Genomic DNA, 144,179 nt, shown 5'->3' on the forward strand with positions numbered 1-144,179 from the left:
AAGACTTGCTAAATAACTAAATAAAACAAAATGCCAAAAAAGGCGGTGATTCAATGATCTTAAACAGTATTTGCAGGCGTGGACTTGCCTCAGAGAAGTGGCTGTGGTGTCTAACTGCATTCGCAGTGCACACTGATATACAGAGCCCTGGGAAGGCAGTCAGGGAGTCAGCATTCACAAACATGTGTGTGATGCCAGGGAAGCCACTGAACCCTCCACAGCATGTCTCTCCAATGAAAAGTGGGGATATTAATCCTGATCAATATCTCTCATAGCAGAGTGAATGAAGTACGGGTGCATACTGAGGGTTGTCATCACTCTCTCTCTCTCTCTTTCTTTTTAATCATTTAAATTTTTAAAAAGACTTAAAAAAAAAAAGAGAGAATGTTTACATTTACAACAAAAATAAGAGAAAGATAGAGATTTCCCATATACCCCCCTGCCCCACACATGCCTAGCTTCCCCATGATCAACATCACTCACCAGAGTGCTACATGCTACATTTATTATCAAGGATGAACCTACATTGACACAATGATCACTCCAAGTCCATCATTTACCTTAAGGTTCACTCCTGGTGTTGCACGAGCAGATATATGATGACATATATCTATAATTATAATATCAGACAGATTATTTTCACTGCCCTAAAAATCCTCTGTATTCTGCCTGTTCTTCACACTCCTCTCTCTCCACCCTCCAATAACCACTGATCTTTTTACTATTTCCATAATTTTCCTCTTTCTAGAATATCATATAATGGATCCATAAGTACATAGCCTTTCAGATAGGCTTATTTCACTTAAGGTTCCTCCCTGGCTTTTCCTGGCTTGATAACCAGTTTCTTTTTAGGACTGAATCATTTTACATTGTTTGGATATACCACAGTTTAGTTATACACTCATGTACTAATGGACATCTTGGCTGCTTCCAAGTTTTGGCAATTATAAATAAAGCTGTTATAAACATCGGGCACTGTTTTTTGCATGGGCTCATATTATTTTTCAAACTTGGTGACAGAATATCAATGTGGTCCTCACCCAGATTCTTATCTACACTCACCACATGGGGATGAAAGTCCTGCTGTCTAGTCTAGACCCTCCTTCCTGGATCAGTCGTGGACACTCCTTGACCCAAAAGAACTGTTTCTTTTTCTTTTTTTTTTCTTTTTTTTTTTTGATTTGCTTTTCAATTATAGCTGACAAACAGTATTACATTAGTGTCAGGTATACAACATAGTGATTAGATACTAATATGCATTACAAAGTGATTACCCTGATAAGTCTAGTACCCAGGTGGCACCATAAATAATTATTGCAATATTATTGACTGTATTTCTTATCCTGTATGTATTTATCTTCATAACAATTTTTGAAGTAGGTCAAGGAAAGGCTAGAAGTTAAAAAATACCGAGGAGCCCTTTCTCCCTTTTCAGATTCCTTTCCAGTGTCCAATATTTAGCCCACATCATGGACTAGACCCAGATAGCTCACACTCCCAGACTTCATCAGAACTCCACTACTAACTCTTCCAGGAGCTTTTAAAATCTGCCAAGGAAACCTAAGCCAGTCTATGACCTGGAGCATGTCTTCCCTGGGAGCTTTCGTCCAACAATAACCCTGTTCTTCAGTACACTGCCATATGTGTGATGCCTGCTTCATATTAATCATGTTACAAATTAATTTCTAAATGGTTGTTGTTAAAATACTAAAATATTCCACTTAGTAATAAAAATGAATTAAATATACCAAAATAGCATTCCTTGTCAATTTTGGGCTCAGAATATAGATGTTTCAAAGTTTCTTTTTTTTCCTTTTGTTTTCTTGAATTTTTGGAGGTGACATTGGTTGAAAAAAAATTATATAGTGACAGTGAATTTCAGACAGTGAATTCTATAACACAGTATCTGTATATTGTAGTGTGTGTTCACCATCCTCTAAATTACTTTTGAAGCCATATAAATTTTTGTCAAAATAAAATATATAAATTAAGTAAAATATTTTAAATAAATAAAATATTTAAAAACATAAAAGAGCCAAAACCGGTTTGGCTCAGTGGTAGAGCGTCGGCCTGCGAACTGAAAGGTCCCAGGTTCGATTCCGGTCAAGGACATGTACATTGGTTGCGGGCACATCCCCGGTAGGGGGTGTGCAAGAGGCAGCTGGTCAATGTTTCTCTCATCGACGTTTCTAGCTCTCTATCCCTCTCTCCTCCTCTCTGTAAAAAAATCAATGAAATATATTTAAAAAAAAATAAAATATATATTCATATGTTTTATTATCTTTGAAGTGGCTTGTAAGTATAAAGTGTCCGTTATTATTTTAAAAAGCAATGAGTCTAAGCTTATATGGTTGCTTGATTTCCTACATCCTATCTATTCAGATTTTCATAAAGTATTTCTTTAGCTCTGACATATTATTGATTTTGAGTATAAAAAAATGTTATTTCAAGTCAAAAATATGTACCTAACCAATAAACCACTGAAATTTATTTCTGCCTTTCAATTGACACTCTTTTTATTACAGCTTTCCCCTCCTTTAATAGAAAGTCACTGTTGCTCCAGCCCGTTTGGCTCAGTGGACAGAATGTCAGCTTGTGGATTGAAGGGTCCCGCGTTGAATTCCAGTCAAGGGCACTTACGTATTTTAGTTACAGGCTTGGTCCTGGAGGCAGCCAATTGATGTGTCTCTCTCACATTGCTGTTTCTCTCTCCCCCCCTCCCCACCCCCACACTTCGTTCCACTTAAAAAAAAAAACGAACAACAACAACAAAAAAAACAATGCAAAGTATCCTTGGGTGAGGATTAATAAAAAAAGAAAAAAGAAGTTACTTAAAATTGAGGATATTTCTCAGGAAAAGCAATACTTGGCTGAGAAACAAGGCAGGTAGCAGATGCATAAAGCTGAGGGCAGTAATATTAGAGAACAGTGGAAAATGTGAATTTGAGAATGTATTCTCTGACCACCAAATTCTTTTATTTTTGAAACTCACAGAATGAAACCAAACATATAAGTGTTTTCCCCAAAAGCCACCATTTTGAAACCTTGTTTCAGCTGAACTGATACTTATCTTGAAATAGCATCCTGTGAGGAAGCAAGATTTGTCAGGTAAGTTCTAATGAAGAGCAGATGGAAAGAAAAAGAGGGTTACTCTCTAGAGCTGGGAGTCCAATATCCTCTGGTTTCCACCAATGCCATTGCAACATCTTCACTCTCAGAGGCGGCAAAGTTCTCTGAGGCTGCTCTGTGGGCAGAGCTGGGCTCATTATCTTGCCGAGCAAAGGAGCCTCTATCGGGTTCATGGCTGTTTCTGTATCACTCATTATAAATCGACCAGGAGCCCGTTGCAGGAAGATTCCTTCAAGGGGCTGCCACTGCCGCGAGTGCTGCCTTGGTTGCTGCCTGCCCCGCCCGCACTTTCCCTCTGGCAGCCACCTTGCTTTCCGCTTTTCCTCCCTCTTCCTTCTATGCTGTCTTCAGTCTTTACTCCTTCCTCCCTCAGCATATGCAAATTAACCACCATCTTTGTTGGGTTAATTTGCATACTCACTCTGATTGACTGTGGCCATAGTGAAAGTACGGTCAATTAGCATTTTTCTCTTTTATTAGTGTAGACCCTTTTCCAAGTACTGTCTGTTACATGTTTTCACTATCTTCTTAAAAAATATATGTATAGATAGATAGATAGATAGATAGATATTGATTTCAAAGAGGGAGAAGGAGGGAGAGATAGAAACATCAATAGTGAGAGAGAATCATTGATTGGCCGCCTCCTGCACACCCCACACTGGGGATCGAGCCTGTAACTTGGGCATATTCCCTGACTGGGAATTGAACTCTGACCTCCTGGCTCACAGGGTGATGCTCAACGACTGAGCCACGCCAGCCAGGGCTTCACTATCTTCTTTACCGTCTCACACAGAATAATGCATACAATACGGAAGAATTGTTTTTTGAAATAGATTAAATTTATCATTTTATCTCAGATAAAACCTAATTTTAATCTCTGGCTTCCACATTGGCTTAGTTTACAACAAGCCAAGAACACAAAGAAACCCAAAAGCCCCCTAAAGAAAAGCAGCATTCTTTCTAAAATTCTGTTAAGCGCAATGAGAAGCAATTGTTAATTTGGAAGGTTTTGTGGCTATTATGATCTCTTTGTTAAGCTTTTCAGTCAATTTTTAAGATAGCACAATTTCATTATTTCTTCCTAAATTTTAGTCAATGACACTGGGTACATTAAAAAATATTTGCCAAAGGAGGATCCAAGATGGGTGCTCAGGTAGACACCTAACCGCAGCAGCACACAACAATTTCAATGGAATACAACTAAAATGTAGAGTGGACATTGCCCAGAGCTACAGGTAGTCAACTGACTGAAAATTCTACAACAAGAAGGAAAGAGAAAACCATAAGGAAAATCAGAGGAGCTGAAAAATACTAAGGTACGGAGACATGCTGTGCGCACGCACGCGCGCGCGGAGAGGACGCAGCCGTAGAAGAGGAGAAGGCTGGGTGCTTGCCTGGCATTCTCTACCAGGAAGAAAATAAAAACCCCGGCCTGGGCTGAACCCCAGAACCGGCAGAGCTGAGCCCCAGTTATGGGCCAGACCCTGGGGATCCAGGCCCAGGCAGGGGGAGACGGGGCTGTGAGGCGAATCCCAGGGGAGCTGCGAAAAGCAGAGCCCCCGGAGTCGCGCACATTGCGCACAAGGGAAGGAATGTTGACTCTGATGCTGTATTGTCCTGGAGGGAAGGAAACAGGAGCTCCGGCAGTGCTGAGCCCCACTCCCGACTGCTCTGAACCCCAGTTCTAGGCCAATCCCTGGGGACCCAGGCTCAAGCAGAGGGAGATGGGGCTGTGAGGTGGAGTCCTGGGAGACCGGCGAAAAGCGAGACCCCGGAGTCGCGCACATTGCACGCAGAGGACAGTCTGTTGACTCTGATGCTAGATGCCCCTAGCGGGAAGGAGAAAAAAAGCTCCAGATTGGAGGAACGCAAAAAGGAGCAGGAGCCCCTGCCGGACACCGGCCAGCCGGGCGCCAGCAAGGAGCCGGGCGAGGGGGGCTCCTTGGACCTTCGACCGCTGAGTGCGGACCACAGAGCCAAGGCCGGGGGCTGCTTCCTGGGTGGCGCCGACCCCGGCAACAGGCTGAAGCAGCACAGGAGCCTGCGGAGAACAAAGGGGTGCCACAGGCCAACCTGCTGAGTTTCCAGGACAAGGAGGAAGAAACCGAAGAAGTTTTCAATGTGAAGAAATCAAGTGAGAGCAAAAGATAGTAAAATTACTTAAGAAAGAATACAAAGAAGATCTTGAAAAATCGATGACTAAGTCAGAACTCAACTCAGCAGCCAACATTGCAACATAAATGCGTTGTTTTTTTTTTAAAAAAGGTCAGAATATTGGAACGGCAGCGGCCAGGCCTAGAGTGGTCAGGCACAAGGCAGTTTCAGCCAGGCCTGAAGCAGCAACAGTCAGGCTCCAGAGCAGCCGCAGTCAGAACCAGAGCAGCAACAGCCAGGCCTGGAGCAGCCAGACCTGGGGCAGTGGCAGCCACACCTGAGGCGGAGGCGGCCAAGCCCAGGGTGGCCAGTCCAGGAACACCCAGGCCCGGAGTGGCCGGGCCCGGAGAAACTGGACCCAGAGCAGCTGGGTCGGGAGCAGCCAGACCCAGAACATCAGCAGCCAAGCCCAGAGCATCCAGGCCGGGAGCTTCCAGGCTTGGAGCGGCTGGACCTGGGGCAGCCGGGCCCAGAGCAGCCGGGTTGGGAGCAGCCAGGCACAGAGCAGCAGCAACCATGCTTGGAGCAGCAAGGTCGGGTGCGGCCAGGCCCAGAGCAGCAGCTGCCAGGCTGGGAGCAGCCAGGCCCAGAGCGACCGGGCCCGGAGAAGCCGGGTCGGGTTCGGCCAGGCCCGGAGCAGCAGCAGCCAGGCTGGGAGCGGCCAGGCCCGGAGCAGCCGGGCCCGAAGCAGCCGGGCCCAGAGCAGCCGGGTCTGGTGTGGCCAGGCCCGGAGCAGCAGCTGCCAGGCCCGGAGCAGCAGCTGCCAGGCTGGGAGCGGCCAGGCCTGGAGTGGCTGGGCCCGGAGCAGCTGGGCCCAGAGCAGCCGGGTCGGGTGTGGCCAGGCCCGGAGCAGCAGCAGCCACGCCCAGAGCAGCCAGGTTGGGAGCAGCAGTGACCAGACCTGGAGCAGCTGGTTGTGGAACGGACCAGAGCAACAGAGGCCAGGCTCGGAGCAGCTCGCTCCTCGCCTGCCTCCGCCCCAAGGCTGCCTCTCAGACATGGCTGGAAACTTTTGGGGGAACTTGAGGGTCTGCTGAATCAAATGAAGAAGGCTTAGATCTGGATGTGTTGAGTTAGACCAAGTATAGTGCTGGGGTGTTGATCTGTGAGTGCCTGGTATGGGGCCTGGATGAGGTTGGTTGATCTATTTGGAAAGGTCTTTTGTGTGAAGTGTATCCTTGGGCATGTGGAGGTATTATTGATTTGAGAAAATGATAAGTAACTGATTTACTATCTGAAAAATTTAAAGTTCTACAAGTTTAAGCTCTCTTGCCAAAAAGAGGTTTTAAAGCTAACACCTTAATTTTAATGGAGAAAGGGAATGACAAGCCCTTCCCACCCAGAACAGGTAATCCAATTCCAACCAGCAGCTATGTTTAAACAATGTGTCCATTTACACTTGAATGGCTACACCTTTTGATAGCCTAAGGGCAAGTCTACATGTAAATAAGTTTGCTCTCAATTCCCAGGGCAGAAAAAAAGAAACCCACAAGATTTAAAATTATTAGATTTTAAAATTTATTCTTAGAAGTGTAAAAGTTTATTAATTAAAAAAACAAAAACAAAAACAAAAACAAAACAACAAAAAAAGGAGATTGAAAAATCTGATGAACAATAATAGCGGTTCATTGTAGTAGAGTCCGGGATATGGGAGGGGAGTGGACTGACTGTTCTGGCGGGGAGGGGGGGCGGGAGGGGAGACTGAACATAAACTGTGCACCTATGGATAAGGACAATGGGGGGTGGGGAGGGGGCGGAGGGTGGGGTGGGAACCTGGTGGAAGGGGGAAGAAATGAGGAACCTTTGTAATAATATGAACAATAAAGATTGATATAAAAAAATATTTGCCAAAATGTGTAGATTATAGACAATATTGTACTATATGATATACTATTATTTTCCATTGTAAATCCTTGAATCTTAAAAAAATAAAATTAAATTTTAAAAAAATCAAACTCACAAAAACAGAGATTAGAATGATAATTGCCAGGAATGGGGCATAAGAGACCTAGAGAGATGTTGGTCAAAAGGTACAAATGTTTAGTCACAATATGAATAAATTCGAATGATCTAATTTACAGCATGATGACTAGAGTTAATAATACTGTTATATATATTTGACATTTTCTAAAATTAAAGTTTGCAATGAAAGGTAGCTATGTGAGGTGGTAAATGTGTTAATTAGCTTGACTGTGGTAATCATTTTGCAAGATCTATATTCATCAAATCTTCATGCTGTGCACTCAAATACACTTCACTAGCTGATTCTATTACATTTTGATAAAATTTATTTTAATAAACAATGCCTTTATAAATATTCAAAGTGTGTATACATTTTTGGGACACCTAGATATAACTATTTATCAATTATACCTCAATAAAATTATTTAAAAAATTTAAAATTCTTGTCTTCATTTTAGAGTATCTAAATAGATCTAAATAGTTTTTAAAAACAGGAATTGTCTGTTTAAAAAAAGTGTCATGATGTTACAGTTGAAGAGCCAGAACTTGAACCCAAAATATTCAATTACAGACCAAATCCTCTTTCTACTTCCATTTACTGCACTGTTCATCTGCCAAGGAAGCAGGTCCCTGCCTGCCACTAAGCTAAAATGTTTATTGAGCACTTATTGTAGTTCAGGTGTTAAATAAGACCCAGATGTTACCCTCATGACACTTAACTGTTGGGCAGAAGCAAAATACAAGAAATTAAAAGTAATATGAAGAATTATTTAGTTACAAATCGAGTAACTTGCTTAAAACAGAAATGTAAGACACATGACTATATGCAAAAAAAGAACTTAACTTTGTTTAGAATGATTCCTCAGGAACATTTGAAGTTAAGACCTTCATGACAAGTAGGTGCTTTTAGGAAATGGGGACTATTATAGAATAAATGTTCGGACCCACAGTTCACATGTTGGAATTCTAACCCCCAAGGTGATGGTATTAGGAGGTGGAGTCTCTTGGAGATGATCAGGTCAAGAGGGTGAAGCCCTCATGAATGAGATTCATGCTTCTAGAAAAAAGACCCCAAAGAACTCTCTTGGGCCCCCTGCTCTGTTAAGGATACAGGGAGAAGATGGCCATCTTTGAACCAGAACCTGCTGGCACCTTGATCTCGAACTTGGATATCCCAGTCTTCAGAACTGAGAGAAACACACTCCCATTGTTTATAAGCCACCTGGTCTATGGTATTCAGCTATAGCAGCCCAAACTCAGACAGGAATGGACAAAATCTTTTCAGGTAAAACAAGTAACTTTCATACAAGAGCCTCACCCATTAGAGAAGATATTTGTACATTATGGAAAAATTAAGTGAATTGTTGGTGGACTGTGAGGAAGAGGGTAGGCCATGCTGATATATGAAGAAAAACTCTGTTCCGCATTTGGAACAGGTTTGATTCCTGGTCACAAAAAACCACTCTCACATCTATTGCTCCATGAGGCTGATCTGCTTCCCAGTACCCTGCAGCAGCGATTACCTGGAACAGCTCTTTCCCCTCAGTGCAGAGAGGCACTTTAAATTTCATACAGAATTCACATCTTGTCTGGATGTCTATTATGCTACCTAGAGATGCAGAAATGGGAACAGACAAATAACCTCTCTGTAGAATTTTGCAACACTGTGCCAAGACTTACTTTTCTCTGCATTTCCATAGAGAGAAGATTAAAAAAAAAGAATAAAAAGAAGATACACACTCTAAATTAGAATGCTTTTAAAGAATTCATTTTATAATCTGGCCAAGAACTAAAGTCCCAGCAAAAGTGCAGCGGATGAAAGGGAGGAACATTTATTTCCTGATTTCTCTCACAGTAAACCTGTGTACCTTAGCTTTCATGCCTTGTTCTCCAGGTTAGTTTCCTTTGTGTGTTGGGGTCATAAAGTTTGGCTAAATTAAGTTACTCTTATTGACAGGACCTGTTCTCTGAAGTCTAAAGTCTATGACTTTCCATGGCTAGCATTCTTTCCCTTCATTATCAGGAATTCTAGACAGACTTGATAATTTTCTCCTGAGAATCACATTTCTTATATATTTACTAGAGGCTCCATGCACAATCCATGCAACAGTGGGGTCCCTCAGCCTGGCCTGCACACTCTCAAAATCTGGGACCCCTCAGAGGATGTTAGAGGCTCAGTGCATTGATTCAGTTGGAGTCCCTCAGCCTGGCCTGCACCCTCTTGCAATCTGGGACCCCTGGAGGATGTCATACTGCTGGTTTCGGCCTGATCCCACAAGCCAGGCAGAGGGACCCCACTGGTGCACAGATCCATGTACCGGGCCTCTAGTATGGATATAAGATCTGTGGTGAATCTTTTCCTGCCCTCTTGCCTCCCCCTTCCCTCTGAGATTCATCATTTTGTCCCATGTTTCCATGCATGTGCATTGAGTATCTGCCACCTGGTGCTCAGTGCTTATCATAGTTACTGGTCAAACAGTCGAATGATTGAGTGGTCACTTAGGCTTTTATATATATAGATAACCAGTTATCTTTCTTCCTTTTTGTTTAGAACTAATTTCAGTGAAAGAATTATATGCTATACTTTTAAAATTTACTCATTGTCCTTATCCACTAGATGCCTATTTATAACCTAATTATGTAAAATTATTGGTGACACAGTGTCAGCTCAGGAAAGGTTACTGCTTGGCACATGATTACACAGTCTTGTACTAATTGGATGAGAAAGTGCCATATGCTGGCACCTATTAACAGCAACACCCTCATCCTTATCAGTATCATTTCTATTAAGAACTTTTCCTGGAAAAGGAAAATACTCTGAAATAGTTTATGAGTGCAACAATATAGATGGATCTTGGTGGCATCATGTTAGGTGAATTAAGTCAGAAAGAGAAAACACTATATGGTCTTCACTTATATGTGGAATTTAAAAAAACTCATAAAAATCAGATTTGTAGATACCAGAGTAGGGGGTGATGGGAGGAGGAACTGAACAAAGGTTATCAAAAGCATATAAGATAAGTAAGTACTAGGGATGTAATGTACAACCTAACTTTAGTTAATACTGTTGTAATGTATATTTGAAAGTTGAATAAAATATTACTAATTCCAAATAAGACTAATTGCTTTCCTGTTACTTATTATTTAATGTCAGATGGCTACTCCAAACTTTGCCCTGTTGGGAAACATTTACAAATTACATAAATATGCCACTAGAAACTAAAGTTCCAAGATTCAAGTAGGGGAGTTAATGGAGCAGAAGAAATTTCTAATATCTTGTGAATAGAGTAGCCATCTCCCAAGAACAGTGGTAGACAAATGATTTCTGGGAGGCCAGGCACAGTTGGATTTAGACAAAGCTGTTTATTGAGGAAGGAGATGAAGGAAATACACCTGGAATCTCCCAAACAAAATAGAATATTCTCTCTGGAGTCTAGGAGTGATGTTATTAAAGGCACAGTAAGAATGAGTGGGGGAATCTAGACATTAACAAAGGCAATGGGGTGTTACAGGAGCATTTTGCTGGGAGTGAATAAAAATGTATTTTATAATGACAACCAGGAAATTCTCCACAGGGTCTACAGAGTTCACAGTAGAACTGAATGAGAAAAGCATCTCTAGACCCCATGAATACTTTCAAACATATGGTATAATAAAGACTAGGAGATCCGGCTAAAAATCAAGGAACTAGTATTGATGATCTATTGTCAAAAAGACCCTTCTGCACCTGCTTCCCTAATAAGTCAATATTGTGTTCTTTTTGGAGCAGTCTCCATTTTATTTTCTTACTGAATAAATTGTCTAGTTATAGAAAATTCAAGTCAGAAAGTCTGGGAATCAAGACATGGATTATAAAATATTCACTCAAAGGTATGATATATTTGAATTTCCTCTACCAACATTAAATGAGCTGTGTTTCTGTTAGGTTTCCAACTCTGATCCCTTCTTAAAGGACATTAGAGAGTTCATCATTGACCCAGCAACATCACGTAGAATTAGGATGCTTCCAGAAGGGGTAGGCTTCAGGTGATCAAAAAGTTAAGGATTACCCCAGAAATGCCAAAATCCCCATTGGGTCTTCCTAAGGCAGTGGTTCTCAACCTTCCTAATGCCGTGACCCTTTAATACAGTTCCTTGTGTTGTGGTGACCCGCAACCACAAAATTATTTTTGTTGCTACTTCATAACTCTAATTTTGCTACTGTTAATGAATTGTAATGTAAATATCTGTGTTTTCTGATAGTCTTAGGTTCTACAAGCAGCACTTCTCAACCTGTGGGTCACAACCCACAGGTTGAGATCTGCTAACAGGGTCACCTAAGACCATGGGAAAACACAGATATTTACATTATGATTCATTAACAGTAGGAAAATTACAGCTATGAAGTAGCCACAAAAATAATTTTATGATTGGGGGTCACCACAACATGAGGAACTGTAATAAAGGCTCGCGGCATTAGAAAGGTTAAGAACCACTGTCTAAGAGTTCAAAGCCTTTATTTTCCTCCTGTATATTTAACTTTGAAAAATAATCAGCAGAATAGAATCTACTACAATAAACCATTGACCAATCATGTCTTTTTGACCTTATGACAATAATAAAAAAGCAAAATATTTTGTATAATGAAACAGGATAATTTGTCTCCAACAACCTGAACTTTCCCCAAAATTAACATTAGTGAATTTAATGCTGAAATTTTAACTGTTAAAAGGGTTAAACTTTGCATGATCAATTTCTGACACAGAAATATTATGTAATCTAGTAACTAATCAATCAACTTTATGTCCAAATCATCATGAGGTCACAAAAGACACAAGAGAAAGCAGCAGTCATGCCAGAATGCAATTAGAAGCATTTAGAAATACACTCTAAAGAAAGCCTTACGCCTAGCTGGTATGGCTCAATGGTTGAGTGTTGACCAATGAAACAGGAGATCATGGGTTTGATTCCTGGTCAGGGCTCATTCCCCAAAGTAAGGCATGCTGGAGGCAGCCAATCAATGATTCTCTCTCATCATTGATGTTTCTATCTCTCTCGCCTCCCTTCCTCTCTGAAATCAATAAAAAATATTTTTTAAAGCCTCAAAAAGCCTAAATATTCAGAGCCAAGATCTAAGAACAAAAAGGAAACTCAGAAATACTGATTTGCATAAAGTGTGGATACAGGGAGTAAACTAAGCTATTCACTTAAGTAAAAGTGATCTTTTTTTTTTCTTTAAGTATCAACTAAAGTTTCTAGGCCAGTGCAACAAGAAATTGTAAAAGCTTTCTAAATCATAATTTAATGTTTTTAACAATTGACTTATCCATATTTACTTAGCCAGGTTCCATTGAGATTTGCCTGGAGAACATTAGGGACAAAACCTATCTTTACAGCCAGTACAATTCCTGCAATTAAAGGTGCTTTAATGGATATCTAATATTATTGGTCCCCAATCTTCACCATGCATCAGAATCAGCCTAGAATATTAAAATAAATTGTATCCTGGTTCCACTCTTAGAGATACTAGTTTACTTATTCTGGGATAAAACTGGTCACTGCTATTATTGTATTCTCAGGGTAATCTGGTCACACAAGGGCTGATAATCATTGATCTAGTTGAAACTGAATCACCCATTTTATAAGTGAGAGGACTAGAGAAGTTATGTGATTCACACAAAATCACTGTTAGTAGAAAGAAGAATCAACTTATGGTCAGAGATATCAGTTTGAGATGAATTTTTCTTGCTGAGTAATAGTATGAAATTGGACAAATCACACAGACTCTAAGTTTCAGAATATTCATAAGAAAAATTAAAATAAAATGCCTACTTGACTTTACAGGTTTGTAGATTTAAAACTATGTGACACAATATAAAACTATGTGACATAAGCTATGGGAAATTACTTTGTAAAATGAAAAGTACTGCACACATTTTTGCAATTGTTATTTGTAGTAGAAGCAAATTGAGAACACAAGTCTGCTATATACTAGTTCTTTAACCTTTTATTTTATTTATTAAAAATTTTAAAAATATTTTTATCTATTTCAGAGAGGAAGGAGAGAGAGAGAGAGAGAGAGAGAGAGAGAGAGAGAGAGAGAGAGAGAGAGAGAGAGAGAGAGAGAGAGAGGTGGGGGAGAGATAAGGAGAGAGAATCATTGATTGGCTGCCTCCTACAAGCACCACACTGGGAATTGAGCCCACAATCCAGGCATATACACTGATGAGGAATTGAACTGTGACCTCGTGGTTCATAGGTCAGTGTTCAACCACTGAGCCACACTGGCTGGGCATTCTTTACCTTTTTAAACCATTTTCTTTATTTAAAAAAAGTGATTATATTATATTACTAGTTATATGGCATTTCATAAATCAGCACAGAGTATTAACTAGCTTATCTCCATACAGTGGTAATTAGTTTTTGTAATCATAACCCAGATGCCCTACAATTTCACTACTCAAAGCATCATTGGCACAAAACCAGCAGGTCTGAATCCAGTGGAATCTTCAGTTTAACAAGATCCCCTGGTGATTCATAGAACATTAAAATTTGAAAAGTACCGTTTTACAAGAGCTCAGGCTGTTTTTTGCATGATAATACTAGGTTCAGTACCACTGGAGCAACTCTTTTTTCATTTTAATTCTTCCAACACAAAAAAATGCACATGATATATTTGTGCATAATTCTCTCTGAAGCTACTGGGTTAAGTAAATGTTCCCCTTCTCTGTTTGAGCTAAATAACAGCACTCATTCTATTCATTTAATAAAACTCTCTGCAGATTTCTTCTCATAATAGTCAATTCTTAGCAGCAATTTTGATTCATTTGAACTAATCACTGTAAATTTCTGTGGAAGCTTCGAAATGAAGCAATCTCATTTTAGATGAGATTTTTTTTTGAGCAGAAGTGATTAGACTCTATATAATCAAAGTCCCCCATTGACTATTACCTGCCTTTTCTCCCATTCCCAAAGCCCACAAGCTCATATTAACTAGCCCAGGTTGAAACTAATTTATGATTGTTAGGGGTGACCAAAGTATTTATTCAATTTGTGATTTAGATAATATTTTCTTAGTAGGAAAGACATATCCTCAATGTTTTTAATTTATTAAGAATACTGCAATCTTGGGGGGTGAGGAGGTTCAAGGAGAAAAAGTATGGTCTCACTATTCAGACATTTTTTTTTTTTTAAAGAAAAGAAGTAAAATAGTTTTGCCTTTCCACCTTCCTCTCCCCGCCACCCAACAAAGCTGCTGTGCTCCTATTAATTACCCCGTCTTAACTCAGTCCCCAGGCTCTACACAAATTAGGAGTGTCTGAGTGGAAAATACATAAGGTGAGACCTTAACAAATGGCCATTACGTGAGTTACTCAGCCAACACACAGACTGCATACTGAGTGAATGGAAATTTTCTTACAACCCTAGATTTCCCTCTACATCTATTTGGGTGTAAATTGCTGTCTATTTATAATCAACCTATAAATAGATGCCATTCCAAATGTCTCATGGACTGGAGGTATATTGCAAGAGGCTTGTGATGAATTTATCTCCCCAGGAAATATTGATTTTTGAAGAATGTGGCCACAAAATGTGAGCAGGGCAACAAGATGTGGCAGGAAATACATTTCCTAGAACATCATGTGAAACTAGCCAGCAGTAAGGAAATTCAAAGTGATCCACAGGGCTTTGGCAGAGGAAGGAGGAATCGGGACTCCCACTTGGGCAACTGTCAATTTCACTTTAGGAAGTCTAAATTCCAAGGGAGAATCGAAGGCCCAGACATCAGCTAATAGCTTGTTAAGGAAGATGAATTTGCTTGAATAGATTCTATCCCCCACCTCCATCCCCAAGAGAAATACTGATTGTCAGCTATTAAGCAGAATTTCTGGCATCGTCCTCTGGAATGCAACATGTAGTGTGTGAATTAAATAGCGCTAAGCACACAGTCTTAGAGCCAGGGGTTATCATAATCAGCTATGTGTGGAGCCAGGCATGTTGGACCTTCATTCATCTAAGTCTGTATTATGTCAGATGTCCTTTTTAATGTAATACTACATGGTACTAGATCATTTCTTTCACTCTCTGCAGGAATAATTCATACTAAGGCAACAAGAAATGCTCACTGGTACATTCACCATTGATTGTCACTCGGTTATGAGCTCCATGTCTCTCTCACCAGAAGAATTTCTCCCTGTGCTTCCTCATTCCCATTCTAGTCATCAGGACTCATCTCTGTCAGGGATTTATAGGCAGCCTGCACAAAAACATTCTTTATGGCTATAAACATGTTCCTCCCCTGTTTATGGACACAGAGATAGATGATCTATCAAGTATAGTGCCTGGGTTGGTAGAATGGACATTTACAATTAGCAATAAAGAGCTGCAATATTCAGAAGTTTCCCTGAAGATGGAGAAGTTTCTAAAAGTTCCCACTTTTTAATACTTTATATTGTAGAGCACTTGAGGGGTTCTAGGTCTAGTTCTTAATGCTGTGGTAGGAGTCCTGTTTGGGTTTATACTCTCTAGGAACTGCTAGATGCTTCTTAAAGGGCAAACAGATACAAAAGAGAAATGACTGATCTTGGTTGGGTCTGCCACAGTGCCTTTCAGAATGAGATGAAGCAATGAAAAGTCAGAATAGATCATGGTCAATGGTGTGAATGAGTTTACAGATTATGGCTGTTCAAAGTTGATCAGGGCTTTGTTACTTCATTATTTCAGGTGTTAGTGATGAAGTTTATAGAATGGTAAAATGTTTGAGAACAGTGAAAGACCCAAGGCCAAAGGTCTCTGCTCCAATTCTACATCTTCCTATCTACCAACACCAACCACAAAAAAAGCTCCAATTGGTCAAATTTGGGCCCAGTTCTCACTGCCTTCTGCCTTAGTCCTTGTTAACCTCTCTCCACATTCACTGGGCTGCTGATGTTTTTGGTCTCTACCCACCCTTCAAATTTGATCATTGATATTGTTTCTCCGGCATGAATCATTGCTCCCAACTTTGGGGGACAGAGATTTGAATGTGCCTATGACTCTATCCAATTTCTGTGTCTTTTTAAAACTACCCTGTCCTCTTCTGCTTTCCATTTATTACCCTGGTTTATATATAACTGTAACTCAATACAATGTAGTCATTCTAAATTGCTTGTAATTATTATAGAATTATTCAACATTTTAAAATTGAATTAAAAACATTAAATTTATCTAAAGTAACTTTTTTTCTTAATAAATAAAACAGGTATACATATTCCTCCAGAGTCGGGAAAGGCCACAGAACCATGTGTTCCATTACATCTCTGAACTATGTAGCAAGGAAATCTTTCCTTCCCCAGTGAGTAGACAGCCACTGAAGATCAATTCTAAGACTGGGCCTCCTGCTAGAGCAATGTTCACAGCCTTCAGTCAAAGATGTCAAGCTTTAGAAGAGCAATGGGACTGCGTGCACCTGTAGCAGGGGAAATGGCACTGAGCTATGGAAGTAGAGGGCTAGTAAGTCCACGTGTGAGGAACTGCCTCCCTATGGTTGCTTTTGTTTTTATCTTGTAATGACTTTATATGCAAAGCAACTAGTCTTAATTTGTTTCTATATATAGTTAGTGAACATGTTACTACAATGACCCCTACTCATTTGGCATTGGTTGTCAGGATACACAAATTAGGCATTCTCCATATGTTGATGCTGATGAAATGCTGTGGTCAGAATTAAGACAGAAAAATTCAACTAATCAATTATACCTCCTGGAGCTCTCCATGTGGCTAACTCTCCAGCCTGGCCTACCTCGGACTCTCCTGTTAGTATGTTATTAAGTGATGCCAAAGGAAATCATACCTATTAACTTGGGTGATAGTCAAAAGAGTGTTGCAAAGGTTTTCCTTTTTGTAACCTAGGAGGTGTATATAAAGCAATGAAATTTAATACATATTGCCTTTTTATTTTTCTTTGCACAGGTTATACCAAGTTACACTTCTGCTGGCGAATTATGAGAAGACAAGTCAAAGTTTTTGACCTTTGCCAATCCCAGAGGTAAATATGAAGAGTCCTGTAGTTTTAGTTCACATTACTTTTGTGATGTGTGATGTCAAACAGTTTTTTTTTATATGTTTAAGAGCCAGTTATATATCCTTTTCTGTGAACTATTTGTTCCTTTCCTTTCCTGTTTATTTATTGAACAGTTGGCCCATTTATTACAGTTTTATAGAGCTTGCAGCCATTTTTCAGTGATGAGATTAGCAAATGCTTCCCAGAATTTCATGTTTGTCTTATGACTTTACTTATTGTGTTTTTATAACATAAATTTCAACCATCTTTCTGATGGAATTTATTTTTTTTCTTTTATGGTTGGGCTTTGTGTCATACTAAAAAAAGAATTTTTAAAATTATTCTCCATATATTTGACCAATATTTTTAGCAGATCATATTTCATGTTTAAATCTGTAGTTTATTTAGGTTGAACTATGAATGCAATTTTATTATTTTATAGGTGGTTGCCCAGATAGTCCAGCATTTATTGAATAATCAGTCTATCATTTCCTCACCAATGTCACATTTACTACATACTTAAAATTTCATATATACTTGGTACTATTTCTGGATTTCTATGATATCCCATTGATTGGCCTAATGTATAAGTGTACTATTTTGTTTTAATTATTCTAGCTTTCTAATGTGTTTTAATATGTAGTAGGACTATGCCCTCCCATAATCAAGCCAGTGGTGTCCTGGATATTATTGTTTATTTTTTTCATATTAAATTTGTCCAGTAAGAAAATGATGTATGAAATTGGTTTTGTTATCATATTAAATGTATAGACCAAATTAGATATAAATTGTTAGCATTATTATTTGATTTCTTCCAAGAATATGGTATTTAATTTTATTTGTTTGTATTTTGGGTTTCCTGGTAGTATTTCTGTTTTCTTCATGTAGAAGTTGCATATTATTTTTCAAGTTTATTCATTTAGGTTGTTTTTTATTGTTTCCTTCTTATTTGTTCTTTCTCAAAAATGGGGTGTTTTAAATATGGGACAGGAGTTTTTATTTTTAAAGGAGGAGAGAGTTGGTATGTCTGGTGAATGATTCAATCCTTATGGCTGGGGTCAAGTTTTAAAAAGCTTGAATGCTATGAATTTTGAATCTTATTTTTTTTCTCATTTTAAAATTACATTAAATTTAATTTTTATTAAAATATAACACTGTATAAATTTAAAGTGTATAGCATTACTTTGCTATATCTATATATTATAATATGATTGCTATTGCAGTGATATTTATCACATTATCTTATATAATAAAAGAGTAATATGCAAATTGTCTGTCACTCCAACACACAAGATGGCTGCCTCGATGTGGTCAAAGATCCTGCTTCTATGTGGACACAAGATGGCCACCACAAGATGGCCAGCAGGTGAGGGCAGTTGGGGGGCAATCAAGCCTGCAGGGGAGGGCAGTTAGAGGAAAGTGGGCCAGCAGGTGAGCAGTTAGGCATTGATCAGACTGGCAGGGGAGTGGTTAGGGGATAATCAGGCTGGCAGGCAGAAGCAGTTAAGGGCAGTTGGGGGGGGGGGGGGGGAACCAGGCTGGCAGGGGAAGGGCAGTTGTGGGGGACCAGGCTGGCAGGGAAAGGCATTTAGGGGTGACTAGGCTGGCAGGGGAATGGTTAGGTGGTGATCAGGCTGGCAGACAGGCAAGCAGTTGGAGCCAGCATTCCTGGATTGTGAGAGAGATGTCCAACTGCCCATTTAGGCTCAGTCCCAAGGGGTCCCAGATTGGAGAGTGTCCAGACTGGACTGAGGGACACTCTCCCAAACCCATGCATGAATTCTGTGCACCAGGCCTCTAGTGTAATTATAATTATAGCACAATATTATTGTCTATATTTCTTATACTTTGCTTTAAACTCTATGGCTTATTTACCACTTGTTACATTTGTACCCTTAAAAAATACTATCAATCTTCTTATCTCCCATTCCTGATGACCATCATTTTACTCTTTTTTTTTTTTTTTTACAAGTTTGATTTTTTTAGTTGAGTCTTAGTCTTTAAATGCCAATTAATACCTAGTGATTTTTAAAAGGTTACATGTTATTTTTGGAACATGATAGTTCTGGAAGCAGCAGGAAGAATGGATTAGAATCAGATCAGCTAGTTGCAAGGCATCTAATTCAATAAAATGTTATGCTGTCCCGCATATTCAGGAAGAAAGAAGAGAGAAAGTCATTACTTACTAAGAGCCTGTTACATTCCAACATTGTGCTAGTACTTGGAGAATTTTCCTCTGGCTCTTTATATCAAGGTAGCCTATTCATACCACCCACTGTTGGTCTATTAAGAGAGACTTAAATAAAAACTTGTAGTCTGTAATATCAACACTGTTTCCTTTCCTTCTATGACAATTGGTTTCTACCTGTTTGCTATTTATCTTGTGCCCTTAGGTCAAGGTCATATCTCTGTGTCCTCAATCTTGAATCCATGGTTTTGCAGCTTCAGATTGACCTCATACTCACCTACCCAAAACAACTGGGATTCTAGTCATCCTGACCAATTCTGGCTTGGCCTGGTTTCTTGACCAGCATTTTCCATGGTCAGGTAATAAACCTTTTTATCAGTTCTGGTCCCACAGAAGTACATCCTCAGCCCAGTCACTGGACCAACTTTTATATTTGTGAAGAAGAAAACAACCTCAATAATCCTAGATTTTACACTATAAGCATTAGGTCACACTTCATGTATATCTGGCCTAAATTGTTGATATCTGCTACCTGCTGAATGGCTGCCTCTCAGCCACATCCATGCCCCTCAATTATTTGAAGTCATCTGCCTCCAATAAAATCTTAGCTTCCACTGGTATTACATATTTTTACAAATCCTTTTGGTTAGGGCAAGCAACTTGTCCAGGACTCTCCCAGTTTAGCACAGAAGTCCCTGACTCTGAAAAACTTCTCAGACCTGGACATTGTTGTGCTTAGTCGCCCTGCTTCCAGTGCTCAGCCCAGGCTCCTTCTTGCATCTTTTCTTGCAGCATTGCAGTGTGCCTTCCTCTGGAAAGAAATTCTTCATCATCATGGCACCTATTTCCATTTCTAAGACACTAGCATTCATTCCCGTTGGCTGCTGCTGGCACCAATGTCACTTGTAATTCTGACACATCTAATGCTCACCTCTCTCCAATCTACTTGAGCACACATCTCTCCTTTTTTTCCTCTGGATCTCACTGCTCTGCTCATTTTCCCACAGCCAGATGGCTTGAGCATCTAGGTGTTACAAATATTTTAATATTTATAGATGCATTGCTTCCCTCTCCTAGAAAGCATACACACTACTCAGATGGTTGATTCTGGCTGATCTCAAATACAAAAAGAATGCACTTATGCCTAAAATCATTTTTCCCACAGGACCTTCAGGCTCTATTGCAAACTCTGGCTCACTGATCTAAATCTTTGATTTGCTTAGGCTGGATGAATACTCTCCTGAGCCTTCTGTACTTGTGCCCTCATTTCTCCACCCCCATAGGTGTCCATACATGTTCAGGTATCCCTGACCCCCACGTATGAATGGGCTTAAATTCATAAGTCCTTTGCCTGGAGGCTCCAGACCCTATGAAAATCATTGGATTCACTTGGCACAAGACCAAGTAGGGGTGGATAATATATTTTCAGCACTTCTCTGATCTGTACCAAGTTGATGTACCCATCCCAGTGTCAGCAGATATCTACTCAATTGTCATATCAAATGGGGCTCCTTTTTTTTCTGAATTTTCTTGAGTGGAATGAATTGTTTTTCATTTTTTCACACCATTTCTCTCAGACCCCTTCTCTATTCTAGCCCATGCTACTTTGAGACAAGAATTCATAGACCACATCCTTTAGTAAGGTACTTTCCACCGAGCACTCAAGAAAGACAAAAGATTATAACTAATTTCTTCCTTGTCGGTACATTGACGAGAAATTATTTTCTATACTAAGGGGTACCTGAAAAATGCATACAGACTACATGGATTCTAATCCACATCCATATTTTTAAATTTCCACCAGACTGATGACTTTCTCTTCAATTAAAATTTCTAACAACACAGCCTCAACATCAGCTCTAATAAAAGTGTTTTTTTTAGAAGTTCATATATTCCAGATGCTCTAACAGATATTTGTAATTACATTTAGTCATTTAATATTCATGATAATTTAAAAAAATTATAATTGGCATTTAAAAATGAACAAATTAAGATTCAGAAAGGCAAAACTAATTATCCTTCCTATATCACAACTGTACAACACAACTTTAACTAGAGAGCCCTATTTTGGGCACATTGAACACTGACTCATTATTATTCATTCTTCTTTTTGTCCTATGTATACATGTCTCTCAGTCCAGTATTTTACCAGGAGATGAAGTAAATGGAGGGCAGGATCTGGCTATTTCTTTCTTCTTTGAAATGCTATCCTCAAAATTTCACCCCATGAATATCTTATACAATAATAGCAATATTAGTGATAACAACAGTGGTATTAGCCCTGAGCTCTTCATGATCTCTTCTAAATGTTTTAGATGTATTAGCTCATGTAATCCTCAAGACAATCCAATAAACTAAGTAAACTAAGTATTGAGGCACAAGTAAATTCACCACCTTCACAGTAAACCAGCCAATAGAAGCAAAAAGCTGGAATGCAAACCCAGAAATTTTGACATTAGCAAATGACAACTCTTATCCTTTCTTTTTTAAAATATTTTTTTTATTGATTTCAGAAGGAAAGGAACAGGAGACACAGAGGGAGAAACATCAATGATAAGAGAGAATCATTGATCGGCTGCCTCCTGCATGCCCCTTACTGGGGATTGAGCCTACAACCCAAGCATGTGCCCTTGACTGGAATGGAACCCTTCAGACCACAGGCCAGCACTCTATCTACTGAACCAAACCAGCTATGGCAGCTCTTATCCTTTCTAATATACTGCCTCTGAGTAGGTGCCTATAAATAGGAGGTAAATGCAGAAATTGATTTGCTCCAACCCACCTCACTATTATGGCTAAATTAAAAAAGTTAAGATAAGCCCCTTACTAGTTAAATTTGAATTAAATAAAAATAACGCAAGTATAAATCCACTTATAGAAAGAAATAGGAAAATGTCTTTGAGTATATAACAGATTAGAACAAATATCTTACATGTATAGTAGGGAAGCCAAGATTATCATAGCCTATGTGTAATTGTAATAATAGCTTCTTTTCTCAACTGGATTTAGAGATTTTATATTTTATTTTGAGAAATAAGGAATCATATTCCAACCACATTTCCACATACCAAGTCTTCATATTTACCGAGATTTGCCACCCTCTCAAAAGGAGTCAAGTCTGTCCACACCCAGGGCCTGCCATTTCTGTCTTTCTTTGTTTTCCTTGGCAGTGGGCAGGTCTCAAGCCAATATGCCTTTGTATTGACACTGAGCAGTATGAGGTTAGTAGCCTTATTCAACAAATTTTAACTTTGGCAATTCACCTGCAAAGTCATAGAGCCAGAAAGACCAGGTTCTACTACCTTTTAAGATTTTCATTTAGTTTTTGCAACTTTGAATTAAAACTAATTAACTAACACACATTACTTTGATTGATGGGGCGACAATGATCCTGACCACTGATCAATGTTCAGCCATTGATAAGCTATAAATAGAAAGACATGTGTCAGCAAATCAACACATATTAGCCAAGCACAACTTGAAGCCAATATCTGCCCTCCAGCACAATAATGAACCCTGCCTCTCAAGGGCCTCGAGTCTCATTATGGATCTGAGATGGCAATACAGAAAGCAGAGGTCAACATAAGATGGCAACAAGAGGTATCAGAGACTGAAGAGCTATTGGTGATAAGATTAACAACTATTGACATTTCAGCTACAATAGTAGTGAAAAGGTAAGTAATTATATAACAGTTCTGAACAATATAGCATTGCAAATACATTATTATTCACCTGAAAATAATTTTAAAAGTTTGAAAATTCATTTTTCATATATTTTTACATGTATTAGGCATAACAGTGTAGCTCAAACAACATAATCTTGGGATACATGTACAGTGGAGTATAGAGAAATTGTAATAATATAAGGATGTAATAGCTAAAACTTCTAAATAAAAGAAATGAATGTGTTTTTCCTTTATCTCACATATCGCTATTGTACTTAGTAAATCATTCATTTGATGATTTACATAACATCAGTCTAGGGCTTTTCCAGAAAGAGTTCCATCTAGGTTTGGGGGGGTGTTTGTTTTTTTCTGTTTATCTCCTGAGTTTACAACAACACTAGTGTCATAGTAGGTGCTAAAAAAATATTTGTTGGATAAATGAACAATAAACAAAAACATACTTAAGCAATTAATCACATAAACGAATCCCTTTCAGGTTATGTGAAATTTAGAACTACAGACTGATAGCAATCAAGTTTCATGCAGAAAGATCTCTTCGTTCTTTATGAGGAAATCATGCCTGGGCATTACATATATGTTCCGAGTGAACATGCAAACACAGACCAACACACCTCGTTTCTCCATTTCTCCAACTGTGATTTGCTCAACAGGTTAGAAAGTGAAAGTTTTCTGGGCTCAAGAAATGCACTGAGCATTGTTAAATAGTATGTTGTACAAATGCCAAACACCGCGAAGAGTCATCATGCCCCAGCAGTTTCATAAACAAACTTCAGAAGTCAATTGGTTTAATTGAACTGTCAAAGTAGGTCAGACTGAGAGGGTGGAGAGTATATATAAATAGTCCAATATCTGCCAGTCTCAGGGAGCTAGTGATTAGATTTCAATCTGATCGTAATTAATATGTTATTAAAATCCTCACCAAATAAATTGGCTTCATTTAACTCAGAGAGTTGAAGTCAGGCCAAAGAAAATGAGGAGAGTGAATATTCAGGGTGAAGGTCTGTATTTTCCTGGAGTTCTGGATTTAGGCAAACCTACATGGGCTGTGTTATTTCTCTGCTTGGAGAAAATGAAAAATATTTTAATTTAGTAGTAGTCTACTCACATTTTAACGCCTTAGAAACATAGAACAAGCATCCCCAAATCTGTCCGGGTTAGGTCAGAGTCATGGTTTTCTCAATCCATTCTTTCATCTCCAACAAAAGAAACCAGTGAAGTGCATTCAGCCACCAGGTGTAAATGTGTCCAAAAAACATGGGCATGGTTAGCACAGCCTAGAGCAGAGCAGAAAGTAAACAGGTAAAAATGCTTGCTGGGATGACTGACATTCTAAATTCAAGAATAACCCATGCATGTATTTTTCAAACTATTTCTAACTTTTAATCTGTATTTCTGACTGGCTGTGCTAGAGAATTATCTGGTATCATATAGGAAGTACAAAGTTTAGAAGAAATTAAAAAAAAAAGTATTGAATGTTTGCCTCTGTACCAGGTACCAACTGTCATCATACCCTCATAACAACTTTGTAAAGCAGGTGCTATTAGCGTTCCTGTTTTCTAGATGAGGAAACTGACACTTTCAGAAATCAAGAAAGCAGCCCACATTTATGCAGCTAGAAGTGAGAGAGTCAGGATTTAAACAAAATCCTTATGTCTTTAAAACATCAACTTCTCTTGAGCCCAACTTTCCAATTAAATGCAGCTAGAGAAACAGCATAACCCTCTCCCCTGAGCATAGTGTTTCTCTGTCTGTGTCCTGGGATCTCCCACTTCAGAATCTTTGGAGCTGGAACAGGGGTAGGGAAGAGGTCCTTATGCAAATGTAAATTCATCAGCTTCACACAGAACTTACTAAAGAAAAGAAAAGCAGAGACCAAAAAACAAACAAATGAACAAAAACACCTGCCACATTGGAAGAAAACACAAAGAAATGAAATAAAAGTTTGATGAAATATTATTAATACTAGTGGCTCAGTGCACAAATTGGTGCACTAGTGGGATCCCTTGGCTTGGCCTGCAGGATCGGGTCAAAAGCAGCTCTCCAACATCCCCTGAGGGGTCCCAGATTGTGAGAGGGTGCAGGCAGCCCAAGGGACCCCACCAGTGCACGACTGAGGCCAAGGGGGTTGGCCAGCCGGGGAGGGATCACAGGAGGGCTCCAGGGCATGTCCAGCCTGTCTCGCTCAGTCCTGATCTGCTGAACCCCAGCAGCAAGCTAACCTACTGGTAGGAGCTTCTGCCCCCTGGTGGTCAGTGCATGTCATAGTGAGCAGTTGAGCAGCCTTAGCATATCATTAGCATATTACACTTTGATTGCTTGAATGACAGATCAGACAGCCAGATACTTAGCATATTAGGCTTTTATTATATAGGATTTTTCAGAACTGGCTAATGTGAAAGGCATATATATTGTGTCTGTCAGTTAAGACTAAGTGCAAAGTAGAATCTCAGTCACTTCCAATACCACTGTTAACTTAGAGAGACCAAGGGAAACGGGATAACAGAGAAAGTGCGGTATTGTTGAGAGGAAGGGAAGAATTTCTGAGATAGAAATTGGTGAGCATTTACATATGTTATTGGGAGGCCTTGAACACATTATTTAAATCTCTCTAACCCTCAGTTTACTCTTGTATAAAATGGGGGAAATAATATCTGTCAAGGAACAACAATACTGTAAGTTAACATGTGCAACTGAGTGTCTGCCGTGTAATAGGCACTGAGCCAGAAATAGCTTCCTTTTTCTTAAAATAGCAAGCTTCTGTGCAGGTAGTCCTAAATTCTCTGGATGTTTGAGAGTGCTCTGTTTAATTTTGGCTACATACTAAGTGAGGAGGCTGTTTCTGTAGTCTGATAACTACTATGAAACCACCCTCCATGATCAAAAATGAAAAAACATATACACCCGTAACATCATCTTGTGGGCTCCCCGGAATAGCAATGTGCTCATTTTCTCTGAAACCAGATGCCCTTTGCAGACACTGACCAATGCCGAGGTCGTTCTGCTCCAGCTATTCTAAAAATGGCATAAAGACTTTTTTCAAGTTAACTATCTTTATTGGATTAGACACATGACCTTGGGGCTAAGACGGCAGGATTTATCTGAGAGAAATTCAGCAACCACTTTAGAATCAGTTCTGCTGGGTAGAGTTGCTAATAAGGACTGGGTCATGGGTACAATCCCTGTGTGGGCCCTGTCACATTCACCCTCTCATAAGGCCTCCTTGGCACTATAGCTTGGGCCACTCTTCCCACCAACCCAGCTATGGCCACAGAAAAAGATGGAGCAGAGGGCTAGGCTTTGGCAGACACCATCTCTATTGTTTCATATCCTCCTGCACTAACTGGATGTGGGGCATCTCTGTCACGTTCCCTTAGGAGAGACACCAACCCTTTCTCGCTTTGACTTTCAAAGCATATTCTGAATCTGTTTTCACTGCAGGGGAAGATTGCAGTGAAGGTGCTCTATTGAATCAATGAAGGGGGATGTGGGCAGAGGGAAAATATATGTGCACAGATTTAAAGCACAAGGACAGAGGGGTGTTACAGTATTTGTATTTGAAAAGAGGTGTGCTTCTGGTGTTTGGGGGGAAAAAAAGGCTATGGTAGAAAAAGGAGGAAGGAAAGGCATTCACATTCATTGAGCACTGTAAGAACCACTCTATCTAAACCTTTTATTTAACTGCCCATGAACTATTTCTAAGTGTCAGAAATTGTGCTAACAAGCTCTGGGTAACAGAGGAACAAGGCAGCCAGTGTGCCGTGGTTTTTTAGAATTGACTTGTTGGTAAGGAAAACAAATGCTGACCAATTAATTACAAGTGTGACATGTGTTATAAAGAGCAAAGGTACTACAGAGGCCTTTAACAAGAAAGAGTTCTAGTTAAGATTTCTGAGTGTAAGACACAGAAACCATTTCTGACTAAATTTAAACTGACACAGGTTTATGAAATGGACATTGGGACAGTTCACAGAAGCCAAGAAAGAATGTAGTATCCAGATCTCTCACAGGACAAGCTGCTGTGCAACCCCAGGGTCCCATCATGTGTCCACTGGGGGGTGCTACCATCGCATGGGCATCTGAAGATTGCATGACTTGGCTACAACCATGCCTAATCTCTATGTTTCCCCAGGCAAGAGGGGTGAAGAAAAATGTCTGATTGGTGGTTTTTGGTCATGTGGCAAACTTTGATCAAGGTGGCAGGATCTGTTACTAAATAGAGAAATAGCTGGGAGTAAACCAGCTATGTTCTGCAGACAAAAAAAAAAAAATCATAATGATCTTGAACTAAAAGGCAAGCATCTTTATGTCCATTTTACAGAGGACAAAGTAAGGTCCAGGAGATTTAGCAACTGATCTATCGAAGGTCACATAGCCATTAAATTAGGGGAATGGGAAGTCAAGACTTTCTGCTTATGAAACTAATGGTTTTACAAAACATCACATTTTTCCAACTTTTAAGCAATTAATATTAAAACATGGGCTTTCTTATGATACCCTGGGCCAGTGTTTGAAATGTGATGTCACTGTCAATCCTCAGGAAAACAAACATATTTTACTCCTAATCCCTGATGTATTTTGCACAGTCCATTAAAGCTGTAGAAAATCAACCTTCTAAGACATGTAATATAATTGCACGAAAATCAAACTTAGAGGAAATAATCACGATAGCATTTGACTTCTGCTAATTGCTGCTAGCATGGCCAATATCAAAGGAGGCATTTGGAGTCAGTTAACAGATGGAGGGGGGAGAAGGTGTCTTTTTTCAGCTAGTTTGCCTCTTACTTGTCAGAATGTTGGCAAATTTATCATTTTCCCAATGCAGAACAGCAAAAATAAGTGAATTACCAAAAGCTAGAATAGCGACCATTTTTTTTTTTACCACTTTAACCATGGTAGACATGATAGTTGGTGGGTACCCTATGGGGAAATGTAATAAATAAGATATGCTGTTAGCTTTGAACAATTCAAAGCACTGGCTGTATCAATTTCATCACTTCCTCCCTACCCCCGACTCAAAAAAGCTTACCAAAATATCCATTAGAATAATAATCACATATTCTTTACTCTCTCTCTCTGACCCTTCGGCTAGCCAGATATGTTTCATTGGGTACCCTCCTCAATGTGAAATAGTAAAAAAAAAAACAAAACGGTTTTTGTGCCACCTCCTAAAAAGATAAAACTCTGAAAAGATAGAAAAATAAATGAAACAGAAGAGATGCAGTTCGAATTGAACCACCACTGGGTTTCCAAGAAGGGATCCAAGCATCCTGTAACCAACCCTGAATGTCTCACCCAAGAAGGAAGCCATCCAGCTCATAGCTTTTTAAAAAAGGTGGCTTTCAGAGAAGAGTACAGGAGTAGACGGAATCCACAAGAAGAGATGACACAGCAACCAGATTTTTTGCAGATTTTTCCCATCTCCTCTGGGGCAATTGTGGGGTCCACATTTTCAGATATTTCATATTTGGGAACATGTGTGAGAAACAGCCTGGGATCTCTAACTGAAGACATTGCTGAAGGGTGGCTATTTGGTATTTGTAGTAACAAGAGCTAACAACTTGAATGATTAACAAGATTCAAATTTTTATCTTAGATTTGGAGTTGAGGAGTCTAATAAAACTTGGGATATATATAAGATTCTAAATTACTTCTAATTTTGGCCATGTATTTGATATGTAAAAATAATAACAATAATAATACATCCTAGGTAAAATGTCAATAAGTTTCCTTTATTAACACCCCCTTAAGCCAGATGCCTCTTTTGAACATTATTTATATACTGTGTAATCCTGGGCAACTAAAAATGTACTTTTACTGCTTCCATGAGGATTCCAAACTGATTTCTTATCCTCATTATAAAAGTTTGAACTGAAAAAATTTTTGAAAAATGGCAGAAAGACTTTCTTTTCTATTAGATTATTTCTCAATTACTCATGTAAATGGGAATTTCTGAGGTTTGAAAAAAAATGAGGGCTCACTACACCAGCAAAATTCAATCACAGAACAACTGTGCCTTCTGCTTAGAGATGGATCATAAATCACATCAGGGACTCCTTTCTCATGATTTGCACAAAGTATTGAATAATGCAATATAATCTGAGTGCTCACTGTCAAAGATGCTATCAAGGTCATCTGCATCTTTCTAGCCATTCATCACCTTTTAAAAATATTACTTAACCTTTTAGAGCTAGGATTTAGGGTAAATTTTAACCATAGAATAAAGGCCTTGAATAAACTACAACCAAATTGTATTTTGTTGAAATATTCAGTATTTATGATTAATTTAAAGGACACGTGGGCTTGGGAGTAAAATCAGGAAGAATAGTACCAGCCATCACACTCAAGACCACCATATCTTCCCAGATTTACTCTCTTACTGTTTATTTACCTTAAATAAAATCCTTCTGTTTTCCTCTTTGTCCAACTACGTTATGTCAACTATGTTACTGGACATAGTAATTTATTCCATAATGTAGAGAATATCAAGGGGCTCATCATGAAACCAGAGGCAGAGTGGATAGAGTGACCGATCAGCAAATACCTATTAGTGTCTATTTTTGTGCCAAGCAGTTTTTCAAGCACTTTACCTGTATTAATTCATTTAATGTTTCTAAGATATGGAATAGGTACTCACAAATAAAAAAAAGCAAGACAGCAAAGACAGGAAAGTTGGTTGCCTGGGGTCAGAAAGCAAGGATATAATGGAGTTGTATTTTTTCCCCAGGCATCTCTGGCTCCTAAGTCCTTCTCTTAACCACAGTGTTAAAGGGACCCTGATCAAATGTTGGGTTCAACTTCATATGGAAGTAATTTTCCAAAGGTATCTCATTCCAAATACCATTGGATAGATTAGGTACTGAGGTCATGCTTTGACCAGCTACAACATGGAATTGAACTACTCCTAATGAGACACCTTCTATAAATATTACACTTTCCTATTTTTTTAAGGAAAAAACAATGAGCATATCATTTTATTTATAGAACAATTACATTATGTTGGCCAAAATTATTTGTCACTGTTGTTCTAGTTTGACATGTAATCATCTAAGCGCATAATTTATTATTGGGCCAAAAGGGGTGAACTATAGCAGATACTTTTCTATCTGAATGCACCAATTTTTTGAACACTGTTTCTACATCTATGGAATTTGGTACCTAGGAGACCCCAAGTCCCTTTATAGAAACCAGATACAGAAGCTTCCACCAAAAATATACATTAATATCAAGTTTTTTGAACTAATATCAAGTGATCCATAGCAATGTGAATGTATTCAATACCACAAAACTGTACACTTAAAAATGTTAAATTTTCTGTTATGTATATATTACAGCAATAAAAAATAACTCTTAAGAGCTAGTGGTGTGAAAAAGCAGGCCCTATGCAGAAACAGCTTTGCTGAGAGTAACACATGTACAACATGTCTTAGATTGGAAAAAGTGCAGAGGTTCTAGATGTGTGACCTCCAGAATTCAGCATCCATGAGTTAGTTATGCAAATTTTAGGGTCAATTCCCAGGGTCACCACTACATCAATTCAGGACACGATTTTGTACATTATTCCTACTGCATAGCCTCACAATCTAGTCTTCTCAACCTTCTGGGAACCCATTGATCTATATAATATCTTTAATACATTTATTTTCTGCTCAAACTAGTTTGAATAGTTATCTGATAATTGTTAACAATGACTACTGACTGAAACAAATGATAACTAAGTATTAATGATTAATATTTGTTTGTGCTGGGCACTGTATTAAGTTATTAATCTTCATTATATCATTTAATGGTCATAGAAATATAAAGGGATGCAACTTATAATGAACCTCTTTACAACTGAGGGAAATTAAGTTGAGTGTGTTTGTTCAAGGCTCACATGGCTAGGAATTGGTAGAACCAAGTCTGGAACCTAGGTTTGCTTGATGTCAATGCCATGCTGTCAACCACTGTTCTCTAAAAGTTGCTGATTGATGGTCTTACATTAATATAGTCCAGTGGTACTTCACCTCATAACTTGAGAGAACTAATATCAGATTTTAAATTGACATTAACCGAACCTGAAGTATGAGGAGATGATTTGAGGATTTGGCTAATCTCTATCAGTGATCCATCCTTCCAGGCCCAAGATTATTCCTTTGTAAAATTGGGGCTTGGACTAAGGATCTCTACAGCTGTGTTATTCCACAGTTCCAGCTCTCTAATTAGAAGTCTCTCTTCATATTAGCTTTGTTAAGAAGGAAATTGTTCAAAAAAACATTAATCACAGATCTTGGATGCTGTCCTCACATCTTCTGCTTCCCCCTACTCTCTGCCTGGATAGTAATGTTCTGATTAAAAGTCCAAGGAACTTTTCCACTTGTGACCCAAATAATCCAAGGTCAGGCTTCAGAAGATGTTGTGTAATTGGTTGAAAATCAATAGTACATGTCCTGTATTCAAAGACATACACAAATAAGCACAAATCACTGAAGATGACATCTGGTCCTTTGATTTCCTAAAATAAATGTCATGGGTTATATTTTTCTCAATGTTATCTCATAAAGGCAAGGTATTCCATGGGGTAGGCTTTGGACCCAAGTATGAGTAAGGTCATTATTATTGAATTCCAGGATTATCCAAGGGACTCAAGGTGACATTTACTGAGGCAGTGTTTTCTTAGCCCTGGAGCAACCAATCAATTAGCCCATGCACCAGGTCCTTTTGTCATTATGACTGCTGTGTTAGTTCTAATATTACTCATACTTTCATCAGCCACATTGGTTTTTAGGATCTACTGCCAGACTAGGAACTCCAAATTAGAGAATGTGTCATCTCGTTATAGTATTTGAAGATGGCTGAATATTAATAATAATAAAAATACTAATTCCTAGACTATTTATTTTATCTTTGCCCAGTATTTGGAGAAAAGGTCTGTAGGCAGTATTACTTCCATAAGTATGGCACCCTCATATTATAGGTGCTGCTATTAACATTTTTATTATAAATGGAAAAACTGAGGCCTGAAGAGGAGTAGTTAATACTGCAGGCCTGCCTGACTTCAAGGCTTATGTTCTTAATGCTTTATTAATGAGATATTTATTCCCATTGAGAATCCGTCTGCATAAAATATATATTAAGTAAAAATCTGGCCTAGAAATTCTAACAGAATAGCTGAGATCATCCTCAATCCATTATTGAAGAAAATTTCTTTTTTAGACTGAGTTTCAATGGTTGAAGACACTTGTAGATGTACCCAGATTGACTTGATAATGACAATGAGGCAAGACCAAAGAGCAGATGAGGACAGAAGCAGTGATTTAATTTCAAGAGCAGTTACAGTGGCAAAGGTTGGGATTAAGTTCCACAGGCAAGGTCACTTACTAGGTATCCAAAATGCAATATGCCAAGTGAAGCAAGAACTCGAGAAATCATCAGTTAGCAACAAAAACAACAAAGGAGCTAGCTATTGGTCCTTATCAAAGAATTACAGAGGTTCAAATGAAAAGACAGCCTTGTGGGCTTGAATCATGCTTACTCACTGAGGTGTGACTGTGTCTGAAAAGATAAGCTCAATAAAACTTGTGTAGAAAGAAGAGCCAGACTTCACAGTCAGATGAGAAAACAATTATAAGGATTGTTGCAATGTATAATAAGGAAAAAAGCTGTGACTCTAAATGGGATGGACCCAGTTTTGTTGTTGTTGTTGTTGTTTTTAATATATTTTATTGATTTTTTACAGAGAGGAAGAGAGAGGGATAGAGAATTAGAAACATCGATGAGAATTATCGATCAGCTGCCTCTTGCACACCCCCTACTAGGGATGTGCCCACAACCAAGGTACATGCCCTTGACCGGAATCAAACCCAGGACCTTTCAATCCGCAGGCCAACACTCTATCCACTGAGGCAAACCGGTTTCGGCTGGACCCAGTTATTTTTAACAAATACCTACAGTAGAGAAAGGCATATAAAACGTGAAAGATATTTCTATTAAGCCTCATTCCACAAGCCTTGCTGAATAAGCAACCCAGGCTGGGAGTGAGGGAGTGGGAAGGATGCAGTCAGGATACCAAGAGCAGACACCACGGTCTGCTTAGCACACTGCTATCAAAGCTCTCTTTGGTGATTGAGCTGATGCACTCCCGGACTTAAACAAACAAACAGACAAAAATGTTTTCTTCACTGACTGCTGATGTGGACACATGACAAAGGCTGATTGTTCTACCTGTTGGATAGGCCAATGTTATCCCTGTAAATGGCAGCTCAAATTAGGTTTTCCCCTCACTCCACTGTACCCGAAACCCAGGAAAGAAGGATTTGATAGGATATCATCAAAGACAAGGGATTTAAAAACACATACACACATATGTATACACACACATGCACAGCATATACTCCAAGTTCTTACCTGGATATATATATATATATATATATATATATATATATATATATATATATATATATATATTAACAAATAGGATATATATATAATCTTTGTTTTTAGACAATTTTTCCTAAAATATACATTTTCTGAATGTGGGAGCGCCAACTAGGAGCATTTGTGCTCACAACAAGAAACTGGCAATAAAAAATATTTTACAGAGACCAATGGGAGGAACTTTCCTTGTGCTTCCTGCCTTAGGGCTGGAGGAAGTAGCCAGGACCTTTTGGATGCTTGCTACCTGTTTCTCTTTTCAGGGGGCCAATTAAACATGGAATGCAGAATCCGTGTGCCTCCAGCAGTGATCTTGGCCAGACCCTTTACTTGGAATGGAATGAACTGTAGGAAGCCAACCATTAGAGATTAGTTGGCAACCTGGCTGAAACATTATTTCTCACCAATCAAATCCCAGCAACATAGGAAAGCACTTCATCTCCACTCTTTTTATTATTATTTTTTTTCTTGTTCAGGGACCATGCTAATCTTCTCTGTATAGGTCCAATTTTAGTATATGTGCTGCCGAAGTGAGCACTAGCTCTACTTTTTAAATTTGTTCAAATTAATTAACTTGTAATACTGTAAGACCAGAAAAAAAGCTAACAATTCCTAACTCATATAGAAAATTTAATTTTGTCCAGCCTCTTATTTTTTTCCCCCTCCTAATCCCTATCTCAGACATATAACATATACCACATTACTCTACACACATGAGAACCCGTTAGGACAAGTAGAGTATATAATGATATGAGTGCATATATATATATATATATATATATATATATATATATATGTAATTTTTATAGCAAAAAATTCTAAGTATCATTCAAAATGGATGATTTGATAAATGATGACTGTATAGTTATTTATGTCAGACCTAAATGCATGAAACTTGGCTGTGTTAAACTTTATCTTATAGAAACTTTGAGAAAACCATTTAATTTATAGTTGCTTTGATTTATCTACCTGTAAGAAGATAATAATTTCAGATCCATTGTTGTGATATAATTAATGAAACCATAAATCATTGCCAAGAAAACTATAATGTGATGAAAATCATTGAGATAATGGTTAAGATCTTTCGTTCTAGAGGCTCTGTAACCAATAGCAGGGATTCCAGTGAGGTTTGCTACCTTTTAGCTGTGCAAACTTTGTAAAGCCTCCAGACTTGAACGTGAGCTGCCTCATTTGTAAAAAGAGAATGATAATAATATCTATCCTACAGAGTTGTTTTGTCAGGTTTAAGTCACATAATGAATATTAAGCTGTTAACACAGTGTCTGGCCAGCAATAAGTACTTAACAAATTAACAGCCAAAGTCCCCTTGGAGAATATATGGCTTACACAGTTTAGAGTAATTTGAGGAGCATTCAATAAAAGGACAATTTGCAAAGATATGCAAAAGACATTGGAAAACCACAAGAGAGAACGCAGGGCTATTACCATCACAGTATGGGAAGGAATGAAAAGATGGAGCTATTTGACCCAGCAGACAAGAATAAGGAAGAGAAACCTGCCTTAAGAGGTGCTGAGAGGCCTGGCATGTGTTGCTTAATGGTTAGAGTGTTGACCCATACATCAAAGGTTCACAGGTTTGATTCCCAGTCAAGGGCATGTACCTGGGTTCCAGATTCAATCTCTGATACCAGTTGGGGCATTTTCAGGAAGCACCCACTTGATGTGTTTCTCTAACTCATTGATGTTTCTGTCTCTCTTTCTCTCTCTCTCTCTCTCTCTCTCTCTCTCTCTCTCTCTCTCTCTCTCTCTCTCCCTCCCTCCCTCCCTCCCTCCCTTCTTCCCTTCCTCCCTCCCTCCCTTGCAATCACTCTAAAAATCAATGAGAAAAGTCTCCTCAGGTTAAGATTAACAACAACAACAAAGTGTGTGTGTGTGTGTGTGTGTGTGGGGGGGGGGTTGCTGCTGAGAGCTTTGGCAGAGGGACTCCTTAGCCCAAGGAGCGCTTGCAGAGAACTCATTCTTTTCCCTTTCTTCAATCTCTATCTAGCTCTTTGTTCCATTGACCTACCCAAGTAGAAATTAGAAGGCAAGAAAGCCATTGATGTAATCCAGAGTTCAGTTGTTTTTATAAAGAGACCAACAGTAAATATTTCAGCCTAAGGTCTCTTAAGAATAGCCATGTAAAAAATGAGTTTAAATATGTTTCAATAAAACTTTATTTACATAATCAGGCTATACTTTTCCAGATGCCTAATATAGTCCATACAAATCAGATTCCTAGTGGAGAAAGGGAAAGACTGGAACATGCATCATGAGGGGCAGATGGAGGACATCAGCTCAAAGCCATGTTAGCTATGTTAACTTTTGCTATGCTTGCTCTTAATATGAATGCCATTTAAACTATATATGAACCAAATATATAAGCATATTTTATTCAGCTCTATAGTGGCTTTTGCTTAATCATTCTGACATTACACAGGTGTGCTACAGAAAGCTGCAAATAACCAAAGTTGTATATACTCCATGAAGGTAGCGACTGCATTTTCTTCACAGCTGTAAATCCTGGCCTACCTTAGTGTTCTGGTGTATAATAGGTATTTAATAAGTGCTGAATAAATTAATGAATCCCAAAGGTATTAGATGTCCTATGAAAAATGAGGCCATCAATTTGCATAGATGTGTAACACACACACAAAAGTACACATTTTAAATATAGAGGCTCAATAAATTTTGACAAAGTTGATACATCCATTTAATCACCACTCGCACTAGAAAAAAAAAAAAGTCATTTTCTGATATACATATTGCAAAAATATTTGTCTACCCTGGCTTGTTTTTTGTCTGAGTGGTGTTTTCTGAAGATCAAAAGTTTATTCAAATATTATCTGTTTTATCAACTTTTCCTGTTTGATTTCCATTTAAGGCCTCTGTAAGAAATATTTTCATACTTTAAATAATATTAGAATATTATCCTGTGATGACTTCTAGAAACTATTGTTTCTATAGTCTAAAAAAATTACTTTAGAGAAATATGCTTTTGTGTATATTTTAAAATAAAAGATTCGGGCTTTGCTTATGGGAATGGTATTGACCCAGAATCATTTATTGAAAAGATAACCTTTTACTCACTGCACAAAAGGAGACTGAGTAGCAGCTTAATAAGAATTATACATCATAGAGGTAGCAATAAATTGTTAAGAAGTAGAACAATATTAGGAGAGTTTCAGAGGCAAAATTAGTCTGTGGTGATAGAGGATATGTGTTAGAGACAAGATTTGAAAGCTTGTTTTATTGCATAGGAGATAATAGTTGTTACCAACAACTATAAAGCAAGGTTTAAGAGACATATCCCTTGCAATGGTTTTATTTTTATATTTTTAGCTACAACAAAATTAAGAGAAGGGAAAAACCAAGGAAGGCATTTTTAGATGGAATAAAAAAAAGTTTTTTGTTTTGTTTTGGTTTTGTTTCTTTTTTTTTTAAAACCCAAATGGAAAAAAATATATAGGGCTTGCCACATAAAATAAAGAGGAGAAGCAACAAGTATGACATAGGGCAGTTGTTTTCAAACTGCAGCATGAATTACATAATTAGAGGGCTAAACACTGGCGGCCCCTCACCCAGGCCGGCCCCAGCCCCATGGGGACACCCCATTCCAATCCAGGGCTCCCTTCAAGGAAGGCCAACTGCCCCCACACATGCACCAGGCCTCTATGCTATATAATAAAAGGGTAATATGCAAATTGACCCTAAAGGCAGAACAACCAGAACAACCACTGGACCAGGGACTATGAGACGCACTGACCACTCTCAGTCCCTTCTCCCAGCCAGCAGGCACTGATCACATGATGGGGAATGAGGAACCTGGGTTGGGTGGTGGCAGGGTGGGGCTGGCTGCAGGGAACTGGAGAAGATGGCCCTGATCACAGGCCAGGCCTAGGAGCTGTACCCGCACATGAATTTCATGTGCCGGGCTTCTAGTTAGTTAATAAAATTATGTAAGTTACAAAGGTACAATTCTATAATACATCATCTGTACATTGTAGTGTGTGTTCACCGCCCCAAGTTGTCTCCTTCCATCGTCATTTATACCCCTTTACCCTCTTCTACCCCTCCCCCATCTCCTTTTCCCTCTTGTAATTGCCATACCATTATCTGTATCTATGCTTAATCCCTTCACCTTCATATTCAGCCTCCAGCCCCCTTCCCCTCTGACAGCTGAAAATTCTTACCTAGACAAAAATCACAGTGGAATTTGCCAGAATTCAGTACATTAGTATATTAACAATTTGAAAAAGGTACTGAATCTAGAGATACAATAGATGAAAACCTGGGGAAATGGCGATTGTGATAGCATCAGTAATGAAATTCATTCTGTACAGGTATAGCTGAGACTTAGTAAGGCAAATCTCTCAGCTCTTCAAAATGAGTTTAAAATGTCCAATAGCTTTCATAACCCTCAACCTGGGTCTTATCTGCCAACAATGAAGATGAGGCAAATTGAATTTCTAAGCTTTAAGCAATGGGTCAACAAATCCCTTATTGGTTCTTGGCTCTTTAAAATAATTGAATGTGTGATTTTATTAAGCAGACATTAAAGACAGAGGAAGTAAAAAACTGCATGGAAAGCTGCTTATAAAGAACTATTTAATTTATTCAAAGCAGAATTTTCTGCTTTTTTGCCTTTCCTTTATTGATTAAGGTATTACATATGTGTCCTTATACCCCCAGTGGCTCCTCCACCTGCTGATGCCCTCACTTCCTGGTGTCTGTGTCCATTGGTTAGGCTTATATGCATGCATACAAGTCCTTTGGTTGATCTCTCCACCTAGACCCCACCCTCCTCTACCTTCCCTCTGAGGTTTGAGCATCTGATAGATGTTTCTTTGTCTCTGGATCTGTTTTTGTTCATCAGTTTATGTTGTTAATTATAATCCATAAATGAGTGAGATCATGTGACTTATTTGACTTATTTCACTTAGCATAATTCTCTCCAGCTCCATCCATGCTGTTGCAAATGGTAGGAGATCCTTTTTACAGCAGCATAGTATTCCATCATGTAGATATACCACAAGTTTTTAATCCACTCATCTGCTGATGGGCACTTAAGCTGTTTTCAAATCTTAACTATTGTAAACTGTGCTGCTATGAACACGGGGTTGCATATATCCTTTCTGATTGGTGTTTCTAGTTTCTTGGGATATATTCTAGAAGTGGAAGTACTGGGTCAAATGGGAGTTCCATTTTTTTTTTTTTTTTGAGGAAACTCCATACTGTTTTCCACAGTGGCTACACCAGTCTGCATTCTCACCAGCAGTGCATGAGGGTTCTTTTTTCTCCACATCCTCACCAGCACTTGTCATTTGTTGATTTGTTGATGATAGCCATTCTGACAGGCGTGAGATGATACCTCATTTTTATAGTAAAGCATCAAATTGTTTGTGGTTACCCAGAAAAATATTCAGTCATGGAAGTTACAACCTCCTTGAACATTGAGTGAAGCACAATGTGTCCTTCCAGGATGTTCCACTCTTCGATGATCAAGCAGAGGCAGTCCTCCCAGCCTCCTGCTGGGCACTATCTGTGGGCATCACTAAGGGACTGCTGCCACTCATTGGTCTGTAGGATGACACGCCCATTACCATTTTCCCACAAGGAAAAACAATCAGTCCACATGGCACTGTCTCCCTCTCTCTAATCTATACAGAAATTATAGACTTGAACTATATGTTTATTAATTGCAACATGTTGAATAGCTTTATGTTTTTATGTTTTTTTCTTCTTAATATCAAAGGCAACTTACAAAATAATACATTTTCCCTCTGCCACAACCATATTTAACCTCTCTGCCAGAAACTAAATTTACTGTACTGGTGTGGAGACCTTGATGAATGTTTTCTGTGTCTCAGAGTTCTTCAATAAGAACAGGTTCTATATTCTTGCATATTATTTGGGATATAGCTAGCTATGTATTTCTTTAAAGGGCTGGGTGATAAATATTTTACATTTTACAAGGTCCATGTCATAAGTATTCAATTCTGCCATCGTAGTGGCATTTAAATTGGAAACAGACTGACCTGGGTTTGACATCTAGTTCTGCCATTATGTGACCCAGGATAAGATATGTAACAATTCAAGTCTTAGAATTATGACTAAGTCTCTAAGTTCTAAATCATCTGTAAGATGGGATAAAAAGGTCTCTCTCAAAGGCTTGTTGGAAAGGCTATTGAGTCCCTAGTTTGTCCTGGAGATAGTACCACACTGTTCCACTCAGGGCTCATCCTTCCAGCAGTGGCTTGTGGAGGTGTTATTAGCCCCTAGGAAACCTTTGGCAATAGGTTCAAAGGGATGAATTGTGGGTCACATAAAACTGGCATTCTGAACCAAAGTTTCTGAGAATCCAAAGCCTTTTGCTCCTCCTACACTGTGATAATCTGGCTCACACTTTGCTTCCTGATAAGAATGAGAGAGCAGGCCTAGTCTTTTTGGCTCAGTGAATAGAGCATTGACCTGCAAACTGAAAGGTCCATAAGTTTGATTCCTGGCCAAGGACATGTGCCTTGGTTGCAGGCTCAATCTCTGGCCCTGGTTGGGGTACATGTGGGAGGCAACCAAACAATGTGCCTCTCTCACATAGATGTTTCTCTCTGTCTTTGTTTCTCCCCCTCCCTTTCACTCGCTCTAAAAATCAGTGGAAAAATATCCTAGGGTGAGGATTAACAAATAGCAATAACAATAACAATAACAATAACAATAATAATAATAATAATAATAATAATAATAATAATAGAGCATGCAAAAAAATGACTAGCATATTTGGTGGCCTGTGATAGGTACTAAATAAATGTTGGTCTTTTTCTCCCTCACTAGAGAGGCTTTTAAAGGCAGCACCAGAAATATAGTTTGATAAATCTTTATGAGGAGAGAAGAGAATGGAAAAGAAAACTATCAGAAAATATCAATAGCTTCAAGTAGAAAATTCAATAGCTGTCTGTCTCTCATGCACGAGCAGTTTCTGATGTGCAAACAAAATAAGGCTGGAGGCCTGAAGCCTGCTGCAGCCCTGAACTCTCCAGGGAGAACACACCTGTTAAATTTTCAGCTCCAGAGCACGTCTCATTACTTTCAGTGGTGCCTGTTAGTATGCCTAGGCATTGGCAATATGATGTTTCTCTCCTAAGCTCGCATTCCTTCCCAGAGGCCCAGAGGTGAACCACAGTATGTGGCAAGACCAGTGCTAGAAAGAGACATCTGCGATCTGGACCCTGAGTAACTACTAGCTCTATACCACCCTAAAAAAAGGCAGTTGCCATATGGTATCCCCTATTCTCCTTTCCTTTTTCAGAGAGAACTTTTCTTATCTAACAAGGATACTGTCAGGTCCTGCAGAGCTCAACTACAATTACACAAACCAATGGATGTTACTAGGAGATAGGCTTTGCATTTATATTGCTGGAGAAAGTCTACCTTGGGCCTAGTATTCATTGTTACTTACAACAGAGAAATAATGGAGGAGTTCTGGATTGCAGGTTAGACTTCTAGCCCATTGCTCTTTTCCAGACAAAGGTCCAGAGGGTCTGATCTGAATGATCAGGCTCCTCAAAGATAGGGCAAAGGGAGGAGAGCTTGCCATCCACCCTGCTCTTATATACAGGGAGGTAGGTGGATTTCAGGCACTTCATTTGAGGACAGTGTTAGAGAAAAACATCCAAGTCATCTTCTAAGAGAAACAGAAACAGTTCAAGAATCAGGATGAGATCAAGGTCAGAATAGAAAGATCTGGACAAATTATTTTCATGGGCTAACACAGCTAGAATTTTTACTTCTTATAATGGAATGTATAGAGTAAGACCATATCAAGGGGCCAGGAATGAGTGGACATACCGGAGACTTTTGACTAAAGGACCTTCGGCTGAAAAAGAAGAGATGAATATTTGCCTAACTCCTAAGAGTGAGTTAAGGGGCCTTGAGAAGGAAGGGTAGCCACCTCAGGTCAGGGACATTGACAATCAACTGCCTGCCCTGATACACAGTTTTGATAAAGGTTTAAAAAACACACACCTGCCACAGTTCTTATTCCAACATTACAAAGGATTCAGCAATCTGGAGAAAGGCTGTTCATAGATTAAGTAAGAGTCCAAAGACTGAAGATAATTTTGAAAGGCATTGGGGATCAGAGGAGTTTCAGCTAAAGGAGCTAAAGTTCTCCTTGTCTCAGGACTCTTGCTTTTTAATAGCAAGAGTCCTGAGACAAGGACTCAGGCAATGTGGAGATAATACACTTCAAAGGGTAGGGTATAGAAGCATTGTCAGATTGGGGCATAATCTAAGGCTGTTCAGGTGTTTGGCCAAGAGGAGGCAATAACATGTAGATTGAGATGCCGTGAGCTGTCTGGCAGCAAACAATTATCCTATTCAGGTTTGGGGGAAGTGCCTTTTAGCCATGCCAACAGGTGATTACATATGTGATTCAGTCCTTGCTGAGTCCCCAAGTATCATCAATCTTTTAGTGAAACCCTTGTAATTATGACATGCTGGAATTGGCTTCTGGCACACACCTGTTACTTTCACCAGAAGGCCTTCCTGAGAACATGTACATGCTCCCACAGAGAGTTCTAAAGCAGAAAGAACACAGTATCTCTTGTGAAGTAAAGAATGATTATGGGTAAAACAGAACATCTTTATTTGGTACAGAATAAAAGGTGGCACTCAAGGAAACCATAGCTAAAAGGAAGGTGCAGTCCTTCTAAAACTAGGCCCACCAGTGTGAATTGGAGCTAATTGAGGTGGTGTTGGTGAATTTGAAGAAAAATAAGACATTTGAGGGAAGGAGTGCTGATGAAATTGGAAACCAAAATCTAAACTGAGCTGGAGTTGGGTGTCAGTGATAAAGAGTTAATTTATCCCACCCATGACATGCCTGGGGCATACAGCAAAGCAGGATTAAAGAGGGCTGGCTGACTGCGATAGAGTGAGTGACCTCAAGACATAGTGAGATTACTGTTCATTAAAACATCTAAGAAAAGGCAGGATGACCAATGGCCCGAGTTATTGTTGAAAGCCTCCTGCTTTGACAGGGAAATTGTGGAAGACGCCTAAGGTCCCTTATAACATCTATCCGATTGTGAATGAAGAGTCTGGTTTTCTTCTGAGGCTCAGTTATGTCAGATTGTATCTGTGCATCCCTATTATTCAGAGCTCTGTAAATCCACGGCCGTTTTGAGAATCAAAGAGATAGTGTGGAGAAGGATGACACAGGCAGAGACAAACACTGTGAGCACACTGCCCAACATGTTCAATCGTAGCTTCTCCCTATTTCAGCCCCTGCCATCAGGTGCAGCCACCCTGTCAAAACTTCTGCTCCCAATCCACACTGGCAGTGCTTCTTTCCATGACAGTCTAAGCCTGGGTGTTTATTCTGAGCAAGGCTTGAAATTAACTGATGAGGCTGCATTGGGTGTTTTTCTCTGCAAACTGGGCTGAGGCAAAGCTTTCAAATCCCAGGGCACATGAATCCAGTCCCCATCCCAGCCTGGAGGCTCATAAACTACTACCACAAACAGAAGGAGCTGGATGTCATGATTTCCCTCTGGATGGGAGACCAAGGGCACAGCCATTCTCCCCTTACCCCATTGCAAAGCTTGGGCCTGCAATGCACCCTCCATCGGAATAGAGGCATTTTCTTTCCAAGATTCTCACGATGAGGCTCAGGCTCATTTGGATGCAGAGCCACCTGACTCCTGCCAACATGTTTCCTTCCATTTTTGATCAATAAGTCACAGACCTATCTGGCCTTTCCCTGGTCATGAGAGAAACACAGTTTGAATATTTTTTTAAAAGGCCAAAATAAACTCTTACCTTTGCCTGGTAAAAGAAAGGAAGTAAGAAAAAAGAATAAAGATGAGTAGGGGTGGGGAAGGAGAAGAGAGACAGGAGAAAGGAAAGGATCAAAAGGAACGTTGTTATGTATTGGAAGATCTAAAATATATATTTTTTTCTATTTTGAAAATATGCCCACACATTCTTATTCTTCCCACTGCTTAGCCAGAAGACACAGTCTAGGCCCTTTACTAATCTCATCCACCAGCCTTCTCACTGCCCATTAGTCAGACTTCATTTCCCAAGCCATACTCTATTACATTTCCTTAGGTTCAAAGGCACTCAAACTTGGGAGACAACATTTAACCAACCATTTTTACTTGACAAAATAGCTTATTGACTATTCCTCATGATTCAAGCTCAATTCCAAGTGCTTCATAAGTATTCTTGCCTCTAGTTGTCATCACTTCCCTGCAAATTATTATCAGCTCAACTGTAGGATTAAGAAACTGGGGCTAAATCACTTGGCCCACAGAAAGGAAGAAGTCATAATTTAACCCCAAGCAATCTGAAGCTGGAACTCCTGCTCCTAATTGCCTTCCCTTAACCCTGCCTCCCATGGAGAAGCAGAGGGGACATGGTAGTTCTGGCTCAAACTCTGGAAGCAGTCTTCTCAAGCTACAGTATCCTCCAATGAGAGATGAGAACCTTCTCAGAATCCAGGGAGCAGCAGAAAAGCATCCACTCTTTCCTTCACTTAGGATGTGCTCTGGAGCAACATGGAGTAGAAGTTTAGATAAATCACAGTACCTCAGCTCTGGAAGAAAATGCATCCAAAGTCTATTTTACAAATGAAAACAAGGCCCTCAATACCTGAGAGGACTCATAAGATTACTTTGCAGAGTATATTTAGAATGAAAGCTGGTAGATCAAAAAACGTCAGAACTAGAAGACATCTGATAATCCAGCTAGTCTCAGCCACTTTTTTCTACCCGCCTCTCTTTTACAGATGCAGGTACTAAGAAACATAAGTAACTGGTCTACCTTTGAATCATAGTATCTACTTTCTACAAAATGTGGAGGCAGCTTAAACCGTGCTTAATTTCAGAGAACTATTGAAGTCTACTCTAGAATAGATGGTGTCCAGAATGAGCAGATCAACTGAGGAATACAGTGTATAGTGCCTGGATATGGAAGGTACTCAATAAAGGGATATTGAATGGATGAACAATGTGTGATTAAGGGAATGGAAATTTAGAAGTAGAAGCAGAGACAATTGGTTGATTTATGTGATTCCAAAAAAACTATCTTAAAATCTTCTGTAAGAAAAATCCTAGCCTCTTCCTTATTAAGAAACTCTTTTCACTGGGATAAAGTAAGTGGGACATTTTGACACTGTGATGAAAGTATGAGTAGGATCCAAGCTTGCTATTGGATATACAATTTCATCAATTGTACAGTTTCAAACTTGCATTGATTTGGCAAGTTAAAAACAGGTAACAGGTTTTAATTACTCTCCTGGCCTTGAGACAAGATTCTAGGGTCTGGTGTCTTAGGCTGCCATCCTGAACAAAACCTGATCAGAGATGTCCTCACTCTTTGTAGGTAACTTTGCTTAGCATCATCCAAAAATGCCTGGTATTATTAGCTATAATTTTATGTATGTCTGCAAAAATTGAAGAAACACCAGCCCACACTGTAATAAAGTGGTTAGCTAGGACCTTGGGATCTAGCTTTGTCAAGGTCAGAAAATTTTGGTTTCAATTGTGTCTCCATTAATTAACTATAAGATCCTCAAAACCTTACTGAATCTCTCTGAACTCTGTTCAGAGCTCATCTGTAAGATGAATAGGCTTTATTAACAGTCACCAACTTGCAAACCTGTTGCAAGGTTCTTGATGCAGATAATTTAATACAATAGTTGTTGGTTTTTTGTTTGTTTTCTTTTTTATTTATTTTTTCATAAATGTCATTTCTTCAAGTTGTTCGTAGACTCCAGACCTGACCCAAGCAATTTCTCTTCTGACCACTAGTGGGCAATGATATAATAACTGCATCTCCCTTATTTCTATTTTTATCAAACAAACTTCTTTTCTGGTTGATGATTAAGATACTTAATCCCCAGTCATTAACTATGAAGTTAGAGTCCAAATCAAGTCTGTTTCTCAGTGTTAGAAGACAATTTCAGGCTAGAGTGAAGACAAATTGCTTGAGAAAAGAGGTTTGATTTTATTTATGCATATATTCACTGTACCCATGGTCAGTGAACGGTGTCTCATTCAAAATTCAATTTGGGGAATTATGGTGTTCTGAATGAGAGAAAGAGAAGCATAGATAAAATCACCACGGAGTGGCATTTCTCTATTTCTTACAGGTTGGATAAGTCACAGAAATAGAAGAGATCTGCTCAGAGGTCTCTTCTGAGGGAATCCTAGGAGAGCAAACATGGGAAAAGAGGGTAGGCACTCTCTCTCTCTAAAGATTCTGGCTGACCCTGGTGAGCCCTGCCCTTGGCAGCTTCCAGAAAGGAGAAGAGGATGGCTGGAGGGAGAAGCTGGAGAACTTTGTTCTGTTTTTCATTTTTATTTTTTTAAAATATATTTTATTAATTTTTTTTTACAGAGAGGAAGAAAGAGAGATAGAGAGTTAGAAACATCGATAAGAGAGAAACATTGATCAGCCGCCTCCTGAGCACCCCCTACTGGGGATGTGCCCGCAACCAAGGTACATGCCCTTGACCGGAATCGAACCCGGGACCCTTCAATTCACAGGCAGACGTTCTAACCACTGAGCCAAACGGTTTTGGCAGTTCTGTTTTTTCACTAAATGATTCAGTTGCCACATTAGACCACTAACCAAAAGATGCACCAATCACGGTGAGTTCTTCTTTCTTGGTGTGTATAACAATTAAATATTTAACACCAGGCTCTTGTGTTTGAAGCTGCTCCTAAAACTCAGTTCTGGCATTTCATCCTTCTCAGGAGAGTGAATTAAAGTGATTTTTCTTTTTCTATCTTTCACGGTACAGAAAGGCAACCCACCTGAACTGTGGAACAATAACTGATAAGCTGACACATAGAAGCGAGGAAGGTGAAAACAGGCTTAAAAAGGGAATTCAGAGAGGAGACAAGAAAGGAACATCTAAGCATCTACGGTACAGCTTGCTTTCCATACATTTCCTCATTTTAGAACTCACCACAACCCCTGACATGGGTGAATTATATCAATCTTAAATATGGGGAACTGAGGCTCAAACACATTCAATAGCTTACCCAAGGTCACAGAGCTCCTACGTGGCAAAGTCAGGTTGGATAACAACCTTACATTAGGTCTTCAATGCCACAGTTAGTGCCTAAGGATGAACTACCCTAACAGTCAGCTAAAGCATGAAGGATGAGTATGTTTTGCAAAAGATGAAACTTGGGGGTGGGGGTGGGGGATAGGTCATTAGATCATTGTTTGTTCACTTTCATCCTTCACTCTTGCCTAATTGTTCTCTTTCCTAAGCAGCAGTGACTGCTAGTCAAATGGACCAAAAGAGAATTTCTTCTTCACAAGGTTGCTAAATTATTGCAACTGGAGAGAAGTGTATCTCTTTTTATATACACAAATGGATGCATGCAAACATATACATACATATCAAATAGTTTAAGAAGAGTAATCAGAAAATATTTTCTTCTCCTCCTCCTCCTCTCCCAATTCCTCCATCTCTCATCAAAGTCAGACACATCATCATCATTCCAGGACCAGCCTTAATTAAATAGATAAGGAATCTCCTTTAACTCTCCATTTGGGCAAACGTTTCCCTTATCTCTGAAAAAAGGACTTAGGCAGCTCTAAGAACCAGAAGGGAAACAGATTTTTCCAAATCTTTGTTTTTAAAGCAGCACCAGGCAGATAAGACTTTTGAGGCCCCTGATAAATGTATATAATCTCCTTCCTTCCTTCCTTCCTTCCTTCCTTCCTTCCTTCCTTCCTTCCTTCCTTCCTTCCTTCCTTCTCCCAGAAAACGTTTCCTGATTGCCTATGATGTGGCCAACACTGAACAAGGCCCTGGGGAGGAAACTCTTTATTAAAGTAGGGTATACCTGTCAAATAAAGCTTTGTGACTGGTGGGGCAAATAGGTATTAACCAACTGACATATATAAGTTCTCCTGCCATTAATGCACCCTGAATTTCTGTTGTCATTTAATTTCTAAAAACTCAAGGGCATTGAAAACCCACATGTCTGGGTTTCGGGTTAGCTCCCTGTCCCCTGGTTGGATACATATGAAGGCAACCATCAATATGACTCTCTCTCTCTCTCTCTCTCTCTCTCTCTCTCTCTCTCTCTCTCTCTTTCTCTCTCTCTCTCTTCTTCCCTCTCTCCATTCCACTCTGAAAAAGCAACAGAAAAAAATATCCTCTGGCGAGAATTAACAAATAATAATAATAATAAAGTACAGTAATCTTTTAAAGTTGTGATTAGTTTTTTCCTTTACATGTACAAGAGTCATTTGCTTCTATTTTACTCTATGTGATTATTCTGCTTCAATATCAAAATGCAAGAAGTATGAGGGATGTTTAATAAAAAATGACTGTAGCAGATAAAAACCAGGCGATAAGAAATCAACTGGTTATCACAACACTTAGAAGAGAGGAGATAGCAGACATCTTTAGAAACAAGTAGATAAAATAAATTGTGCCTGAATTTGGAGATGGAAAAAAATTTGCTGTAGGAAACATCTGCTCCTAAAAGACACTGAGAAGTGACGGCAATTGAGGCAGAAAGGACGGTAAAAAAGAGAGAGAATGAGAAAACATGAAGATTGTCTAGATGAAGAGGACAATCTGCCCATGTGTTGTTATTCCTCTCATAAATTAACTTCAATGATGGGCTTAATTGTCTAAACAAATGGGATGAAGCTATTTTCAGACCAATTATTTTTTCTAATCACCAATTCCCTTACAGTGAGAGGAACTGCAGAAAAACCTGGATTTTCCAGGCTTCAACATTTTATTTAAATATTTACACATTCAAAGTACTTCTTGGGCCTTTAAAAGATAAGGGTACATGGCATTAGCGAGTTTAGGTTGCTAGAGTAGGTCCTTCAGGAAAAAATCCATCTCTTTGTGAACTTTCTGCCAGCAAAGAGCTACTTCCTTTTATTCAGACTGTGTGTGTGTGTGTGTGTGTGTGTGTGTGTGTGTGTGTGTGTGTGTAATTTAATTTCTAGAGTTAAAAACTAGGCTCTAGCATTAGAAAGTCTAGGTTCAACTACTAGTATAATGAAACAAAGTATCATCATTGTCAAGTAGCACAACCTTGACCAAGTTACCTTTCCTCTCCAAACCTCAGTTTGCTGTCTTGTAAAATGGGGATAATAGTACTTTCTATCTCATAGGGCTGGTTGTGATAAATAAGGAAAAGCATTCAAACACTCAGATCATATAATAAGTCACTAAAGCATCAATTATTGTAATAATATTAATTCTTGTTATGAGTTAGTAGATGCGGCGATTTAGTTAAAACACAATAATACCTCCAGATATATTTGTCTTCGTGTGAGCTCCCTCAATTGTAGATCAAGATGAGGGTTTGCGTGTAGGTAGTTTAAATGGAATGTGTAGAGATGACTAGGGAAACAAGACAATAATAGGAGGAGGGAAGGCTGACAATACAAGCTGAGCTAAGCCAGTCAAAATGCTTGCATATCACTTGAAAGTTGATAGAGCTGGTGCATTCACACACACACTAGCTTTACTATTATAATTGATTGATGATGCTAAGTCCCCAACATTTCCAGGCAACTGTCAATGGGCACAGAAGCCTCATAGAAAGAACCTTTAAGCAAAGAGATGTTCATATTGGCAGCTGGGTGATGTCTGGAGCACTGAATGGACATCTGAAATTAATAATAACTCAAGGTCTTGAAAACAAACAGCATTCAGGACACAACTCTGAACTATGGCGGGTGATTTCCTTGTAACCTTAAGATTTAACTAGCCTTGGAAATGACCACATCACAACCGTCACTTTGCAGGTATGTTGATCCAAAATAGAAATCATACCATTTTTTTTTCAAAAGCAGTGTGGGAGAAACTATTGAATATAAGTGCCATTACAATGCAGCAAAATAGAAGCAATTGGGGGATGAATATATGGATTTGGGTCTTGGCTGTGTTGTTTCCTAGCTTTCGAGTTTTTAATCTTGTTGGGTTATGTTTTTGAGCCTCTCTTCTTGTTACATTGGAAATAATATTTGCCATTCATGGATGTCAAAATGCTTTACAGTTATAAGGTATTCTTACAGTCATCATTCCCAGATTAGTGGAATTGATCTCATTTTCGGGGCTGAGGGGGGCATTATTGATGGGAATGTTTGCAAAATACATATCCTAATAAAGTATATTTTATAAAAATGATTGAATTATTTCTCGGGGCTCTTACACTGCAACAATCGTGATTTCCAGGCTAATACTATATGTCATGCGGCTTGCTTTCATTCTTCCCTCTCCCTCATGGTATGCTTGTCCTTTCTTATTCCTAATAGTTTCTATGGCAACCAAGTGACTAACTTCATTAAATCAGTAACCCACTGTAATACCCAATACTAACCGAATAAATACCAGCTAGCTTGAGGGTATGCACCAATGTAAATTAACTTTGTGATAGCTATTTTCCTTGCTGTTCAGAAAAATGTTTTTTACTTAATTTCAGGTTCTTTGTTATATTTGGATAGTTTAAGATTCCAATAATCTGACCAATTTATAAAAAGTAGTGGTATACTATAAACATTTACTGTAGTATTAAAGAAGATATTCTATAAATTTCTCATTTATTCATTCATTCATTCATTCATATCTCATTCATTCATTTATTCATTAGATATTGTCTCCCACATGTATACTGAAAATATAAGGAATCAGAAAGTTACATCACCATAAAGAAAAATATAGTTTAGAAATGCAAAAAAGAATGCAGTTCTATTAACCATTATGCTTTATTAATATTTATGTCCTAAAGCAGTTGCAGATAAAATGCTTTGAAATGTAGAGTTCAAGGAGAGGAAAAAAATATATCTAATTTGGGAGATCAAAAATATATCTACTTTGGGCTCTGGCTGGGTTTGGTTCAGTGGATAGAGCATCAGCCTGCAGACCAAAGGTTCCTGGGTTCGATTCTGGTTAAAGGCTCATATTTCAATTGCAGGCTCTTCCCTGGCCCCCAATGCTGCTGTGATAGGCATCCAATTGATGCATTTCTCTCACATAGATGTTTCTCTCTGTCTTTTCCTCTCTCTTCCACTCTCCCTAAACATTAATGGAAAAATATTCTCGGGTGAGAATTAACAACAACAACAAAAATAAAAATAAAAATAAAAATAAAAATAAAAAAGAATGACTTTGGGCAGAAGATTTGGATAGACATTTCTCCAAATAAGACATATATTTGGATAGTTAAAAGACACCTTAAAAGATGCTCAGCATTCAAATTATAAGGGAAATATTAATCATAATAACATATCACCTCACACCTAATAGAATGAATATTATTAAAAAGACAACCAATAACAAGTGTTCAAGTGTTGATGATGATACAGAGGAAAGGGAACCCTCAAGAACTGTTGGTGGGGATGCAAATTGGTGCAGCTACTATGGAAAAACAGTATGGAGTTACCTCACATAATTAAAAATAGAACCACCATAATTGAGCAATTTTACTTCTCTGGGTATTTACCTGAAGAAAACAAAAATACTAATTTGAAAAGATATATGTATCCCTATGTTCATTGCAGCATTGTTTACAATAGCCAAAACATGGAAGCAACATGCTTGGCTGGTGTGGCTCAATGGCTGAGCATCAACCTGTGAACCAGGAGGTCATGGCTCGATCCCCTGTCAGGGCATATGCCCAGGGTGTGAGCTCAATCCCCAGTGGGGGGGGGGGGTAATGCAGGAGGCAGCCAATCAATGAATGAATCTTTCTCATCATTGATGTTTCTATGTCTCCCTTCCTCTCTCTTCATCTCTAAAATCAATTTAAAAATATGGAAACAACCTAGGTATCTATCAATAAATAAGTGAATAAAGACATATATATATAATGCTAAGCAAAATAAGTCAGATGAAGACAAATACTGTATGTGAAATATATATATATATGTATATATATAAGTGAAATATATATAAGTTAAACTTTTGTTAATTTGCTATATATATATATATATATATATATATATATATATATATATATATATAATGAAATAAAACCATGCAGAAACAGATACATAGACACAGAGAACAAACTGATGGTTTCCAGAGGGAAAGGGTTGGGAGGAGGGTGAAAAAGGTAAAGAAAGAGGATTAAGAAGCACAAACTTATAGTTGCACAATAAACAAGACACAGGGATGTAATGAAGAGTATAGAGAATATAGTCAGTATTATCATAGTAACTTTGTATGAGGGCCAATGGTTGCTAGACTTATCATGGTGATCACTGAAAAAGGTACATAAATGTTGAATCACTGTGCTGGATACCTAAACTAATATAATATTGTATGTCATCTATACTTGAATTTGAAAAAAATTTAAAAAATAAAAAGAATGACAATGAAGGGATTGGGATATTAAATGAGTCTTTGGAATGGATGGAATGTGGATTTGGGAAGGTAAAGGGAAAGGCTGTTACTGGTTTAAGGAAAAAAAAAAACATGAATAAAGGCAGAGAGGCAGCTCCTTGGGAGATATAGAACATGGAACTATAAGTGGGAAGTTTTACTTGAGATAAATATATAAAGAAATCCATGGGAAATAATTTTCCTAAAGTAAGTGTGGCCTAAAGATAGAAGGCATTGAATAACCAACTAATAGCTGTGGACAATGAGAGGCACGAATGATTGTGAATAGGTGTGGATAGAGTAGGGGTCATGGCTATTCTTAAGATATTATTATACTAGATGTAGTAGGAATAGACTGGAGTAGAGGAGACAAATACACATTTTCCTGTGTATAAGATGCCCTCCCACCACTTTTCCAACACAAAAATTAAGAAATCAATATTTTAAACATTTTGCTGGTTTTCCTCTTAAGGCCTTCCTCTTTTTTGGCATCTTAAGTAGTTGTTCTTCCTATTTTATCCACTGTCTGATCATACATTCAGTGGAAAGAGGTTCAAATTGTCTCAAGAAGGCATAAGAAGTTCTATGTTGCAGCTCTATGTCCAAGCTCTTTTGCATAGCTGATTACATTCGCTTTGAATTTTGCAGACTAAGATAATCACTTACTGGTATTTATCTTTTTATTTATTGACATTTTATGGGCTCAGAATGCTCTGGTCCTTGTTGCATCTGCTCACTATCCACCTCCACCTCCAATTATGGCATCAACTGACATCAGTAACAATAAGGCCCATGATTGGAGGAAGCCTGTTTGACTAGGTATGGGTAGCTATGCACCCATGGGGCTCCCTCCTTGGCTGACTTCTGTGTATAAGACACCCCTCAAGTTTTTGTCTAATGACTTTAAGAAAAAAATAGCATCTTATACATGGAAAAATACGGTACGTGTTAGGGAGAGAGGAAGAAAATATGAGAGAAGAGTTACTGCCCACTGGGAAGAAGAAACACGAATAACATCTTCTAAGGAAAAGACAGAGGAAATAAGAGGAAAATTCTTAGGGCCTTGACAAAAACAGAGAGTCACTCTGGATCACTCAGCTCCACAAATCATTTCCTTCCCTTGGAAATGAACTTATTTATTATAAACTCATTCTGCTCTTCCCTTGACTGTCATCAAAACATTAATGTCAAAATAATTACTCCTTAGTCACCTCTCACCTTAGGAACAAGTGTATGAATCATTATTTATATTTTACAGCAAGACAAAGAAGGCATAAGAAGTTCTAAAATTCACTTACTATTAAAAATTCAGGTAGAAGCTAATATAATAACCCATGATATTAATGAAGAAAACAAATATAAGCAGAATAACAATAACAAAAACAACCCATGCATTTATTTAAGTTATAATAAGGTATTTGGCAAGTAATAGGCACTAGATAAATGCATTATAGATGACTTCATAAATAAATTAGGGAATAAATTAATAAAAGGACATGCATCAATGGGAAAATGTGCTATTGAAATAAAGTTCTAGATGTGAAAGCAATGTTTCCTCAATTGTTTAAATGCATATTTTTCAAAAATTATATATGTATAACAATCCTCAAAACATTCAAGTCAAGTCAAACCTTATTCAACTAAGACACAATTACCCATGTGTTATGATGAGACAGTCACTCAACATACATTTGGCATCACTACGTGGCCATCAATGCATTAGATATAAAGACATACATACGGACTTTGATCTTGTGAAGTCAAAAATCTGAGGAGAGAACTTATTGAAAAATAAATGTAAAAGGTTCGTAAGCAGTTCAATTACTCTGTGAACAAAACTGCATGGTAGAAAATATACCTCTCCTGCCACAACTTGAGGGTGAGGTCTATGGGTCTGTGTGTGATCTGTCCCAACTAACACCATTGACAATTTTGTTGGAGATTTCCTAAGGCACAATGCCTTAAACAAGTACTTTTCAGAAATGCATTTTTATGGAACAAAATTCTCCTGGGATATTTCTCTCTGTAGTATTTAAAAAATAAAATAAAAGGAAGTGGGATGGTGTCTATATCTCAGGACACACTAGCATGTCAAAGGACTTGTGTGCATGTGTTAAAAATAAATTAAACTGTGATTTAATACCAAATTTCTGAACACAAAACACTCATTAATAGCCAGCAGGACCCCCTTTGGGAAACACCACCTTCCATGATGCTAGGAATTACAGACACATTGGCAAATTGTTGAGACAAAAAATGAATAGTAAGGTAGATTTTCACTTTCCTTTCTATTCCACAATGTATATAGATACCTGCTCTATTTATGCATGGTTATCTCTGAGATTATTAAAAGTTTTTAAAATTTTTTTTATTTTTATTGATTTCAGAGAGGAAGAGAGAGAGAGAGAGAACATCAATGATGAGAGAGAATCATTACTCAGCCAGATCAAGCCCCTAACCTGGGCATGAAACCTTGACTGGTATTGAACCTGGGACACTTTATTCTACAGGCTAACACTGCTGAAGCAAACCAGCTAGGGATATTAAAAGCTTTGATAAAAAAAAATTTAAGCTGCAAAAATGAGAATGAGGGTAAATATAAAATATTGGACTAATGTCAGAGAGTCTAGGCTCTGGCCCTAATTTTAAAACTAACTACACCTTTGTAGCTGGCTTGACTTGGAATAGATTCTATCTCTATCCCTGTGACTTTGGGCAAGTCTATAATCTCGATGAGTTTCCACTTACTCTTCTGATAAATAGGGCATAATAATCAATACCTTTCATGATTGCTACCAAGTTGAATGTAAAATGAAGCAAATACCACCTACCCATATTTTCCGGCATATAAGACGACTTTTGAAACGAAAAAAAAGTCAACCGAAATCAGAGGTCATTCATTAAAAATTTAATTAAAAAAAGAACTGGTGTTTCCTCGGAAGTGGGGGTTAGTCTTATACAGAGAATATAGGCCTAAACCTATGTTTTAATCGTAAAATTAGGGGGTCGTCTTATACACCAGAAAATACGGTACTTGGTAAGGATGATAATGTTGCATCACAGCTGGAGCATGGTAGATAGCCAGTAAAATTTAGCTGCACGTATGACTGCTTTAACATCGCTGAGCATCACTTTTCTTTCAGTAACCTGGAGTTGACACAGGACCTACCCATTACTCAGGGACACCTCCATTCTTTCATTCACTTACTCATGCAGTTTTCATTCATTCATTCAAGACTACTCTCTATAACTATGTTCAGGTAAGCACATGACAGAGATGGATAAGGTATATACCTGGGATTCAGAGAGCACATCATCCAACAGAGAAGACAAATGTGCAAGTGATTCTCATAGGAGAAATGGTTTAGGGATACAAGAGAATTGTGCAACAGATGCAATGGGAACACGACCAAAGGGGGGAAATTATTCCTGCCAGAAAGAGAGAAAAGGGAAGTTGAGAATGTTTCAAAGAAAAAAATAACCTTTGAATTGGACTTTGTAGACTAAGGAAGAGCTCACAAGGCAAAGAAGTAATATAATTAAAAATTGCTATCATTATTGAGCTCTTTAAATATGCCAGGCATGTGGCAAACTGTAAATTCAAGTGCAACCAGCGCTACTGTGGCGTCCCTATGTGAACCGTCTTGATTAATCATCTATGAAAACAGAATAATTTCTTTACTTTTCTATGCATTTCCTAAGCCCTTGCCTTCCTTAACATAATCTTTTAAAATTAGAGCTATCTTTAATATTTACATATATGCTATTTTAGTGTCTTTTCATTTTTTAAAATTACATTCCCCTTTTAAACTATGCTAAATACAATGTTCATATGTTGTTTTTTGCTCTTGTCTTTGGTTTTTGAGAAAGGAGGATGCCTTCTTGTGCCAGGTATGTCTAACACTAATTTAGCACATGTCTTCCACTTCATTAAGATTGAAATTAGGTTGGTTTCCTTGGAATATTCCTTGGAGTGAATTAAAATTTTAAGGGAGTTCACATTCTCAAGTTCTCTTTTGATTCTCATTTCTTTAGTCTATTGAATGTTGATTCCCTGCACTGAGTCTGACCTCTGACTCATCTAATCTCTCCAGGCTTCCTGTCCTTACCATGAAGATTTGAGGGTCATGGTGAAGGTCACATAGTAAATAGCAAATAGCTCATTCAGGTATCAAGACTCAACAAAGAGTCTTTTAAATACTATATTTACTGGCCTTAAGAGACAACTGTTTATAACTAATACTTTCCCCTTACTATTATAATTTGAAAGGCTGAAGACCCAATTTTCCACCTTACTCATGCATTCTTTTGATAAATATTTACTAAAGACTTAACTTGTGCCAGCTGTACTTCTTGTCACTGGAACAAAGCAAATTATCTACTGCGGGACTTAGTTTGGTATTGTTTTGTGTGTGCATGTGTGCGTGTGTGCGTGTGTGTGTGTGTTGCATTTATAGAGAGGTGAAAAAAAGAAATAACTACCTTGAATTTTTTTAAGGGTTAAATGAGATTTGTGGATGAAGTACACAATAAAGTAGCTGACACATACTAATAAGAATAATAATATTGCCCGGCTGGTGTGGACTAGAAATTGAACCATGAATCAGGAGGCCATGGTTTGATTCCCAGTCATGATATATGCCTGAGTTGCTAGCTCAATCCTCAAAAAGGGATATGCATAAGGCACCCAATCAACGATTCTCTCTCAATATTGAGGTTTTAGCTGTAATAATAATATTACCACCAAAATCAACAATAACATTAAGGAGAAAGTTAGACTTGGAGAGAAACAGAGAAAAACATTCCTTACATTCAGCCAGTGGTGGAGGCAAGGTACTTGTGATTAAGAGACAGATATTAAACATGTAACTACAAAAATATTATTATAGAATGTGTAAATACTAAGAAAACAAGGCATGGAGAAGTTGATACATGTGAGAAAGCTACCTGAGAACAAATGGTACATAACCACAAAGATGTTCATGGTACACATAACTACAATTATAAAATTCAACAAGAAAGCCATGGCCAGTGTGGCTCCATGGATTGGGCATCGTACCAGGCACCAGAAGATTGCTGGTTCAATTCCTGATCAAGATTACATCCTGGGTATTGGTTTGATTCCCAGTAGGGAGCGTGTAGGAGGCAGCTGATGATGCTGTACTCTTACATCGATATTTCTCCCTCTCCTTTTCTTTCTCTCAAAAAATCAATAAGCTATTCTTTTAAAAAAAATAAACAGGAAAGAATGTCCATTAAGATAATCTTTTATGCTTGCTAGATAATGATATACAAGTGTAGAGGGAGTTCCAAGATGGCAATAGATTAGATGGAAGCTACACTGACACTCTCCCAAGACTAAACTGGAATTACAAGTAAAACATAGAAAAACCATTCTGAATAATCAGCTGAGAATGATATACAAGTGTAGCTGTAGGAGAATTTAATCTTTTATTTTTTTCTTTTGAAAAAAATTACTTTGCTTTCTATGAAAAATATACTATTCATTTTAAAAATGAGAAGTGAAATTGGCATGATGTGTATACATCTAAAGGCTCCAAGACATATGCCACATTTGAGGAGAGGCAGCTGTCATGCAGTCAGTGCCTTGGAATCTAGAACACAATATGTTAGAAATCTATGTGATGATGATTCCAAATTGTCAATCTGCTAAATGATCCCCCCAAGAAAAGGCTTTGCCCATCTCCTTCAACAGCTTTTGGTGCCAGTAGGAAGGAGAACAATAACAACCAGCCCTTTCTTCTCCCTAGAAGCCATTTTCTTCTGGGCCATTTGCATGTACTATGGAACTTGTACAACTAGAGAGGATTGACAGGCTGGGTCTCACTCTGCTCCCACATGTGCTTTTAGAATGAAATCTCTGCCCAAAGGTGGGAGTTAAGAACAGAGCAGAGAAGTTGGTTGGTTGGTTGGCTGGATGAGAAACTTCTGTTGATATTCCTTAGCCAGGATCCTTCTTCCTGGAAGTTTAAGAGATAGAGGTGAGAAAGGGAGTTAGAAGAATCTGCTGTTTCACTACATAATGGAGGGGGCTGTAAAAATGTACCAGCATGCCTGTGAAAAGAGTCCTATCATATAAACCAGACAGACCAGCAGAAGGTTTTCTCTTTAGTGTGATGAGTTGACTGGCACCCTAACAACCCCATCTCCACCCCACAATTTTTTAATCACTTGGCTTCTCCCTCTTGATTTCTTTATCCCATTTCCCACCTCCTCAGGCTCCCTTAGGAACCACTCTGAGGTCTGTTATGCCCTTAGACAAGGGAATGTAAGGAGCCAAATTCAGTAACTTAGATGACTTGCCAGTAAGTCTCTTTCACTTTCCTTCCACAGTGACCCAGTGTTCTAGCCTTAGGAAATAAACTTCTCTCCTATTTTTGGCTAAAGATTCCATTTCCTGTGATAGGTGTGAAAGCCACAAATGCAACTAATAAAACTGTGGATCTGGCTAAAGTTTCAGGGCAGAATGTTAAATATGTCCATTGACTTTTATTTTTAAGCTGTATATATAAATTATGTTACTAAAGTAATGAATTTAAAAAGGAAATTATCTCCTAAGCAAATAGATTTTAAAAGAAATATAAAGCAGCCAACACTATCTAGGTCAGAAAAGAAAACTGTTTCACATTTCTGTTCTCTCCAGGTGGCAAAACCTTTTCAAAGTAAGAAATGACCTCAAGGTAGAGATAAAAACAAGGATGTGGCTGTAAGATTCTACCTCAAGACCTCAGAAAGCCTTAAGGTGGTAGCTACCAGATACTTGAAGTCTCAAAAATGTGGTTGCATCAAAAAATTTGTATGAATAATTTACCTGCTTGGACTGAAGGAGATAGTTCAAAGAGAAAAGAGGCCCATAGTCCAAAGTTTCCAAGCAGGAAGCAGATCAACTAAGCCACTGAGCTGTAAACATGGAACAGTAATTACATTTCAGTAGGCATAGCAGGAGGTCAGGTTCAAGAGCCAAAGAGAAAAGGGAACTAAAGGATTACTCCCAGGAAGCAGAAGTTGACTCTAAATGAATCTAAGAATACAGTAGGTCCTCAGGTTACCTCGGAGATCCATTCCTACCCTGTGACATTACACGATTGTCGCTGTAAGTCGGAACCCACCTACATAAGCACCTATGTCACTCACATGGACCATATGCACAGCAGTAATGAAGTAAAACAGTAAATATTTAAAAGAAAAATAACAATTCCTGACCTTTACTTGTGGTAAATACAGTAAATAATAAAAGAAACATAAAGCACATATGTACATATGTCGAAATGACAGAACTTTTTAAAATAAATAAATGGGAGGTGGTGATGTAACCACGAAACCATATATCGAATCCGACATAACCCAAGGACCACCTGTATGTTCTTTCCCACAAATAAGAGGAAATAGGACACTTTCAAGTATGATGCCACAGTTGGAACAAGACACTCATGCTACTGGGAAATGATCATAAATGGGACCTTACAATGGAGTTGATAATATTTTGCATGTGGGAGAAATGTGAATAATTTGTGTCCAGAGATCCAGACATTTGCCAAATTTACTAGTAAATTGTGATGCTATAAAATTTGGCCATATTCTTCCACTCTTACTATATAAACCTCTTTGCAATACAACTTTGCCATTTCTATTGTCAGTATGTGAAGTCTACTTTTGCACTTCTTGCTTCTGGGCTAGCTTTGGGACTAACTTTGACCAAAAGAAAGTGAGTGAAGCCATTCTACGCCATGGCCTCAAATGGCATGGTAGGTTCTTTCCCCTCATAGCCTGTTAAGTAGCATGCTGTGAAAAAGAACAGAATGAAAAGCCATACGGGGAGAAAGAGGTTGGTCACTGGGGCTATTCCAGACTTTCCATCTGACACATCAGGTGAATGTGGCTCCATGAAATCCACAGAAAAACCACCATTCAAACCATTGAATCATGAGGAATAATAAAGTGGTTTTTTTTTTTTAAAGCCACTAAGTTTGAGAGCTTAGTTTTGTGGTTTGTTATATGTCCACAGATCATTGAAACACCATATGGTGCATTTTGAAAGTACTTAGCCTTCATCTACCTCTAATTCATCTGTGATAAATTATATCAATTTTATCCTCTTTCCAGGGATACTGAGATAATTAAAGGGGAACCTGAGTATTTAAATACAGCTAAATAATAATGATTTATTTTAATTTGCCTCATATCTTTCAAAATTAGTTTGCATCCAAGTAATGAAGTTCAACCATATTTTATAACCTTAGCTACAAATTTCTCAGAAGAAACATCTGAATCAATAGTAGTAAGAAGTGGTAAGTAACTCAAGAGCCAGCTGAAGGAAGGGAGAAAGGAAGGGATAGAAGAAGAAAAAGAAAAGGACAAAATTGCCACAAATTATCAACCAAGTCAGAAGTAGTCATTAAAATGAATTTAAAAATTGTTATTTCTTTATACTAAAGTATAAAGTTTGGGTGAATTAAACTTTGATGTTACAGAAGCACAGATATCAGTATTGAAAATGTTTTAAAATACATGGGGTTCAACTTCCTACACAAAATTTAGGCAAGTGAATATATATGCTTGTGTGAACACAGGAATGAATAATTTGTTTTCTCCCCAAGTAATACATATTATCCCAATGCAGTGTAGTGCCACATATTTCTATTTTTCTGAAACCTGACAGTGCATTCAGAAAAAGTCTCCCCAGAGATTCTCATATTTATCTAAATTAGAGTTTTCCAGATTACTGGTCTCAAAGTAGATTGGTCAGTACTTCCTGCGAGGCTGAGTGAAAATGCACATCCCCAGTACATTTACCCTGACCTACCTAATTTGCATCACTAAGTGAGTATCTACATGTGAAATTTTAACTAGTGCCCTAGGTCATTCTTATGTACACAAACATCTGAGAATCTTACCTTACACACTAACTCCTCTGAGAAAGGAACAAAAATCTAATTTGATCTTGTATCCCTAGTCCTTGACATAGTGTCTGATATATAGAGGGCACCAGTAATTTTTTTCTGAAAGAAATGAGTGAATGAAAGAGTAAATGATGAATAAATGAAACTCATATAGTTCTAAGATTTGAATACTATTATCTGTTATCAGTCACTGCTTTAGTCAAGATATCCAGTTTCAATGGGACCAAACCATACATATTCCATCTAAAACTGCCAGGCACAAACATGTCTGAAGCTTTATGCATTTGCCCTCACTCTCACTATGTTCACTGATTTTTCTTCCTTGATTCTGCAATCAGCCCTACCTAACTGTAGTCAGGGAAATATTGGGTCTAGTAATAATTAATATCGTTTTTAACATTCGTTTAAAATCTTGCTTGGCGTTGACTTGTATTGACATAACCTTCAAACACGTGGTATCTACAGAACGTGTGAAGTGCAATTAACAAGTTTTGCTTGAAAAAGTTTGTGTTTGGTTTGGTTTTTGTTGCAAAACTAGGGCTAAGAAGATGGCGGATGAAGAGCATATTCGGCACTGCATGCTTTACGAGTTCCAATTAGGAAGAAAAGCAAGTGAGGCTGCAAAAAACATCTGTAGTGCTCTTGGTCAAGATGCAGTTAGCGCCAGAAAATGCCAGCGTTGGTTTGAGAAATTTCGCGAGGGAAATTTTTCGTTAGATGACAAGAGTGGTCGAGGCCGTGTGTCCAATTTTGATCAAGAAGCTCTTTAAGCTCTTTTGGTGCAAAATCCTCAAATTACCCAACAAGAGCTTGCGACAACTTTAAATTGTTCACAAAAAACAATTTCCAATCAATTGCGTGCACTTGGCAAAGTCCAAAAGTTTGGAAAATGGGTTCCTCATGAGTTGACCGACAACAACCATAATCAAAGAGTCACAATTTGCAGTTCGCTCCTCTCTCGTCAAAACCGTTTGCCGTTTTTAGAGCAAATTGTTACCGGAGATGAAGAATGGGTGCTGTATGTTAATTTGAAAAGGCGGCCTCAATGGTTGGACAAAAATGAGGCTCCGCAGCCCACGCCAAAACCTGACTTGCATGCGAAAAAAGTGATGTTGTGTGTTTGGTGGAATTTTAAAGGAATTCTTCATTATGAACTTTTACCATCTAACCAAACCATTACAAGTGCAGTGTATAGTGCCCAATTGGAAAGGTTAGCCCAAGCTTTAAGAGAAAAAGAACCCGTGCTGATTAATCGGAAGGGCGTAATTCTTCACCACGATAACGCACGACCGCATCCTGCAAGAATCACTGCTGAAAAACTGCGCCAGTTGGAATGGGAAGTTCTCCCTCAACCTGCATATTCTCCTGATATTGCCCCTTCCGATTACCATTTGTTTCGTTCTTTGCAAAACTTTCTTCTTGGAAAAAAAATTTAATAATGAAGAATGCCTCAAAAATGCATTGACCGAATTTTTTGCATCAAAATCACAAGAATTTTACAACAGAGGGATTAAAATGCTTCCTGAGCGTTGGGTACAAGTAGTAGAAAACAACGGCAACTATATTGTTGATTAAATTTTGTTGTATTGTTTAAATAAATTCGATTTAAAAAAGTATTAGAAAACGACATTAATTATTACTAGACCCAATATTTAGGAACTCAACCTAATATTCTGGACCCAGTTCCTGGCCAACACAAAATTATTGAGAGGTCTTTGCTTTGAATTCTTTGAATTTCTTTTATTTTTTTATTTTTATTTTTTACAGAGAGGAAGGGAGAGAGCGGGACAGAGAGTTAGAAACATCAATGAGAGAGAGACATTGATCAGCTGCCTCTTGTACACCCCCCACTGGGGATGTGCCCATAACCAAGGTACATGCCTTTGACCGGAATCGAACCCAGGACTTCTCAGTATGAAGGCAGACGCTCTATCCACTGAGCCAAACCGGCTTCGGCAAGGGTCTATTTCTTATTATTTATTATAATCTGAGTAGTTAGGCTTCTGTTCTGATAATTGAGATTTTAGTTAATATTTTGTCCTGAAAAATTTTCATGACTCCAGTCCCCTCATATAAGGACTTGTCAATCTTTTATCAAAATCCTCAGATAGGACACCTGATCCCAACAGGTGTGGTGTTGACTTTCTGAGAATTGCTGCCTGACCCTGTGGTAGCCACCTTCTCAGAACCCAAATAGTACCCACTCTTGGGTAACCCACTTCTGTGATTTACCCACTAACCCCGCCCCCCCGCTCCCCCCCCCCCCCCCCCTGGCCAAGCCACTTGCTGGCTTGATTCCACTGTCTGCTGTTCCTATTTCCTCAGAAAACCATGACCTAACTCCTTCCACCACTCATAGGTCTAACTTCAAATTCTGGTCCCTTGTTGACTGAATTCTTTCCTTGGCACAGAATAATATTATCATATTCTAAACTGACTGCTTTATTCATTTCCAGTTCATGAAATAGAGAGCAATATGCCTTGAAAATAATGAAAGGCCAGGGAATCATTTCTCTAATTTGATTTGAGAACTGAGAGTTTAAACTAATTATATCCTATTTTCCCTTTCTAATTGAGCTTGGAATTTGGAGTCAACCAAAAAATGGACTTGAAAACAGCTCTTCTTTTCACACCTACAAACTTACTTAACTCCTGCAAGTATCAGTTTCATCTATAAAATGGGGGAAATATTAACAGCTCCTCACTGGACTATTATCTGATTCACTTGGATATGTGCTTCGCCCAGTTCCAGGTACAGAGTAAATACCTGAAAAATAGTAGTATTATTGAAAGTGTCTGTGTGGTTCCTCTCCGGGGGGCTGACATCTCACCTATGGCAACTGGGTGTTAGGAAACAGGGCGTTTTCCACCACCCTCTATAATAATGTATGCGGATCATCTCTGGTGCTTAGCTCCTCTTGCCTAAAAATAGAACACCTTCTGCTTTGTGTCAGGAACTATCATTATTCCATTAGCGGCTTTGCTGAAAGCCACAGACAGCTCAGCAGAGCCACAGTGTCTGCAGCTTGCTCTCTGAACCCCTAAAGAACCACAAGGGCTGTTTCATTCCACAGACTACACATCCCTCACAGCTCTCCTTGTCTCTTATAGCTCCTACCACACTGATAAACAAATATACATATATCACTCTTCTTTAAAGAATAGGAGATGACAGAAACCACTACGATTATGGTAATTGATCAATCAATTTATTCGTTGCCAGGAAGTGACTAATTATAGGAAGCTTACAAACATACTGAAAAACAATTTACGCTGGTTGGAAAATTTGTGTTTTAATTTCTTCCAGGCAGACAGGAATTGGTAGTTTGCATACTGTTGAGTAAATACTAATGTTTGGCCCTGATACAAAATTTAATTCAAAAGAGAGCTGCTACCATTTTTACCCCTAACTGTAAGGATCATGGATTTGGCTAAGAAAAGGAATAATTTAAGGCTTAATAATGGTGAGTTAAAAATAATGATGATAAAAATTATTATAGCCTACACTTACTGAGTATTCATTATGTATCACCCATCATATTACCAGATCAACATGTACTAAAATATCTAATTTGGAGAAACCTTAAGAGGTAAGTATTTTAATCACACTTTATAGATGAGAGAAACTGGTGCTGAATGTTTGAGTACCATGTCCAGTGTCCCACAGTTCGTGAGTGACGGAGCCAGGAACTCAACGTTGACAATCCAGCTCCCGATCCACAGAATGAGCTTCCATGATGCTCAACACTGGAATCAACAAACTTTTTCGTGAAGTGACACATGGCAGCTATTTCAGGCTACATGAGCCATGATGTCTCTGTAGAAACCAGTCAGCCCCATTGGCAGAGTACAAAAGCAGCCACAGACAATAGAGAAATGAATGGGCTTGGCTATGTTGTAATTAAATTTCACTTACAGAAGTAGGTACATAGGCGGTCCCTACTGGTTACAATGTGGGCGCTGAGCTTCCTTCTTCCAAGAGACCAGCAATCTCCTATCATGAATTTGACACTAAGTGTGTTTCATTTGACACAGGAAAGCTGTGCCTCCCCACCCTCTTCCAGACCTCTCCTTGACCCCCACTAAGGGTGGGAGCCTGAAGGAAGTAGTTGCAATTTTACTCTTGCTCCAAAAGAAGCAAGTAGACTATTATTAGCTCATGACCAGCAGCCTGGAAGAAGCTGGGCCAGAGTGAATATCTGATCCTTCACCTCTCTGTTCACTCTTTTACATTTTCTGTAAACAAAGAAAGGGAAAATAAAGTTGTTTTCAAACTGAAATCTATATGACCATCCCAATAGGAGAGTAAAAACAAACCTGAGAAATTCTTTCACCTCATTGCTGGCTACTGCACCAGAACTGCTGAATAATTAATTGATCACTATTTGTCACAAAGTACCGCTTCCTTACTAAGTAATTAGTCATTACTAAGCAGGCTCTATCACACAGACCACCTGGCTTCAAATGCTGGCTCTGGCACTTCCTAACTATATATGACTTTGGGAAAATTAACTCATTTTTCTGTATCTCAGTTTACATATCTATAAAATCAGAATAATCATTAAGCTCATTTAGTTTGTTAAGGATTCAATGAGCTAATACACACATATTAAATGCTTAGAAAAATACCTGGTTCAAGATGAATATTTAATAAATGCTATTTTTAGTTAAAAAAATAGGAGAAAGAATTTTTAATTTTATCATTTTTTGGTTAAGAAAATACTGACTGAGTACGTACTTTGGGCCCTTCTTGGGTGTTATTCTGAATAACACATAGTGTTAGCCCTCAATCTATTGGTCATTAAAATTTTGTGTTATTTCAAGGAAGTTTTAAGAAATGATACACAGTTACATTAAAATATTCTAAGCATAGTTGCCCTAGTTCTGTTACCATTCATTATAAAAATTATATATTTTATTGATTTTTTTGCAGAGAGGAAGGAAGAGGGAGAGTCAGAAACATCGATGAGAGAGAAACATCAATCAGCCGCCTCCTGCACACTCCCTACTGTGCCCACAACCAGGGTACATGCTCTTGACCGGAATCGAACCTGGGACCCTTAAGTCTGCATGCTGACTCTCTATTCATTGAGCCAAACTGAGTAGGGCTCTGTTCTTCTCATATACCATAGACATCTATCAAAAGCCTCAACATGTGTACTATCTAAAAATACTGTATTTTCTGGCTTATAAGACGACTTTTGAAACGAAAAAAAAGTCAACCAAAAATCGGGGGCAAAAGACCAAAATTGCACAAAAATTACCTGCAGATCTTGACGGCAAAGTAAGTCTTTTCTTTGAAGTGGGGGGTAGTCTTATACAGCAAATATAGGCTAATCCTATGTTTTAACTGTAAAATTAGGGGGTCGTCTTATACGCCGGAAAATATTGTATATAATGAGGTGGAGGAATCACTAAAATATGTTATATCTGAAGTGAAATCTCTATATATAAAAGCCCAACAACCAGAATGGAATGACCAGAACAAATAGTAGCTACGATGTGCACTATGGCAGCCAACCAGCCTGATCTGGGCCCTGATCATGTGCCTCCTCCTCTCTCCCTCCTCCCCACCCCCTTGCTCCCCAGCCAGCCTGGCCTGATGGACCCCCATGGGGGCAGGTCAGCCAGACCCACCCCTGCATGAATTCATGCACTAGGCCTCTAGTATTTTTTATAAAAGCTAGTAGAGAAAATATTGGGTGATTAGAATACAAAATAATGATTTTTTGGACTGTAATAAAGTTCATGACATTGTGAAAATCTCATAACCCTCAATAGTCAAATTGTGTTATGAAATATTCAAATTGAGATTCATAAATCCTAGGTGGAACTGGGATCTAGTTAAAAAAAGGTTTTATTTGTGACAGTGGTTAGAAATTATGTCCTTTACAACAGATGCAACCTTGAGTAAGAACAATAATCTCAATGTCTATTTTCTCATCTTCAAAATTAAAATTAAAATGATAATGGCTACCTCATTGCATTCTTATACCATGTACATAAACTTCCTAGCATGGGGCTAATTTAAAATGGCACTTATCATTATCCTATCCTCCCTAAGAGCTCAGAAAAAAACTCCTATCAGGAGGCTTTATCACAAAGGGGTATGTTCTATATTTAATATTCAAACCATTACAAATCTTAAAGGAGGCATATTAGATTCCATTGGATACAATGGCAGCCTTGAGAACATGCAGCTCAGGTCTCCTGCTGTGGGGAGTATAATTGATTGACAGCCCTAGCAGCTGCCCTTCTGGATTTATCCCCACATTCATGCCAAGGCCCCACTCCCCGTGGGCTGCTCCTAGTCATTGGCTGAGCACCATGGGAATGGTACAATAGGTCCCTCCAATAAGACCCAGCTTTATTTTAACAAGTGCCTTCAGCTTCAGGACTCCCCATCAATCTGAATGCAATTTTGTTAGAACTGCCTCCAGCCTGAGACTCTTCCTCACCCTGTTCTCCCACACATGCACAGCAGTGCGAAGGCTCCCCTTCCTCCTCGGGCTTCCCCTCCCTTTTCATCCTTCACAAAGAGTCCCCCCAACAAATGCCCTGCAGTGTAACCCCATGAGGGCCCCTGGTTTTTGGAGGACACAAACTGACACAGACACCCAGAAGGTATTAATATAGATCCTGACCTTTTTGGATTTACCTGTTTACCCTCACCCCTGGTTCTGTTTTTCAACCATGTTCTATTGATTATTCAATACAAACCAAGTCAGTTGGACACATGATACATAGCTTTTTCAAGCCACTGACCTCTAATTCCAAGCGATGGCATTTTCTCCCTTCCACAAATCAGTGCTCCCACTACTTTTATCAGCAATACCACTTCCCCTCCTCCATACCCAACCCAGGCCTCTGTGAACACCAGTGCTTCCCCTTGTTGTCCATTGCCCACTGACTGCCAGGCTCCCTAGTTAAGTCCCTTTTGAACTCATGACCACCTTTCAAAATGGTTGGTGTAAGTAAGGGGCCAGTCAGATCTTAAGGAGGGTCTTAGAAATGACCTTTTCCAGTGAAGAGATTTAAAAGTACAAAACAGTCTCTGGGATGTAAAGTTGAGCCTAGAGAATATAGTCCATAATATTGTAATAATTATGTATAGAGTCAGATGGGTAACTGGAAATATCAGGAGAACACTTTGTAAAGTATAGGATTGTCTAACCACTCTGCTGTACACCTGAAACTAATAAAATATAATATTGCATATAAACTGTAATTGAAAAATAATCTTTTAAAAAAGAAGTTATCCTTTTTGATCTTGGCTTTTTCCACATGAAGAATATAAGGACAAAATACCAAGTCACTTTCCCAAGGTCATATAAGAGATAGAACACCAAACTCCCAAAGAGAGGAGTATCAACAGCACATGTGGCAACTTTATGAAGAGCTCCAGCACCCATAACTCAGGCAAATAGGAAGAAGTTTGAAGACAACATGTGGGGACAGAGTTTTAAAGAAATACATGGCTTAATGGAGTTTCATATAGAGAAAAATAATACTAATACTAATAAAACTAATTTAGAATAATGCTAATTTAGACAGTCAAGTGCATAAGAAATCAATTTTAGTAACCAAAGCTTTTTGCTTGGACATTTAGCTACAATCTCAAATATAATGCTGAGTGTTCTGATAATCACCATCTGCAAATAAAGCCACATTGCCCAACCAGGTAAGGATGACACAATTTAAGTGAATAGACACTATTTTAAGAAGTTTGGCTTAGAGGGAAAAAAACAAACAAACAAACACACTAGGATTCAGAATAATGTTTTAGACAATCAAGTGCTTAAGAAATCAAGTTCAGTAATCAAATGTTTTTGCTTGCACATTTAGCTACAGGCTCAAATATAATGCCAAGTGTTCTGATAATCACCATCTGTAAATAAAGCCACATGGACCTACCATGTAAGGAGGATATAATTTAAATGATGGAGATTATTTATTCCTGACAATAAAACTGGGTCATTTATCCTCAAAATTTTTTTCCCTATAAATAGTGATGAATGCAAGTATTATTTTGAGGGTGAGGGTATGGGGTTCTTTTGTCTCTGTCATTTATAGTTCTTCAACATTAAGTACACCAGTACCAAGAAATTTTCAAACCTGAATATATGTTTCATTATTTAATGTTATATTTGTCATTTTCATCTCTGAAATCAATAATTTACAAATCCTATCTTAATATTACACAGCAATTAGTACAAATTTTTGAGCACACATTTCTCAATAATATATAAATACTGGCTTATTTATAAATAATGCACAGGTACTATACCAGTTGAACATATGCATATCATAATTCATAAACCAAAATAGTACTTTACATAAGAATTAAATAATAAATATTAATGTAGAGTCTAATTTATTTGTTTTGTTTTCTCCCTCATTTAAAATTTTTAGACCACTGGTCTATTTCATGAAAATAGAAATAAAAACCCTCTGTATTTTACCATAATAAAATTCTATTTCATTTTCTCCATATTTATATTTCTATCAGAATGCATTTGAATAATTTTTCCTGCTATTCAGCTCTTGACAATTTTCTCCCAACATTTCTTTCCATCAAGGCTTACAAACAGGGGGGCAATAGGAAACCAAATCCACAAATACATTCTCTATAGCCCCAACAGTATTTATTAAATCTGAAATCTAAACTACAAAGGAGGGGCAAGATGCCCACTGGTCTGCATGTTTCATACCACTCTTTTTAAAAATATACTAGAGGCCTGTGCCTGGGGGGAGGGGTCCCAATGCACATAAAAATATACTAGAGGCCCAGTGCCTTGGGGAGGGGTCCCCTCAGCCCAGCCTGGACCCTCTCCATTCGGGACCCTTCAGGGGATGTCTGACTGTAGGATCGGGCCGAAACTGGCAGTTGAACATCCCTCTCATAATCCAGATCTTCTGGCTCCTAACTGCTCACCTGCCTGCCTGTCTGATCACCCCTTACTGCCCCCCTGCCAGCCTGGTCGCTCCCAACTGCCCCCCCTGATGGCTGGTTGCCCCTCACTGGCTCCCCTGCTGGCCTGGTCACCCCACGAAGCCTGCCAGTCAGTCGTTTGGTCGTCCCTCGCTAAACCCCCGCTGGCCTTGTTGCCCCACGCAGCCTGCTGTTCTGTTGTTACTGTGAGGGCGTCATGACCGACTTGAATATTACCCTTCTATTAGTATAGATTTTTTTTGGTGTTAGATAGGAACGGAGATAGAGAGATAGAAGCATCAATGATGAGAGAGAATAATTGATTGGCTGCCTTCAACATGCCTTACACTGGGGATCAAGCCTGCAACCTAGGCATACCAGTATGTCCTGACTGGGAATCAAACCTTGACCTCTTTTTTCATAGGTCAACGCTCAACCTCTGAGCCACACAGGTTGGGCTTTTATTTTTTGTTTTGTTTTGTAAATATCACACTGTCCTCATTCACTCATTTAAAATGGCCACAAATGCTTTGACATTCCTCCCAAGCAGAGGTGAATTTTCATCTACAATTGAACCTGGATTAGTTAGCTCTGTGATTTTCTCTGACTGATAGAATGCAATGGGAAACAATGCTGTATGTATAACTTAGGACATGTGCAGCTTCTATTTTCACACATTTTCTGTTAGATTTCAGGTGTCACTCTCTAGGAAACCCAGGTAAAATGGAGAGGCCACGTGGAGGAAAACCAATGCCCTTCAGTAGAAAAGTCAGGTAAGCACTTAGTTGACAGCCATCTCTTATTTTTGAACTACCTGAGTAAGTAATCTCACGTTTCAACTCTTTCCAGCCTCTGGACTATCACAGCTGCAGTTGGTACCAGATGAAACAGAGAAAGAATCCTATTGAGCACAGTCTATGCACTGAATTTTGAGTGATAACAGATGCTGGTTATCATTTGAAGCCACCAAGTTTTGGGTTGTTCATTACACAGCAGTAAATAACCAAAACATACATTATCTTTAAATGGCATGTGAATTTGTGTACTTTGCCTAAGCAAACTTTTCATTCCAGTCAAATTGGCCTATTAAAGGATTTTCAATCTGACTTCACATGTGCATTCACCATGCCTTTGCTTGTGATACAGATTTTGTGCTCATGAACGTATGCAAATTCTAATCATCTTTCAGGGCAGAACTGGTTATACATTCTAGCTCCCATGTCCTAATTAAGTAATCATGGATGAATTGCTTCATCGCCTTAACCCTTTCCTTAGTTATAGAATATGCATAGTAATAGTAACTACCTCACAAGGTTGTTAGGAAGATTGGAACACATACTACATGTGAAGGGCTAACACAGTGTCCGGCCCACAATAAGTATTCAGTGAAGGCTCTTTATTATTGGAACACACTTTAATTAAAGCCTATATAATTTTATTAACCAATGTTACCCCAATATATTCAATAAAAAAATTTAAAGTTCTTAAATCATCTGTTTTCTTCATCCATTCCATGATTTTAGTGATTTATTTTCAGAATTCTGTTACCGAAAATGTGAAAGAATTCCTATTTATTCCTTTAAACCTTGGCTCTGAATCGATCACTGGAGAAAGTTGCTATCAAAGAGCTAAGAGTCATCCTTCAAAGTGGAAATACTTTGGTCAGATTAAGCCCTGAAAACAGTAGAAAGTCAATGGATATTTGTTGAATTAATGCATAAATGGACAAATGAGAAGGCACAACTAATGTTCACCAGAAAGTGGGAAAAACAATCATTCCAGATGCTTTATGTTTTATCATTAATTGCCAACACCTTATATATACCATTCACAAATTGGATTGCTTATTATCCAGACTTGTTATTTTGGATATGCCCTCTGTTATGCCATCTTACAAAATCTATTATCCATAAATGTGTATAAAGTAAAATAAAGGAGTTAAATTTCATCACGTCCACTGTCTAAGAAATGTTTTTAGAACCCATAAAAGCCTCAGGGTTATTTAATGCTGCTGCTACATAGCCTAAGAGCAGGCCTAGTAGATGCTGGTATTTAATGTCTTCCTAATTTCTGTCCTTCACTCTTACATTGCACTTCTCATTGAGTAAGAGTTCTAGCTACCCCTTTGTCATGGAAAATTAAGAACAGCAGAGGAGGTGACACTAGAGGGGAGAGACAAACACAGAAACAAGTAGTGTGCCAAAACTACAGCTTAAAAATACAGAGATCTCTTATTTATGGATAGTAATTCACCTCTGAAACTCATATGCACTATGTGGGGAGGAAAGCCAAACAACACTTGGGAAGTTTTCCCATTATTTTATACAGGGGAAAAAAATTTTCTGCCTCAACCCAAAACTCTCAACCTATTTCTAAATATGACTAACACACACAACACACACACACACACACACACACACACACACACACACACAATACCTCTAGAGCAGTGGTCAAGAAACTCAATAGTCAACAGAACCAAATATCAACAGTACAATGATTGAAATTTCTTTTGAGAGCCAAATTTTTTAAACTTAAACTATATAGGTAGGTACATAGTTATTAACTTAATTAGGGTACTTCTAAGCTGACCTTTGCTAAAAACTCAAGGGGCCAAAGAGCTGCATGTGGCTTGAGAGAGACAGTTTGCTGACGACTGCTCAAGGGAATTAACAAACTATCATCTAAGAATATAATATACTTATGCTATAGGTCTGTGATTATCAAATAATATAGTAATTTAAAAAAATACATTTTATGCAGTAACATTTTAATTTCATTGCAATCACTTTCTCATTTGCTTTGTTTACTTTCCCACAATCATCATGAATACTTCCTTGTGTCTGGGGTCACAATGTACAATTAATTCTTGGCTAAAACTTGGCAACAATATGAAAAACATTCAGGACTGATTTCCAGTGGCCAAGCATGGCTGCCCTTGACAGTGACACTGTGATGCCTTTCTTAGCACCAGACACACCCAGACTTCATGTCCTCTTTGTCAACACTCAACATAGTTTATACTTTTCAAAACATTTATAATTATTTTGACATTATTTTAATTGTTTTTGCAATATAACTCAAGGCTTTTCTTAAATATAATTTTTTGAAATGTTGAATTGAATTCTAGAGATAACAATATGAATTTTCTGATGCAAAGATAGGTTTGAAAATGTTATAATTGAGGATGCTATAAGCTCCATGAAGACTGAATATTAAGCTCTAAAAGACATCATTCCATCAGGAAATATTAACTAAAGAGACACTCTATAGGGCATATTTGTACAATGTTGCCTGGAGTTAATTATTAAAAGATAATGTCTATATTGAAAATAAGTATTGATAAATTAATGTGGATTTTTTTTTCCTCCCAGCATCAATTCATCCTTTTTTAGTAATAGCAATTTTACTTTATTTTGTGGAACCTCTCATCACTTATTGTTAGTCTATGTGATTTGCGTGGAACTAATTATTTCTCTTGGACTCTGAACAGGACAATCACAATATATTAAATCTATGTTCACGATTTATCTTCATGGACAGAGAGATAAATACATGACCCAAACCAATGTAATGGTATTCAATTCCAGGCATGTGTGTTTGTTTGTTTCAGAGAGAGGAAAACATTGCAATTACATGAGTCTTTTTTATTAGACTGCTAAACTATAAATATAAATATAGCCAGCAATATTTTAGGGTAATAGCTTGTCTAGGAATGGAGTCAACATAGAGAAATGCAAAGCAAAGAAAAGGCATCATTTAAGTCCAGCTATTCCAAAAGTCAGTTACCCATGGAGATTTAGAATATTGTTTTTGTTTTGTTATCTAACTTAATTTAATTCATTTACTTTTCTGTTTTTACACAAGTCACACTGACTTGGAATATCAAGCAGGATATAGAACAAGATTGTAGTAACAAGTAAATCCAGTGGCTCAAGAGAACAAAGATTTATTTTTTACTCACACAGAGGTCTGACTTGGATCAGACAACTCTCGAAAGAAAGTTCTCCATGCAATGACTCAGGGCCTGGCTGACTCAGCATGACCCAAGAAACTGATGGATGTTTCTCTCTCACTTGACGTTTCTCTCTCTCCCTCTCCTTCATAAATAATAAAGAAAATATCCTCAGGTGAAAATTGAAAAAATATATATAAATAAATAAAATATTGGATAAATGTCTAATACAACACATTTCATGGATGCACATAAGCACCATCGACAAATCACTTTTCAAAAATATTATTTGCCCAAACAACATAGCATTATGCACTAACTCAGAAATCCAGTAATCACCATTTTTTGTTCTCCATCCCAGCATCAATCACGTTTTGTAGTTGAGAAATGACAATGGCAATGTGGGCTCAGCTGTGAGGTACAAGGTTGAGAGTTTTCATTCATCTCTATCAGCTCCATCATAAACTTTGTTGCCATTATCAGTAGCACACCATGTTCCAGCCATTAAGCCTAGTATTACATAGTTTAATCTTTTCAGCTCCATTTATTCAACAAATCTTAGCGTATTTCTTCCCCTTTCTGACTGATAATACTCAAACCCAGGCTCCTGGTTTGGTCCAATATCCTTCTTTTTGGTTCTCTTGATTTTAGGCTCACTTCTCTCTGACCCCGCTGGTTCACCCTTGCCAGTCTAATTTTACAAAAACACCCACAACATAGTCATTCACATCATTTCATTGATTTCCTAGTGGGTCCCTATTTTCTACTAAACCCAATGTTAGGTTCTCATTTTATTAATATGACCCTGTACTTTCTCCACCAAAGCTAATGGTACATTATTTCAAACATTTATCTGTTATTTTAGAAAAGGGTGTCTCTAGTTCATCAGAAGAAAGCTAGTTGGAAGAAAAAAGTCTGTGATGAATGAATCCAAGTAAATACTCCCAGCAGTAGACTTGGTCTCCAAGATGGGTAATCAGCAGTCTAAATGTTCAGAGATATGGTAAACTCATTATTACATTTAAAGGGTCTATCCTATATAAAAAGGTAGTACAATAGAGTCTCCAGGATAATGAATTATTAAAAAAAAAACAAAAACAAAAATTCAACAACACATCTAGAATAAAATCAGACCACATTGAATTGTACTCTTTAAAAGGGTAAACACTATGCTAAGTGAATGTTATACCTCAATAAAGCTATTATTAAAATAACAAGAGGTCCAGCAGTCGGACATCCCTCTCACAATCTGAGACCACTGGCTCCTAACTGCTCACCTGCCTGCCTGCCTGATCACCCCTAACTGCTTCTTCCTGCTTGACTGATTGCCCCTAACTGCCCTCCCCTGCTGGCCTGATCTTGCCCCCAACTACCCTCTCCTTCCGGCCTAGCCTCTGTCTCAGCCCCCACCACCATGGCTTTGTCTGGAAGGAAGTCGGATGTCCGGAAGATGGCTGGTTGACCCAGTCTATTTAGCATATTACCCTTTTATTGGTATAGATAATATCGGATAGGATTGCTTAAATAGGGGGGTGGGGGGTGAGAGAAAGCCATTTTTCATCAGGAGGAGATGCTCTTGGCAGACAAAAACACATAATCTCTGTATCTGGACTGATAGCCAACCATATGCACTATACTGCCAAACAGGTCATTAAAAAATTAAACCACTATCTTACACCTTATACCAAACAGCTGTTGTTCTTAAAACCCCTCCTTAGCCCCCACCTTAGTTTCTGCCCTTATAGTTCACCCAGATTAGGTTCTGATTAATCGGTTTTTATGCCAGTCAGCATCAGAAGCTCCACCTCCTAAGAAGCCATTGGCTCCTTGCAGTTCACCCAGATTTGGTTCTGATTGGTCAGTTTCTATGCCAGTCAGTATCTCTGGGCCTATCTCCAGTCCTGATCAGAGAGTTGGGGCTGATCAGCAGCTGCCCCAGGCTGCTGGCTAGTGGGCTGAACTGCTGACCTTTTGGAGAGAGAGAGAGGCTCAGCTGCTGGTGAGGTGAGAGAGAGAAGCAAGGGCTGAACTGCTGACCTCTTTGAGAGGTCAGCAGTTCAGCCTGCTCACCAGTCCCTGCCCACTTGAGCCTGCTGTGTGAGCAGCCTGATGTTTGGTTGTCCCCTCAGTTGTTTTGGATGTTATGGACCCTGTCTCTTTATATATAGAGAAATTATATCTTGCTCTATCTAGTTTTGTTCAGTGGCTAGAGCACATATGTCAAACACAAGGCCCGCGGGCCAAATCCAGCCCGCCAGGCCTTGCAATGTGGCCCGCACCACGCTGTCATCACTGCACTCCGCTGTCAGTTTATGACATTGTCAGTTTATGACTGTTCAGTAAACCATTCAGCCCGCGATTTAGGCTGGATTTTAGATTTTGGCCCCTTCTCTGATTGAGTTCGACACCCCTAGGCTAGAGTGTTGGCCCATGGACTGAAGGGTCATGGGTTCAATTCTGATCAAGGACATGTACCTTGGTTGCAGGCTTGATTCCCACCCTTGGTCAGGGCATGTGCTGGAGGCAACCAATTGATGTCTCTCTCTCTGACTCTTCCCCTCTCTTTTGTCTCTCTCTTAAAAAAAAAAAAATTAATGGAAAAAAATATCCTTGGGTTGAGGCTTAACAACAACAACAATAATAATAATTACATTCAATCTGGATACAACAAAGTCAGATGTATGAACTATAGTAATATTTGTCACACTTTAGCGCAGTGTCTCTAAAAGTTTTTGTTTTTTTTTTAATAATTTTATTGAGATACTAGAGGTCCAGTGCACAAAAATTCATGCACTTGTTGGGGCGGGGGGAGGGAAGGGAGTTCCTCAGCTCAGCCTACAACTTCTCACAATCTAGGACCCCTCAGGTAGGGTCCCTAGGCCTGGCCTGAGATCAGGGCCTATTGTGGCTTTCCTTCCCCTCGCTGCAGGCAGCTAGCCCTACTCCCACTGTTGCCACTGCTTGCCATCTGTGCAGTGCTGACCACCTTTCTCCCCTGCCACTGGTGGTCTCCCTCTGTAGGCAACAGGCTGGAGTGTGATGGCTTGGCTGACCTGGGCCTTTCTCTTTCTTTGCTGGGGGGCAGGGCCAGCCCTGCGAGGGGTTGTCTGCATACCTGATCGCCCTAACAACTTGCTTGGGAGCAGGGCCAGCCCACGAGGGGTCATCTGCCTACCTGATCTCCCCTAATCACTCTTCCTGTCTTCCTGATCACCCATAACTGCTTTCTTGGGGTGGGGCCAGCCCAGTGAGGGGATGTCTGCCCACCTGATAACCCATAACCACCTGTCTGCCTACCTGATCACCCATAACCACTAATCTGACTACTTGATCACCCCTAACCATTCTGCCTACTCGATCACCCCTAACCATTCTGCCTGCCTATCTGATTGCCCCTAACCTCTTGCTTAGGGGTGGGGTCAGCCCTGAGAGGAGCTGTGGTGGTCTGGTCTTTGGTCAATCCAGTTGTGATGCTTCTGGCCTTTTATTATATAGGATAATTCATATACAGTGCTGTATAAGTTTAAGGTGTACAGCATAATGATATGATTTACATATACTGTATAATGATTACCACAATAATTTTAGTTAAAATCCATCATCTTATCTAAATAAAAAAAAGAAAAATGAAAAAATATGTGTTTTTTGTTTCTCAAAGTTTTATTAATTGTTTATTTACATGCCAAGTTCAGGGCCCTATATATTGTACATAGATTATGATTTGATAACTCTATAGTAAGATACTGATAATTGTACATTTATTAATCAGTCTGGGAGACACTATAGGTATCACATGGCCCATTATTTAAAATAATAATAATAATAATAATAATACCACTGGTCTGTACAACAACCAGTCTATACAACAACTGAACATGGCTGGAGGATTTGTCAAAATACTAGTCAAATGTATTGGTCAGGAAAAAATTCAAAATTTTATGAATGGGAATATACCAGTAATCAGAAATATCAGAAAGACTCATTTTATTCAGATTACCAAATGGCAGATGCAGTGGTTAGGGCAAGATTGCAGTTCATTAACTCAAAATTACTCCTGAGCAGACCTGAGGGACTCTAATTATCAGGCTTTATATATGACTTAATACAGCAAGACTAGTGTAGGCCCCACTTATTCATGGGATGATTAAATGATCCTATGCTGTCCACTTTGGATTGAAGTGACGGGGCAACTGGGATAGGTAGCTACAGTTTGACAATCTCAGGGCTGGCACTTAGAGAAGGTTAGAAATTTGAAGAGTGTCCAACAGTGCAAACACCCACACTCATTGCAGCTTCCCTACCTCAGCAGCCTTTACTCACTCATAGACCATCTCTAACTAGGTAGTGCCCAGAGTGACAGCATTGGATAAAGTGTATGCCTGGAAGATTGGTGCTGAATATCTATAAAGTGCTGACCAGCATAACCTGTGACTTCAATGATTTTAATCTAATTCATCTTAAAAGTCACTATTCAATATATACATAAGATCTCATGCTTTCTGGCCATTTCTTATTCCTTCTTATCAGGGCTTTATGGCAAGCATCATCAATTCTACAGCACTTAGCTCTAAATTGTTTTCTTCCCTTCACTAATGCATCATGTATTCATTTAGTAAACACTTATTGAACACTTTATCAGGCTAACATGGCAAGCACAAGTTCCTTATTCTCAAAGGGCTTTGAGTCCAATATAACAATACTTGACCCCAAATAAACAAGAAATATTTCAGTCAGTAACTGGACTGTATCTCCCAGCTGTGTCCACTTTAACATCCATCACAACAAAACTCAATGTCGTCTTTGAATACGTTTGCTGATTTTTAAACACATTTATTAAACCCTGGCTTTCTTATGAAAATACTTCAGGCACCGTGAGTTAGGTTATGCCTCAGGATGACCAGGGATTATAATCTCTAACAATTAATTTGAACCTTTTCACAAAAATTAGAAGTTGGCTTTACATTTTAGAAGTTATCCATTACTCAGGCTTTTACTATCAAATAAACTGACTGGAAGGATTCCCAGATAGAGGAAATTGTAGAGATACCAGACAGGTTTTATAGAATCAGCCTGAAAAAAAAAAATACCTGTCACCATTATCTACAATGAAGATGAGATTCAATTAAGGGAAGAAATGGTTAAATGGGAGGAAAACTAGCAGTGAATTAGTTGTTTGACATGAACAGTCTAAACAAGACAGCTAGGAGATGGAATTTTTAATTTTTAATCAATTTTCAGAAAAACAAGGTGCTAAATTAGCTGTCTCTGCTCATTACAAACAGAAAATTAGGAGTTGGGAGTCACATTTATATAAATGATTTATTCACCATGCTAGTATGTGTTACTATCAACCAATTTTAGCAGGTTTCATGGCATTCAATGGAGTAAATAGTGGAGTCTGGGACAAGGTGTGCTTGATAAAAATCAGTGTTGATATCTCTGGAAATTAACCTTATATCATTATATTTGAACCTGGCTTTTCCCAGCAAAGGAAGAGAAGATTTAACTTCCTATATCCCCTATGCTTATGGACTAAGATACTTCTGAAAGGTCTTTGGGCAATCAGCTGAGGGCAGCAGTTTTTATTTTCCAAGACCCTTACATCCATTGAATTAAGAAGATTTAGAGTATCAAATAATTGAATTATTTTGTCAAATAGTCTACTTAACAATTATTTGGGCTGTTACATCAAAATAGTACATGAAACAAATTTAAGAAATAAGGCTCTTGGGTCCTTTAAAACTGTTATGCAGATTTGGTGGATTTTCTTAGTCAATATGAGAGGAATATTTAAAATAATGTCACACAACTGTGTTTTGCTTAGGAGACTATGAATAACTCTTTGCAGTGATGGTTCACAATTCCTACCCAAATTATAAGGGACTACAAATACCAAATATCGTATATTACCTATAATTGCAATAATGTTTTGGATAAATGTCATCACTTATCTAAACCCAGTCTAAGTTTATGCTGAAACTCTAGCTAAAAAGGATTGCTGTAGGTCAGGGTCAAAGGAATCTTTGGTTGCTTTCTGGTGCCCAGAATTTGCCTTGAAGAAAGAAAAGCATGATAGTTTTGGAAGGGCCTATGCCTGAAAATGGGTCAGCTGACAGAGAAACTATGTGTATCTAAGGAAACTGGAAGAAAAAAGCTAGAATATGAGAAATATAGAATTCCATATGAAGGAGTGACTGTCAAACTGAAAAGTGAGGATCAACAGATACCCCAAACAGATTAAGACTGAGCCAATGTGTATATTGCCAGGAGAGGAGAGAGAAGCAAATTCTGCCTGGACACCCACTCTGCTTCTAATCTACTCGGAATAAAAAAAGCTACTATTGAGCAGCCAGTGGAACAGACTGCTAAAGAGTCGGAGCTATCAAGAGCACTCGATCAGTTACCATTCAACTGCCCTGCCTTGCCCTTTGCTGCTTCATCTTCTTCAGTAAACAGATACTATCCATGAAGATGGCCTATAAGAGGGGAAGGAATAAATTTAGAGCCTTGTGTCAGTTCAGAAAGCAAATACCATGACAGAATTGGAAGTACAAGATATATTTAGTGTAGCAAGGCCAGTGCAAAATTAAAGTAAGAGGGAAGAGAAGTAGGCAGGGACTGCCTTTACACTGGTGCAGGTCTGCGCGTTTTGCAAGAAGCTCTTACTGGGTAGGGAAAAGGGGAGGAAGGATAATGCAGTAGAAAGAGCCTGGTGTTGCACTATAACGCTGAGAAAGTCTCAGCCAGCTGAAAGAGGATCCCAGGGGAGCCCTGCATTGCACATAAATAGCCAGAGTCTAGTCCTCTCTGTGCTCAGTCACTGGATAGAGGGATGATGGCCTCAGGTGAACATGCAGTGCATTCCAGTAACAATGTAGCTAGAGGCTATCAGCTCCTTGTCTCATCCCAGGAGTTTCCCTCTTCTGATTGAAAAGAACTCCATTGCTGCCACAGTCCACCCCTCACTCTATACAAAGCAACTTTACACAGTTTCAAGGCTGTTGCTCTGTTTTCCCTTTGACCCTCTCTTCACAAAAAGGAAACTTAAAATGAAGAAGTTAATAAGATGAACTACACCCTCTACTACTACTGTTAGTCTTGAAATTGTACCTGGTGATCATCTCCCTCCTCTAATTCTAAATTCCCTCTCCTCCAGTTATCATCTCTGCAGGTAGCTTTCCTGGTGGTACCTTAACCTTCATTCTTAATTTTCTGTTAGGGGCAGAAATAGAATAGTAGAGACTAGCTTTAAGAAATATTAATCATGCTCTGGTAAACATGATTGTTTTGTTCTGATTAAAGAAAGTATATTCTGATCTGGCTGGGAGTTGTACATCCTGGGACCTGGGAGTTAACTTTGGAATGTGGTCCATTCTCTTCTGAGTCCTGCCTACCATCATGGAAAGATTAACCACCTTGTTGCTGAAACAATGGAGTTCCAGAGGTGCCCGCACTTTGCAAACCCCGCCCCCCCCATTGCCTGTAGTCTGTAACCACAATTCACATTTTTATCCCTCTTGCCTACTTCCCCACTTAATCTTTATCTTTCTACCCACTACAAGCAGCTGGTTTATAAGGGATGCAGAGCAGATTTTTTTGGATGACCTGCTGCTCTCCCATACTGCTAGCAATCGGAATAAATGCTCATATATGATTCAACTCCGTTTCTGCTTAATTGGCTCAAGTAGTGAAAGGCACCTGGACCCAATGATTGTCTGGTTTCCTAAGTCCCTCTGATCATTCACATCAACAGCAATGTCAGGTTCAACACCCAGACATGGCTGTTGTAAGAAACATGCCTCTGATTTATCTTCATAGAACAGAAACAGCAGGTGGCTAGGCAGTTACTGAATTTCCCCAGAGCAAACAGGATGTGAGGTGTAGGAGAGGATATGAGAGATGTGCCTGCATATTTTCAAGGAAGAGTCTCCTAAACCACTGGTCAGCAAACTGCGGCTCTGTTGCCAACCACTGTCCTAAGCAAAGGGAAGTGGAGTCAGCTAGAAAGGTCTCAGTCCAATATTTTAATGGCCCCATGGGACACAGCAAGACCTAGGCAACATATTAGGAAACAGGTGACCAAATAGTACTCAGCCAATGAGGAACCAGAGGAGGGACTAAATAAATAGGCTATGTTCCCTGCCTCAGGGGGTGTGCCATACAATGGACACCCACTCTCAAGCGTGTTACTAAAAGTCTCATTTTTGCCATGCTTCTGTTTCCCAGTCCATCATTTGAAATTTGGACAGGTGAGCCATTTCTCACAGCTGTAGACCAACAAAAGGGTAACTTCTCTTTTGTAGAAGCAACAGCTTCCTCAGAGGCAGCGACTTCTATAGACACCTTAAAAGTTGCCCTTTCACTGTCCACATTAGCTCTGACATGTCCACTCTCACCAGTGCAGGTAGACTGGTTAGCAGCTGCTGCTCTGACCTTCTGACTTAACTTTTTCAGACCTCCACTTCCTTACCTCCTCCTCCATTTGTCTAAAATCGAATTTCTAGAATAAACCCCCAGTTTCCAAAAAATTTATAATGGCTCTTTGCTGACAGATCGAAAGCTGCCATAATTCTCATGCCTGCTACAACACTCTTGACAGATTTGATACCTAAATATATTAAGAGATAAATATGTAAAAAAGTATACAAAACCTAAGAACTTATTTTTTTCTTTTGATATATAGATTTTATTATTGCTAACACATTGTTTAAGAGCTGAACATATTTTTAAAAGTATAGAAAACTTAGGAACTTACATTTTCTTTTGACATATAGGTGTTAGTATTGAGTATTTAATGCCTTTGAGTGCTCTGAAACTCTTAGAGATTTTTGAATAACAAAGGACCTTAAAACCTACTTCCTCTATGTCCTTATGAGGTAGATGAGAAAAACGATGTCAGGGATGCCAAGTATTTGCTTATAGTCAGTCCCTCAGAGTCAGTGACTTTCCATTCTGGTAGAAGTTTATTTCTTAATCTGTTCCCATAACTGATTATAGTAGGTCATCGGGTTACGTCGGAGATCCTTCCTACAGTGCAATGTAAAGCGATTTTTACCATAAGTCAGAACCCACCTACAAAAGCACCTATGTCACTCACATGGAGCACATACACAGCAGCAATGAAGTGAAACAGTAAAAAAAAATTTAAAAGAAAGATTCTTGACCTTTACTTGTGGTAAATAAACAATAAAACACATAAAGCACATATGTACATACGTCTAAATGGCTTATTTTTTTATATAAATATATGGGAGATGGCAATGTAACCACAAAACAATGTGCATTAACTCTGAAGTAACCCAAGGAATACCTGGTAAAGGAAATGCAAACCATCTTATCCAGATAGATGCTTTCAATTCATAATGTCCCTGCCTATGTTTTAAACAGCTTCCCTTTCTCAACCATAGTCATTTCCTTATTCTTTGCTTACTTTCTTTTTGACCCCTAAGCCACTACGGTCTGTGCCATGCAATGTGAATTGCATTGCTTTTGTTTTACCTAAGTATATTCTTAAGACATTTCCCCCTCCTTATTTTTGCCTTAATAAAATACACAATCTCCTAGTCATATCTGACATCCAGTGTATTGCTTATAGCATGCTCTATTAATAACATCCATTCTGTGTTATATTTGCTTACAAGTTATTTCAAAGATAATGGAATGGGGAGAGATGGCAAGATTGGATTTTTCATGAATAAAACTATCAATGAATGAAGCACTGAACTCTATTCAGGCAGAGGAAATACACTCCATTATAACAAGATGTCAGTGCATGGTGATGCGTTACCCATGGGAGTATAATTGCTAGGAATGAAAGTTTCAGACACCCAAATTACCTGCAGGCAGCCTTTTCTTAGGTCAGTGTTGGAAAGTTTTGGAAATGACGCATTTCTCTCTCTAAAGCCATAGGTAACACAGTGGTCTTCTTCACAATTAAATCTTGTCCAACCCGAGAGAGAAGATACGTTTCTTAAAACACCTCACCTATCTTCCCCTTTTTCCTTTGCCCAGGATATATTCTCAGCATAGTTCCTTTTTATTATAACTATATATTGGTAAATTCCATAATTTATTTTAACAGGTTTGTTAACTATAAATTTAGTTTTTTGTTATTTATTTTGTCAACGTTTCCTCACTATCTCCCATATGCCGGACTTGGTGGAAAATGTTGGGTGTGGAATGAAAGAAAGTTCATTAGACTCTAAATTTTGTGAGACCAGTACCTCTTGTTCACCAATAACAGTCTATGCCTTAAACTTACCTGATACAGGACAAGTGCTCAATAAATAAATGAGTTTTTAAATTGATTGATCAATTGATTGACTAACTAACTAACTGGCTGTAAACTGTCTGGTGGAGATAATTGCATTATCTATAATCTTCACTATTTGTGATAATAGTGATATTGCTACCAAGTTGAGTAAGCTGACAGGGGAAAAGTCTAACTAATATTCCTATTTAGGAGTCCCATGAGAGAAAGTGAGTTGGGTGCTGTGTTTGGACAACTGAAGAAAGACACCCACCTACAGTGAAACAGTGAAGGGGAAGGGCAGGAGGAGGAAGAACATCCAAACGTAAAATAACCCCAGACAAGTTGTACAAAATGTTACTTTCATTGAGACTCCCGAAAGCAAGAAAAAGGAGCTGGAATTCCTGAGAAGTGAATGGTGTTGCTAAAAAACTTACAGAGAATTTATAGAATGGCAAGGAGACCTTGCAGTCTGACTAACCAGACTGGTTGGAATATATTAAGCTTCTTCCCAACAGATAGAATAAAAACAAACACCTGCCAGGGCCACCTAACCAAACAAACCAAACACCACTTCATTTAATTACCTACGTCCCTTCGGCCTTGTCAGGGAATCGGGGGTTGATTATAAAAGGAACTGGTAAAGATCTGTGTTCTGGCAAAAGAGACATAGAGAAACAGTAAGTTCATACTAATGGGCTGATGTAGCATTTTGCATATATTTATAATAATGTCTAAAACTACTGCTGGTAAATCATAAACATTCTAAATTCAGTTAGAATATCTAGATATCTAGAGTAGTAGGAAAAACGTGAAACTTAAATCTAAAATTAAACCCACGAGTATAAACAATTCGGCCAAGAGCCAGGTGTTGGATGCAAAATCAACTAAATTTTAGCGACTTCAGTGTTATTTTCGCTAGCAGACATCATTTCAGGAGGCTGGGAGGCACAGCTTGCCATACCCAAGAGATTGTGCTTACATCCCAAACTTAGAACAGAGCCTTTCCTGGTTCTGCTGCTGGTATTTTAAGAAATATGACAGCCCCATCTGCCATCCGTTTGAGAAGTCACTCTTTCCAAGATGTCACTGAATTTATGCCTGCAACCCCAAACTAACAGGAAAAGGAAATATCATTCTCCTCCATCTTTTTCCAAGAAAGGTTTAATGTGCAGTAGTCTAGCACTCTTTCCAAGAAGATAACCAAAGATTTTTTTCCCTACAAATATGAGTTTATATGAAAGTATATCAATATCCAAAGAATATAAAAGGTAAAAAAAAAAAGGGGGGGGGGAGGGGGGACAATACTCACAATGATTATTTTTACCCTAAAATCTTCCTGCCAAACCTTCACTAATCACTCACATGCATTAAAGCATGTAAATCGAATCCTGACACTGACTCTAGGAGATTAGTTACAGCTACCATTATTTAGTGGCTGAAAAAAATTCATTAGAGCTGTTAAGATACTGGTTCAGTCAGTCCACAAAGATAGCAATGTTATGGAAATGGAATACAATCACACATTTTTCTGATGTTGACTCTTGTCTCTTAACTATTCTGACATAGTGTCTCTATAATGACATTATTCCTTTGATTACCATCTTGGACAGTCCCCGTCACCTGTAGCCAAGTTTCTCATTCTGCTATAAATTGGCTGTGGATAGAATTCTGGGTGTCTATAAACATGGATGAGAAAAAAGTTACATCTTTATGTTCACAACCTCCAATGCACTTAGCAGCTCCCTCATTTATGAATGTAAGCAAAACAGGAGAACAGCATTGGTAGCACCTCTAACTTGGTCGCTAATAGAAACCGCTGATATTTTCATATCACTTCACAGTAACAAAATATCTCAAAACATTATTGCATCTCCACTTTTGTAATCATGTCAGTTGTTAGGCCTGCCACTGAATCTTGTCATGTAATGCATTAATAAAGGAGCAATACATATTATAATATCAATTTTAAAAATATTTTGGTTCACAATGAACGCAAACACTGGGGGGTGAGGGCATGTATGGGAGTGGGGTAGGGGGGCAATGGTAAGATATGTACACATATAATACCTTAATTAAAAAATGAAAAAATTAAATTAGATTAAATTAAAAATGTATTTTTTGGTTCAGTCCAAATACCTTCCTTTAAAATCCCAATAGTCTTGTGTTATAGCACTTAAAAGTATTATTCTGAGAAGGGGCTCATAAGCTTCAATAGGCTGCCAAAGAGCTGCATGAAACACAAAAGTTTAAGAAACTCTGCTCCATAAAATATATCCAAGCTCTCTGATATGATATCTAAAACTTTTCATAGAGCATACTAGACAAAGCCTTTCCTGGCCCGTGTTGAGCTCATCAGAATCTGCCTTAATCATTTTGGAGCTGGAATTCAGGATTGAGTCAGTGATTCTCCAGGAACATAAATTTGAAGTTGTTGAGCTGTGGACTCTTTGGTGGCTGTGTTTCCCTTTTTGAGGCCAAAGTAGCCTATATGTGTTTGGGAAGGATAAAGTTAAATAAGTATATTAAAAAAAATTTAAAAAAAAAATCAGCAGGATGTGGTCACCTCTATTGCCTTACTGTTTCTCCCCAGGCTCAATTTAAAATTCTTCTAAGTGATTATCCTCCGGCTTTTGTCCTCGTCCATGTCCATCCTGTTTATCATTAAACACACCAGGTCAATCTTCCTAAGCAATGACTATGTTCACATCACATCACTCCTCAAAACACTTCCCTGACTCCCCATTGTCTCCAAACCAAAGTTCAGATTCCTTCAATAAATTCACTGTCAAGAATGTCCATGTCATAGGCCCACCTTGCCTATCCAACTGAATCTCTCAACTTCTGTTTCTCTGTCATCCTGTGTGATAGCCAAATGGGGTCAATCACTGCTTCCTATTAGTGGCGCTGTACTTTCCTTCCCCTGTGCTTCTAATTATACTCTTCCCTGAGCCTTGGATGCTTCCTTAATCCTCACAGATCTAAATCATAGTTACTTGTCAAGGTTCAGCACAAATGCAACCTCCCTCATCCAATGCTAATTCCTAATTCTTCCTAGTAGCAATAAAGTCTATTTTCTGAACTTTACTTATAATTCATGTATACCCTCCACTGATCACTTATCCTATTCTAATTATATAATTATTTAATACATACATTTTTCTCCCATAATAGTAACAGAGTAGTAGCAACAGAGCACTTACTCCATGCCAAACACTTTAACTGAAATATTTAACTCTCACAATAATTCTGAATTAAAAACTATTATTGTGCCATTTTACACATGAATGAACTGAGGTAATAACAATTAGAATATCTTGCAAAGGGATGGCAAGACTAGCCTGCAAATCAGAAAGTTTGACTCAGCCATGCTCTGCTATTTGGCCATCTCAAATAGACTGTCAGGTCAGTGAAAACAGGTCTGAGTTGGGTACAACTTAGCCTACACAGTGCCCAACAGCACTCTGGATAGACAACCTGTGCTCAATAAAGGTTTGGGTACATCATTTTTAGACATGTATCTAAGGATCACAATGTTGGAGATAAAATTAAACTTAGGAAACATAAATTCTCCTTCTAAAAAAAACAAAATTTTATTCCTTTTTGGTAGTGTTATCTATCATCTGTGAACCAAACTTTAAAAAAAAAATAATTGCTAAGCTAAGTAAAGTATGTAACTCTGTGCTGAATATATTTACTCAGTAAATGTTAGTGGTAGTTTTCTCTTTTCCTTGCTGTTATTACTGCTCTTGTTATCACAGTGAGTTAGGAAGAAATGTTTAGGACTGCCATGGCATATCAGAGAACACTGAATGCTCAGCAGGTTGAACAATATGGTGAAGATTATGGTCTAGTTAATTTCAAAGCCAGAACTGAAACCAGTGGTTTTTCATTTTCAGCCTGGCTCAAACCCACAGACAGCTATCACCTAATCTCAAGAATCACATCTGCCTCTTTAACAAAGAGCAGAAATGAAATCCATTCATTACTGGCCTGTGACAGTAGCGTTCAGAAATTCAATTTCTATGATCATCTTTATTCATTTATTTAAAACAGACGTTGTAATGGGGAAAAAATTGAAGACAATTTATGTGCTTAACTAGCCCCAGAAAATTCAAGATGTTATGCAACTTCAATTTTTAAAATAGCATTTTCTTCCACCTCAGAATCACAAGCTTAGGAAAAATAACCAGGCTTTGTTTTGAAGTCCCCAGCTTTTGTCATTTCATGGCAAATTTCAAAATGCTTAAAGATAACATCTTTGATTCATTTTGGCTGGAAAGAGGAAGCCAGTCTACTAACAAATGCTAGTGTTCCAACTTCAAAATATATATACTGCTAAGTCATTCCCTATTTATGATCCATCATCCTTTCAGAAGAAAAAAAGATCTGCATAGATGGACAGAAGGCAAAAATTCAAGGTAACAGCTTTCTGCAATAGATATGCCTTCTCTAGAGACAACTCCAATTATTGTGACCGCAATAAGAAGTTAATTGTTAGTAGCCTTCCCTCTGCCAGCTTCCTTCAAGCTCAGTCCCCAAACAAGCTTGACTGCCTTCATAGTGAATAGAGATTCTGTGCAGGAATGGGCAAATGTGAGTGCTCAAGCGAGAAGCAATGACCCAAGTGCACCATATTCCATAAACCTCAGATTTTCACTGTGACTCAAAACAGATGATAAATTACCCTTTATTTGAACTCAGCAGCTGTCTGCTCTCCCTACCTCGTTCCCACTCACTCTGTGGCCCTCCCCTACCTTAATATAATCCTCTTCCAGTGTATCCTCCCTCGGTTAATAATACCATAATCTACCCAATCATTGTGTCCTTTCACTACTTCTACAAAGACCTCTATTTGATTATGCAGGTCCCTCTTCGAATACCTGTCCAGATACTAAGGAATTAGGTCCTTTCTTGCTATTTGTTTTACTACTTCCCCACCAGATGTTGTTGTTCATCTTACCACTTTAACATTTTGTCAATAGCAAAAGTAACTATCCCCATTACTGTCTCATATAAATTGGAGGGGATCAATTCCTTTATTCATTCATTTTAAATTTATCTTTATTGTTTAAAGTATAACAGATATCCTCCTTCCCCTCACCCCGCCCTCCTCCACAATCCCCTCCATCCCACTCTCTGTCCCTCCCAAGACCTTCCCCACATTATGGTCTGAGTCCATGAGTTTTGCATATATGCATATAAATTCTTTGGTTAATCCCTTCCCACCCACCTACCCCCATGTCCCACTGAGAATCATCAGTCTGTTCCAGGCTTCCATGTCTCTAATCTATTTTGTATGTCAATTTATTTTGTTCATTAGATTCCACATATAAGTGAGATCATGTGATATTTGTCTTTCTCTGACTGGCTTTTTAAAAACTTGCAAAGCCAAATCCATCAAAGTGTAGCAGGAGGAGGGGCAGGAGTAATGCACAGTCCTGGCAGTCTGTGCATTGAAAAGACATGCTAAGAATCCATGGAAGGGAGCTGCTAATTAAGCAATACAATGCATGCAAACAGTGAAACTAATAGAGTATCATCAGATTCCAGGGAAGACAGAGAGAACGCTGGGCCATCACGAGAAAAAGACCTTTTTGAAAAAAGCAGGATTGAAATTGGGCTCTAAGTGATCTGGAGAAATGAGTTAACTGGACATAATTTAGAAAGGGACTAACCACAAGTACAAAAGCAGTAGTTAAAAAAAAAAAAAAAAGAATCAATCTGACTAGGGCAGAGGGCTTATTTGAGACAAATAATATATTTGTCATCCAGAAATGGAGCATTTCACCTCTTTGAACTAATATCAAATAGCTTAGCATTCTGACCAAATGCTTTCATTCAGCTGTCAATCATTTCATTACCAATTTTTATGCTCTAAAAACCATTTTTTAAGAACTTTCAGGAATACTCTGAGCATCCAGGACTGATAATTTTGAATTTTCCTTATAGCTCCTTATAAACACAGTATTTGAATTACTTTGATGAAAACAATTCTTTCTCGTATTATATTCTAAAGACTAACCCTAGCACTTTACACAACATCAAAGTATTTGTAAATCTTTGGTGTCATTGAAGCTCAACTTCTTACATTGGCATCTAGAAGATGGGGTAACTAGATGTTTTGGAACTTTCCATTAAAATGATGAGGAATTGTACCTGTCACCTGATTAGCTCTATAGATTCTCTCTGGGTTTATCAGATATTCTGAATTGAATTTTTTAAATTTGTTTCTCAGATAGATAAACTGTTAAGAGACCCTAGAAAAGGACTGTCTGGGTTTAAATTCTGGTTTGACTCCATACTGAGATATCTAACCTTAGGCAACTTTACTTCATTTGTTTCTGCAACACTTTCCATCATCTATAAAATGGTGATGTAGGGATTAAATCAACTAATGCTAATGAATGTATATTTACAATTTCTGTCAGTTATGAGAACCAAAGACCCAGAGAAAGAACTCCACAGGTGAGCAATCTGATATGGTAGCTCCATTGTATCAGTGAACCAAGCTCTTTCTCTGGTTACTCTCCAGTTTCTGTTCTCATGGCCATTTTCATTTCATTATCCCAGAGAACAGTTAAACCTGGAGACATCACATTTCAGAAGGAAGGGGCAAAGGAGAGAGTATTATTTCTCTACAAAGAACACTTCATCCCAAACACCTTGTACGCAACAGCCTCACTATCATCTCACCTACCAAAACTTACCACAGGATCTACACACAGAGGAGACTAGGGAAGGAGTAGAGGACAATTATTGTAATCCTTTCAGGGTTTTTTGTTTTGTTTTGTTAGTTTGTTTATTAAAATCCTACAATCAACAGATTTTCATAGAAGTAGAATTATATACAAGCTCTATTTAGAATCCCAATTAGTTACACAATCATCAAAGAAAGATTTCATATGCCATTGGAATCACTGAAATTCTAAATCCATTTTCTGGGTCCAACTAATGCCTGTTTCATTTTCATTAAGGAAAATGTCAATGCTATTTTGCATTTAATATGAGCCTAAAACTGTATTTTGCCTCATAGTGACCCAATGCAAGCATTACTTTGAAAAAAATTATGAAGAATAGTTATTTGGAAATCCAGATTTATTACTTGTCCTAAACTAAGAACTTTCCAGTTTATCCAATTACCATATATCATGTTTATTCATATGTTTAAATTGGAATGTCATAAGTTCTTAGCATGGTAAATAACTACAAAAAAAAAGCATGCTTTTAAAAGACTACCCTGCAATATGCCATCTGTTAACATTTTAAACAAACATAAAAGTCCATGCTTCCAATTTGTTTTTCTGCCCAATAAATTCATTACTTGGGATGTAAGTAATGTACCATTACTTCAATATCACTGACTCATATACTTAGTCACATAGCTCACATGGTTAAAATAAAAACTTTCCAGAAGTGAATTGTTAGAAAGTTGACATCATAAAGCAGCAAAATCATTTGTCATTAAATAAATAATATCTTTAGGAATTAAGGCACCTGATCCAGTTGAGAATAAACCTGCTAATAAATAAATAAATAAATAAATAAATAAATAAATAAATAAAATACATGGTTACTTTGCTATTTCTTTTCCTAGGAATAAAATGATTTTGCAGCACTATCTTGGACAAAAATTTGTGTTCATGTTCAACATGACTAGAAGTAACCAAAAATAGACTTTCATAACCATATGCTCCAAAAAAATAGTTATCAGAAAACTAACTATAATGAGGTTGCGAATGGCTCAAGGACTTACTATAGATATGTTAGTGGCTGGTAGAAATAATTGTTTAAAATTGGGAAAAGGGTATTCAGAACTATAAATAGGACTAAAATGGGTGATAGACTATAGATATTTTTGCAAGAAAACTTAAATCTAAAGCAAACTGTATGTAAGCCAGGACTTGCAATCTTGAGTTGGTTGCTGAGGAAAAAAAAGAAATGTGCTTGTAAAAAGGCAGTAAAAAGGATTGATAAAACCAGTTCTTATTATGGTTTCTATTGTGCTTTTATGTGCTCTATAAATGTACCTAATCCTACAATTTGGAAAATAACTTTTTTGGGGGAAAACAGACTTTAGTATACATGGGTATTTCTCCCTAGCTATTTTTGGCTGGAAACATGGGGAAAAATACCTATTTTTTTCTCTTGTCTGTGGTTATTGGAATCTATAGTACTGGATAGCAAAAGCCAAGCATTAAATTCTCAGGAATTTTGCCAACTAGTTTTTAAACACAGCTATTAAAAAAAGTACATTATACAAATTTATAATTGAAAAAGTATATTAAAAACAAAGATAATAAATACATAAACTGATTGCTTCTTAATTATTTTTATTTATAATGTTTTACTATTAACTATGCTCTTGAGATTATTTGCATCTATTTTGGATGTATAATGAAAATGTTATGTAATAATAGATTTTTGTGCATCTCTTCCCAATTTCATGTTCAGTGACATCACATGGGTAACTTGAAATTGGCCATGTTATAGAAACCATTAAATTAAGGGTTAATTTATTATTTTGTTGTGTCTAGACTTAAAGGGATGGAAAATATTAATAATTAAGATCATATTTAAAGTGGATCATGTTATAGCTCTTATATTATGAATTTATTCCCCCCAAATGAGAAAATATTGTTCCACTATTCAAAAATTATTATTTAACTCAGCAAAAACAAATCACTAGCATGAATAAAGAATGAATAAAGTTGCAACCAACATCTTCATTGTTTCACTTTTATTCATTATTGTAAATGAAAACATCAATCAACATTTATGTTGAATCTACATTCATTTATCAGTGTCATGTGTGACTCCTTCGTCAAATCTGAGAATAATCAAGCATTTACATGTAGTCTAATTTTGTCAGATGCTGTTGAATTTCAACCAAAGAAAGATGGCTGAAAGAAGAGTTTTAAAAAATAAACAAAGCATTTGTTGAGAATCAATTGATTATGTGGTATTTATAATAAAGAATTTTGTTTATTATTTGTAAATGTGCTATGCTGTCTTTATATAATTAAAATTTTTATAAATTTAAGTACACATACTTATGCATGCTCTTCTACTAGACAGCCTGCTCATAAACATCTCCCATACCACACTATCACTATCTAAGCTATAGAGTACACCTTTAAAGTATGCTACTCTAATAACAGCATGGCTTTTGGCTCCAAGACTTTATTTATTTTAATTTTTTAAAATATGTTTTTATGGATTTTTAGATAGAGAGGGAGGGAAGTAAAATAGAAAGACAATAGAGAGATGGAAACATCAATGACAGAGAACATCATTGATTGGCTGCCTCTTGCACACCCTTTACTAGGGATGGAACCCACAATCCAGGCATATGCCCTGACCGGGAATCAAACCATTAGCCTCTTGGTTTCTGGATCAATGCTCAACTGCTGAGCCACACCAGCCAGGCTTTAAGTATAGAAGGTTACTTTTGACTATATGAGTGGGATTCATCCAGTCAGTTGAAAGCCGTAAGAGCAAAAGCTGAGGTTTCCAGAAGAAATTCTGCTTCAAGATTGGAACATTGATCCAGTCTGGGTTTCCAGCCGGCTGACCTATCCTACAGATTTCATTATTTGCCAGTTTTAACAAACATGTAAGCCGATTCATTAAAATATTTTTATCTCTCTCTCTGTCTCATATGTATATGTCATGTGCCATATATATACATATTTAAAGAGATTTTAAAGGAATGTGTATTGTTTGTATGTGTGTGTGTTCAGAACCAATGGGAGAACCCTGACTGATAAATTACCCTGTTTAAAATTGCACTCCTTGGAACTTCCAATTCTCCTATTTTTCAATACTCATTTTTCTCCATGGAATTCTTCACATTAAAAAATATTCTTCAATTTACTTTTTTTTTTTTAAGTTTATGATTTATCAATTATCTCCCATCCACACAAGAAAGAAATTCCAAAAAGGTAAAGAATTTGTGAGTTTTGCTTACTTATTTGTCCCAGTGAATAAAACCAACCAAATAATGCTTGACACATGGTAAGTACTGAATAAATATTTGTTGAATCTATTAACGAACTATGTCCTCCAAATACAATGTACAAGACAAAACTTAGGGTAATTATTTATATGACTTAAAAATAACTTTACTGCAATAATATGAATGTTTACTAATATTAATATTAAAAACTCCTATGATTTACAGAGAAATTATACTATTTCATCTTCTTTTTTTCTTGTCATTTTTTACTTATCTCATTTTTTAATGTGTGCATTACCTAAGGTCACAAGAACCCTCTGAAGTAGATGCCGTGATTATTCTAGTTTTCCAATGAAGATGCCAGTTTACATAGTGATTAGATGACTTGTCCAAGCTCACAAAACTCACAAATGTCAGAATTTAGTGAGTGAACTAAAACTCATGTAGACCTTCTTATGGAGCCTATACTCATTTTAAAATTTTTATTATTTTTTTAATCCTCACCCAAGGATATTTCCCATTGATTTTTAGAGAGAATGGAAGAAAGAGGGAAAGACAGAGAAAAAATATGGATGTGAAAGAAACACATCAATTGGTTGCCTCCTGCATGACCCCTGATCAGAGCCCAGGTTGGAGAGAAGCCTGTAACTGAGGTACATGGCCTTGACCACAACAATCAAACCGGGACCCTTCGGTCCACAGGCTGACACTCTATCCACCGAGCCTAACTAGTTAGGCCTGGAGCCTATGCTCTTAATTATTCCAATACTGGAAACCATTTGAGGTATTAAATCTTTACATCAATTCTCCAAATTTTTCCACATGACTGGAAAGACTAAAAAAGCTAAACCTGGCTAAGTTATTTTGTAAAGAGAGCAAGGTTTGCCATAATGAGACTCATCTCAAATGCATACTTATCTAATAATCTGTCTTGTTTTTATTCCAATCTAAAGAAAGACGGATTTAATTTTAGCAAGACTTTTATCTTTCCACTCATATTTTTCTACTGTTTGAACAGTTCATCTGTAATTTAAAACTATGAACTATAAATCTTCCTAATAGCTATGCATATCTCCTCAGAAGAGTCTTTATACTGCCTGGGTTTTTATTATTACAATTTGTCAGACTGGTTGGCAATTGAGAGATTGGTTCTTATCTATCAGCCCTAATAGGTAGTGAATAATAAGCAATTTAAGCACATATTCATTGATCTTTATTGATCATCTTTTCCCAGTTCTTTTCTGTAGTCAAACTCATGTGACTTTGAAATCAAGTGGCTTTACACACTTTCAGAAAATAACCAGAGAATGGTGTGAAAAGAAGTGGCTTCTATTGAAGCTCTAATTCAATAATATGGCCAGTATCATGAGGCTCCAAGCAGTGTCTGTGTCTGAGGTAAAGTGATCAGCACGAATGGATGAGTTCATGGTGGCTGCTGGGTTGTCTTGAGCACACTTAAAAACCATGAATGTGATTGAATTTTATCTCCAGGATATGTGTAGTTCAAAGGATAGTCAAGCTATACCTCAAATAATGGCATTTTCTTCTACTTTGATTATATTAAGATTAGGCTTTTTCTAATGAGGATCTAAATTTTCATTTCCTCATATAGGGAAATAGTCTTAAGGATGGTACAAGCTCTAAATGATCACTTTAAATATACTTTTTATTGATTTTTCACAGAGAGGAAGAGAGAAGGGTAGAGAGTTAGAAACATCGATGAGAGAGAATCATCGATCAGCTGCCTCCTGCACAGCCCCCACTGGGGACGTGCCCGCAACCAAGGTACATGCCCTTGCCCGGAATCGAACCCGGGACCTTTCAGTCCGCAGGCCGATGCTCTATCCACTGAGCCAAACCGGTCCCGGCTAAATGATCACTTTAATCTACAAATACTCAGGTCTTAAATTCCAGTAAACCACTGTATTCTTTTTATTGCAAATGATGAAAGAATAAATTGGCTTAGGCAAAAGGTTAAAAAGTATTGTCTCACATAACTAAAAGGTTAATCTCAGCAACATCTGAATCCAAGTGGTCTCCATTTCTCAACATGGCTTTCTTTTCTATCGGCTTTATTCCCAGAAGATGCCTCACATTGTAATAGATAGCTGGCCACCACTAGCTTCATGATTTAATGTGCCGAAACCGGTTTGGCTCAGTGGATAAAGTGTTGGTCTGCGGACTGAAAGGTCCCAGGTTTGATTTCCGGTCAAGGGCACGTACGTTGGTTTGCGGGCACATCCCCAGTAGTGGGTGTGCAGGAGGCAGCTGATCAATGTTTCTCTCTCATCGATGTTTCTAACTCTCTATCCCTCTCTCTTCCTCTCTGTAAAATATCAATAAAATATATTTTAAAAAATGATTTAATGCTTTCTTCTGAAAATTTTTAGATTATAAGTTTGGACTTAAGTTCCATTGACCTGATTTGTTTTGCTTGTCCATCCCTCAATATATCCTTGAAGCTAGGGAACTAGAATAGTATTCCTAATGATCAAGACTGTGTCATACACCCAGCTTCAAAACAGGATTTGGGATAGACCAACACTATCAAAAAGCATAGGCTGAGAGTTGAGGAAGGGATTGTCTTTCCTCACCAGTCATTAAAATAGTGCACTATTCACTCCACCTTCTTGAAGAAACAGAATCTCAAAACTTAACAGCAAACCACTATCTATTACAATCACTATCTATTGAATAGGGATAAATTTCTGCTAATTTTAATTTAGTTGTATGTGTATTTTTTTTTTTTTTTCTGAGTGCCAGCCTTGTAAGAAATGTCAGTGATGTGAGAATTCTGAACCTCAAGTCCCAGTTCTGGCTCAGCTATCCCCTAAAATAAATGAATTTCTACAAGTCTTACTGCTTATGATTCAAGTTCTAGAACCAGTATGCCTGAGATGAGATCTGTAACACTGACTAGACATTTGGCCTTGCATAATGCTGAGTTGAATTGTGTTTCCCCAAAAGATGCAAAAGTCCTAACCCTTGGTACCTGAGAATGTGACCTGTCTTTGCAAATGTACACAAGTTGGATGATGTCATTAAATGGATCTTATTCTAACACTAGAGGCCCAGTACAATGGGGGGTGGGGAACCATGTCCCTCAGCCTGGCCTGTGACCTCTCACAGTCTGCGATCCCTTGTGAGATGTCCCACCACTGCCCCTACGCTCACCAGCTGTGAGCTCAGTTTCTGGCTGAGCAGCGCTCCCCCTGTAGGATTCCATTGACCACCAGGGGACAGCTCCTGTGTTGAGCGTCTTCCCCCTGGTGGTCAGTGTGTGTATAGCACCCAGTTATTCCAGTGTTTGGTCTATTTGCATATTAAAGTTTTATTATATAGGATGACTGGCATCCTTATGTGAAATGAAAATTGAGACACACAGAGAAAATTCCATATGACAACAGAGAGAATTTAGAGTGATGCATCCATAAGCCACATTATGTCAAAGAGAGACTGTTTCCAATAGAAAGTAGGAAGAGGCAAGGAAGGATTCTCCCATAGAGTCCTCCCAGGGTATATGGTTCTGCCGGTCCTTTGGTATCCAGATTTCTAGCCTCCAGAACTGTGAGAGACTACGTTTTTGTTGGTTTGCACCACCAGCATCTTGGTAATTTGTTGCAGCAGCCCAAGAAAACAATGCAGAGGCTAGTGGCCAATTTTTCCCCTCTGTCAAAGTTCACTGGCAGTTCTGTTGTTAAAGCTTTTACTGCTAGTCACTCCAAGGAAGAGTGGGTGAGAGAGTAACAAAATTATCACTCATGAAAGAAATGGGAAGGCATTTTCTAAAGGTCACTCCCTGGGCTAAGTATATTTCTGCTTTAATTCATTAAATCTTCACTCTGATGCTAGAAGGTAACATTTTAAACCACTCTATTAAAATGAGAAAGCTACATCTCAGAAAGTTTAAGTCACACTGTCATCTGGCTAAAACAGGGCAAGCCAGGGCTCAAACTGGATTCCAACTCCAGAAAGTTCCAGGGAGCATTCAGGTTGTATTCATTCACAATTAATATTTGCCATTTTATTTCTTCAGTTTTTCAAGAGCGTCTGTTATATCTCAGTATCAGGCATTAGTTTCTCTATGCCTCATAATGAGATATAAACATATCTCCTTTTATGTTTTATTAGTTTTATATTAAAATACTTATGTATTTTTAGTAAAAAGCATGTGTGTGGCATATATAATATATATATATTTCTTATTAAAATTTCTTATTATATATACAGATGTATATGAATCTCTCTTTTCCTCTCTCTAGCCTAGAAAACTTGCCATAAATTCACACATTTATACATATGGATATCATTGCTTTTCTCCCAAATGGCAACAGCACACACAGCTGGTTCTACAACTCTCTGTTGAACTTTCTTAAACTTTGCTCTGAGCTAGTCATAGAAACCTTCCAGACCTTATAACGTTTCTCTAAAATACTTCCCTAGAATACTGTTGAGCCACCCACATCATCACTTGTATTCTTCCTTCTTCCTCTCTATGTCCTCTTTCCTAAGGCTGGCAACTTCAATGTTATTTTGTTCCGTTCTACCATTGTTGAAGAAACACTCAAGTTAATTAGAACATTCAGTAAACCAGAATGCCTCTCTACTCCCCAACTCTGGCAATACTTTGTCATAATCTAGGTAACTAAATTTTTACTGCTCTAGTAGAAAATGTTTCACAAATGGACTGTGGAGTTCAGGGATTTTTGTTTGTTTTGTTTTTGTAAACGATTTGCCCTAAGAGTACCTGGTGGAGATTGCTCTCAAAGGAAGCCCAGATCCTGTCATGAAAAATTCATTTGTCATTTTTCCTTCCAAAATAAACTAATGCATGTTGGTGCCAAATAGAGGGGGGGGGGAATCAAGAAAGCAAAATTGTTATATTCCATTTGATTTTTAAAAAACATTTATAGCAACTCACCTGACATTATAAACTGATGAACTAAAAGACAGATATAGAGACAGTAAAGCAACAAGCAGACTGTCAAATTACAGTGGGGAGGGGAGGAAGATCTGGGGGAGATAATAGATCAACCAAAGGACTTGTATACATGCATATAAGTACAACCAACTGACTCACGTTTGCATCTTTAAAATCACAGAGAAAGTTCCTTGCTTATCTTTTTTCAACACCCTAGAGCCAAAGACAACTGGGAGTAGTTCTTAACAAAGGACTTATTACAACTTGTTACTTATTACACTTATTACAACTTGTAGCACACCATGAAAAATCATGGAACATCTCAAGGTTAGAAAGTTAGAAAACACAGATTTAGGCTTGTTTTAGGTGCTTTTAGGAAGAGTACAAAGAGGTGGAGGTTTGCTTTGGATTGCATGCATCAAGAAAGAGGGGTAATTCTATGACTGGGTATCTTAATAAATATTTTCTAGAAGAACTAGACTGAGACACTTTTTAAGTGAATAATGAAGTACTAGCAGCCATTCCTATGGGCCAGGTTGAGAAAATGTTGGTCGTTTTTGTGGTCTGGACAATGTTCGTGTTTTGCCTTGGTTCAGACACAATTACAGAGTGGTCTTGTTTTTGTCTTAAATCACAAAGATCACAGAATGGCCTTGTCTGATGTTGCTTTTCTGGGAAATTGTTTATGTTCCACAGAAGAATACCAAGCCTAACTAGCCGGGAGTGCTAGGCCAGCGGGCAGCAACCATAAATCCTAGCTGACAACACCAGGAGCTGCTTACCTCTGTCTCATTCCTCCTTTTCTGACAAAGGGCAGGACATTAATCCACACTACCCATACCTTCACCATGGTGGAAATTGTGCTGAGCAAGTTGTTCAGAGAATACGGTATTCCATGGGAAGAGGGTTAGTCTCTCCTGCTCTTTTGGTTATAGGATGAGTGGCTGGACTCTCTGATGTGTAAAAGTCTATGCAGGACACATCAGCATACCTGCAACACAAGTCCATTATCAGAAACAGCCTGAAAACAGGGGCCTAGCTTATAAAACCCCAGGGAATGAATCCAGTATGGTCTTTTTGAGAGAACCAAGTGACATTTTTTAAAAAATTATTCTTGGTTTAGTCATGAGCTTATTTATTTGCCTTGCAAGAAGTACTTGTTATAGCATAAATACTTTCTTGGTTAGGTAAGAAAAAAATAAAATAATATGTGATTGTCCATTAACAATTAATTTAGACCTGTTTGTTGGGCTTTCTGAGTAGCTGTTGTATGCAAGCAAAAATCTGAATGATGCAAAGTGCTAATGGTAATATTAATAATAACATTGTACTTATTTCATTGAATCCTCAGAGAAATTCTCTGAAGTGTTATTAACTTCTCAGGTCTGCCTGATCCTACAGCATACATCCCAGCTATTCTCTGTTGTCACCATGCTTCTGGAGTGAACTCCAACCATCCATTCCTTGAGCAATGTGCCTGGAAAACTGCCTTGATAAACTAGTCTTCTCAGCCCCACTGCTTTAGAGTCCATGGGAGAAAATATATATCAGGGCAGTTTAGTGGAAGGCTGGATGAGAGATTGAGCGATGCCATATGATGACCTTCATTCCATAACCATCATTTTGCCACCCCACTAACCAACAGAATATATCCATTTAGAGGAGTAGCATGTATTAAAAGTCGAGACTTAAAACAATAATTCAAAAGGCAAACATTTGTCCTGTCTTTTTCTTCAATAAGAATGGCTACAGAGCTTTTGCATGGTTATTCATTTCACCCACTTTTTACAAGTTTTTGTTTAGATATTTTAAAATATATTTTTATTGATTTTAAAGAGGAAGGGAGAGGGAGGGAGAAAGAAATAGAAATGTCAATGATGAAAAAGGATCATTGATCAGCTGCTTCCTGCACTCCCCCTACTGGAGGATCAAGCCTGCAATCCAGGCCTGTGCCTTTGACAGGCATCTAATCTGGGACTCTTCAGTCTGCAGGCTGACGCTCTATCCATTGAGGCAAACCAGCTAAGGCTATTTAATTTTTATATTAGCGTTCTATTTTAATTTTATTTTTCAATTACAGTTTATATTCAGTATCTTTAAATGAATTTCTAGGGGTTAATAAAATTATGCAGGTTTCAGGTATATAATTCTATATATAATACATCATATCATATTGTTTTGTGTGTTTACCAACCAAGCCATTATTTCACCCATTTGTTAAAATGCTATTTTTAAAGCTTTGTTTAGTTAAAATGTTCCCACTGGAATGTAATAAACTGTCAAACTCCCAACACTGTACCATACCATTTAACTTTGTAAAGTGTGCTGATGGATACCCCCAGCTAATTAGAAAGAGGACTCAAAGACCAGATCCCAATGACTCAGAAAACCCACCTCAACTATTTCTTGTAAGTTAATTATTGGTTTGGGAATGCACATCTATTTTGAGAGCAAAATTTCCCTTTCCTGGAATAAAACACACAGATTTTTGCATCCATGGGTCTGATTAAACTTTTCTATTTATACCTATCAGATCCTCACCCAGATAAATCACATTCAAAACACAGAGTTCCATAAAGATTCTTGTTTTTTACCCTGATGATAGGTAGGATACTAAAAAGGTATATGTAAAAAAAAAATGTCTAGGAATTTAAATCATATTATGAATATTTCAATGCATGTAAAATTATTCCATTATAGAGTTGCTTTAAAGCCAAGTGTTGTTTGGAAACTTTTTCGTTTATCTGTTCCAAAAATTCATATGCTCCTATCTCAAGTTTTCCCAAAGTAGGCAGGCCTATGCTGTCGAACACATTGCAATTCTGGGGTGGAAAATGTGCATTCTTACAACACTGCTTATGTAAATATCAAGTGTGCTACTGTGTAATCTAGAGAAAATGCTATGCAGCGTCGTCATGCAAATGTATAGAAGTCAGGAGTTATTTTTATTCTTTGGAACTTTCAAAGAAACGGGTGGCATTAAGTTTAATTCCACAGAAACCCGTGGCTGAACATAAAGTTCTAACAAATCTAGCATGAACATAATCTTTGTTCAAAATATTGTGAGCTCTATTAACTTATGTGTTCATCCTAATTTTATTTTTAAAATAAGGCTCATTTCTAGGAAAACGAGATCCAAAAGTCAGATCTCATCCATTCAAGATTAACTGTGGCAAAGTATTTGTTTTGTTTTGTATATAATCCCATGTTTGAGATACATTTAGAAGAGGCAAGACAGGAAAGGAGGACAAGGAAGAAAAAGAAGGATACATTTAAAAAAGAGGAGGAGCCGAAACCGGTTTGGCTCAGTGGTAGAGCGTAGGTCTGCGGACTGAAAGGTCCCTGGTTCGATTCCGGTCAGGGGCATGTACCTTGGTTGCAGGCACATCCCCGGTAGGGGGTGTGCAGGAGGCAACTGGTCGATGTTTCTCACTCATTGACGTTTCTAGCTCTCTATCTCTCTCCCTTCCTCTCTTTAAAAAAATCAATAAAATATATATTAAAAAAAATAAATAAAAAAAAAATAAAAAAGAGGAGGAGAGGGACAGGAGAAGACAAGGAGAGTTGACGCTAATCAAATAGAAAGTGGAATGAACGACCACAGAGGAATCAGAGTTTGTTCCACATCCAGCAGTTCGTGTGATTTCTAAACTTGGCAAACCTGAAATCATGTCTTCTCTCCACAGTGAAATCTCTTCACACTCTGAGGCTCCTCACAGAAAACCTTCTGGAAGGTAGGACTATTCATGCTTCACTCTCAGATGTTCCAGAAAACATTCTGCAAATTTAATTAAACCTTCCTACTCATGAAGATAGGTACAAAGGGCTTTTAAAATGTCATGTAAGAGAAAAAGATGCTTGGGAGATCACCTCTGGAATGTGGCTGATGTCTGAAATCACCCATATTTCTATGCTCCCATAAGCAACTTGTTCATATTTATTTCAACAAAATACAAATAACATCACCCCTACATATATATTCCTGAGTTACTTAAGGATCCATATATTGCAGCCTTATTGTTGGAGTTGAAAATATGACCCTACCTCCTACTAGCCATGTGGTCTTGAGATGAACACTTACCTATTGATTATCTGAGATATCATCCAGTCATCTCAATTATAAAATGAAAACAATATTGCATATCTTGCATTGTTATTGTAGTATTAAAGTTGCTCAAATGTGTAATCCTCGTAGAAGAATCTCTAGCACATAGTAAGACCAATTTGAATGTTAGCTTCCATTGTTACTACTATTATTATCATTCTAACAATAATAATTATTATTATCTCTGCAATGGAATATATACTATATTACCTTTAAAATATTTTGACTAATTTTAATCAGGACTATAATTCCCACAAATAGTAAGTGTCACATGCTATCCTTTGTACCCACCCTCTGTCATAGATCTTTGAGATTTTGATGTGCTCGTCAAATCTGTGTTAAACAATTGAAAAATGAACTTCTTTAATGCTGACAATGCTAACTCTACAGGGTGGGGCAAAAGTAGCTTTATGGGTGTGAGTACATAGAACACAGAGTTTATTCTTATACTGTTACTTATTAATTATGCAATTTTTCCATACAAACATCTATAATCCTACTTTCGCCCCACCTTGTATATATCAAATTTATTTGCCATGAATTATATGTAGGCTCCTGGAGCTCAGCAACTTCATTCATTTCTGCTCACATGCCACAGCATCTAGCATACTAGTATGGGAAATAATATATATTGTTGGGTTAAATAAATGAATGCCTGCTAGAACATATGCACCATAAATGGCAGTACTCAGTTTTGTTGACCATTGTATCCTTATTACTTCACACAGACCTGGGACAAAGTAGGCCCTCAGTACATATAGATGAAAAATCTATTTACTAATACTTGATGACTTTAAAGATTCCTTTGAGTAACCTCTGGGAATAGGCAAAATCCCTGAAATAGAAAATAGTGTCCAAAATGCATATAACCCAATATCAAATAAGGTTGAATACTTACAGGAAGTATGAAACCCTATTTGGACAAAACGGACTGACATGATCATGCAGCAGAGTTATGAATGGCCTCAAATAGACTTCAATCCTATTTCTCCCAAGGTGACCTACTCCACTTGTAGGAAATGGCTACGAAGTTGCCTAGAGCAAGTCCCTTTCCCTAGTCTTCTGCTTTTTGCAAAGGCCAAACACTAATCTATTTGTCTAGAACGATGGCTCAAGGTTTTAGAAGAGGCATAGTTGTAAAGCAAGATTGATATCCTCATCCAGCTTTTTTCTTCTCTAATATGAATACTGAGTTGAGCACTAACAAATACCAGCCTCTGACTTCCCTTCTGAGATTTCCAAATCCACAAGCTCATGGTTCTCTCAAGCAGAAAATAACTTATTTTCTCGGTGCTGCTATCTTTCCCTTTCATTTAGGCTTTTCAGCTTCTTGAATAATATGCTCTATAATTGACCACAAAAGAGAAGGAGGCAGGGAACCATGTGAAGCCAGAAGCTTTGGGCTACATTGGGCTAGTGATTGCGAGCGAATAGTTTCTGGGCAACATTGTGAGTTTTGTGGCCTTTGTATAAGGAGTTAAGTTACTTGCCAAGTGGTTTTCAGTTGTGGAGGGAGAAAATAGAGTTTATGAGCAAAATACTTTTAAAGGAATCCTGAGGACAAAGATGTTTTGACTTTTTCTCCCTCTATTATAGCAAAAAAGCAAGTAATCAGTTACCTTTCTGAGTAAGTCAAATATGCTGAGCATTTTGCTAAATACATATCACTGTTATAGGGAGAAAATGACTTAAGACATGAACATGGCCACTGCTAGTTCCATAATGCACAGTAAAAATTATGCATATGGATATATATACACACACACACACACACAAACATTTACACACAATGGTTTTATGCTTAAAAACACAAATAAACGCAAATAAGTAATTAGGGGTTATATCCATACTTAAAAAAAAAATTATATGATTTTTCCTAAATTCACATTTTTCTGCCTATCAGTTTCCTGTTGAATCTAAGTATAAACCAATGGGCAACAGAAACTATGAAGGCAGCACATGAAAATCAGCTTCCTAGTACAGATCAATATAGAAAAAACTCATAGACATAGACAACAGAATGGTTACAAGAGAGAGGGGGGACCAAGGGGATAAGGGACCAAATATATGGTTACAAAAGGAGACTAGGTTTCAGGTGGACACACATAGAATATACAGATATATTATAAAACTGCATACCTGAAATTTATATAACATGATTAACCAATGTTACCTCAATAAATTTAATTTAAAAAAAAAATCTAGAACATTTCAATTGTCAATAGAAAGTCTGAATGCCTGGAATGCCAAACCTCCAAAAGGGGAAGACCAGAAATCTCAAGGGACCCCTCAGAAATGAACATCTGTATCTTAGCAGCTTAGGACAATATAAGTAAATACATTTTCTTTCAACGTAATAAAAGAGGTGATAGAAAGTAGAAGTAAAAATTGATTTATGTTCTAATGACAAAAATTCCTTTCAGTGCTATTAAATTTTTATTTCTCAGCCTTTGCATTTTTATCCTCAACAGTCTTCCCAACTTTGTATTTTGTCTGCTCACCTCAGTCAGTCCTTACTCTTATTTATTGACTTTTCCATCTCGACTAAATCATGCTTGGCCTGGCAGCTGCTGTTCACATAAAACTGGAAAGACTGAACTGATAATAATTCCTCCTGGAAGAAAGTGCCCAGAGTTTCCATAACAGGTTTTCTTAATAAAAATAAGTCTCTTCAATTCTCCCCCTCACTTCTACTGTATACTGCTGCCTGCATTTCCAATCAAGCCAACATGTAATACTGGCTTTCAAACCTACCCTTTAAAGTGTTTTCTGTCTGATACCAGGATCAGGCTTTAGCTTATCATATTAATAATTAAAGGGCTCTCAGCTTTTCATCCAGCCAACTCTGTGAATTACCGTTTTCTGACGAGGGAAGGGGAGTTCGACATTGGCCTTTGCTTGGGTTTCCTGGAACTGAAAGGACATTTGTATATTTATATAAATCTCTTGCCACTATACCAGATACAAAAGTGGTCCCAAATTTATTCTGGGAGACCTCTGTTGTGTCCAAACTTTGTACCCCGCAGATTCAAGATAGTCTATGCTGGACTAGAAAAAGTCTTCGGGGACAATTTTACACACTGATTCCTTCCATAGGATTGTCTTTAAACTTTAGAAGTTGCTTCTCTAAAAAGTGCTAAAACTGCAATCACTACATGGGGCAAGAACTTAGTGTCTTCTACATAAATGGAAAAGAGGGAAGTAATTTTGCCTTTTGAGAGTTAAACCATGCAATATAATCAGTGCAAAAAATGCATCGATGCAAAAGTATACAGTCATCTTAGAGAGGCAAAATTGACTATTAAGAGGAAAAGTATAATGTCAACAACAATAATAACATTACCAACAAGTTAGAAAAAAAAACAAAAACATTTTTTGAGAGAGTGGGAAAGACAGAGAGAAATATCAATGTGAAAGAAACACATCTTCATGCACAAGCCCTGACTGAAGAGGAGCTTACAACTGGAATCAAACCCAGGATCCTTCGGTCCACAGGCCAATGCTCTATCCACTGAGCCAAACCAGGTTGGACAGAAAGTTTTGAAATTGATGCACCCTATGTGTCAAACACTACATAAAGCACTTGTCATAATTATTTTATTTAATTCTAACAAAAACTTATAAGGAAGATAACATCATGGTTCTCTTTCACTGATGAGAAAACAAAGGCATGGAGCCATTAAATGAGTTACTTTGCTCAAGGTTCCCACAGGTAGCAAATGGGAGTTGGAACTTAAACCTTTAGAACCACTACAGTCTATGTTTCCAATCTAAGAGGAAGGGCAGACAATGGAAACTCTGGCAGACACATGCTGGTAGGTTTGTGCAAGGTAGCATGACCTTGTAAAACATACCCATTCTTCCTGGAAGGCACCTTCCTATAGCGGAAATAGACAGAGCAGCCTGCACTGGGTTGAAGTTATTAAATGATGCATCACAGAGCTGACTGCTCTTCTCTAATTCCCTGAGACTTTCCTATAGGGAAATAACGTGTTCAGTCTATTGGCATTTTAATTATCTGCTGCAGACTCTTATGCATTATTAGAGCTGGTTTTATACACCTTCAGAAATGAGACACTAACTAGTTTGAATTTAAGGACCTGGGAAATGAGCATCTATTGTGTTTACCATCCTGAAACAGGAAACAACTTCAATCACCCCTTCACTGAGAAAATGTTTCTTTCCTCTCATTCTAAGCATGTACATTGAATGAACAATTTTAGATTTTTGCACAACCAATCTCTCTTCCCATAGTCAGAATCTGGCCCACCGTAGGCCTATCAGAGAATCCAATCTACCAGTCAAACAGCCAGTCCAGAGATGTGTATCTACTGCAAAAAGACAATCATAGCTTCTCCCTGGGACTGCTAAACTTGGGATTAGAGAGATAGAGCGCATTTCATGTTCTTTCCTTAAATGGTACTATAGGACTTTAGATCTATGGGAAATCACAGTCTCCATCCTGTGAGGAAAATCAGCCTAAAGAAATAAGTAAAACTACACACAAAGAAAGCAGAGATGAAAGAATGAGCTCAAGTTATCATGGAGGCAGTTGTTTCTTGCTCCAGCTGCACCACTACTCTACCCTCGGTTAAGTATCTAATTATCTTCTTTTTAGGCCAAGGTTAGCTCACATTTGGTTTCAACTAGGACTGTTAATATGTCTGTTCATCCAAAGACCAAACATAGAGCGGTAAAGGCAGGGCCACCACCCTGCTGTGCACTCTGCACACTGCACAAGGGCCCCCAGCCAAGAGGAGGAGCAGAGGCCGGAATCCAGTGTGCAACTTGGAATGATGCAGCACCACCCAGAGGCAGTGACTTAGAAAAAATCACTAATTACAGGGCTAAAGTGGGTCCCAAGTGACGTCATCAAAGTAAATGTTAACTTGTCTTTTTGTAAGCCAAGTATACTGAGAATGGCCAGATCTCATCCTATTTCTTCTAATTTAAAAGTTTATTCCCCTGAGTGTGCGATTGTGAGATGTCAGCCTCTGAGAATGATGTGTCAGGGAACCCCTCCCGTCATACACACACACACAATGCTTTGTTCCTATATGAAAAAAATTAGCCAGTTTTCTTCATCAACAATCATGTAAAGAAAGTAAGTATATTCTAACATAATGAAATTTCTTACAGATATAAAATATTTGACATACATTACAGATTCTGCTAATTCCTGGATTAGATATGAGTTTCTTATAAATTTCAGGAGACAATGTATGCATGGCAATACCTATGTCAAGCTCCCATTGCAAGCCATGTGACCTGTGCAAATGCTCAGTCACTTGGATATGATATTAAATATTTCTAAGCCCACAAGCTATACTTATCCTATTTCCTGGGTATCTTAAAGGTTCTGTTGTTGTCATTGTGCTGAGTAAGCCACCCTTGTCATAACAGCCTATAACCACCAGCCACCAGCCTTAACCTCATTATAGCTATCTTTCATATTTCTCTATCATTAAGAAGCATAAAAAGATAAAAACTGGGCTGTTGGATTTTCCATTTACCCAGTGAGTCACTTTACCTCCAAGCTATACAGGGAATGGTAGAAAGAATGATGTTTTAAACATTGACTGCATTAACAAGCAACCAAATGGGGAAATAGGTCACAATTCTTATTATGCATGCTTCTGAATGTCAGTCAAATCTCTTAGCAAATATGGTCACTGAAATCCTGAAAATATAGCTCATGATACCAATTTACATTTCCATTCATTTGGACTAATTCACTGATCCTTTATTTAAGACACAGTATGATATAATGGCTAAAGGTACAGGCTTTCTAGTTGGGTAATAACCTTGGTAAAGTTACTGAAATTCTCTGGACCTCAGTTTCCACATTGGTAAAGTAATAATAATAGGCTTATGATATAGAACTATGGTAAGTATGACAATACATAAATAGTATCAAGAACCATTCCTAATACATGGCAAGGACTCAATAAGCATAAGTAATATTAGTTTATAAACATTTTATAAATATTTGTTAAGCTTTATCATATGCTGGGTATTATGTTAAGAAATAAATATGTTGAGCTGGTCTGGCTCAGTGGTTGAGCATAGATCCATAAACCAAGAGGTCATGGTTCAATTTCCAGACTGCGCACATGCCTGGTTGCCCAGGGGATGAGAGGGAGTGGTGGTGGGGGGAAGAGGTGGGAGGTTGGGGGTAGGGGGAAGGAGGCAATCCCAGTAAGGGACAGGCAGGAAGCAGCCAATCATTGATTCTCTTTCATCACTGATGTTTCTATCTGTCTCTCCTCTCCCTTCCTCTCTCTGAAATTAATAAAAACACATTAAAAAAGAAAATATAAAAATGAGTAAGATAGTCTTGCTTTCAGAAATCCATATTATGTAGTGGGGTAAGAAAATACATAAATAGAATAAATTAAGCAGGATGAATTGTGTTAAATAGAATTTAAAAATCACATGCTAACATACTGTAGATATTTCAGGAATCTGATTCTAACTGGGGCTTCAAAAAAGTCTTCTCATTGGGACTTCTCACCTTAGGTATGTGATAAAGAGTAGATGATTTAATTAAGATTAAATGTGGAATAGGAAAGAGATGAAAATTTCCATAGAAATCCTTGATTAACTCCCTTTTTATAAATCCTAAACTATAGTAACTTGTTTGACTAATCTTTGCTGAAGGAAGAGCATAAATATATATTCTTTCCAAGGTAAGTTTATGACACCTGAGCTCACTCAATTAGTCTTCATTTGGATATTCATCAACCTGAACTCTCACAGTAAACCTACTTGCAAAAAGAGTCAGAGGGAACCAACCCCTGTCATTGTGCTAGAAACCCTGGTGTTTCTTTCTCTTGTGCAATAATTATGTTTCCACACCAAAACAACACAAAACATCTCCTGGGTAATGAGACATTAAAATAAGAAGAAAAGAGAATTGCTCTGGAAATTCATACTAGTATTATTCCCCAGCTTCCTTGCCTTTGTCTCCATGACCATGATGCTGAGAAAATGTTCCCACAATATTAGATGTTGTCACTGAAAGAAAACTTACAGTCTAATCACTTCCCATCCCATCCTCTAATTGTACAGAGGGGGAAATAGAAGAATCAAGCTATCCACCCAAGGCCACACAGCTCCACAGCTTGTGAGGAGCAGAACCAGCATTCAAAGCAGATCTCTAGTCTCAGGAAACAGGCCCTTTCACCATGTGACACTCCATCCCTTGGAAAGGTCAGCTCCTTCATTTCTTCTTACATCTTGAGGTTTCCTTCCGCCTCCTAGCGTGTAGGTTTAACTGATTTAGGGATACCTCGAAAGCTTCTTTGAAGAGCCTTTCATTCAACATCATAACTTCCCATTTAGAAGCAGAGTGAAGAGCTGGGTCCAGGAGCCGGCAGGAACAGGCATCATCCCTTGCATGGACTCAGCAGATGGAACCACTACATGCCGCCTGCTTGAGGCAAAGTGGAATGCAGGGTAAGAACACTAGACACATGAAAGGCCTCATCCATAAAATGTGTCCCAGAGCAGCAGGAGAAAGGAATTGGCATCCACACTGTAAATGTTGTCATTCTTCCTGTGTAAAAAAACAAAAAACAAACAAAAAAAACCCCTGCTGTTTCTAGCCCCAAATGACCCTCAGCTAAATACAAAAACATATAGTAAAAGGTATTCAAAACCTTAGAATTAGATGGCAATTAGTATTTTCCCTTTCCTATCTCAAAAATCTTGCCCCTAGTCTCAGCTAATTTAGGTTAATCACATTTCAACTTAATAAACATTTTAATTATCACATATTTCTACTTCAATGCTTGTGAATTATCAGGTTGTTTTGCTCTCCAACTCCACTGAACATAGACCTATTCTAGAAACCTAAGACCAGACAGAGCCTTGAGAAATGACCAGGCTAAGCCTGTAGTCTTCTAAGAAAGTCACTCAGGACTGGGAATGCACGTTATTTTCATGCAGATCTCTAGGATTGGAGACCCTCCAATCTGATGTCTTGGGTGTTATCACTCTGATCAGGCAGAATGGACCTTCATGTTTCCACTTGATACCACACTTTTTTTTTTAAGTTTGTTGCACTTTATCCTGGTTTTCATTTATAAGAAAAACAACTAACTGCCAGAGGTCTACTAGCCTTGAGGATTACTCCCACTTAAACATTTCATGCCCCTATTACACTCAGTATCACCCATATAAACTTGAAAAAACTACGCATTCTCTTAGCTAAACCACTACTTTCATTACAATTCATTCATTTACTTAGGATATGCCCAATGCCAGATATTTTGAAGAGCTCTATGGACATGAAGTTGAAAGAAAGTCTCTCTGAATAGTTGTTGCTCATGGTCTCAGTAAGGGGGACTAACAAGTAAATGTGATAAGATCTGGGACAGAGATAAGCACAGGGTGCCATAGAAAGAACAGAGGCAAAGCAAAGAACTCACTAAGGCATTTCATTGCCAGGTAGACAATGGGTGATCAAAATGTCCAAAAGTGGCAACCAAATGTTTGAGAGCAGAATGAATTCAGATGTGAGGAATGGGTCAGTGAAAGTGATTCTCACCTAAGATTGTAAGATAGGTAGGTGCAGCATGATCAAAGAAGGAGTTAGGTTTGGGACAGACAGACAGACAGAGGCAATCAGAATGAGAAAGAAGTATAAGGCCTTTATGATGATGAAGGCAAAAACCAAAAACCAGGCACATGCAGAAGTTGGGCCTGGATACTTGCCAAGCAGAGAACATGGAGATAAATCACTCCTGGGGCTTAAACTAAAGGCAGGGTGGAGGGGAAAGTGGCTCTATCTGTCAGGTTCTAGGAAGTAAAGCAGAGTCACACATGCTAGTTCAGTAGAGGGATTTTAATAGCATTTACAAGCTATAAAGGTCTAGAACAATCTAAACATCAACTCGGAGATATGAGGCAACTCCAAGGTTAACAATACCTGATTAGTATAATGATACCCTTGGATGGAAATATGAAGGAAATAATACAGGAGTAGGTCTTACCAGAGTCTGGACCTTGGACCAAAAAGAGAGGCCTAATAGCAGGATCTGGAACCACTGAGGACACAGCACCTGGCAAAAATATTATGGGAGCAAAGTACTGAAGGAAGGGACTCTGATTCCTTCTTCTGATTCTCCAATCTCTCGCCAGGATTTTGATTGGCTGACCCTAGCAGGAAGCTGGCTAGCAAGTAAGTCTGAGAAATAACATTGATTGGCTCCCTGAGATTCAGAACAGATCAGTGATAGGAAAGGAAATAACCAGAAAGCAAACAGGCAAATGACAGGCAGAGCAGATGAGAAATCAGAGGAGTGAAACCAGAATTCAAGAACATGGACTTGAATATTGGACAAAAAAACAAACAAACAAACAAAAAAAACACTCAAAAACTAAGAGTGGTACAATAACTGACTAAAGATTCCTTCCTGTTGAAAAGGTTCGCAATACCTTTTACAACAGATACTCAAAATATGTCACTTAGTTGCAACATCCTTATCTTGATCCAAGAATGGCCAATGGAAGTGGAGTGATTGTCTTAGAGAAGAATAAAGGCAAAGTAAATGGCCTGGAGGCTTTTACAGAGAGCTTAATGCAGATAGTTTTGTATTTTCAAGTTATGAGCATAATAATAGCTACATTAATTGATTGAGTGCCTACTTTATAGTGTATACTCTACTTGACATTTTGTGTTCCTAATAGTACAAAATAGCAGAATAACCACAATTTATTGTGAAAACTGAGACACTGAAAGATTAAGCAAACTGTCCAAGATGAGACATCCAATGACTTGGGAAACTAGTATTGGAATTTTAGTCTGCTTAATTCCAAAACTTGTGTTAATAACACTAAACCACACTATACTGAGAAAGAATACTTTTAATGGATAACACATAGAAGCTGGCGCCAGAAGCTCAGCCAGTTAATGATTGTATTACTTTGATATTATTTTCCTGTTGCTGCTGTAACAAATTACTGCCACAAATGTAGTGACTTAAAACAATATAATTTTTATTTTTATTTTATAGTTCTAGAGACCAGCTACCTATTACTTATTTCTGTGTGTGGCCTCTGTAGAAAATATAGTTAATATGCTATAACATAAGAAAAATAATTACAAAATAGATAATTTTCCACTTAGAAAATAACAACTTAATTTGCTTATTCTGTATTTAAAATTTCACCTTAAGAGGATTTTAAAAATCTAGTGAAAACAACTTTTTTTTTGAATTTAAAAAAATATATATATATTTTATTGATTTTTTACATAGAGGAAGAGAGAGGGGGATATAGAGTTAGAAACATCAATGAGAGAGAAACATCTATCAGCTGCCTCTTGCACACCCCCTACCGGGGATGTGCCTGCAACCAAGGTACATGCCCTTGACCTTTCAGTCCACAGGCTGACGCTCTATCCACTGAACCAAACTGGTTTCGGCAGTGAAAACAACTATTAATGTACATTAATATTTACTTATTAGTAGTATTTTGGTAGGTAGCTCTCTTCTTATTCCTGTTTTGGTTCATATTTTTTTCCACAAAAATTCATTCTTATATGCAAATCGGTAACCATCATCACCCATCATCTCCTTTGCCACAGCATCTGGTGTATGTACTCCAGTAGCCAAAAATATCTGCTTCAAAGGAGGGAATTAAGTGTCCCTAATGCATTTAATTGCTCAATACAACCCTTAGTTATTAGAGGTAGAGAGGAATTGCTTCCTGACATGAATAAGTCATTCGTTTATATTGGACCTTAAATTCACAAATTAGCATCACCCCATAGTGCAGGGTACAGAAGGGGACTGGGCTGGACCTACGACACAATTCTCCTGACAGTGAAAGAGGAACAAGAATGGTATCCTCTTATCTGGGTTGTTTCTGCTGCTGAGGTGCAATTGCTACATGCAGCCAGATCTTTCAGAAACAGCAGGCAGATTGCTCTGAGGTTTGGGACCAGATCCTAAACACACACTCCTTTTCTGATTGAAAATTATAGCATCCTCTGAGGCTACGTCAGCAGGCATTGCACATCTGACCATCTCAGCTTAGTAATCCCTGTTGTATTGACAAAGACGTTGGGTCAGTGGGTAGCTGAGGACCCAATATGGGAGAAAAGAGAGAGAGAGAGAGAGAGAGAGAGAGAGAGAGAGAGAGAGAGAGAGAGAGAGAGAGAGAAAGAGAAGGGGGGAACTGGATTCTCTCAGGGAAATGACATGAACTTATAAGGTAACTAGAGGCTCTATGCATGAAATTCATGCAGGGGGCTCAACCCTCTCAGCCCCAGGTTCTTCCAAAAGATCATTCAGCTGTCCAATCTAATTAACAAATTATGCTTTTATTATTATAAACTAGAGGCCTGGTGCACGAATTTGTGTACAGGTGGGGTCCCTCAGCCTGGCCACAATCGAGGCCTACCGGGGGGATTAGGCAGCCAGTGGGAAGGACCGAGGAAGATTGGCCAGCTAGGGGGAGGGGCCATGGTAAGTTGGCTGTGGGGGCACACTGACCATGCGGGGGCAGCTCCTGCATTGAGCGTCTGCCCCCTTTATGGTCAATGCATGTCATAGTGACTGGTCAACCAGTCGTTCAGTCATAAAGGTTGCTTAGGCTTTTATATATATGTAGATATATCAGTGAATCTCCTGAATGAAAGAATAATTGGATATAAAGGTTTTTTTGAAGAAGTAAACCAGATCTAAAATACAATTTTACAAAAAATAAAAATAGTATTTCATCATGTCTTATTCAGATTTGTATTCCGAACACTATGATACACTCAGAGACAAACAAATTACTAACATCAGTGCAAAACTGCTCCTAAAAGCATTCTTAAAAGAAACTATCAGAATTCATATCTGCACTAAATGTATAAAGGAATTTTTCTTTGTGCTTCCAGTACTTTCAAGGGTATTTGTTTCCAAATCAATTCCTTTTGAAAGATGGTTAGATACTTAATAAATTGTGCCAATCCTTGTTCATTTCTTTCCAACTTCTGTCTCTGCTAAAACCTTATGCTTTGACACATGCATCCTACTAGATATATGTAACCAGTCTTCACATTAGTTTGCCATTATAAAAGATTCCTTCTTGCTCTGAAAGCAAATTACTCGAATAGAATTTGCCATCATGATACAGAACCATGGGCTGAGAACTTCTGTTTCATCTACTCTATTGAATGTTTTCTCATTATCCTCCTTGTTATGCCTAAAATTTTTTGTGCAAAAATGAGCAATGTTAGAAGAGTCAACACTATTGGTCCAAAGTTGAATGCCAATAAGATGCTTGGGCAATTAGACAATGAATACAATAATATCAGGGGGGGAAAACTGAGACTTATATATGGCTCATCTTCACACTATCCCCATAATTAAAATTCCCCAGACTCTGAAGCCATTCAGGTTTCTTCACTCTGAAGTCCTACTTTATAATCTCTTGAACCTTGCTAGAAGAGAGTCAACCAATTTAATAAATTCATTCATTGTTCAATGGGTAATGGTGAAATAATTTTTTTTAATTCCCCAAGCAAGATCTCTGTCAACTTCTAGCCCTCTAATGTAATGAAAACTCGAATGATAGAGACTCAAATAGATGATAAGACATCTAATTTTGCTCAACTGTATCTTTTTCGAGCTTCTAGTCCTGAACTCTGGTACCGGAATCCAAGAAAACTGTATGACATAGGCAATGGCCATAGCCATTAAAACAAAACAAAAGAACCACAAAAAAAGAAAATAAACAAACAAAACAAACAAACAAACACAGAAATCAGCCATTGTAGAAAATGGCTACTGTTTCAATATTAAGGGCTTGAATTAGTTGTACATTTTAAAGAAAACACATCATTTTACTAGTTGCCTGTGTACTAGATTGAATAGTGTCACCCCAAAATTTATGCTCACCCACAACCCAAGAATTTGACCTTATTGTTTTTGGAAATATGGTCTTTGTGCATGCAATTGAGTTGTAATGAAATCATACTAGCTTGAAGTGGTTCTAAATCCAATGAATGGTGCCTTGTGAAAGCAAAAAACAGAGACACATGGAGAAGGCCATGAGATGATGGAGGAAGAGATGGGAATGATGCACTTAAAGGCAAGAAGAAGCAAGGATTGCCTGCAATCAGAAGGAACCAGAAAAAAATCAAAATAGGATCTACCCAGAGCCTTCAGAGGGAGCATAGCATTTGCCATCACTATACAGAACAATGGGCTGGGGAAATCATGATTTTAAACTTCCAGCCTCCAGGGTTGTAAGAAAATACATTTCTGATTTTTTAAGCCACCTAGTGTGTGGCACTTTGTAATAATAGTCGTTAGAAGCTAACAGAGCCTGTGATTATCTATCTCTCTACTCAGTGTAATCCTCTCCATTAAAATCATACTAGGAATCTAAAGATGGTGCCAATTTCATGGTTTTTCTCGTTAGGAAGAAACTACCTCCCAAAATTCCAGGGCCTCCCTTTTCTATATCTCTTTCCTCTCATTATAGAATGTTTAGAAAACTTGCCATGTCTGGTCTCCTAAAAGATCAACTCTGGAGATAATTCTGAAATAGAATCATTATAATTGTGCTATTGTTTGATTATAAGACTAGTGGCCTGGTGCACAAAATTCATGCACAGGTAGGGTCCCTAGGACTGGCCAGCAATTAGGTTCAATCGAGGTCTTCCAGCTGCTGGCCAGGGCCTTCCTTCATTCCGCGTGGTCAGTGCACATCATAGCAAGCAATAGAACTTCTGGTCTCCTGGTCGAACTCCCACAGGGACACTGTGCATATTAGCCTTTTATATATATTAATTATCCCACAAAATACTGTACTTTTAATTCACGCAACCCAAGAAAATAGAAACCCATCAGTGGACAGTCTCAGTCTCAAAGCAGTAAAAGTAGGCAGTTTCTTTACTGGCAGTTCCCATCGTGGATGGGGTCCTCATCATCACAGTTTACAACAGCCTCTCCTCAAGGTAGGGGTTCCAACGACTGGCAGCATCTAATAGCAGCAACTTCTCCTCTTAGCAAGGATGGTAACTCCCGGGCATCAAACAAGACCAGGCATCAGACAATAATTCACGACCATGGTACCAACTAAATGCTGTTAGCAATCCTGAGTTAATATTATAATGAAAATGTCCTGAAATGTGCACAAATCAAGACATTTATACAAAGGAAGCCCCAAGTGTTTTGCACCTTAAAAAAAAAAAAAAAAATATATATATATATATATATATATATATATATATATAATATATATATAATTATATAAATATATATAATATATATAAATTTATATAATAAATATAATATATAAATATATAATATACAAATTTATATAATACATAATATACAAATATATATAATATATGTAAATATATAAAATTATATAAATATATAAATATAAATATATATAATATATATAAATATAAATATAATTGATTTCAGAGAGGAACAGAGTGGGAGGGAGACATAGAAACATCAATGATGAGAGAGAATCATTGATTGTGCCCTTAACCAGAATCGAACTAGAGACCCTTCAGTCCCCAGGCTGATGCTCTGTCTACTGAGCCAAACCAGCTAGGGCTTTGTTGCTATTGTTCATAGAGGTTGTGACTACAGCCTGGAAGTGTTCATTTCTTAGAAAGTAATTAATAAAATAAATCACTCCTCAAACTACAGTCTACCTAAGGACTCAAAATCAGATTTCTTTAGCTCTTACATTTTAAATTCAATCCAGAATATCCACAGTAATATTACTAAGGTGATTTACTTTCCTTCCACAATAAACGTTTGCTCCTGAGAAAACAATGTTGGTATAATTCAGGCCACCAAACAGAGGTCAAGTGAGGGTCACCAAACAAATATAAAAGTCCTTGAAAAGTACAAACTTTAGTTCCACGTATGATAGAAGCAATCTCCAAATAGCATATAAAGTTGAATTATTGTGCTACTTAGTGAAACTTTTACTATAGAACTGCACACATTGAGCTCTTCTTACAGGTTCTTCTTGCATAAAAGTTGGCTCTAAAAAAAATGGACTTCATAACAAGTAAAATTGAATTTGACCATAAGCAAGAGAAGGAAATCTACCCATTGTTACTAGAAGAAAGAATTAATATTCATCCTGTAGCTATTATATATCAGGCACTTCACAACAGTCTACGGTGTTTTGATTCAATGCAAACCACCCTTGCTATAGATATTAACTCTATTTTTAGATAAATAATTGTCTCAGGTTTGTCAGCAAGATGAGATCTTGGAAAGCACCTATGGCTTCAAACTAAAATCTACTTCAAGGAATCAAGGAGACTGATTTAGTTAGCTCGGGATGCTCTATTTAAATACCATAAATGTAAATAATAGGGCACTTAAACAATAGACATTTATTTCTCACAGTTCTGGAGGCTAGGAGACCTAAGATTAGGCCAGCAGATTTTGTTCTCTTGGTGATACCACTCTCCCTGGTTTGTAGACAGCAGCCTTCTCCTACATCATAGGAACATTGCAGCACTGCCTGTTCCAGACTATTTCTTTTATTTTTTTAAGTATATATTTTATTTAAATATAGTTGGTATACAATGGTGCCTTAGTTATATTGGTTTTAGGTGTATAATACAGTGGGTTGGCATTTTTATGCCTTACAATGTGACCACCCACAAGGTAGTCATCTGTCACCACGCAAACTTATCACAATATTATTGGACTACTAGTGGCCTGGTGCACACAATCCGTGCATGGGGCAGGGGGCGTGAGCAGTGTCCCTCAGCCCAGCCTGCACCCTTTCCAATCTGGGACCATTTGGTGGATGTCCAACTATCAGATATCCTTCTTGCAATCCAGGACCGCTGGCTCCTAACTGCTCATCTGCCTGCCTGCCTGCCTGATTGTCCCTAACCATTCTGCCTGCTTGCCCCCAGCTACCCCCCGACTGGCCTTCTCACCTCCACCTGCCACCCCTTGCCAGCCTACTCACCCCACTGCCCCCCTGCCAGCCTGATCACCCCCAACTGCTCCCACTGCCAGCCTGCTTGCCCCAAACTGTCCCCCCTGCCAGCCTTCTTGCCCCTCCACTGGCCTGATCTCTTCCAACTGCCTTCCCCTCTTGGCCTAATCATCCCTAACCATCTCTGCCTTGGCCCCATCACAATGGCTTTGTCTAGAAGGATGTCTGGAAAGTATCCCAGAAGGTCTCCCAGTCTAATTAGCATATTATCCTTTTAATAGTATAGATAGAGGCCTGGTGCCCGGTTGGGGCCCAGTTGATCTGCCCTGAAGAGGATCCCGAATCAGGGTGGGCGTCCCCTTGAGAGGTAGGGTGGGGCTGGCCTGGGCAAGAAATTGGGGTGGTTTGCAGGCCAGCCACACCCCAATCAGGCTGGGGGTCTCCACTGGGGGCACAGCTGGCTTGGGTGAGGGGCTGATGGCCATTCACAGGCCAGCCATGCCCCCATCAGAGTGAGGGTCCCTCCGGGGGGTAGGGGGGCAGCCTAGGTGAGGGGCTGAGGACCATTTGCAGGTTGGACATGCCCCCTTCAGGATGGGGGTCCCCACTGGGGTGGGGGGGAGGCGGGCATTGTGAGCCTAGGCAAAGGGATGATGGTCATTTGGGGGCGGTTTGAAAGCCAGTCAAGCCCCAGCTTTGTCCAGAAGGTCTCCTGGTCTAATAAGCTTGTTACCCTTTTATTAGTATAGATGTATCCCTTCACCATTTTCACCCATCACCCACAACCCCATCCTCTATGACTATTCCTTAAATGACCTCCCGTGGAGAAGAATTCTGCTTAAGTCAGAGCACTCTCTACCTATGTAACCATTCGATATATTTCAATCATTCATAATACACAATATTATCCTTTCTAGTCTTGTTCAAATCTATTTTAATATTTTTAATGCTCTGTTCACTACTTATTCTTCTAAAATGCTTCAAAAGCAATACGTATCTCCCTCTCCCTTTTTCCTACCACCTTGCTTTCTTCTTCCTCCTACTAAAGTTGCTTTAGTTTGCTGTTTCTTATTTGAAGACTGTTTTTCTGAATTGCCGTGCGAACACCATGCCTTTCCCCCAAGGGAAAATTTGTACTTTTTCTTTTCTTTCCCCCAAATATGCCGTTATCAGGGCCTTTGATTTGTTCCTTCTGCTTCTGTTCTGACAGAAGTAAGTGTCACTCTTTGGAAGCAATGGTCTTTGATCTCGACTGGGTCGGCTCTCTCAAACAACCTAATGAGATGTTGGGTTTTGGTTGAAAATAGAATAAAAAAAAACTGATGACTTAAAGGAAAAGTGAGATAATCAAAAAAGGTTGCCTTATTCCTAGGGTAGTCGTCAATTAATATTTATTCAATAACCTCTGGGTCATGAGATAAAACTAGATAAAATAAAAATTTGATGATCGGCGAACTGGATAATTAGAAATCTGTTTAAATGTACTTTAGAATAATCTACTCCAACATTACCTTTTTTAAATCACCAAAGAGGTTAAATGACTGGCCTCAAATCACACAGGTAGTTAACCCCAGAACTGCCAATGTAGGCTCAAATGTCTTCCAATAGCATTGTGTTCTGGGAGGATTTCAAGAGGTTTTTACAAAAAGAACTGGTAGTCAGAACAAGTTTGTAGGTTACAAAGATAATCTCAAAAATTTGTAAAATAAGGCCAGGGAAGAAACATCATCATCCCCATTTTATATTTTATTGGTTAAAGCATGAATTCAAATCCCTGCTTCATTTACTAGGTGAATAATTTGTGACTTTGGGCAGATAACTTAGCCTGCATCTCAATATCCTTAATACAAAATAAATAACAATAATGTCAAAACTAAATCAGATTAATAAATAATGTAATGTGCCTATATTCTTTAGAGATTGCTTTGGCTGCATGTTTATAAAACTCAATTACAAAAGTTTAACTACATCAAAGATATTCCATAAAATCAAAGACTAAAGGTAGGAATTCCAAGATTGGTACAGAGGCTCCAAAATGCCCAGGATTCTTCTATCTTCCTGCTTCATAACAGTTTACATAAGCTTAAATGCTTGCATACTTCAAGAAGAAAACAGAAAGAGGAGGTAACAAGGAAGTGACAGGGCTTTGCAGAAATCCATAGCAGATTTCTGAGTCTAAAACTGTTGTCAGAACATGGTCACATGGCCATTCCTAGTTTCAAGAGAGGCTAAGAAATGTACTTTGTAAACCATGCACATAATTTAGGATTTTGTTATGGCAGAAGAATAGATATGGAAAACACAATTGTCCATGAGTGCTCCAACAATTAAAGTAGTTAGCATAGCCTGGCCTGTATGGCTAAGTGCTTAAGCATTGACCTATGAACCAGGAGGTCATGGTTTGATTCCCGGTCAGGACACATGCCCAGGTTATGTGCTTGATCGCCAGTGGGTGTGTGCAGGAGACAGCTGATAGATGATTCTCTCTCATCATTGATGTTTCTATCTCTCTCCCCCTTCCTCTCTCTAAAATCAATAAAAACATATCTTTAAAAAAAGGAGTTTGCATAATGCCTGGCATATAGTAACTGCTTAGGAAATAGGAAATATTATTATTGTTCTTATCCTATCTAATAAAAGAGTAATATGCAAATTGACCATCACTCCAACACAAGATGACTGCCCCTATGTGGACACAAGATGGCCACCACAAGATGGCCAGCAGGGAAGGACAGTTAGGAGGGACCAGGCCTGCAAGGGAGGGCAGTTGTGGATGATCAGGCCAGCAGGGGAGGGGAATTGGGAGGGACCAGACCTTCAAGGGAGGGCAGTTGTGGGTGACCAGTCCAAGAAAGGAGGGAAGTTGGGGCAACTGTGCCTGCAGGGAAGGGCAGTTAGGGGTGACCAGACCTGCAGGAGAGGGCAGTTAGGGGTGACCAGACCTGCAGGGAAGGACAGTTAGGGGTGACCAGACCTGCAGGGAAGGGCAGTTAGGGGGACCAGGCCTGCAGGGGAGGGCATTTAGGGGCAATCAGGCTGGCAGGGGAGCAGTTAGGCATCAGTAAGGCTGGCAGGGGAGTGGTTAGGGGGTAATCAGGCTGGCAGGCAGAAGCAGTTAGGGGCAATCAGGAAGGCGGGCAAGCGAGCAGTTGGGAGCCACCAGTCCTGGATTGTGAGAGGGATGTCCCAGATTAGAGAGGGTGCAGGTTGAGCTAAGGGACACACCCCCTGTGCACAAATTTCATGTACCGGGCCTCTGGTTATGTATAAAGAAACTGAGGTTCTAAGAAAAATGGGAGCATCTAACATAGTCCAGCTGAGTTCTAAGTATGTAGTGCTTATTTTATTCAATAATCACTACAACCCCATACTATCAATTTTGTTTGATATGTTAGCAATATTTTGACATAAAGAACATTAAGGTTTAGAATGAAAAATCTTGTCCAAGGGTCTGATAGGCAGGAAATTACCTAGTTGGGATTCAAATGCAAGTCCATCTGATTCTATAAGCCCACTCTTCTGACCCTTCTGCCGTAATTTGACAACATTATTTTTTTTGCAAGAATGGTGACACCATAAACACTGTACTCTTTTCTAATATCATCTTTGTGGGGGCTTACCTCAACTGTATTGGTCATACAGAGATTTTTTCCTGCCAAGAGCCATTCAAACATTTATAAAATCATTCATGAGTTAGCAGGCTATATTTGGTCAAACATTTAATTAACTCATCCCTAATGACTTGGCAGAGCCATATCAAATTATTTCATGGGCCTTATATGGCCTGAGGGTTCCCCACCTTTGATAGAGCTGAGGCCATTCTAAGCCATAAGATGTGAGTATAAGCTTTTAGAAATATACTTAGGAGCAATGTGAGATAGAAAGCACAGGTATCAGATCCAAGAAAACATTCCTAACAGACATCTGATTCATTTGGAGCCTGTTGCACAGCACACATGGCTCCCCCACACTCAGTACCTTAGAACTGAACAATGAACTCCTACACCTCATTCCTGAGAGGACGATCAGGGCTCTTACTGCCAATAGGAGATCAACAGAATTAAACACACTGCACAAATTAATCACATAGCAGTCTTGTTGCTACAGCTATACCACAGAACTCAGTGCTTCTGAGTTTCTGGAAGACCTTTACCAGGTAGGATTTCTCACTTCCTTCGCAGACGTGATGAGTACTCGGCTATACATTTTTAATCTCCATGAGACTCCTTCAGAAGGTCTGCAACATTAAACAGGTGGGAACTGTGCTCTAACACTCTATGGTAATTTATCCCTGACTATTACATAAAAGAGGTATTTTAGACCAAGTTAAATCAGTACCCCAAAAACCATCATTTGCAAAGTATTTGAATATGAAAGCTGACACAGGATTCAAAGGTCTTAATAATATGAAAAAGTATGAGGATATTTCCCAGTAATCTACAGATGTCAATAAATATAAAATATTAATGGTTTCAATAGATTCAGAATAAAAGTATTGAACAAAGAAAGCAGAATTCAGATCAGGTGTGTGAAAGGACTTTTGAACTATTAGAAAAACTGAAGTGGCTGGTTATATAAGGAGACCTTCATTAATATGGGCACAATAAGTCCTATTGCCTCTTGCTTAGGTGTTGATACTCTTATGTTTCCAATAACAGAAGCCTCCTTAAAATAGTTGAAATAATGGAGGATTTATTTTATTTATTATTTATTCAAAAACTACTTATTCAGACCTCCAATGTAAAAACACTATTCTACAATGTTGGGAAAAGAGTGGTGAACCAAATAGACAATGTATCTGTTGTCCTGTGGTGTGTTCTAGGGCAACCTGGAAATAAACAAATAAAATACAAATCAAACATGTAAATCTCATTAGCACCCATTTAAGGTACTACATGCCATACAGCAGAGTGATGAGAGGTAAAGAGCATGACAACGGGAACTCTTAAGGGAAGACTTCTGCTACCTGATGACATTCAAGCTAAAACCAATATGGCAGGAGAAGTCAGCCATGTTAAGACCTGGGAAAGAATGTCCATGAACTCACAAATAGAAAGTTCATAGACCAGAACCATGAATTAAAAAGTTATCAGGGATCATGAAGCTATTGGGAACCAAAATAACCATTCTTTGGGGGCCAACCCACTCCTGATTTTGCTTCTCTCTGTGATCATCCTTAACACTTCTCCCTGCACACCAGCTTTGTCAGCACAACTTGGCAAAGGTTCATCCTCAGCAGATCATTGATGAGTCACTATTTCACAAACCTAAATTTCAAAAAGAATATTTTTGGTCCAGCTTGGGCCCCCTGATTGTTCTTGAATCAGCTGGGCAGATTTCAAGCCTCTGTTCTTCATAAAGCAGGGTGAGAAGAGGATAAAATTGGTTCTCTTAAAGGGGGGTGTCAAGTTTAATAAAATGGATTGGTTGAGAGCATCCCATTCTTTAAATCTCCAACAGTTTATTTAATTGCTTACTCATCCATCTAAATTAATATATGATCACGGAATTGACTATACCTATTACTCTGTATTTGGGTGCAGGGAATGGGGTGAGGAGAGGAGTGGTACAGAATTGGCACACAAATATAGAAGCATAGGATCTATTAGGAAAGCTAAGTCATATAGAGGGATACCAATAATATACAGATAAAGATGCCAATATAAGCACACAAATAGAGAACTAAGGTATTTTGGCACAGAGAGAAAGATACATACCTGTGTTTTGTCCCATTTCTCATGGGAATGGTGGAATTAAAGTTCTAAGCCCCTGGCAGGATTCTGAATCTACCACTGCCTTCCTATGACATCCCAAAAAGTTATTTCCTATAGAAAAGCAAGCATAGCGGGTGTGGTGAAGGGTTCTGTCAGTGAAAGTGTTTGGAGGCCAGAAGGCTAAGTGTAGTATCAATAATAAATGTATGAATACTCTATGGCTTGTGATTAAACCAGACTTTTCAAAGAGCCAATAGGGCAGGCTCTTCAGAAAACCAATTATCTTTGCCAGGACACTATTGTGCTGGTAAAAATGGAGCAGAGTTGTTGTTTTTTAAATCCTCACCCGAGGGTATGTTTATTGATTTTTTATTGTTTAAGGAAAGAGATAGAGAGGTATAGAAAGAGAGAGAGGGAGACGAAGAGGAAGAGGAAGAGAGAGAGAGAGAGAGAGAGAGAGAGAGAGAGAGAGAGGAACATCAATGTGAGAAAGAAACATTGATTCGCTGCTTCCCATACACACCTATCAAACCCGAAACTTAGGTAGGTACCCTGACTGGGAATTGAACGCACAACCTTTTGGTGTAAGGGACGATGCCCCAACGAATTGAGCTGCTGGACCAGGGTGGAGCTAAAATTTTTTGATGAATTATACAGTACTTTATATTTCCCCAAATTGCATTCACAACCATGATCAAATCTGAGTCTAAGAACAAGCAATTGTATTAGGAGTTTGGGACTCAAAGCTTTGATGCTATTGATCATGGAGATAAGGTTTTTTAGCCTCATTTCTAAGTGAAAACTATCTAAAAGTCTAGGATATGAATAATTTTTGATCACTCTATATAGATGTAATAGAATTTGAAGTGTATTTTTAAAATATTCTTTTAAAGTTCTATAGAGGCCTCAACAGTTGAAGACAATAGGCAGCAGGCCACATAATCAGGTTATGTTAAAAAAGATGATTATATTCTATATTTAATCCTTAGTTCATCAAGAACTTTGAGACTGAAGGTTTAAGGTGTGGATGGAGAAGATTGAACCATTTTTCTACTGTGCTGAGTGAAAATGCTAACAACCATCACTCTCAATGTGGGAAGGAGAGGAGTATTTCTCTCTTATCTAAAGCTAAATGAGAAGAGTGTTAAGAGAACCATTTAAGAACTTGGCTGTAGCTTGAATGGCCAGTAGTAGCAGAAAAGGGGGAAGAAATAAGCTAAGAGAGATTTGTAAGAGAGATCTAAGAGAGGGCTAAGATAGATCTTCTCTTGACCACCTTCATAGTTATATCTGCCATTGGAGAGGCTCCTATAAGGAGAAATCTTGAAGGCCCCAAAAAGGGGCCAATAAGAAAAAAAAACATCATTGGCACTACTAAACACAGGCATCAACAAAACCAGACTATGTGTTCTAAAACTCCTTGCCCCAGCCCACCAATAGCTGATTCTAAAGGAGTCCCTCATAATAGCAAATGAACAGGAAAATAAAATGGAGAAGAAAGAAGGCAGAATCAACCAAATACCTTTTCCCTTTAGTGAAGGAGCCCAAGCTGGGGGAAGAGAAGCTTAGAAAGTTTTTGTTAGAATGGGTTAGAATTATACTATCTAAGAATGACTGGAAGGGTCATGAGCTATGCCTGAGATTGTATTCAGGGAAACAGTTTGCTGTGGTTTTAAAATGTATTTTAAAAATCTCATATAAGTACAACCAATGGACACAAAACTCTGGGGAAGGAGGGTATGTATAGAGGGGCATGTTAAAATATGTACACAGATAATAATTTTATATATATATATATATATATATATAATCTCCTTCCTTTAAGTGATAGAGTTTCATTCCTTTCCTTTTGAATGTGAGCTATACTTAGGGACTCTCCTCTAAGGAATAGAATATGGCGGAAGTGACCATGGATAACTAGTTCATAAAAGGCAATGCAGTTTCCTCCTTGCTTTCTCTCTTGGATCAGCTGCTCTAGAGGAAGCCAGTTGCCATGCCATGAGGATAGTCATTCAGCCCAATAGAGTCCATGTGATAAAGGACTAAAGCCTTTACCGAGGGATATATTGGTTATTTGAAGTGAGAGTCCCAGCCCAGTCAAGCCTGCAGATAACTGAAGCCCTGACTCATATCTTGAGTGCAGCCTCATTAGAGTCCCTGAGCTAGAACCACATGGCTAATGGTTAAGTCATTCTCAGATTCCTTTCAGAAATTTTGTAGGATGACAAATGTTTGTCATTTTAAGCTGCTAAATTTTTGTCATTTGCTATACAGAAAAGATAAATAATACAGAGTAGCATTAAATCCAGAAGAGCATTAAACAGAATAGAGATAAAGGAATGAAGTTGCTTCCTGATTGTACCCTAACAAACTCAGTGCATCCAATAAATTTGTTACACAAAAAGCAGGATTAATATGTAAGGATTTTGACTTCAGTTTATTAATATCTTTCTCAGCTATTGCAATAAGTTTTACAAGTAGGAGGTACTAAGCTGCTTGCCAAGTAATATGGGGAGGCCAATTCTAAATGAAGTTCAACATCCCAAATAATAAAATAGAAGGTGGTTTATCATGGGTTATAAGCAGACCTTGGTTTCAGATTGAGTTGAATTTAGATACAGCCTTTCCCATTTACTAGCTGTGTGACTTGGAGAAGTAACTTAACTGTGGTCTCTGCTTCAGTTTCCTTACCTATAAAACAGAATAATAAAGAACAATTGCGGTGATAAGATGATAAATGTTGATATTCTGTACAAGAACCACAACCAGTTAAAGTGCAGCACAACTGCCGAAACCAGTTTGGCTCAGTGGATAGAGCATCGGCCTGCAGACTTAAGGGTCCCGGGTTTGATTCCGGTCAAGGGCATGTACCTTGGTTGTGGGCACATCCCCAGTGGGGGGTGTGCAAGAGGCAGCTGGTCGATGTTTCTCTCTCATCGACGTTTCTAGCTCTCTATCCCTCTCAATTCCTCTCTATGTATAATAAAATCAATAAAATATATTTTTAAAAAATAAAGTGTAACACAACCACTATTTTCCCCTCCCCATACAATCATAGGACCAGGAGCCTAAGCATCACCTCTTCTCTCTGTGTTTCAGAAGTAACTGAAATGCCCACAAATGTGGAGGAGACAATCTGGTAGGAGTAGAGCCATTGTTGCTTGAAGCTACATGACACATAGTATTTTGCATAAAATTGATAAAACATCTTTCACCTACATAAAAAAAAACACGGGATAGGGTTGACTAAGATGATGGGAGGCTAAAGCACTTCCTCCACACATGCACACACATGCACACACATGCACAGACACACATACACATACACTGAGCCCTCCTTTGGACCTGGCACTAACACCAAAAGGTATGAAATTTGCATAAACACCAACTGGTACTGAATGTTTTTAGATTGGACTGTTTCTAAAAGTAAAGGTGGCAGGTCACAGGTGCAGAGAAGAGACAGGAGCCCAGCTTACAAGGGAGTTTAATACAAGAGGATCACAAACATGAAAGGGCAATACACATTTTTCTGTGTGTTCAATAGTTTAAAGTCTCACCCTCATTGGTCTTAATTGAGTCTCCGACTCATCCCTGAACTAACTACTACTGTAGTAGTTATATGTAGTTCACCTCTAAATGGCTGTGGGATCAGAACCACACAAACTTGTAGACTGAACACTATAACATGTTTTCACTGAAGCAAAGTTGGATCTAGTACTGTCTAAGGGTTGGGGTGGGGAGTGGACATCAAGTGCAAAAACTATAGCAGGTGACTTTTCCCACAGATGCATTTGACTTGTATGCTTTTCGTGGTGAAAAAATAGATGAAGCTGACTTTCTGAGCTTCACCATGACCCCAGGACCCCTCATTAAGAAATGTTAGTCATGAAGTCTTGGGGAACCAATAACCTTGAGGAACTGAGACAGCACATAACTCATCCCCTTGGAAACTTTTAAAAAATATCACCTGACTGAAGCAGAGGAGGATTTCTTTGCCTACTAGAAATTTGGGGGAGGGGGGAAGTCAGAGGGAAAATATCTGAGCTGCCTGACAATTACCCTCACTGTGCATCACTCACACTGCAATCACACCCACGTCCCTGTGCCAGCTCTCCAAGCATAGGCACACACGTTCACAGAAACCTCACATACACCTACCACCTCAGAGTCAGCCCACCAGGCTGACAATCACTCTGGCAACTGGGTACAACCAAAGCCTTCTTCCCCCACAACGCACCATTTCCTAGGTTACCAGCTCCCAACCCAGAGGCGCTGCAGGGAGGGGAAGCAAATGTCCCACAGATATACAGCAAGCCTAGCTTCATAGAAAATAGGATCTCTGTAAATGAAGCAATCCTACCAAACCTCCCCAGAGGACTGGCTGCAGGTGAGGATCCTGCCGCTGGTGATTCACTTCCACTCTCCTTTCTGAAGCTCGAGATGCCAGAGGCATTGCCCAGATTTCAACTGGTGACTCCTAAGCCAAGGGCCATGCTAGCTTGTGCCTGAGTTTAGAAGGCAAAATGAGTGCAGGCATTACTGGGAGAGATGAGCAGTGTGTGAGGAGGAGGAGAATGAAGACAATGCCAGAATTCCAAAGAGCAGCCCTCCCCCAGAGAGCTGAGTGCCAGGCTCTGTGGGATGGGCAGGAGACAGAAATAGCATCTCCTGGATCCCATGGGACTGGTAGTGGGTGGGCAGCTGGAAGCCTCTGTGACCCAGTTAGAAGAAAGCTTTCCGACGACTGGAGCTGGCCTCATGTACAATGAATGTAATAGCAATGATGATGATATTATTTCCTCCACTGTAAAATGATGATAACATTATTTCATGTCTCCCTCAGGCTAGTGTTGTGAGGATTAAACAAAGAGTTTATTAAACATCCAGAGCTCCTTGAGTAGTGCCTGCCTTACAGTAAAAGTCCAACAAATATTAATTAACAATCATAATGAGAGGCAACATGTCATAATGAAAAAAAGCAGACTTAAGTTCAAAACCCAACCCTAACATTTATTTGTCCAACTCAACCTAGAATACCATCTCTGAAGCTCAAAAATGATAAACAGATGCATCCCAGGAAATCTTGTCAGCCAACCTTTACAGGTGACCTACAATCTATTTTAGGTCCTCATCTCTCCAACGATCCCTTCTCTGCAAATGCATGCATTCCAGCAAGGCCCAGTCTCCATCTAACACACATAGATACCTTCTTATGCACCATTTGGAAGAAGGAATTTCTGCATAGCCTTCCAGAGTTTTCCTCTTGCCTCCTCCACTCTCCTCCCAGTCTTAAAAAAGACTCCTTCAACCTCACAGCCAGCTGGGTGAGTCATGGGGGAGGAGGCTAGCTTTCTTCATCTCCCCCAAACAGAGACTCATTTTATTCTGATTCTGGCATCCTGTGCACCAGTGTATTAGCAGAACCGGGAGATGGTCCTGGAAAGACCACAGCAGCAGGGACATGTGCCTCCATCCGTGCATCGGGAGAGTTCCAAACCCCTCCAGGTTCTAACATCTCCCTCCCTCTCTTGAGGTAACATTCCACTTGGAGTGCAATCTATATTATTCTACTATTCAAGAGTTCTTCATTTTTCTCAATAAGAATACTGCTCATTAAATGGTCCCTTGATATTGATGTGGGTGTCAAAATGTAGGTTTGTTTGATGAGTGCTCTAACACATAAGCATTTTTTACAGCAAATGTTAAAAAATAAAATAAAATGCTTGGAAATCAACTAGTTATGTAGTTTAATTGTACAAGGCTGATAAGACCTAGACTTAAAATAAACTGTCAGATCTGACAAGATAAGGAAATTCAGAGGATTTTAAAGGCACACACATGATACTAAGGCTTGATGTTGCTCACCTGACACATATAAAATGAGTCATGTTGATCAGAGACTTTTATAGGAGAAATGAGGGGTAAAATCATGCAGTGAAAGGTTGTTATTTGCTTAAATGCTGTGCGTTGCAAATTGAAAGGTAGTACTCATTTTCAACAACATCCATTAATCTCCTACCTAGCTCAAATTCTCTGACCAGAATTTATAAGTAAGAATGAACCTTTCAGCAGTCAGAAAAATATAATTTTTCAAATGGTTTCAGAACCAACTCTGACAATTTATTTTTTTTACTTGACTCACACCTTGACATGAAAATCTCCTTACCCTCCAAATAAATCTCAAATCTGTGTCCTGTTTATGTTCCTAATTTCAGGTTAACGTTATTTGGTTAAGGAATGCCTCTGGCCATTAGAGCTGCGAGAAGTGAAGATTTATGTTTGTTTGACACATGAATAGGCACTTGTGGTTCAAGTTCCACCAGAAATTAGTCATTGTGACCATGGGCAACCCAGTTTTACTCTCTAGGACACACTCATCTCATTCATAAGCAAAGGCCATTGAGCAGAATAGGAGTTGTCAGTTGAAGGATCTACAGAAATCTATAGAGATAAACACAGAAGGCTCTTAGGGAAAACAGAGTCATGTATCTTAGGGTTTTAAGAGGCAGTCAGTGTCCAGCTTCAAAGGAGCAGCAGTTTTATTGATTAATTTTATCAGTAGATAGGATTTTGAACTTCAATTATTCATTCATTCATTCATTCATTCATTCAGTAAGCACTTCTTGGGAGTCTTCTATGCATAGGATATAGTCATATAATCATAGGAATAAAAACAAAGGCAAGAAAAACATCTCTACCCTTTTGTAGTGTATATTTTGATGGGAGAGACAAAAAATAAACAGGCAAACTTTAAAGACATAATTTTAGGGAAAAACCAGTGCTATGAAAACAATAAAGATCTCCATTGTCAGCCATATGGGGACTATGAAAAAACACAGCCCAGGCAAGTGCAGGGTCATTCCAAACTCTATGGTCTCCCATCTATAGGATATGAATAGATCCCTGAATGGAGACAAAAACATGTTTAACACTAATGCTTCATGTGGAAGTAAAGAAATAAAGAAAATAAACAGTAAACTGAAACCTGAATTTTGCTCAATAAGCCAAAGAGAAAGCTGAAGTTCTTCTACAGCAGATGCCAATATGGTGTGTACCCCGTATTAAGCCAGGATTCTCAAAAGGAAGAAAATGCTCCCCAAAGAGTATGACTAGCTGGCTCTAGGCAAGAAGCAAATACAAATATCCCCTAGAGCATCCCTAATTCATAGCCTCAGGATTTCACACTTAAAGTTCAACCAAACATGATCTTTTGTTTACCTCAGTCAGAATTGTAACTCCAGACTATAAAAAATACATGAAACCAAAGGACTTGTGTGCATGCATACAAGCCTAACCAGTGGCCATGGACAACAGGGGGATGGGGGCATATGTAGGGAGGGTTTTGGGATGGGAATGGGGGGATTAGGACAATTATGTAATACCATAATCAATAATAAAAAAGAAAAAAATACATGAAAAATTCAAAGAACTAAAAAGACAGACTAAACGAGAAGTAAGCAACAAAATACTATCAAAATGAGTCAGTTGGATGAAAAAGAAAAAAGACCAAACCACTGCTGAAAAAAAGAATTATGCTGAAATCGCCTAAAACATGTTTGTTTGTTTTTAATTGAAAAGATAGAAAGGATTTACAGGCCCAAAATCTAAGCTAACACTTCTCAACTTAGAGTCATCCTATGCCAGGGATCCCAAGACACATTCAGATGGTCTATATGAGGTCAGAGAAGTATTTTATAAAATACTGAAGTGTTATTTTTCTATTCACTTGGTAGATATATATTTTTAATCCTCACATGAGACTATGTTTTCATTGATTTGAGAGAAAGAGAGGAAGGGAAAGAGAGGGAAAGAGAAAGAGAGAGGGGAAAAAACAACATTATTGATGTGAGAGAAATATCACTCAGTTGCCTCACACACCCCGACTGGGATCCAAACTGCAACCCAAGTATGTACCTAACAGGCAATCAAACCCACAACCTTTTGGTGTATGTGATAATGTTCAAACTAACCGGGTTGACATTTGTAATGTTGGTACCAAAGGAAAAAAATGGGGATGGGGAGGGGGAAATGGGTAAAACAGCTGGTACCTGAGCCCAAATCAAGGCAGTAGCCTCAATAGTAGTCCAAGTACTGACATTCAAAAGCCAGTTCCACTTAAGAATACCTTTAAATTGGGGGGGAGAGAGCACATTAGACAGCAACCAAAGAACTTTGTATGCATGCATATTAGCATAACCAACAGACACAGACACTGGGGCAGTGGGGGCTAGCCCAGAGTGGGAATGGCTAGGGTGGAGGGGTCAAGCAGGAGTTGGGGGGGAGAAAGGAGACATATGTAAAATTTTAGACAATAAATAAATAAATAAATAAATAAGAATACCTTTAAATGAATAATAAAAATAATAATAATTTTTAAGATTTTGTGTAATGAAATGAGTGGAATGCATTAAGCATTTTTGATGCATACTAAAGTATATTTGCTGAGAAGAAAAGCACATGAGCTATGAGCTCTACTAACTGCTTTTTTGATGGAGCGCCATTTTTACTTGAAAGAACAGATAAACAATGACTATTTGGACTTGAGTGTTTTCCAAAATTTTTCTTGAAAATGAATGAAATGAGCCTGTCACTTCAAAGATAGAAACCAGCAGTATCCGTTGCCAATGATTAAACCTGAGATTTAAGCAAAAACTAAAATTTTGGAAAACTTGTATCTGCTACCATGAGCTTGACAGCTTCCCTATACATAAAGATTTTTCTGATGATGTCAGTGGTGGTATTAATAAATGCAATTTTAAAAATTTCATATACTTTATTTTTTTTGAGGGAAGTTTGTGATTTAGAGAGAAATTTAGTAGATAGTACAGAGAGTATCCATATACTCCCTCTATCCCCAAGAGTGTTCCTTATTATTAACATCTTGTATGACTGTGGTACATGTGTTAACTTGATGAACCAATATTGATACATTGCTATGAGTTAAATTCCATAATAAATATTAAGGTTCACTCTGTGTATTGTAGAATTCTATGAGTTTGGACAAATGCATGTTGACATGTACCCACATTACAGGATCATGAATAATAAATTCACTACTCTAAAAATCCTCTGTGCTCATTAATTAACCCCTTTCTCTCTCCTCCAAATTCATGCTCTTCTTAGTCTCTCTTTAATTTTGCCCTTTCCAAAATTTCCTTATAGCTAGAATCATATAGTATGTAGATATTTCATATTGGCTTCTTTCACTTAGCAATATGCATTTAATTTTCTCCATATATTTTTGTGGCTTGATAGTTCATCTTTTATTACTATATATTACTCCATTGTCTGTATATCCCAGAGTTTACTTATCCATTCATTTACTGAAGGACATCCTGGTTGCTTCCATTTTTAGGAAATTATGATTAAAGCTGCTGTAAAGTTTTGTGTACAGACTTTTGTGGGAATGTAAGTTTCAACTCATTTGGGTAAATATCTAGGAGTGCAATTGCTAGATTGCATGATAAGATGATGTTTTACTTTGTGAGAAACTGACAAACTCTTCCAAAGTGGTTATACCATTTTTTATTCCTTCCTACATGGAATGAGAGCTCCTATTGCTCCACATCCTTGTCAGCATATGGTGTGGTCAAATTTTTAGATTATAGTCATTCTACTACAGTAAGTATATTGTGATATCTTACTGCTTTAATTTGAAATTCCTTAATAACATGATGTAGAGCATCTTTTCACAGGCTTATCTGTCATCTGTATATCTTCTTTACTGAAGTGGCTTTCAGATCTGCCCATTTTATAATTGTTATTGTTGGTGTATTTTTTGTTGTTGAGTTTTAAGAGTCCTTTGTATATTTTGAATATAGATCCCTTACCATGTAAGTGTTTTGCAAGTATCTTCTCCTAGGCTGTGGATAGGTCTTTTGTTCTCTTAGTTTTATTTATTGCAAAACAGCAGTTTTATCTTTAATGAAGTCCAACATCAATTTTCTTTCAGGAATCGTGCTTATGGTGTCATATCTGAAACCTTATTGCAAACAGGAGGTTGCCTGGATAAACTACTCTGTTATACTCTAGATATTTTATAATTTGGCATTTTACATTTTGGTCTATGATGTATTCTGACTTAATTTATGGAAAGGATATAAGGTCTGGGTCTAGATTCCTGTTTTTACATGTGGGTATCCAATTGTTCCAGCATCATTTGTTGAAAAGATTGTCCTTTCTACATTGAATTGCCTTTGGCTTTGTAAGAGATCATTTAAGTGTTCTTGTATGGGTATATTCCTGGACCAACTACTCTGTTCCATTGATATATTTATTCATTATCTCCTATAATTATCTCACTTTGATTACTATCTATAATAATAAAAGCATAATATGCTAATTAGACAGGACATCCTTCTAGATGATCTTCTGGACGAATCCAGCTGCTGGAGGGAAGCCTGGGTCCTGGTGCCAGAGGGAAGCCGATGCTGGCAGCCGGGGAAAGGAAGGCCTTGCACAAATTCCATGCATCGGGCCTCTAATGGTTTTATAAAAAGTCTTAAAGTCAGGGCAAGTCAGCCCTTCAACTTTGTTCTTTTTCTTCAGCATTTTGTTGGTATTTGAGATTTTTGCCTTTCCATATACATGTAAATTATTCCTTTAGAATAAATTTATCTAAATCTACAAAATAACTTCCTAGGATTTTGAATGGGTTTGAATTGAATCTATAGATCAAGTTGGAGAGAATTAACATCTTAACCTTCCTATCCATGAACACAAAATATCTCTCCATTTATGTAGACCTTTTTAATTCCTTTCATCTGTTTGCTAGTTTTTCTCATACAGATTCTTTACATATTTTATTAATTTTATGCTTAAGTATTTTTTGGTGCAAATAAAAATGGCATTGTGCTTTTAATCCAAGTTCAAATTGTTCCATATCTGATGTATAGGAAAGCATTGACTTCTGCACATTAACCATATATATTATGGCTTTACTATAATTGTTTACTAAACCCAGGAGTTTGGATTGTTGATTTTGAGAGGTTTTTTTTAGTTCTTGTTTTATATTTTGTTATTACTTGGGATTTTCTACATAGACAACTGTGAACAAAAACAGTTTTATTTCTTCTTTCCAATCTGTCTACCTTTTATTTCCTTCTCTTTTCTCACTGCCTTAACTTGGATAACTTCCCAATTATTTATAGAGCATGCTCCAAGAATGATGAAAAATTGACTATAATGTATTTTATTTCTTAACCAGAAGAGGTAAAAAAGAAGGGTTATTATAATAACTTAATCTTTTGTGATATTGATTTACTTTTGATACAGCTAACTGGAAAAGTTTACAGTATATATGCAGCTACAATGGAAGTTTATCTTAAAGAGAAGGAATTCTCTGTATTAACTTACAATCCAAGAATAGGGCTTATATTTACCTAACAGAGTATCCCAGGGTCTCTGATATGATCATACTCTCTGCTGACAAAATTAATGTCACCTAACATTTAGCATAATGCTCTGTGTTGGATTAAATGCAGAAATGGCTTATACCGGGAACTAATATATATGTTTGGCAGCAGTTTCATTCATATGGGAAGAAACAGCAACTGAAAAATATCAGTGTCTACTGGGTGACTATAACTATATCATGAGATCTCATTTCACAACACCAGAGGTAAAACTGCAGGAGGCTAATTCTGCAATCACAATTTAGGCAAAGCTCCAACAATGCTCAATTCTATGTAAATAGGAATAGGAAACTCTGTGAGGGGTATGGAGAAAGAAGGGGGAACATGAAGCATTATTCCTCCTTATTATAGAATAAAAGGTTTTCTCTCCTAAAAATCAGGAGTAGTCATGGAAGTCATAGTTACAGTGTAAAGAATGATTTCCCCTAGGAAATCCCTCCTCTTTTTATTCATGAACAGCAGAGCAGTCCTGTTCTGCCTTCCTTATTTCTGCTAATACCTTCCAGGTTACCTCAGTCAGCAGCATGGTCACCGAAGTATGAGAAACTAGACTGGAAGGCCACTTAGCTGGGTGATCCTGGGCAAGTTACCTAACTTTTCTAATCCTCTGTTTCTTCATTTGTAAAATTAGGAAAATGGGTGGATCACTTCAAAGTAGTTCAAAGGATGAAATAAGCTAATAATGCTTGTAAAATGGTACCTGGCATATAGTAAGATCTATATAGTATTACTGTTTATATTATCCTATATGATAAAGAGGTAATATGCAAATTGACCATCACTCCAACACACAAGATGGCGGCCCCAAGTGGTCAAAGATGGCCACGCCCGTGTGGACACAAGGTGTTGCCACAAGATGGTCGGCAGGGGAGGGTAGTTGGGTGGGACCAGGCCTGCAGGGGAGGGCAGTTAGAGGCAACCAGGTTTTCAGAGGAGGGCAGTTGTGGGCAATCAGGTCTGCAGGGGAGGGCAGTTAGAAGCAGCCAGACCTACAAGGGAAGGCAGTTGGGGGTGACCAGGCCTGTAGGAGAAGGTTAGTTGGAGGTGACCAGGCCAGCAGGGGAGGTCAGTTGGGGGTGACAAGGCCTGCAGGGGAGGGCAGTTGGTGGTAACCAGTTCTGCAGGAAAGAGCATTTGGGGGTGACCAGGCCAGTAGGGGAGGCCAGTTGGGGGTGATCAGGCCTGCAGGGGAGGGCAGTTAGAGGCAACCAGGTTTTCAGAGGAGGGCAGTTGTGGGCAATCAGGTCTGTAGGGGAGGGCAGTTAGAAGCAGCCAGACCTACAAGGGAAGGCAGTTGGGGGTGACCAGGCCTGTAGGAGAAGGTTAGTTGGAGGTGACCAGGCCAGCAGGGGAGGTCAGTTGGGGGTGACAAGGCCTGCAGGGGAGGGCAGTTGGTGGTAACCAGTTCTGCAGGAAAGAGCATTTGGGGGTGACCAGGCCAGTAGGGGAGGCCAGTTGGGGGTGATCAGGCCTGCAGGGGAGGGCAGTTAGAGGAAAGTGGGCCAGCAGGTGAGCAGTTAGGCATTGATCAGACTGGCAGGGGAGTGGTTAGGGGATAATCAGGCTGGCAGGCAGAAGCAGTTAAGGGCAGTTAGGTAGGCAGGCAGGCAAGCGATTGGGAGCCAGCAGTTCTGGATTGTGAGAGGGTGTCCCAGATTGGAGTGGGTACAGGCTAGGCTGAGGGACACCCTCCCACCCCCCATGCATGAATTTTATGCACCGGGCCTCTAGTTACTAATAATAATGTTCATGTGGCTTATAAATCCTACTGGTGGTTTTTGTTGTTGTTTTAATCTGTCACATCCTCCCTTTCTCTCTATCTCTATCTTGTAACAGACTTGGAGTGTCTATTACCTAGCCCTCTCTGATAGCCTCTATAGTCTTTCCCTCTTTTATTTTACACACAAATGCCAAGTTAATCTCTCTAAAGCACACCCTGTTTAAAACCTTTATTGGGGCCACAATGTCTACAGAAAAGAGTTTGCACTTTTTACTCTGGCACTCAGGGCTTCCATAATTTCATCACAACCTTCAGCTCTAAATGCTCTACCCTGCCATGTATTTAAATTTCAGCCAGACAACAGGGCAGCCAAGCTCAGACTTGATTGAGCTTCACAGTTTCCCAGAATGGTCAGAAGGGAAGACAGCCAGATGGGGAGTGTAAGCTGCATCCAGCGGAGCATGCCAAGGTTTAAAACTCCAGAAAAGAAGCCAGATCTGTAGTCAAGACCAAGGGCTAAATTGGGATCAGGAATGATAAATAAGCCAAGAAGGTCTGTGGGTAATAAAAGCAACCAGACTGAAATCAAAGAACAAAGACAGGGAAAGAGGTGAGTTTAAGACTTTTTATGTGACTACAGCTAGGACTGCCAAAATGTGCTTTCATTCAATTCTGTCTCTAAGATGTGAAGAGTCAGAGCAATTCAAAATGTGACTTAAATAGGATTGGGAAAATTGCAGTTGCATAAAAAATTATTACTGTACCACGTAGCAATGGGAATGCTCATCACAGTCCATTTTTGTAACATAAAACTGGAAAACATATATGTAGGTATGTAAAATTACTAAGAGGAATATATTAAATGCTTAGTATTGATGATTGAATTCTACATTAATATATGCATATTTACACATGTAAATATGCAGATGTGTAACATATTTATGCATTATTTATATATGCTTACTCATAATATGAATTACATATAAAATATATTTATTGACTAAATATATATCTATGTATGTGTATATGCATGCACATTTAGATATAGATATATTTATAGAATAGATATATAGATATAGATATAGATATAGATATAGATATAGATATAGATATAGATATAGATATAGATATATAGATAGACATAGATTTACCAAATATATATATATATATATATATATATATATATATATATATATATATTATAATGTTAACCCTGCTTAAGAGTAGTATAGGATTATAGGCAATTCAATTTCTTTTTCCATGTATATAAGTGCCAATTTTGTGAAGGAATCTGAATTAAGAAAAACAAAAACTGGGTAAATCAAATATCTGTGCCATATAATTAATCAAAAAGAAATTGATAGTTGAAATTTTAAAATCTGTTGATTACATAGTAACAGGAATTTAAGAAGCAGACTCAGTTACATAAAGAACTTTAGCTTCTGAACAAATACACTGATTCTTAAAAACAGGAATAAATAAATGTGAGAAAATAAAAGACATCATCCCACCTACAAATTCAAATCCATACCTCTTATAACTATTACCTCCCCTGGATATATTATAGATACTCAATACATTTTAGAGCACTTTTGCAGACATAGATGCAATAGGTTACAAAGAGAAATTTTAAAGTAGAACTAGATAAAATACAAATATTCTTATGAATAATATGAGGTCTAATACACAATACAGAACATTTAATTGCTTGAGATTTTTAAAAATTTTAAGCCAAATAACATTTTATATGACATATTAAGAACATCTGACTGTTTTTGAAGACTAATTTAAAATATTTACAAAAGAATTTACTAAATTCTCTACTATAATTGAGCAGTATCACCATCTTCTAACAGATAAAGGAGCCAAACCAAAACAAAAAAACAATATGCATGGTGAGGAGGGGGAAGAAAGGGAGGTAAAAAAGAAAGTAAAGAAAAAAAATAGAGTTTTTAAGGAGTAAAGATTCATTTTTAGAAAAAGAAAGGCATTTTTCTTCCTTCTTTACATGTTTTCGTACATAACACCATCCACAAAATCCACTGTTAATATGACATCAAGGATTAATTAAACATATAAAATCAAGGATTCATTAGAAGTATTTAATATATTTTGAAGCAAAAATTAAAAACTCAAAATTTTAGAACATGGGAAAAGCATGTGTAAAAGATATTGTACTCAAATATGAATTTTTCAGTCACTTGCTAAATCAAACTAGAGAATGTACAATAAAAAATGGTCTGAAAAAAGTGGGAAAGAAAGGAGAGAGAACTCATTAGAATGGATTGATCGGTTTTGGACTCTGGTGAATTGCCAAACAAAAGAAAAGCAAGCAAGAAACAAGTCCCACATTCCATTTAAAATGATTTATTATTTATTAAAGGAGTCTGGATATAGCTTAACCTTCTCTGACTTTTTTTTTTTATTTTGTCCCTGCCTTGAATTCAAAATTGCTCTGATAGATGGATCAAAAGCTAAACTGTTTCTGGGCAGTTTCGCTTCTATCTCTTTGTACCGGGCTATCATTCTGTTTTATTACTACTACTGTTTATTGCTCCTTTCAGTAATAATCCTTATTGAATTACAGCAATACCCATGGTACCTTCCAGAGCACAGAGAACTGGGTGTGTTTCCCATATCCTCTAAACGAAAAAAAAAAAAAAAAAAAAAAAAAAAGGGCCTGGCATTAAGACCAGACTGGAGCTATCCATGCTGTAAAAGTGTCGTGTGGGCTCCCTAAAGTGGATGTTCAGTCCATAAATAAAAACGACAAGCAAAGCTTTCTGGTTTTCTGCTAGACGACCCCCTATTGATCCTTGCACACATTCTGTCCATTCTCTTTGAGTCCAGTTCGCATTTCGCCCCTGAACACCAAAGCCCACACCTACTCACATGGCTTTGAACTCATGCAGTATCTGTTCCATCCATTTTGGCACTTCCCTCATATGGCCTTACATTGATTTTTTTTTTTTCTATGAACATATTTTGCTATTCTATCTGGATTAGTGTCACCAGTAAGAAATAGGACTTGTTAAGCAGTTTTCTATACAAGGTTCTGCTTGAGTGGTTCTGGGGATGGGAGTCATGACTTGAACTAACAGGTAAGGCCTGTCTAACACTATCCAGAAAGGTTCTTTAAGTTATGACTTTAAAAATACCAAAAAGAAAAAAAGAATGGTAGCTTGGTCAGTAATTCAGCAAGTGTTCATTGAGCGCTTACTATGTACCAGGATCTGTTGACATGAAAGATATAGAAGACACAGACTGTGCCCTGAAGGAGCTCAGATTATTGAGAAGGGAGTCACATAAGTAAGATTATAGTAGAGGGTATAACAGGGCATCCTGACACCAGGCCTTACAGAATTTTACTATATCCTTTGACATAAAATGCATGCAGGGAGGTCCTACGTTAGAATCCCAGTCTTCTCAATAAAGGACTGTTGAAAAGTAAACCCTTAAGCCACAAGGATCTCATATTGAGTGCCCCCCCCATTGCTGAATCTCTTGTTTGGCCCCCATGTTGTTCTCATCGCATGAAAAGCTGCATAGAAGTATTGCTTTCATACATTAAGGGCATTATTTTTGAAATTGCAGCAGAGATTGTTGTTCTCCATCAAAGATTTCCAAAGTTCAGATTTAAAATATAGAAGCATTTGTCCATGTATCATATCTCTGGTTGCAATGGTCAGATTTTCTATTTGTGTAGGGCTAGGTCTCCCCATCTCTCCCTGAGTGGGTCGTATGCTGGGGCCATTCAGCCCCTCTGCCTTGGAACTTCAGATTTCTCCTGAAGTTGTCCCAATGGAAGCGAATTATTTAGTTCTTGAGGCAGGGGTGAGGGGGGGAAGGGTGATGCAGTTGTAGAGTGACTTCATAAGTGTCCTGGCTGCACAAGTAAGTAAGTAAATAGTTCTCTAATTTACTAAGAAAATAAGTACTAAAACAAATTCCTTTGTAATACTGGTTTATTTTGTCTTACCGAGACCTCACCCAATGCAGCCATTCCAGCTCTTTAGAGATGGAATGATGGGAAAGCTTTATTTTAAACTCTTCCAAATAACCCACTTTCACCACACCCCCAGCGCCTAGTAGAGTGCATAGTCCACAGTTAATAAATATTTGATTGACTGACTTAATTGTTTTTATGGCAGTTTTCATGAGAGTCTTTAATGCAAGTTTTCATTGTACAAAAACCTACTTTATGCCCATTATCATAAAGCCCAGGCCTGTACTGGCCAATACAGCAGGGACTGGCCACATGTGACTAGTGAACATTTAATGTCATTAGTTCAAGTGGAAATATGCTAGGCACACCAGCTTTCACAAACTGGGTACAAGGAATATAAAATATCTCATGAAAAAAAAATGTTTGTATTGGTTACATATTATATGAGAATATTTTGGGTTAAAGTAAAAAATTAACTGTACTTTTTTATTTTTACTGTTTTACAAACAGCCTTAGTAGAAAGTTGAAAACTACATGTGTGGGTCACATTATTTCTCTACCGGAAATGTCTGGTCCAGACAAAATGAGATTACCTTTTTTTAAAATCCAAGTGATTTGTTCATTTTTCATGGTAAGGCCCAAAAGAAAAGAATCCAGATGGGATCCATCTGAAGCAGTGCTCAGTCAATATATCAGCACGATACAAGATCTGGGGAAACCACTGCGGTGAAGCCTGGGACCAATTAGGAAGACTTGGAGCTAAACTGCAGAGTTTCCATGAGGACTTCTTACATCTCGGCTGCCATAGCTTTAGTCGGTATCTTAAGATCCTGACTCAGAGCCCAATGGAAAATTGTGGTAGGATACACAGTCCTGCTGGCAGTGAGAAACATTGGGGCTTACTGCAGACATGGGAGTTGAGACTGTTTGTTGAAGAATGGCCTTAAGTTACAATCACAAGAAATAAAACCTATTCAGTAAAGCAAAGTTAGAGGTAAACCAAGTAGGTGAATACAAATGAAAGCTCTCAACAGTTTCAGATCAGCTAGAAGATAGTCATCAAGCCGATAAAAGCATTTATGTTTCACTTCCCTGTTTTATTAATTCATATTTTTTTAAAATATAATTTATTGATTTTTTAAGAGTCTCATGCTCTACCGACTGAGCTAGCCATGCGAGATAATTTATTGATTTTTTACAGAGAGGAAGAGAGAGGTATAGAGAGTTAGAAACATCAATCAGCTGCCTCCTGCACACCCCCCAATGGGGATGTGCCCTCAACCAAGGTACATGCTCTTGACCAGAATCAAACCTGGGACCTTTCAGTCCACAGGCCAATGCTCTATCCCCTGAGCCAAACCAGTTTCGGCTAATTCATATTTTTAATATTAATATTTGCCATATTTTCCATTGAAAAAATATCTATTTCATAAAGAATTTTCTAGGGCAAAGAGGAAAAAAAATCCCTTCTTTAACTTAATAAAATATTTTGATAAATATGACAATTCATCATTTCTGTTAAACCATTACCCTCTCTTTTTTTGTTGTTTTTAATCCTCAGCCAAGGATATTTTTTCCATTGATTTTTTTAGAGAGAGTGGGAGAGGGAGAGACAGACAGAAACATCCACGTGAGAGAGACACAACAATTGGTTGCCTCCTGTACACCCCAACCATGGCCGGGGAACCTGCAACCCAGGTATGTGCCCTTGACCAGAATCAAACTTGGAACCCTTCAGTCCAAGGGTCGACACTATATCCACTGAGCCAAACCAGCTAGAGCTCTTTCTTAACTAGGGCTCTTTCTTAACTTTGTTCATTGCACAGGTCATCTCAAAAAGGTATACTTTACCTTTGAGAACTTTCTAATCTAAAGTCTTGCTAATTAGTTTCCAGAGTTGCATGGACCAATCACTTTAAACTCTGTCATTGTTTTGTCATCTGCACAGTAAGTGTAGCAATGCCTTCTATGTTTACATTACTTAGCCATCAAATAGTAAATTATAGTCTCCTAATTAAAAAAAAAAAAAAAAAAAAAAAGAGGGTTGGTAAATAACATGGGTATTTGAAAGAATTTGTGTTTGAAAGTTAATCCTGATATGAACACTTTCACTTTCTGACTTAAGAAGTTACCTAATTTTTCTGAGCCTTGGCATATTTTTTAAAAATGTAATAGTTATATATATCCTGCAAGATCCCTAGAGGATAGATTGAGACCATTTATGTGATCTTAATACAGAACCTAACCAGTAAAAGGCACTCAAACCAAAGTAGCAGTTATTTAGAACCCATGTACTCAACAATGAGGCTGGTATTCAGATATGTGTATATACATACTTATAGATAACAGATCTGTATTAATTAGGTATCGAGATAGATTAAATGACTGATACTATTCCTAACACCAGCTAACTCACAGAAGAGAATTGCTAATATGTCTAGTCTCAATGGCATTTTTTTTCTCTTTCGCTTAAATATAAATA

The sequence above is a fragment of the Pipistrellus hanaki genome (assembly GCF_964339955.1).
Source record: "Pipistrellus hanaki genome assembly, chromosome: 9".
NCBI classification, from domain to species: domain Eukaryota; kingdom Metazoa; phylum Chordata; class Mammalia; order Chiroptera; family Vespertilionidae; genus Pipistrellus; species Pipistrellus hanaki.